We start from the raw sequence: 112,039 nt of genomic DNA, 5'->3' as shown, positions 1-112,039 counted from the left end.
TCTGCCTGCCTTTTAGTCAGCCACTCAGCAGGCACTTCCTGAACACCTGCCTGCTGGCGGCTGGCATGGCATAAAGAAAAAAATGTGCAGAGATCTGCCCAGGACAGAATGGAAGGCAAAAGGAGAAGGCTTCCACACATTATGGAGGAGGTTTATAGAAAGGGGGCACCAGAGCTGAATCTCGGGGTACAAACTGGTTTAGTGGAGAAGGGGCAAGAGGGGATATTCCAAGTAGAGAGACCAGCAAAGACAAAAGTGTGGAGGCAGGAAAGAGCACAAAGTGATGTGGGAGCTGGTAGAGCTCAGTGCCTGAAGAGGTGTCACATGGAGAGTGTCCTAGGAGGCGAGAGTGGAGGGTAAGACCACAGAGCATGAGGCCTGAACTATCTAACACCAATTCCAACACCAACAATTTTACGACATATGGCCATGTTTTCCAAGCCAAGGTAGAAGCCAGTGATCCCCCAGGATAGTCTGCTCATGGGGCCATCAGATCAGGACAGACTATTTGAAGTTGAGACCATCTGGACAGACATGTGTCCTCAAAATGCCAAAATGACTGTTGAGCATGTGTACCAAAATGTGTGGTACTGATGATGGGGAAGATTAAACACAAGATGAAGCTGTTGAAACAGCAGGCACTGCTGCCTACGCACAAAAAGCCTGGCTGGGCCCTGGGGGTGGAGATGGGGACTCACTGTAGAGACAGCTAGGATCGGGGAGCTGAGACAGCACCCCTCCCCTCTCTGACACTTCTCTGACACTCTGACCTCCACCAGGTGCAGTGGTTCATGCCCGTATTCCCAGCACTTTGGGAGGCTGAGGCAGCAGGATCACTCGAGTCCATGAGGTCAAGGCTGTGGTGAGTTATGATTGCACCACTGCACTCCAGCCTGGACAACAGAGTGAGATCAGTCTCAAAAAAAAAAAAAAAAAAAAAAAGAAGGTGGCCAGGCACAGTGGCTCACGCCTGTAATCCCAGTACTCTGGGAGGCTGAGGTAGGTGGATCACTTGAGGTGAGGAGTTCAAGACCAGCCTGGCCAACATAGTGAGACCCCGTCTCTACTAAAAATACAAAAACTAGCTGGGCATGGTGTCACATGCCTGTAGTCCCAGCTACTTGGGAGGCTGAGGCAGGAGAATGGCTTGAATCCGGGAAGTGGAGGTTGCAGTGAGCTGAGATCACGCCATTGCTCTCCAGCCTGGGTGACAGAGCAAGACTCCGTCTTAAAAAAAAAAAAGAAAGAAAAAGAAGAAGGCTGGGTGCAGTGGCTCACACATGTAACCCCAGCACTTTGGGAGGCCAAAGTTGGGGGAGCACTTGAAGCCAGAAGTTCAAGACCAGCCTGGGCAACATAGCAAGACTTCATCTCTACCAAAAAAAAAAAGAAAGCTGGGCATAGTGATGCACACCTGTGGTCCCAGCTACTGAGGAGGCTAAGGCAGGAGGATTACTTGAGCCTGAGAGGTAGAGGCTGCAGTGAGCCATGGTCATGCCAGTTCACTCCAGCCTGGGCAACAAAGCAAGACCCTGTCTCAAAAAAACATAAAGCAAAACAAAAAAACCTCTGACCTGGGACTGTCTTTGCCTGAACAGTGAAGCAGTATGGTGGTTTCATCCATTAAGCAGGAGAAGTGTAATGGATGGAGAAGGGAGAATACCCTGTGTTTTAATCCCCTAGGACAGTACTGAACTTGAAAAATCAAGTGGGCAGAGTAGCTTAACTGTCATGAAATAGTCCAAAGACTGCCCAGTGAAAGTGAATTGGACTTCATCTATGACTCCAGGACTCAAGAGGACCTGTGAATAAAAATGTCAGGTGTCAAAGAGACATTACAATTGAATTTAAGAGAGACCTTTTTAACACAGCTGTGGGTTGCCTTTCAAATGATGGGCTGTTGTTGGAATTCAAACAGTCTCTCCTAGAGAGGGGAACTCCATGGGATAGTGATTGGATGAAATGAGCTCTCACACTCTCCCCAAACTCAGAGGTCCTGCAAACCACATGAGGCTTTTCAGATGAGGGCCATGAAGGAGTTAAAATTGACGGGGCAAGTTAGTGCCAATCCCATGCCCTTTCTTGACTGGATGGAAGTATTCCTGGAAGGGAGAGGAGTCCCTAAGATTTACCCTCTTCTTGAGAGTCCCCTCTGATTCCCGATGCCTCTACAGGGGCATGTCTACTTCTCCTGTGACATTGGCTTACTTGAGACTCTTTTTTTTTTTTTTGAGACAGGGTCTCACTCTGCCACCCAGGCTGGGGTACAGTGGTACAGCTCACTGCAGCCTCCTGGACTCAGGCAATCCTCCCACCTCAGCTTTCTGAGTAGCTGGGACTACAGATGCATGCCACCACACCCAGCTAACTTTTGTATCTTTTTGTAGAGATGGGGTTTCGCCAGGCTGCCCAGGCTTCACTTGTGACTCTTACCTGGAAGTGGCAGAGATAAGGCCCATCCATCAGACCTCCCTCCCAAGCCGTCTAGGATGCTACTTCAGTAAGGAGTGGGCATGAATATTCCAGCTGGCATTTAGGGAGCAATGCTTTGATACCAAGCAACAGACACTAGAACCAGGCAGGCTCCCAGAGTCCCAAAATAGCAGTTCAGAGTATCCACAGGTGAAAGTTTATTTTGCTGAGTCACTTTTCCTCCCTGGCTTCTGCAAACCCTTGGCTGTTCTTCTGAGTTTCATGTTAATCACAACATTCAATCCCTAGCAATAGAATGTTCCTTTTTTGCAAAAGGGGTGAGGTGAGGGCACAGGAGGGATGTCCTATTCAACTATCTCTAGCCTCTCGGGTTACAAGGTTTCAGGTGTGCAGGATGATCACAGAGCTGACAAGGGGCCTGAGTAACCCACAAGGCTGGGGAGCTGCGTGGTTTTTTGGCCCAGGCAGCTGACTGTCAAGATATGTGACTGAAGCGGCTTCTCTGACCATCAGCTGCTTGCAACCAGCCACCATCTAGGGGCTGCACCTGGCCAGTCCCTAGAGTGGAACTGACCCCAGACCACCGTTGGGCTTAGGGAGGCCCGTGAAAACTTTTAAACAAACAGGGCTTACCAGCTCAGAATCCGGGAAGTAACAGTTGGTAAACAAATCCCTCTGACCTCCTTGCCTCTGGCCAGTCAGCAAGTCTGTGAGTGCCCTCCTCTAACACCTTTTGTGGCTCCTCATTTTGTCCACTTCATACCCATGTCTGCTTTGAGCCTCTCAGCCACCCTGCATGGTGGGCCCAGCAGGAACTCTTATCCTTATTAACAAATGAGGAAACTAAGGACCAGAATGCAGGTCAATAATTCTCCATTACCCGAAGGACAACAAAATTCCATTTCTAGCGGCTTCCTCTTTCGTGGTGGATTCATGGATAAATTCTCTAGACTTGAATGGCCACATGTTGCTTAATAAGTTCACTGAGAATGGAGGGAAGTGGCCGGGAGCGGTGGCTCACGCCTGTAATCCCGGCACTTTGGGAGGCTGAGGTGGGCGGATCACCTGAGGTCAGGAGTTCGAGAATGGAGGGAAGAATAAGGGGGACCACCCACTAAATACAAACCTCTAGACCCGAGACAACCCACTTGAGCATTATCCCAAAGACAGAGGCCTCCATCCCTACCAGGGAGGCCTAGGCCCCCTTCCAAGCCTGAGGAGGGATGCCTCCTCTTCTCTTCCAGTGCCTCTAGGCCCTGCTCCATGCTTCACCCTGTCACTATCCCAGCCCGACCTGGCATCTCACCCCATGACCACGCCCATGACTAATCCTGTGCTTCTAATGGCACCCTCACCTGGTGACAGATGAGTCAGCCGCCACAATGGTGTTCTGACTGTGCAAAGGTGACAAGCTGAGTGGATAAAGCTTCTTCCTTCTCTCCTCTGCCCAAGTCTTGTCTGGAGGCTCACCCAGCCCCATCTGCCAGCTAGCCCCACCTCACCCAGCTGGCCTCAAGTTAAAGGGCCCTGGTGAGACAGGAGAATAGGGAATTAGGGTCACCAAGGGTCAAGGCATAAGCAAAAGAACAGCAGGTGCAGCCACTTCTAGGCAAGATTAGGCAGCATACAGGCCACATCCTCACTCCTGCGATAACAAGACAGAAATTTCCACTTCAGCCTCTGATTGACCACGGGCCAAGTATCCACTTCAGCCTCTGATTAATTGCTGGCCAATCTGTCATAGGGTGTAACCAACTGGAGGCCTCTAAAGGGCGCCTAGGAGTGTTACCAAATTCTTTTTTTGTTTTTGAGACAGAATCTTGTCCTGTCACCCAGGCTAGATTGCAGTGGCTCGATCTCCACTCACTGCAAACTCTGCCTCCTGGGTTCAAGCCATCCTCCCATCTCAGCCTCCAGAGTAGCTGGGACCACAGGCACACCACCATGCTCAACTAATTTTTTCTTTCTTTCTTTTTTTTTTTTTTTTTTAGTAGAGACTGGGTTTCTCCATGTTGGTCAGACTGGTCTCGAACTCCTGGCCTCAAGTGATCCACCCGCCTGGGCCTCCCAAAGTGCTGGGATTACAGGCATGAGCTCTAATCCACCAACCACCAAATTCTTTTAGCTTAATAAAAACCCTAAAGAACATTGCAATGGGGCTCTGGAGCTGCTTGCTCGAGCCTGCTCCCACTCTGTGGAGTGTACTTCCACTTCAGTAAATCGCCTTCATTGCTTCTTTCGTTGCTTTGTTCTTTTGTTTCTTTGTGTGTTTTGTTCAATTCTTCGTTCAGTGCGTAAGAACCTGGACAACTCACAGTCAAGACCTTCCATCCGGTAACACTGGAAAGCTTTCCCTTGCCCTCTGACCATGGCCCCTCCCTACAGGAGATGGACTTCAGAGGTCACAGATATCCCCCAACATCTTCTCCCATTGTACAGATGCAGAATTATCTCCCAAGTAGCTGGGTCCATCAAGTCAGTGGCAGAGAGAAGACTTCTCGCTCCTGGGTCAGCCGTAATTTCCTAGAGCAGTGTGCAAAAAGCCTTTTAGGGAAGGGAGTTTATTATAATTTCAAAAGAGCTTTGAGTTTGAGTTTGAGTTGGGGGACTTAGGGGAGTCACGGATGGTGCTCTAGGAAAAGCAGAGGCCCAACATGAACTCTTTTTAAAAAAAAACTGTTTTAAAATGGTTTCTTTTGATGGCTGGGCACGGTGGCTCACACCTGTAATCCCAGCACTTTGGGAGGCTGAGGCGGGCGGTTCACTTGAGGCCAGGAGTTTGAGACCAGCCTGGCCAATGTGGCGAAACCCTATCTCTACTAAAAATACAAAAATTAGCTGTTGTGAGTGCCATAATGCCAGCTACTTGGGGGGCTGAGGCACAAGAATTGCTTGAACCCAGGAGGTGGAGTTTACAGTGAGCCAAGATCGTGCCATTGCACTCTAGCCTGGGTGACAGAGTGAAACTATCTTAAAAAAAAAAAATCTCCAAAAGTAAAATAAAATGGTTTCTTTTGCTTTACATTATGTTTGTTGCAACAAGGCAGTTGGGTGGTATTATATGTAGCAGGTTTTTTCTTTTTTTTTCCTACAGTATTATTTTTTTCTTAAACTACAGCAAAACAAACAAAAACCCCAAAAAACACAAAATTCACTTTCCCAGGCCAGGTACGTGTAATCCAGCACTTTGGGATTCCTCGAGCTCAGAGGTTTGAGAGCAGCTTGAGCAACATGGCAAGATCCTGGCTCTACTAAACCAAAAAAAAAAAAAAAAAGCTAGGCATGGTAGTGTGTGCCTGTGGTCCTAGCTATTCGGGAGGCTGAGGTGGGAGGAACGCTTGAGCCTGGGGGCGTGCAGACATTGCAGTAAACCAAGATCGTGCCGCTGTACTCCAGCCTGGGTGACAGAGTGAGAGCCTGTCTCAAAAATAAAAAAATAAATTCACCCTCCCAACAATTTCCAAGTGTAAAGTACAATATTGTCAACCATATGCCATTGATGGGCAGCACAGCCCTGGAACCATCCTCCCGTCCTGACTCTGTGCCTCCTAATCAATTCCTTCCTCCTCCCCCCAGCCCCTGGCAACTACCTTTCTACTTTCTGCTGTATGATTTTGACTACTCTAAGTACCTCCTATAAGTGGAATCATACAGCCTTTGTCTTTTTTTGACTGGCTTATTTTGCTTAGCATAATTTCCTGCAGGTTCATCCATGCTATAGCACTGGACAGGATTTCCTTCTTTTTTAAGGCTGAATAATAGTCCATTGTATGTATATACATTTTCTTTATCCATTCATCTGTCAATGGATATTTAGGTTGCTCCTACCTCTTGGCTATTGTGAACAGTGCCCCCACCAATCTGAACTCTTTAGATGTTGAGCTGAGACAGCAAATAAATGGGCTTGTGAGCTCTGGGGAGCAGAGGTCCTTCAAGGACACTATGGAGCTTCTGTTCAGCATTGGATTGGAATGTCAGGTATAAGGGAGGCTGTGGCTGAGTTAAGACAGGCCCAGCTGTGTCCTGGGTCACTGGCTGCTGCCCATTTTCCATTGCTCTCACACTGTAGGTATGATCATGTTGGGGTCGTTGGGATAGTTTAGGATTTGCCGCATGGAAAACCATGCCCCTGCCTCAGCCACCTGCCTGGAACACAGTGGAAAGAGGGACCTGAGGCTTCCCACTAGGAATGCCAGGGAAAATACAGGATGCAATATTTGGAAAATGTACTGAGGAACTACTCTCTGAAATTTGAATGTAACTACATGCCCTATATTTTTATTTGCCAAATCTGACAGCCTCCCTCCTACCCACTGAAAATCTCTCCAGCCAGCAACTGGGGACCTTGTATCCCTACCCATGTTTCCTCAGAATGGGCTGGTGCAGATGCTTCTGAGCTCAGGCCTGGCTCGGAGTACTAGGGGCCAAGCAACACTGCTACTGTGAGCTTGCCCTTAAGCTACCTGCTTGACGGAACCCCCATCCTTTCTTCCCTCCCTTTGACTCTTGGCAGGGAGTCCATCTGAACCCAAAAGACTGCCCTGAAGTCCATATTTTATTATCTCTTTAAAAAAATTTTCTTCAGGCAGGTATGGTGGTTCATGCCTGTAATCCCAGAGCTTTGAGAGACCGAGGGCTGAGGTGGGACGATTACTTGAGTCCAGGAGTTGAAGGCTACAGTGAGCTGTGATCGCACCACTGTGCTCTAGCCTAGGCAGCAGAGTGAGACCCTATCTCAAAGACTGAGACCCTGTCTCTTTTTTTTTTTCAGTAGAGATGAGGTCTCACTATGTTGCTCAGGCTGGGCCTGAACTCATGGGCTCAAGCAATCTTCCCGATTCAGCTTCCTAAAGCACTGGTATTACAGACATGAGCCACCACTCCTGGCCAATCTCCTTTTTTTTTGAGATGGAGTCTTGCTTTGTCGCCCAGGCTGGAGTGTAATGGCACCATCTCGGCTCACTGCAACTTCTGCTTCCTGGGTTCAAGGGATTCTCCTGCCTCAGTCTCCTGAGTAGCTGGGATTACAGGTGCCCGCCACCATGCCCGGCTGATTTTTGTATTTTTAGTGGAGACAGGGTTTCACCATGTTGGCCAGGCTGGTCTTGAAATCTTGACCTTGTGATCCGCTTGCCTTGGCCTCCCAAAGTGCTGGGATTACAGGCGTGAGCCACCGCACCTGGCCCTCCTCTTTTTTATTCATTATTTTAATTTTAATTTTCTTTTTTCTTTTTTTTTTGAGACAGGGTAGTTGCGAGGCCACTTGGAGGTACCTGCGTTTCCAGCATGGGCCAGAGGCACCTCTGTGGGGCCAGAGGCGCCTATGTGAGTCCTGAAGTTTTCATCGCCAAGAAAAGGTGCCTTTGCTGCCTCCTCTGGCCGCTCTGAACACAGTCGAAGGCTGCAAGGAGGACTGAGGCCAGCTCTAGAAGGACCAAGTGCTCTCTCTCTCCGCTCTACTGTGAACTTCCTTCCTTTCTTTGGCAGGGTCTGGGTCTCCTTGGCCACCCATCCAACCCGGGACTGGGCACCCAGCGGACCTCAGCCAATGGTTTATTCTCCCAAGAGGCGCCTCGTCCCTTAACAACCACCCTGTCACTGAAGCCTGATAGAGAAGACTCTTCTCTGCCCTGGCTGGCAAGGCGGCATGCAGCAGGAGGTGCTGGGGTGCAGGAGCCTCAGCAGGGACAGAGGAGGGGGAGGCTGGAGCTCTGCAACCTGGAAATGCGGGGTTGGCCCTGGCCCTGTGGGCCTTGTGACCCGCGGTGGGAGTTGCCAGGGCTAGGGCCTAGCGGGCAGCAGGGGGCGCCCCAGACCCTACCTTGCAGGAGTGTGGAGCAACTAAGGGAATTCAGAGAGGGCAATGGAGACCTTCCTCACCCCACAGATTAATACTCTCTCACTAGCAGCACAGTCTCAGTGTGTCACTGCACACTAATTTGTGATTATCTACTTGAAGTCTGTCTCCCACTTTGGCCTGGTCTCTGGAAGGGGCGTGTTGTCCCCACAGCATCCTCAGGGCCCTGCAGCAGATTCTCAGTAAGTGCTGAATCAATATCTCAATATCTGCATGAATGAAAGGTGGTCACCTAGGCTGGGCGCGGTGGTTCACGCCTGTAATCCCAGCACTTTGGGAGGCAGAGGCAGACAGATCACGAGGTCAGGAGATCGAGACCAGCTTGGCCAGCCTGGTGAAACCCCGTTTCTACTAAAAATACAAAAAATGAGCCGGACGTGGTAGTGAGCGCCTGTAGTCCCAGCTACTTGGGAGGCTGAGGCAGGAGAACTGCTTGATCCCGGGAGGCAGAGGTTGTAGTGAGGAGGGATCGCGCCACTGCACTCCAGGCTGGCCAACAGAGTGAGACTCCGTCTCCAAAAAACAAAAACAAAAAGAAAGGTAGTCCCCAAGACCACCCCCAGCCTCCCATCAGATCCCTGTGCCATCAGCTGTGAGTCCTGGTGGCAAGAGGACTGGCCCACCATGAGGGAGCTGTGACCAGGTCAGTGCCATCCTCCTCCAGTCCTGTGCTCAGGGGCTCTCAGCGGGCAGGGACAGCCAACTCCAGGGGAGAAGCCTAGGAGTGCTAATCAAATGTGAGACTCCTCTCCTCAAGCAGCCATGTAGGCTGGTGCAGAGAGGGTCCCAGAGGGACCAGGGCTGGGAATGCAGGGCCAGGCCTGTCCTCAGCCTCCTGCCTTCCCTTGGGGAAGGGGGTCAGGGGTTCCTCATGGCTATCTGTCTCTCACTCCATAGGAACCTGGATGACTCCTGGGCAACTCAAGGGAAGGCTGAGGGTCTCTAGGGCTCTGCTGCCCAATAGGGTAGCTACTAGGCACATGTGGCTTTGAGCACTTGAAATGTGGCTAGTCTGAATTGAGATGTGCTGTAAGTGTAAAGTACACCCTGGATTGTGAAAAGAATGCAAAATCTCTAATTAATAGTTATTTTACATTGATTACATGTTTAAAGACATTTGGATGTAATGGGTTAAATAAAATATATTATTAAAATTCACTTTATCTGTTTTTGTTTGTTTGTTTGTTTTTTGAAACAGAGTCTCACTCTGTCGCCCAGGCTATAGTGTAGTGGTGCTATCATGGTTCACTGCAGCCTCGACCTCCTAAGCTCAAGCACTCCTCCCACCTCAGCCACCCGAGTACCTAGGACCAAAAGTGTGCGCCACCATGCCCAGCCAATTAAATTTTTTTTTTTCATAGAGATGGGATCTTGCCATGTTGTGCAGGCTGGTCTCGAACTCCTGGGTTCAAGCAATCCTCCTGCCTTGGCCTCCCAAAGTGCTAGGATTACAGGCATTAGCCACCATACCTGGCCGTTTTTCACTTTTTAAAAATGGGGCTACTAGAATTACAAACGTGACTTGCACTATATTTCTAAAGAACAGACCAACATGTACCCTGAATCCCCCTGCCCTACATTTATCAGCTGGGTTAGGTTCACAGGTATGATTTTATTTATTTATTTTGTTTGTTTTTATTTTTGTTTTCTTTTAAAGACAGAGTCTTGCGCTGTCTCCCGGGCTGGAGTGCAGTGGCATGATCTTGGCTCACTGCAACCTCTGCCTCCCGGGTTCAAGCGATTCTCCTGCCTCAACCTCCCTTTAGTCCCTGTAGCTGGGATTACAGGTGTGCATCCCCACACCTGGCTAATTTTTTGTGTTTTTAGTAGAGATGAGGTTTCACCAGGTTGGCCAGGATGGTCTCAAACTCCTGAACTCAAATGATCCACCGGCCTTGGCCTCCCAAAGTGCTGGGATTACAGGTATAAGCCACCTCGCCCAGCCGACACAGGTGTGGTTTTAGAGTGAGGGGCAAGCCTGAGTCATTCTTCTGGATCACTGTGGTCCTGCTTTGGGCCGGCTGCAGGAGGAGGGAGAAGCTGTGGTGCCAAGTCCACGGCAGCTGGGCCATGGGGCTGACAGTCTCTTACCATGGCCAGGTGGGCTGGCCACCCAGATACCCCTCAGCCCCAGGGCTGATTTTCTGCCAGCATCCCATGCTGATTCCACAGTTGAGGACGCTGAGCCCTTCCCATTCACAGCTGAGCTGCTGGAGCTGGGGCTGAGAGAACATCCACAGCCTGTTTGTCCAGGTTCCCGGGTGCCCTAACAGGGAGACCTCCCTCCACGGGCATTTGGGGCACACACACACTCCACCCCAAATTTACTTCCAATACCTTGTGCATTGTGGACTCAGAACATTGGATCTGGAGGCACCCTTGGGAACCTACCGTCTACTGCTCTGGAGAGGAAATGGGTCAATTCTCTGTGGCAAACAACTAAGTCAGTGGCCCCAGAAGCTAAGATTCTTTGAGTCTTAATGTAACCTCTGTCCCTCACAGCCTTGCTCGGAGCCCTCAGAGGAGGTTCAAGACCCTCCCCTGATATAGCTTCATCCATCCTTGCACAGGCCAAGCCCTCTATGAGGAAAGCCCATCATCCCTTTCTCCAATGCAGCTTCCCTTGGGCTAGCAGCTATTTTTTCATTAGGTCTCCATTGCCTGCAGGTTCTAGGGGGACAGGGGCCTGGTGACATGCACAGTATACAACCCAGCACACTGGCAGTGAGGTGTCCGGTCAAGACTACTTGTTGAATGAATCGATTAATCAATGAATTAATGGTGTCACTTCCTCAGAGAAACCCTTCCTGAACCCCCTCACCCCTAGACCAGCCCAGGCCTCCAGAAAACTCCCAATTCTCTCACTGCCTGTGTGAGCCAGCCCAAGCAAGGACAGCAGCTACATTCCCCACACTCTTTTCAGAGCCTGGCAGGTGCTCAGAAAATCATGAATGAAAAACAAACTGAAGCAAAAATCTTCACCGACCTAGGGACACTCCCTGGAGCCTCCTCCCAAACTTTTCTACCGTCCCAGGCAGGTGGTTGTAGCGGGTGGGGAGTGCAGCAGTCCTGCCTTGGATGCAGAGCTTTACCTTTTAGCACATCTTCGACTTTGGGTGCGTCCCTCATCCTGTCAATTCCAGGGGAACATATTGAAGATCAAACCAAATACTGCCCTGAGGCTAGGTGCGGCGGCTTACGCCTCCAGGACTTCAGGAGGCCGAGGAAGACGGATCACTTGGGCCCAGGAGTTTGAGACCAGCCTGGGCAACATGGGAAAACCCTGTCTCTACAAAAATTACCAAAATCAGCCGGGGATGGTGGCATGCACCTGTAGTCCCAGCTACTCGGGAGGCTGAGGTGGGAAGATAGCTTGAGCCCGGGATGTCGAGGCTGCAGTGAATCAAGATTGCAGCCTGGATGACAGAGTGAAACCCTGTCTCAAAAAATAATAATAATAATAACAATGAAAAATATAAATACTGCTCTGAAATTATAGCCCTTAGTGTGCACTGAAGGTCTTTATTATGATTCCTTAGGAGGTGGCAGCAGATCCCTTGGAAAACTCAGGGACCCCGTGGTTTTGCTGAGCCCATTGTCGTGTGTGTGTGAGGGACTCCCAGGGTTCCCTACCCCATCCAATGTAATGGAGCCTCACACCAGCCAGCACAGAAAACATTGCTTTATTAACTGCGTTTGCCAACACACGAGGAGTGCAAAGGGCTCCCTATGACACAAGCCCTGGTGGGGCCGGGGTCTGGAAGCCCCCATGAGTGAGCAGGACAGGATGGGGCTGGGAACTATGCAGCAGCAGCAACACAGAATCATGCAGGGCACAGCGGGCATTGGCCACACCCAGGTGACCATACATTCTATTGCTCGTTAAGGGTTGCGCACATGGACAATGTACAAAAAGGAGAAATAGGTCTTTGCGTTAATGAAAAATACATTTTTTCTCTACAAAGGAATCTTTTCTAATACAAGAAAATAAATATTGCAACATAAGCCAAAAATAATTTAAAATTGCTCTTTTCAATATATTTTCAATATTTCTCTTGTATATTAACAAATGGCACATCACTTTCTTTGAAACAAAGACAGAAGGTGTCTCCTCCTGTGACATTCATATCATCCCCCCACCGTCCCCTCAAACTGACGTGGAACACAAAGTGTTTGTGCCTCTGAGGGAGAAAGTGGCAGGAGGTGCCTTAAAGAACAACCAAAGGTCTCAGACTCCAGCCCTGGCTCATTGGCCAGATGGGAGCATGCCCTCCCCAAGGGCCTTGCTACAGAAATCCAGATCATTTTTCAGTGGTTTGCGTATGGACAGAGGTTGGCCACATCTGGCAGTTAGCAAGGAAATGCCAAGTTCAGCCACTGCCAATGTTGGTTAGAATTGGGCAGTTGAATCTCTAGGAATTGTCCCAGCTAGTCCCACGGTGTGCCCATACACAGTACACACAGGCATGTCTGCATGCGGACACACGAGACGTGGCCTGGCACACCCCCCACAAACAATTCAACATCTATGTCTGGAAACCTGGGGTGGCTTCTCCAAGGAAGCTGAGGCCCTTACACTGCAAACGCTCACACACTGTCACTAAGTCAGGCTCATTTAATAAAATAAACCCTTCTACCTTTCTTCTTCTCATTTGTTTCAAAATACATTTATGATACATAAAAATACTTTTCTTGCACATTATCCTTTGTCACGTGATGAGGGGGAAGGAGGTGGTGGGCGGTCAGGTCAGTGAGAAGGGGGATGACAGCCAGAATGAGTTACAGAGCAGCTTCTCCCTCCCTGCGGAGGAGCAGTGTGTGTAGGTAGATGTGGTCGAGAGAAAGATCCACCTCCACCTCTGGCCTGGAAAAGGAACCTGCCTCAGTCTCAGGGACAGCAAAGCCCTCTACACTGGGGACAGTAGACCGGAAAAAGAGAGAAGCGGCTGTGACTAACAGGGGAAAGGCTGGGAACTGGGGGAGGATGGGTGGCTGGCATCCCTCTCCTTGCAGCCTGGTGGACATCCTGGAGGTGGAGACAGCCGCCTGGAGAAGACTGCTCCAGGGCTTGGCCTGGGAGTGAAAGGGCCCCCCAAGTGAAAGGCCACCCCCCTCCCTTCGCAGCAGCCAGCCAGCCTAACAGACATCTGGGTTCTGCAGGACACAGGCTCAGCGACAGTCCAGTCCAAAGCAATAGCCAATGAAGAAGGGCCAGAATCCAGAGGCCAACAATGTGAGCAGAGGCTCTTGGAAGAACACCAGCCAGCCCGAGGCAAGGGGCCAGACTCGTTGCACCCTCTCCCTAATTCTCCACCCAGCCCCTGCCCCAGGATGGTGTGAAGGGGCAAGGGACCAAGTGCTGAGACTGCTGGAACCTGGGCTTCCCGGGACCCCTGGCAGTTTGGTTGTTCTTTAAGCTCACCTCTTTGCTTCCTGCAGGGTCAGACCGGGCAATCTGGCACAGACAGGGTTGCAGCCCGAGGTGACCCAAAGCATGGGGAAGGAAGAAGTTCTGTTCAAAGGCAGTAAACAGAGACTGGGGTTGGGACGCTGATGCTGACACTGACTGGTCACTACTACCAAGGCAGGCAGGCAGACTAAACTCTACGGGGTAGCTCATGCCATCCCAACGCCCAGAATCCTTGAAGCCCACCCCACTCCCTCCGAGTCCACCCGGACTAGACACATTTGTCCGATCCTCTGAACTGAGTCATTATCTTTGTTTCCTGTTTTGCTAAAATTCACATGAAATTGAGTGTCGATGACAATGCCACTGTCGTACCTTGATAGTTTTGGAGTTAGGGGTGGATGAAGGTCAAGCTGTTCCCCATCCTGCTTATTTGCTTTATGTATTTGGGGAGGGAACTACATGGTAAAGACGTTTTCCATGCTGGTTTCACTGTCAGTATCTTTCCCCTCTGTGAGTCTCAGAGTTTAGGAAAGCTCACAGTGGGCTCAGCCCAGGATCTGAAATCTAACACCCAGGTACACTTCAGCAGCAGCAAAGCATCCTCTTCCAAGCGCTTGAGCTCTTCTCCTTGGGTGTGTGCAATGAACATGTTTCTATACTTTGTTGCTAAAGAACTCCATTTAAAAAAAAAGTCCAAGTGACAAGTTGTCAGGTCCAGGCTGTGCTGTATTATGGTCAAAATATTCTTTGGCATCCACAGAATGATTCGACTGATTCACTGGACTTTTTGCAAGGTTCTTGTTGGAGAAGTTCTGGCTTTACCAGTGGCAGAAGTGACCCAGGAGTAAGTAATTCATCAAAGAAAAAAAAAACTGTTTTCACGGAATTCCTTTTTTGTTGTTCCCTGAGCTATCACCCTGGGGCCACTCTACTGAAACTCTTCAGAGAAACTACCTGGGACCTAAGGGTGGGGTGGGGAAGGCAGGACGGGGGGGATGTCTGGGCGAGGGGTTAAGGCTCAGGAACAGGGGAACATCCAGCAAGACTTACAACAGCCCCAGCGGCCAACACCGGCCCGCCCTGGGCCCCGGGATCCCACTGCTTGTTGGAAGGAGGAGTTTCCAAAAGGAAACCACAGAAGAAGCTCATCTCTTAGCAGGACTAGGAAACTTGAAAAGGCAAACGGTCTGGTCTGGTCAGCTCTGTCTGAGAGTGACCAGACTTCGGCCGAGACTGGCCCCGAAGGAAGGAAGGAAGTTGGAGCCCCAGAGTGATTCTCTACAGTGGGCTGGTCTGAGCCCCATGACCCTGTCTGGGCACTGGCCCTCCCCTACAGCCCTCCACCTGCACTGGCAGCTGGCTGTTTGGGAGTCCCCTGAGTAAATGGCACAGCTCAGGAGGGATTCTGGGAACCCCTTCCCAGAGCCGCTGGGCTGGGCACTGGCAGGGGCAGAGCAGCAAGGGAGGGGAGGGTGGCAGGGTGGGCAGGCAGGCCTCAGATGACACGGGCTGATCAGGAACAGCTTTCGGTTCCCCTGGAACCAGCGGGCCCTCTGCGCCCCCTCAGTGCTTTCTCATAAACTCGTTGTGCTTGTGACAGTGAGTAGACTCTGGCTGGGTATCGTTTATTATACTTCCTTGGGGATCGGTGGAGTGTAGCAGGACCCCCCAAATGGACCCCAGTGGGATCTGGGGGCAAGGCGGGGTAGGCCCTGGACTGGCCCATCTGCCATGAAATAATGCCCAAACGACAGTCTGTGTCACCCAGCGGCAGTGGGCTGGAGTCCTGAGCTCTTCTCCACCTTGCTTGCATCTAGCCAGGAGCCCAGCAATACCACGTGGGCAGGGCAGGGATGGTGCGCGGGACCTGGCAGGGTCCTGGTGGCCGGAGCCGTGGAAGGAATCCTAATGTCCTAGGCCAGCACAGAGGAAAGACAACAGTGTAGAATTCAAAACTCTCTCTATATTAAAAATAAAACCACGACGGAGTGGCAGCCTCGAGGGTCTGGGACGCTCAGCAGAGACTGGAAATGGCAGTTGTGACTGGGCTGAGGCCTTGTGGGGGGACCAGGGCAGGGCCCGGGACAAGGAAGGGGGTGAGTTAGGAGGCCAGTACGCCCATGCGGACCACCTCCTCTGCCCCTGCCTCCCGGGGACCCCGCTGCACCCCACCGTCCTCGGCCTCTACATCTGAGTCGCTCATCTCCCCATCAGAGAAGTAGCCATCAGTCTCAGTGTCAAAATGCAGGCTGACCTTGGGCCTCTCAGCCACAGCTGAAGGTGGTCCCATCCCAGCATCAGGCCTGGCACCCGGCAATCTCCGGGTTACCTTGCTCTCGCGGGGTGGCCGGAGCCGGCCCAAAGGCTTAGGGCTCGCTGCAGGGCCAGGCACTTGGACATCTGAGTCAGCAGCTACTGAGGCTGCCTCGTCCGGGGTCTCAGGGGCCAGTGGTGGGGGGCTTTCAGGGGCGGCTAGGATGGGACAGTCCCCGGCTGCAGGGCTGGACGGCAAGTGAGAAGACGTCCGACGTGGTGGCTTCCTGGTAGGTGGCCCTTGACCCCCCTTGCCGCTGCCTGCATCCTGGCCCCAGGTCTTCTTGGGGGCTTTGTCTGGAGTCGTCCGTGAACCAGGCCCGTCCTGCGGTGGTGGTGGTGGTGGTTTCTTCTTGGCAGGCAGGCGGGTGCGGCCTCGGGCCTTCCTAGCAGGGTCGCCAGGTCGCAGCGAGGGGTCCCGCATGAAGCTGAGCAGTGTCTCCTCGTCCTGCAGCAGCTCCTCTGACAGCAGCCCTGGAGCAGGGTCCTCGCGGTGCCCATTGTTCAGCGGCCACTCGCTCATGGCCATGTTCTCTGCTGTGATCTGCACCGACTGTGCCAGCCAGCTGTTGAAGAAGGTGCCATCGATGGGGAATGAGGTGGACAGGCCTGCTGAGGGGAGAGAGGAGGCAAGTGAGACGCCAGTAGACGTGTGTCCCACCCTTTCAGGAAGCCCGCTGACGCTCCCAGCACACCACCATGCGTCGTCTTCTCTCTGTCCCCCTGTGCCAGACCCAGGTGAGCTATCTTGTTTTGTCCATCCCTCCTGCCAACACCACCAAAGAGTAGGGACTACTTATACCCTTCTCTCCAGAAGGACGTGCTGCCCTCAGGATGGGCTTCATACTTTGTGGGACGGAGTGTAAAATGAAAATATAGGCTCCTTGTTCAAATATTATTAAGAATTTCAAGGTGGAGTGTTATAGCTCTTTTAGTTTGTCTAGCAGGTTTTTTGGATTTTACCAGAAAGCCTGCCACGGGAAAGAAAATTCAAGGTGGCAGCAGCAGAGCATTAAACCAAGAATAAGGACCCCACGGAACTGCACAGGTTGCTACCCATGAAGTTGGCCCTGCTCACTACCCCCATTCTGGTGGGGTTGGGGAAGGAGGAATCTGGAGGAAAATGCCCTCAGGCCGCCAGAGGGCGCTCGGTCTTTATAAGCGTTGCCTCCCAGCGCTTGCAGCAAAGAGCATGGATAAAAGGACCAGGCACGAATAGGGGTAACAAGCAGTATCCAGTCCCTCCTGGATGTCAGGGAAGGGGGAGGCAAGTGAGACGCCAGCAGATGTGAGGGTGGCAGAGCCTTCCTTCCTTACCGAGGTCTTGGGAGGGGGCAGCTGGCGAGACGTGAGACTGGGTTTCCTGTTAGACACCCAAGTTATCCCCTTCTTTTTGCGGGAGGGGTGTGAAATGAAGGAACATGGTCTTGCTCTGTCACCCAGGCTGGAGTGCAGTGGCATGATCACAGTGCACTGCAGCCTCAACCTCCTGGGCTCAAGCGATCCTCCCAACTCAGCCTCCTGAGCAGCTAGGAATACAGGCAGGCATCACCACGCCTGGGTTGTCCCCTTCTTGAGACGGAGGGACAGAAAGGATGACCTGGGGCTTCCGTCCCAGAGGCAAGGTCTGGAAGGGGACTCCATGATGCTCCCTGAGATCTCTGGAGGAAGCATGTGAGGTCCATTGAGTCACACTGCTCCCATTAGGCTGCTCTGCCTAACAGGAGGCCTGGGACAGTGGAGGTGGTGGGCAGGGCCAGGGTCTGCAGCCACTTCTCTGGGTAGCTCCAGGAAAGTCTGCTGCTGTTGCAGGAAGGGCCTACTTAGAGGATTCTGGGAGAGTAGGACAAGGATGGGGCTTTCTGGCAGATCCTCCCCTCCCAGCATGGGGCTGTCCCGGGGGCCTCTGGGAAAATCCAGCACCCAGGACCCCCCAGCCAGGGGAATGACTGGACAGTTCCTGAGTGGGCGTGGCCCAGCCTCCATCCAGGTCTACAGAAGGGGCGTTTCCCAGGATGTCACACGGGGCTCTGAGATCTGTCTCCTTTGTGGGTGGAAGGTGTGTGCACCTGGGCAAGCAAGGGCCTGGTTACCGCTCTTGAGCCTCAGTCTCCTACTCTGTGCAGCTGGCCTTCCGCAGGGCAGACAGAGCTGCAAGCGTGGTGATGGTCAAGCCTGCCGTGTCTGCAGGCCAGCATGGCCCTCACTCACCCAGCTGCCCCAGGACTGAGTCAGGCCCCGCCTTCACTTTCTCTTTCTTCTCAGTGCTGCCCTTGGAGCCCTCGCAGCCCTTCCTCTTCGAGTCACTCTTCTTGCCCTTTGCTCTCCTCCCAGACTGCTCTGTGTCAGGGAAAGTGAGAGGAGGAGGGAGATGGTTACCCTGAGCGGCCTCAGTCAGCACCAAGATCCCTGCGTGGCAGCCCAGGAGTCCTCCATCAGCCAGTGCTCACCCTCCGCAGCAAAAAGGTTGGAGCCAGGGGATGGCTGGCATGGTGGGGTGAGCCAACTGTCCACTGTGGCCTGTGGGGGACTTGGGGTGGCCACAGGGCCACGAGGAGAGGCCCTCGCAGGACCTGGACTCCAGTCTGACCTGCACAACCTGCAGCCTTGGGAGAGAGTGTGGGTGGTGGGAAGAATGGCTGAGGGGAGTCTGGACAGGTCAGGGCCTTGAATGCCAGGCTGAGGAGCTAGACATGTAAGGGGAAGGAACACTATCTGAGGGGTCAAGAGACTTGGGTTCCATTCCTAACCCCAGGGTCAGCAACCCTGAACCAGTCTCCTGCCGTGGTCTCTTGGCTGACTTTCAAAATCAGGCAGCAAACTAGATGGGAGATTCAGGGTGCACCCCTGGCCCTTGCATCCTTTCAGTTCAGGCCAGGCCTCAGTCTCATCTGTTTTGGTTTGTTTTGAGACAGTCTCGCTCTGTTGCCCATGATGGAGCGCAGTAGTACAATCATAGTTTACTGCAGCCTTGACCTCCCAGGCTCAAGTGATCCTCCAGCCTCAGCCTCCTGAGTAGCTGGGACCACAGGTGCACACCACCACACCCGGCTTATTTTCAAATTTTGTAGAGACAGGGTCTTGCTATGTTGCCCAGACTGGTCTTGAACTCTTGGGCTCCAGTAGTCCTTCCACCTTGGCCTCCCAAAGTGCTGGGATTACAGGTGTGAGCCACTGTGCCTGGCCACATCTGTTTATTTATTTATTTTTTAGAGACAGAGCCTGGATCTGTTACCTAGGCTGGAGTACAGTGGTGTAATCATAGCTCACTTGCAGCCTCAAACTACTGGGCTCAAGCAATCCTACTTCTGCTCCCCAAGCAGCTAGGAATACAGGCATGTGTCACCATGCTCAGCTAATTTTTGTATTTTTTTTTTGTAGAGACAGGCTGGTCTGGAACTCCTGGCTTCAAGCGATCTTCCCACTGTGGTCTCCCAAAGTGCTGGGATTTTAGGCATGAGCCACTGTGCCTGGGCAATCTCATCTGTAACATGGCATGTAACCAATGCGTAGATACTCTGGAGGCAGGCTCCTGAGGTTCCCCACTGCTCTCAGGACAGCGTAAGCTCCTCCCCCAGGCTACAAGAAGATCTTGCACATGTGACCCAGGTTACCCGTCATCCCCACTTTAGGAGTCTTCCTTCTGCCCGGTGCAGCCATTCCAGCCTCCTTCCAGTTTCTCTGCCAAGACATGCTCTGGCCACTAAGTCTCCAAATATGCTGTTTTCTTGTCCTATCCTTCACCTGATTTAGTTCACAGGCCAAATATCATCTCCACTAGGAGGCTTTGTCCAGCTGCCAGGCCAGACAGCCTCGCCGATATGCACACAGCCAATGTCCCACCCCAGGCTTCAAGCCTCTCAACAGTGTGAGCAGCAGCTTTGGACAGGGCAAACCAGTCATCTCCAAATACCCTGCCCTGCCCTGAACAAAGAGCTGCCTGTTGTTGACACTCAAGACAAGGAGTTGCAAATGTCCCCAGAACCAATGTGGGGATGTGGACCCTCCAGGCTCTTGCCCATGCTTCTAGAATCCTGTGCCTGAGGGCACTGCTCGTAGCTTGCCACCCTCTGCTTCCTCAACTGTAGGTGCCTTGCATGGGCTTCTCCTTCTGCAGCCGATATGTGGCCACAGCCAAGTGCCTGAGATGTTGTTGGAGCATCACTGCTTCTGGGAAGACATCCCTGATACTTCTATTCCTAAACTGGCAGCAACTGTAGCCTCTGCGATACCACATTCCTTTCTCTCTCCAGATGATGCATTCCACAAGGGCAGGAACCCTATCCAGTCCATGCTCAGTTAATGCTGGCTGAATGAATAAACAGAAGACAGGGGGCCTGGAAAGCTCCAGCAGCCAGGAAGCTGCCACAGTCTTTGGGTACACGGTGAGCTCTGCATGGCCATGACTAGCACTTGAACTTGGCAAGGCTAGATGTTGGGGCCAGAGTGGGTGGTGATGCCAAAGCACAATCAGGTCAGCTCAGCTCTCGGAAAGAAGCAGGGGCAGCAGAGGTCCTCAGTCATTTGCTCCAATGGTGGCTCAGCAGCTTTCCTCTCCAGGCCCAGCTCAGCCCTGGGGCTGAAGTGGCATTGGCAGACCCTGGCTCAAAATCTCTCTCCATCCAGCTATTTCTGCTGCACGTAAACGCAACACTAGGGTACCGTTTTGGGGGCTAAGTGTTGCCCTTCTTAATATGTATACGCTCCAAGAAGGGCCCTGTGTCTGGCAATATCCACAATTAACAGATAAGATCAATGTCAGAGCTTCCTTCAGCCTTTGATTTCCAGATCCATTAAACGCATGTGACGCCAAGAGAATAAGAAGAATAAAACAGTGAAAAACACTGCGGATGCAGGGCATGAATCCTGTTAGGGTCAGAGAGAAACAACAGCCAGGTCCTGTCACATCTCTGGGGCAGCTGCCTTCTTCGGAACTGACTCCCAGGCACACCAGGGTTCAGGGAAGCTCACCAGCTTCTGGCTCTTCCTGCCTCAGCACCAGCAGAGAGCCACTAGGACTTCTTCTCTGTACCTGTTCACATGCAATCAGCTCCTGCACTGCTGTGGCCTAGTCAACCAGAAAGCTCCCTGAGGGCAGGCCTGATGCCCACATTCCAACCTCTGGCTCTTTGCCTAGTGACGCACAACCCAGGACCCTGACAGGCCCCCGTCTGGGCCTACTAATTGGATGGTGCAGGGTAGGAGTGGGGGCCAGTGGCCCTTGGCTCCACGCACATACCCCCACCAGGATCCAAAGACACACCCTCCTTGGGACCCAGCCCCGCAAGGGAGGGCACACGGAGGTGGCGGCGGCAGGTGGGGAAGGCGCCTACCTCGACACAGATCCTGTTCAATAAGTTTCATCTGCAGGTGGAATATCTGCTCCTGGAGTTTGCAGATGGCGTGTTTCGTTCTCTCGCGCCTTGTCACCATGTAGCACAGATTTCTAACCTGAGAAAACAAGAGAGATTTTCCACCTTACTCACAGGCAACCACCCCAGACCTCCCAGCTCTGGGGACCTTGCTATGGGTGGAGGCAGTGCCGGGGGCACAGGCTACCACCACAGCCTATCCTGCCCAGAACATCTGCGAACCAATTCCCAGACCCTGAGCGCATCCTCAGCCCTGTGCTGCATGTCTTGGATCCAAAACCTAAGGCCAAACACAGCCTTGGCCCTGTGGTCCCCGGCTGAGCCAGAGCAGCCAGGGGAAAGCATCTGGTTAGATCAAGCCGGCATGCTCACCTTCCTCCTCTGAGTCTTACCTTCCTGGTAAGGTCAGCCAGGCTGCCTCCCAAGGCCCTGCCAACATGGTTGCTCTGCTTTATAACCACAGTGCCCGCAGACTCATCAGGGTCTCACCAGGTCACCAACTTCATCCCTCTGCCTCCTGTCCAAGGCCTTTCTTTCCCAGCAAAGAAATTCTTCAGACACAAACGGCATGGCAAAAACTAACACTTGTCCTGAGCCACAAATGGCCCCGGTACTTGCAGCCAGAGAGAACGCCATCGGAAGAGCTTTGAGCAGAAAGTCCTAACCCACCTGTGCCCGGCCTGCAGCCAACCCATGTCTATCCACTACACTGGGAACTGAGCCAGGCTCATGCCATGCTGGCCAAGGCTTCCACATCCACACAGCCACCTTCACTCTGCCACAGTGACAGAACTCCTCAGCAGAGAGGGCAGAGGCCTCTCTGACTGCCTCAAGGCCAGCTGGGAAGAGCCCCTTGGGGCCTTAGACACCAGCTTGCTAAGCTCATGGGACATGGACCCTTCCTATAGGTGGTCCCACAGGAAGCACCTGCAGGATGGGCCATGCTACTGCCTGCCCACCTGGCACCTTACCCCAGTGGGCCATCCCTCCCTGGCTGCTCTCAGGGCAGGCCACACTTCTGGAGCCAAGACCAAGCCCCCTCCCTTGAGACACTTCCTTGGTCTTCAGCACAGGATGGAGACTCCATTATCAGGGACAGTTGGCCAAAGCTGTTCAGCTTGAATCCTGGGTCCCACCAGGGTCTTTCTAGCTGGGACCAGGCTGTTTCCCGTTGGGTTCCATCTTCAAGGCTGAGTTCAGTCTTCATGTCCTTAAGCTGGGGTGACATCTGGTTCCAGACCCCCTGCCTGTTGGCATAACCATTTCTCCCAGTCCGAGGGCAGCCAAGATCAGACCTCTCTTCTGGGTATGGGTATCCTCCTTTCTTTCCTGAGCCCGGCTGTGAAGGATGTACCACAAAGGTGGCTCCAGCCTCAGGCCTCCACACGATGCGCTCTGCATGGACTCTCCGTGGCCTTCCACGCTGGTGTGTGCGCCCTCAGCTCAAAGACTGTGAGCACCAGGCCACCCACCTCTGAGCCTCAGCTCCACCTATCCCTATGGCGAGTACCACTCCGGGGGGCCACCCTGGGCTGCAACCACCTGGTCCCACCGTACTGGGATGAACCACCTTCCTGTCAAAACCTGGACCTCCTGAAAACCACCCTCCAACCAGCCTCCTTCCCCCACACCCTTAAGCACTGGCTACAGCTCTGTGGACTTGCACTGTGTGGGGCCTTGGACTCAAGTGAGCAATGCTGCTGGGGCCCCTTTCTTCTCAGGGGAGGTAGGTGCTGACCAACTACTGACAGGACCAGGTGGCTCCGACCCACACTTGGGGGTGCTGAGCAAGGCGTCTTGGACACACAAGCAGCCAGTGGGAGTGGGAGTTGATCACACGGTGGGGGCAGAGCCTGGGAACGAGGAATCCAAGCCAGGCCAGGCTAGGGGAGGCAGAGCAGAGCCTCATGGCAGGAGTCTGAAGGGAGCAGTGAGGAGTGTCGGGGCTGGCAAGGGAGGAGGGCAGGCGCTGAAGCTTGACTGAGCCAGGCCAAGGGAAGCCAGGACTGGATTTTCTTTTTTTTCTTTTGAGACGGGGTCTCGCTCTGTCGCCTAGGCTGGAGCGCAGTGGCATAATCTCGGCTCACTGCAACCTCAGCCTCCTGGGTTGAAGCGATTCTCCTGCCTCAGCCTCCCAAGTAGCTGGGATTACGGGTGCCTAACACCACACCTGACTAATTTTTGTATTTCTAGTAGAGACGGGGTTTCACCATGTTGGCCAGGCTAGTCTTGAACTCCTGATCTCCTGATCCGCCCACCTTGGCCTCCCAAAGTTCTGGGATTACAGGCGTGAGCCACCGCGCCCGGCCCAGGGCTGGATTTTCAGAGTAGTGAGACACTTCCCTTCTCCCCTTAAAACCTCCAGTGGCTTCTGTACGGGATTGAATAGTGTTCCCCCAAATTCAGTTTTACTAGGACCCTCGCAATGTGACCTTATTTGGAAATAGGGTCTCTGTAGATATAAATAGTTAAGATGAGGTCATACTACATTAGGGTGGGCCCTTGATCTACTATGAGTGGAGTCCTGACACAGGGGCCTACAGGGAGAAAGCCATGTGACCTGGCAGAGGCAGAGGCTAGACAGATGTCCGCAGGCCAAGGAACAGCAAAGATTTCTGGCAACCACCAGAAGCTGGGAGGCACGGAAGAGACTCTCCCGCAGAGCCTCTGGCAGGAACTAATCCTGCTGACACCTCAACCTTGGGCTTCCAGCCTCCAAAACCGTGAGGATGAATCTCACCATCCAGCTGGTGGCACGCGGGCAGGCCTAGGAAACTTAACAGGGATGCTGAGCATGAGATGCTGGCAGCCTTTAAAAGGGACTTGGTGTGGAGCTCAAGAGGGAGGGGCAGCCAGCACCCCCACGTGGGGCAAAACTGTGAGCAGCCGTGAAAGACAGTGGAGCCTGAGGCCTCCAGCCCTGGGAGTGAGCAGTCAGGGGAGAGCAGTGGATGACCATTGAGGCCAAGGAGCAGCCAGAGAGGGAGAGGGGTAAACCAGGACCTCAGGGGGGACCTGGTCAGAGCATCACAGGAAAAGGACTCCAAGACTAAGGGCAGGTCTGACTGTGGCAGCCGCTGCTCAGAGGATCGGGGGATGGAGAGGTGGGCAGGGGCGGCCGCAGGCGGCCCAGGTGGCAGGCTCTGGGATGTGGCGGAAACCCGGCCAGAGTGGGCAGAAAGGATGCAAATACCATGAGGGATGACAGGAAAGGAGAGATGGGGGTGGGAGTGGAAGAACCCACGACTAGAGGGAAATAGGGAGGGAGGATTCGCTTTTGAAGATGAGAGAGGGTTGAACAGATTCAAATATTGGTGGAAAAGGACCCGCAGAGGGGATGAAGAAAAGACAGACTCGTGAGCTGCAGGTGTGGGCTGGAAAAGAGCACCTGTGGGGGAAGGAAGACAGGAGGGAAGGGAAGAGAATGGACCGAGAGGCTCGGCTGGCAGGAAGTTAGAGGCCCTGGTATGAGGACAGAGGGGACGCTGTCCTGAGGGAGGCAGGGCTCAGCATGTGGGCAGCAGGTATGAGGTGGGGTGTGCGGCAGGGACTGCCCTGCTCAGCGCTGTGGGATTTCTCCTGGTGGAGGGAGTGGCTCTTACTGGGTGAGGCTCTGCCAGGGGTCTGGCCTCAGTGAGGGACAAGGGCTGGGGCATAGCAGGCCAGTGCCATACAGAGAGTGAGTGAAGAAAGCAGGACAAAGAAGGGTGGAGGGCCTGGGAGACAAGTAAGCAGGGAGAGCAGTATACTGAGGGCAGGGAGCAGGATGTGGCAATTTCTGGGCTACTGACCTGGGAGCAGCTGGAGGTGGTGACTGGGCTTCGGTGAGGCAAGGGCACTAATGGGTTGGGGGAGCCCTAGAGATGGAAGGCACAGGGGCAGAAGAGCCAGAGGTCTGCAGGGTGGAGCTGCCCAGGACAAGGTTGGCTTTGGTGGGAGGCCAAAGGGACCACCATCCAGGCACTGAGGCCAGGACCCACTTCCTGCGGAGCCTTTCCCTCCTTGGGAAGTTGTCCCATATCATCCTCTGGGCAGGTGTGTGTCTTAGAGCCGCCTCCACCCTCTTGGCCTCCTCCTCAGGCCAGGTCAGGCTCCCAAATAAACTCCTGGTGACCAGAGCCACAGCCACAAGCAGCAAGTCCCTGCACAGCCTGCTTGTCAGCACGGTTGCTAGGGGACACCAGCCGGCACTTGTCGGGCTGATCAACAGTGCTGCAATTTTTTTTGTCAGCCGTAAATAACTCTGGGAGGCTGCAGTGGCCATGCCTTCCGAGTGTCCGCCGGGGCCGAGGCCCAAGGCTGAAATTTTAGGAAAGCACATCTGGTTGACCGTAAAATGGGATTTCATGCCAGCAGCAGCCCCGGCTCCTGTTTCTCTCAGCAAAACCCCTGCCTGGCTGAGGAGGAACGAATCAATCTGGGAGGATGCTGGGTTCCCAGGCCCTAGCACTGGGCCTGCCCTTTTGGTCCTCTGTGGATCCCACCCTCAGAGCACACGGGCTGGGCTCCCTTCTTCTAAGAGCCAAATGCTGATGGGCCAGGACAGTAACAACAATCACGGCCAACAATGGAGGGCACTGTGCTAAGCTCTGTCCCCCACATGCACTGTGACCCCAAGGTCAGTCTGACCCTTATTCCCATTTTACAGACATAGAAACTGAAACTCAGAGAAGTAGAAACTGAAACAAAGAAGGTACAGAGCTGGGAGTGCAGGAACTGGATGCAAAGTCAGGCTACCAAGTCCTCCACCTCAAGCCCTGCCCCATCTTCCGATGATTCCCGCCCAGGCTGGCTTAGTGCCCAGTTACAGGCTGGATACTCCCGGCTGCTGGCACTGGGCCACGGTCCGAGACTGGGCCCGCTGGCCAGGCCACCAACCACCACGGGCCTTTGCAGAAAGCCTGCCTCGTGGCAGGGTTCTTGTCGCTGTTCATTCACCCAAGTTGCAAATGTGTGACCTGGAAAGGCCTTGAGGCTGGGCGCTGATGGGGGTCAGCTTGGCTCATGGTTGTCCCTCCTCGGCCCTGCCAGGGCTGTGCATGCCCCTGCCCTCATCGAAGCTGATGCCCGCCAGCCCAGTTTGGTGGCTGCTCAGGAAGCAGCATTTGACAGGGCCCCCTGAGCCGTAAGAGGCTGCACATACTTCAAAATTGGCCCTGCTTCCTCTTCCCGGAGGAGGAGTGGGATGGTTCACACCTGACTCTGGAGTGCTCTGGCTCCCACCGCAGGGGTCTGTGCAGCAGCTCTCATTCCCCGGAACCCCAGAGCCTGCCAACCTCAGCCCCAGGCCCCACCTGAACCAGCCAACACCGGGGTGGGAAGATTAGGGGACTGATAAAGGGATGTTTTGCCCAGGAAATTTACAGAATAGAGAATAAGCCAACAACTCCTTTTCTGCCCCTGACTGAGGTCCAAATTCAAGCTCAAAACCCTTGGAATGGAGTTCCTCTAAGACTTCCTGTTATTCGTCTCTCTGAGCCCCAGTTTCCTCATCTGCTCAGCAGGGCTGGGAGGATCTTCCTCAAGTCTCTTTTTCCAGGATGATGACTACATAAATGAGTCAGCCCTTGACCTCCCTGGACAACCCAGCCAGGGACAGACACGTGGGCTGACCAGCACAGAACAGGGAGGTCAGTTCTGAGGGGTTGTTTGGGAAACAGCAGGAGTAAAAGCAGGTGTTTCCGCTGGAGATCCAGCGGGTGGAGACATGGTGGCCTGAAGAAGACTCTGGAAGCAGCTTCCATCCCAGAAGGTCTTACACCTGATGCCCCTGCCACATGTGACAGGAGGCTGGGCTGGCCAGGAGGTGGTGGCGGCAATGTAGGTAGCCTTGCCCTCTGTCCTGGCTGGAGCCAGGGACATCTGGTTCCTCCCACCCCCACCTCTTCCTTCTGGCCTGGTGGCAAGCTGGCTGCCAGGCAGTGAGGGCTCTCCGGGGCCAATAGGTCATTTCCCTCTTGAACAGGCTCCAGGGCAGATGAGTGGGAAGGAGGGGAGTGGGGAAGCTGGGTCCAGTGTCCCTTCCCTGACAGTACAACACCCTCAGAGATGTTCTACCCATTTTACAGCCTTGCCCACTGCGATGCAGATAAGAAAAGCAGCTGCCTTGGGTCACACAAAGCTCCCTGCATGCTCCTGCCCAGGGCTGTTTCCTGACAGGACCCAGGGAGAGGGTGAGCATGTATGTCTGAACCCAGGGGAGACACTGTGACATGGTCCCATACGCTCTGGAACCCTAGAAATGTCCCAGAGAGGAGAGGCCAGAACAGCCTGTGGGGTTCAGAGGACTGGACAAGGATCCAGAAATCCTGCTTCATTTCACTCAGCCCCCTGGACCAAGCCACCGTCATCTGTTTCCCAGCACACAGCTGGGGGCGGTTTTCAGCCAGCCCACCCATTCCAGACTCTGGGACTTCTCCTCCAGGGAGCGTTGGGTGCAAGTCCCGGCCAGTGTGTCAGTCCCTCCTTAGCACTTCTGCAGCTTCCAGACACACTGTGATCCACCAGCCCAGTCTCATGCGATCCACCAGCCCCTTTCACCTCTTCCTTCCACTCCACCGTTCCTTGAGTCCACCCTGTCTCCTTCGTGCCTCTGTTCTGTTCGCCCAGCCCCCCAATGGAGCCGTGTTTACCCATCTACCCTGCCCTGGCCTGGCACGTGCCTGTTTGGCTGCTCCTGGCTCTTGATGCCCCTGGCTTTCAGCATGGGTAACGGGGACAGCTTGGGAAGCCCCAGTTCCTCCTCTGCCTCAGATTCTCAATGCAAGCTCATGTGTTAGGACCAGGCGGGGCCCACAGAGGCAAGCAAGTGCCAGAAGCCTGGGTCCTCACCCTAGCTCTGGCGCTCTCAGCTTCATGACCTTGGCAGGGCCCCCACCATTCACCAGGCCTGTGATAGGGCTAGGACAAGAGGGACTCGGAGACTCAAGAACTGGACTCTTCTCTGTTCTGTAAAGTGTCAGTCACCCCCATACTCTTTGGGATCTGAAAGCCCTCAGCCCCTTGGCAGGCTCCTGCAGCAGAGCCGGTCCATCAGAGCTCACAGTTTGAGTCCTGGTGAGTCCTGGCTGCTCCAGGGCAGTGAGTGTGGCATGAAAAGGACTCCTGGACCCACCAGGCAGGGGGTGGGCAGGCGGCATGGGGACTCACCCTCTCTAGGTCTTGCCGCAGATGGGTGAAGAGCTTCAGGCGGCGGTAGAGGACGTCCTGCTCCTGCTGGGCCAGGTTGTCCACCTCGTCGGTCTTGGGGGTCAGCAGCGGCTGGTTGGCATTGGCTTTCCTCTTCAGCTTCCAGTACTGGTAGATGAAGTCGACCAGTGCCTCAGCCAGGTCCAGCCGCTCAGCCACCTCAGCCGGCTCCACCAGCTCGTAGAAGTCCTCCTCTAGCTGCTGCAGCCGCTGCTTGCGCAGGGTCACCTTTTCCAGGTCCTCGCCAGCCTGGCTGGGTTCCGCAGGCTCAGATGTGGGCTCATTACGTGGGCCCCCATCACTGTGCTCCTGGCAGAATGACTTGAACTTGACCTCATCGTTGTCTGCTAATATAGTCCGCATTTCCAGGCCGTGGTCAAAGGCGCATGTGACATGGAACGCTGTGACGCAGGAAGGCATGGAACACTGCGGGGAAAGGAGGGGCAGCATCAGACACGGAGGGCGCCTGGTGGGAGGCGAGAAGACAGAGGGGCTTCCCCCAGGGCTCTACTGAGCATGCAGGATGCTGGAGAGAACCTATACAGAATGGCATGGGCTCCCAACCTCCTGTGCGGGATGGGAGTTATGGCAGGGGAGGAGGAGGAGCTCTGGGGTGCCTGGAAAGGTAACCCATTCAACACCACATGCTTTGGGGAAGTCAATCAGAAGACGGTTGAGAAACACCTCTGGGGACAAGCTGCATTTTTTTTTTTTTTTTGAGACAGAGTCTCACTCTGTTGCCCAGGCTGGAGTGCAGTGGTTCCATCTCACTGCAACCTCCGCTTCCCAGGTTCAAGCGATTCTCCTGCCTCAGCCTCCCAAGTAGCTAGGACTACAGGCATGCACCACCTAGTTTTTGTATTTTTAGAGATGAGGTTTTGCCATGTTGGCCAGGCTGGTCTCGAACTCCTGACCTCAGGTGATCCACCTGCCTCAGCCTCCCAAAGTGCTGGGATTACAGGCGTGAGCCACCGTGCCCGGCCTCAAGCTGCATTTTTGTGTGGGCAAAATGACTTTGGCATCACAGAGCATCAAGAGAAAGGCTGATGATGGGTCACTGGCTCATCTAAGATGGGGACTGTGGTCCCCTTTTTGTCCTCTGGGAAGAGGGGCTGGACTTAAGACCCCTTCCCTCTCCTTTCGTCCAGACAGCTTGAGGCCTGACCCTCTCTCTTAGCCTTGGATGATGATAACTGTGTCAGCAATCATGCACCCAACTATTATGACTGCTGATGCTGCACTCACAAATCCTTTTGAAGGTCCATGGATGGGTGGAGGCACAACTAACGTTTACAATGACAACTCTGTTCCTAAAAGATGAGGGGGACAAAGGATGACTCCCACCTGCACTCCCAAACTATAGACCCAAGGCAACAACATCCCCTGGGAGCTTGTTAAAAATGCAAGTTCTCAGCTTCACTCCAGACCTACTGAGTCAGAGCCTCTCAGGAGTAGGCCCAGCAGTCTATGTTTACCAAGCTCTCCAGGTAATTCTGATGCATGCTAGACTTTGGGAATAGGCTTTGCTAAAGACAGACTGGTACAGCCCTTCCAGTGTCAGGACAGTCTATTAGCTTAGCTAGAGGAGAAGTTTGATTCCTAACCCCTAACGTGTCAAGTTCAATGTCAGAAATGAAGCTAATGTATTCATCAAGCCCCAAGACACTTGCTTTCAGGGAAAGCCAGAGTTCTCAGCACTCCAATGGGGTGATGAGCCTTGGTTCCCCGGGTCTGTTCCCACTCCCTAGAAGACCAGGGGATGGAGAAATGCTCCCCATCAGGTGCGATTCTGACTCTGGCCCCAGTCCCACACCCCTCTGGGGCCCATCGGTCTGCAGCCCCATGGAGGGGAGAAGGTGGTGGCAGCTGCTGTCTGAGGCCCCAAGCATGCCTCTCTCTCAGCCAGCTCCTGGCAGCAAGAGGTGAAGTAGGCCACATACCTGGATGCAGGTGCCTGTGCATTCCTTGCAGAGGCTGCAGGACAGAGCCCAGCGGCTGGCTGGGATATGCGAGATCTTGGTGATGGGCTCCATCTTTTCCGGGCAGCCGATGCTGACCTGGGCAGGACACAGGGGGCTGCATCATTCCTCTCATCCCCAGCCTGCCTCCAGGTATCTCCAAAATGGGGGGTTGTCTGCTGAAACTAGGTGGTGGGCAGACAGGGCAGTGGCTGAGCCCCTGAATCCCAAGTCCCTCCTGACACCAAATAAGCATGGCTCAAAGGCCAGAATTCCTCCTCACTCTCCCAAGCTGACCACTGGATGAGTATGTTAGTGTGTGCTCATCTGAGACTAATCTTAAATTGTCTGTGAATGTGTGAGTGTGCCGTCAGTGTGTGTAGTTGACTGTGTGTATGTGCTTAAGACTGTGTGGGCCTTGACAGAGAGATGCTTTGGTGTGTGCATAGGTACATCCAAGATCCCCCTTCTTTCTACACTCAGGCCTTTGTTAATAACATCTTCAGAGTTCTTGTTACAATTTGTATTTGTATTACTTATTTTTCTAGGCACCAAGAAAAAGCCTCATTGTGGGATCTCCTCTTGAAGGTCTTTAGGGCTCTCCTGGGGATACGCCTTTGCTGAGCCCTTCCTATGGGGACAGGCCTACAACTATGCCCAAGTCTACTGGGCAGAGACCACCCCGCAGCCCAGAGGCAGGGCACATTTGTCTCCCCATTGCTAATGCCTGAGGATGGAAAAAGCAATTCTCTCCAAAGGTCCTGAGCCAAAGGGTCTTCATGATGGAGTCCCTGTTGGTTCTGTCTCTGCCATGCCCAGCCCAGGGTACACTCAGAGGTGGTCCCAGTCTTCAACATGCTGATCTTCAAGCAAGTGCCTACTGCTGACACAAACAACTGTTATCACAGAAGCCTGCACTGTGGGCCCAGGAAGGAGAGTGCCACTTATGGACAGGGCCACCTGGCTTGCTTCTGGGCACAGGCAACACTGGAGTGGGGCCTCAATCTGAGTCAGTCCACACAGCAGGGCTGGGGCTGAAACTCTGGTGCATTTCAACATTTCACATTTCAAATAAAATGGCTGGCCTTCCGGGCACCCAGGACCTCTGCTAACTCACTGACTCTAGACCCAGCCTGTTGCCCGTGGCATTCCCACCTGGACTCAGAAACACACCCACCTCACCATCCTAGCCACAGCCATAGCAGCAGGCCCACTAGCCAACTTCCCATTAGGTTTACCACCTGATTCTCTCTCTCTCTCTCTCTCTTTTTTTTTTTTTTTTTGAGACAGAGTCTCATTCTGTTACCCAGGCAGGAGTGCAGTGGCACGATCTCGGCTCACTGCAATCTCTGTCTCTCGGGTTCAAGTGATTCTTGTGCCTCAGCCACCCAAATAACTGGGATTACAGGCATGTGCCAAGCCCAGCTAATTTTTTTTTTTGTATTTTTAGTAGAGATGGGGTTTCACCATGTTGGCCAGGCTGGTCTTGAACTCCTCACCTCAAGTGATTCACCCACCTCAGCCTCCCACCCGATTCTCTTTTAAGATTGGCTTATCTTTGTTTTGAACATGTGGCTTGACTTTGGTTGGAACCACTGCCTAGGTTTAGATGCACCCCACAACCTGCTTTCCCCTCTAGTCAGCTGCCTGACTTCTGTCCAGACCTCATCCCTATCTCTTGAATCTCCTAGCGGTCCATAACCCCATTTTCTCATAGAAGTTACCACCTAAGCTCTGTCCAAGTCCACAAGCAAAGCTCCCTAAAGCTGTGGCCTGGATTCTTCGCTGGCCCATCACCTGAGATCCCAGTGTGTGTTTTTTTGTTGTTTTATTTTGTTTTTGAGACGGAGTCTTGCTCTGTCACCCAGGCTGGAGTGCAGTGGTGCGATCTCAGTTCACCGCAACCTCCACCTCCCAGGTTCAAGTGGTTCTCCTCCTGCCTCTGCCTCCTCAGTAGCTGGGACTACAGGTGCCTGCCACCACGCACTCCTAATTTTTGTAGAGAGGGGGTTTTGCTATGTTGGCCAGGCTGGTCTTGAATGCCTGAACTCAGGTGATCCACCCGCCTCGGCCTCCCAAAATGCTGGGATTACAGGCGTGAGCCACCGTGCCCGGCTGATCTCACTGTTTTAATGCAAGTCCATCACCTTCTTTTCCCAGTGCTCTGCTACCTGAGTCCCATGCAGACCCACTTCCCCAAGGGCTGTTCCTTGGGCTGCCTCACCTCCACGCTCACCCACCTCAGGAATCCATAGGGCACAGCTGACGTGCACCCACTTGGTCCCACTTCTGGTGGGCTTCAAGGCTCCTCCTCGCTTGGGGCAGAGCAGGCACTTTGGCTGGACACCCAGGGCACACGTCCGGCACAGCCAGCTGCCCGTGGGCACCTTGAGGATCCCATAGCATGCCTAGGAGAGAGCAGGGTGGTCATGAGTCAGTGGAGTTGGCCAATCTGTGTCTGGTCAGCAGTCAGCTGCATTTGGTCCAGTGCCAGCCCCATGCTACACTGCTACACAGCCTCCAGTCTCTGGCACGTACACCTTCTGAGGAGTTACAATGCAAGGAAGGAAGGAAGGGCTCCTGGAAAGCCCTCCTTGGCCTGCTTGTATGCCTGAAATGCCACCATTTCAGTCCTCTGTGAACGGGTTCAGGTCTGCCCTCTGCTGGGAGGAGAGTCAGTTTAGCCAGAGGTTCCTAACCAGCAACAGGCTTTAGGAGAGTCCAAGAATCCCCTTAAGTTGAATACAAAATTGGGTGTGTACTTCCTGGAAACAAGTCCCAGAGCCCTCATATTTCTTACACGGGGACCCATGAAGAAGGTTGCACCCCTCTATGGCTTGGGTGAGACACATGAACCTAAGAGCTGCTGGGTATAAGGGATATGTTTGTTTATACGAGACTTGCACTGCCCACCTACCTGCCAGCCTGGCAAAGTCCCTACCTCTGAGCTCCCCAGGGTCTATTCCAGTGATGATGCGTCAGGGCAGCCTCAAAATCTGGGCCAGAGTGGGTCCACTAGGTCCCAGTCAGGTCTGCAGTCAAGGCCCAGAGATACTCAAGACCTAGAGCCTTGGGCCCCAAACCAAGGGGAGCCTGGCCAGGCTGCACTTGGCACATAAAGCCAGTAATGGTGACAAATACATATAGCCCTTACTAGACTGTTCTAAGCAAAGACCCACAGTAAACAATTTAATCCATGCAACAATCCACTCTTATTTATGCATAACCGAGAAAACACAGGCCCAGAGAGGTTACAAAACTTGCCTAAAGTTACATAGCTTGTGAAGGGCAGAGCCACGATTTGAAATCTGGCAGCTTTGCTCTTGGTCACAGCAGTGGGCTGCCTTTTAGTAAATTCAGGACATGAGGAGCAGAGCAGGAACAGGGCGCAAGGCAGAGAGGGTCTGAGGGAGGCTGATGGGAGAGTGCAGAAAGCCAATGGGCTTTGACTTGAATCTGGCCTGCAGGTCTAAGCCAAGGGGCCCTGGGTGCACATGGCACTACGAAGCACCCACACCATTCCCTTCCTCCTCCTCCTTAAGGGCCTCTGCCCACAGTGCCCCTGGAAAGCCAAGTGGGGGTCTGCCAGGCAGTGTGTGTATACATGACACAGGTGAGGGTGACTGGGGGGTCTGCCCACCTGATGCACACAGACGTTGCACTTGTCACAGAAGACCATCTCGTTGCCATCCTCGCCCTCAGGAGAGCGACACACGTCGCAGACAACATCCTCGTCGTACTCGATGCCCAGCCCCTCCTGCGTCTCAATGGCCCTGGCCATATTCTGGTGGCACAGGGTCTCCAGCTCCTCCAGCACACGCTCTAATGTCAGCTCGTCCAGCTCTGGCCTCTCTGTGAGGAGGACAGCAGGGCATGGTGGTGTTAGGAGCCCAGCCTCCTTCGAGTTTTGCAGAGGACTTGGCTCCTGGAGTTGCAGGAATTCAGGGAAGATGTCTGGGAGAGTTTCTGCCCACCCACTGCGGGACCTGGGAGAAGCAGCTCCATCCTCTGAAAACTGAATGGTCTGGACCATCCCATCTCAAAGGCCCCTGACCTGTCCTGGTGTTCTGACTTTAGACAGCCTGCCTGTGACCACAGGGACACATGTGTACAACTAACATGGAAGTGTCTCTGGGATGCGGCCAGCTCCACGGAGAAGGCACTGCTTGTGCTGTGTGTATGAGGGGACCTCTGAGTGTGGCTGAATAGGGTCGAGTTAGCCCTTCCTGGAACCTATTAGTGGGCTCCAGCCAGGTGGCCCACACCTTCTGACCCCAGCCCCATTTGCCATTCTGACCCCAGCCCTATTTGCCATCCTAGACTCCCCTGCGTGCTCACTTACTCTTCATGTAACATTCATGCTTACCACTGTAGTCCCAAGAGCCCTGTAACTGATGTGGTATTATTGCCCCCACCTGATAGCTGCAGAAACTTCAGGTGGCACAGAGACACTAACCAGTGAGGTCCCCATTCAGTAATGCAGTATGGACACTCCCTCAAGATCCATGCCATACCATAGCCCTGCCTGGGCCACTGTCCCTCTCAGGATGGGGAGAAAACCCTCCCTGCCCAGCCCTGATCTCATTCTTAAAGCAGTGGTCACCTACCCATCTCCTTAAGCTCCGAGTTGATGAGCTCCAGCCAGTAGGCATCAATCTCATCCAAGTCATAGCGGCTGCCCCCTGGCCAATCAGGCTGGGAGCCCTCACCAAGCGTGGTGCCGCTCGGGGATGCCTGGGCAGGGGGGCCTTCCAGTGGTGGGAGGATCCTAGAAAATCAAGACAGGATGTCATGAAGGGAGGGGCCCTCAGCCTGCCGCCCTAGGGGCTCCAGGGAGCTGACCAGTCCAGCTCAGGAGCTGATGGACAAGTGTGATTTGACGTCACACAGGGCCCACCTCCTTCCACCCCCTCCTTCACTTCCTCCTCCACCATCTGCCCACCCTGCAGAGACTCAGATGACTGTGGGTGAACAGGCAATACACAGAAGACCCAAAGGGTAGTAGGGCACAGTGGGGGATGGGAATCAGGGCTGATCCACAGCCTTGCTCACCCCATAAACATCCACTTGCCAGAGCGCATCCCACTTCCTGCCATCAGGGTAGCTGGGCCTTAGCTAAAGCCCCGCAGTTTGGATCTAACCCTGCTAGGGCCTGTAGGAGATATCCCATGTGCCGTCATGGGCAATGCCCTGTGCCAGCAACAAGTGAGGTAGTGCCAGCTGGATTCTAGGTCCTTCGGCATACTCCTCAAGGCTGCGGACAAGGCAGGGGTTGTCTACGTACTCTCAGAAGCCCAAGCCCCCTTTTTACCAACAGCCTGAAAACTCCATTGACTTGAGTAGAACTGAGGCCACGTCTCCTACCTGGTTACATGGCTGCAGCCCAGGGTGACCCTTTCCAGACAAAAGGTCCACATGCCACCCTGCCCTTCTCCCAGATACAATGTCATGTGAGCAGTGATTGTCCTGCTACACAGTGTTACCTGGCCCCACAACCAAGACAGAGGCCAAATCCCTTGGATACAAAGATGTGCCTGCTGCAGTCCCAGGATCCCTCCCCAGCTCAGCCTTCCTTTGTGGCCACAGCTCTGCCACTGAGGCATCTTGGAGAGGCCTGGCCACAGGGTGTGGACTCAAAGCCCAGCTTCACCACTTATTGTGTGACTCTGGGGAAGCCACTCAACTTCTCTGGGCCCCAGTGTTCCCATCCCCCAAAATGGGTTAATAATAATAGTACCAGGCTGGGTGTGGTGGCTCATGCCTGTAATCCCAGCATTTTGGGAGGCCAAGGTAGGTGGATCACCTGAGATCAGGAGTTCGAGACCAGCCTGACCAACATGGGGAAACCCCATCTCTACTAAAAATACAAATTTACCCAGGCGTGGTGGTGTATGCCTGTAATCCCAGCTACTTAGGAGGCTGAGGCAGGAGAATTGCTTGAACCCGGGAGGCTGAGGCTGTGGTGAGCAGAGATTGTGCCACTGCACTCCAGCCTTGGCAACAAGAGCGAAGCTCCGTCTCAATAATAATAATAGTAATAATAATAATAATAACAACACCACCACCACCACCACCACCTACCTTATGTGGTTGGTGAGAGGATTAAATGGATTAATGTTTGCAAAACTCTTAGGAAAGTGCCTGACACACAGTAATCAGTGTGTGTGTGTGTGTGTATGTGTGTGTTTGTGTGCTGTGTGTGGTGTGTTTTATGTGATGTGTGTGGTGTGTGTGTATGTGCTGTGTGATGTGTGTGTGTGCATGTGGTGTGTGTGGAGTGTGTTTTGTGTGATGTGTGAGGTGTGTGTGTGGTGTGTGTGATGTGTGTGTGTGTGTGTGTGTATGTGTGTGTTGAGACCTTGGGATGTTACCCCTCTCCTGAAATGGAATATAGGGGGCATTTTGCCTCAGGAGGGCACGGTTTCCCCTTGGCTCAGCTGTGTGCTGCCCCTCAGTTCCTGATGCCAGTTCAAAAAGCCAGCTCTTCCCACCCCCCACTGGTTGCCATGGTTATTACTTCACAGCCTGGCCTCCATCTGGCCAGCTCTGCCAGGGCGGGGAGGCCCCTTACTTGAGAGGCATCCTGGGGTCGGGGGCAAGGCTGCCAGAAGCTGTGACTCAGCGCTGACAGGGAGGGAGGGGCAGGGCTTTAGATGGCACAGAGACACGGCAGAGCTGTGGCGAGGGCTCCTGGGCTTCCCCACCACCACACCCAATGTCAGCAAAAAGGGCAGGAAGGATGAAGGAGACGGGCAGGCAGGGGCCCAACCCGGGAGAGAGAATGGCCTCCAAGCCAGGGGGAAGGCCTATATAAGGTCGAGGGGGCACGGAGAAGGGGAAGGGGCTTGGCACCACCTTTTCCCACACAAGAGGCCCAATGAAGGAAGGTTCTAGGTCATGATCAGGGTATGACCACACCCCACACTAACAGGTGATTCCAGTGGAAGCAATACTAATACCCTCGGTCCAACACAATTCTGCCTTTCCCCATGAAACTGTTACTTAACAAACACATTCTTTTAAAAATGCAGCCTGTAATTTGGTTGTGAACCAGCTTTGATTGTGCCCTAAGTACATGCTGAGTGGGGGTGTCCGGAAGCCCACCACTTCCTGGCATAACTACCCACATCTGCTTGCCTGGTCAGCGGCCACCTGGCCAAGCCTCTGGGGCTCAAGATCACTGTGCTTCTTCTGAAGAGCCAAGGTGAAGGGACTCACAATCAGAAGGTATCTGCTGTGCTTCCTGGGTCTCTCGTCTTCATCTGTGTGCCCCCTTCTGGCTCTGGCTCTGAAGGAAGCTCTCCTACCAGGCATGGACTGACCTGACCCTAGGCCAAGGCATCACCCTCAGCTGTAGCCAGGAGGACAGAGGTCAGCGGGGAGGAGGGCATCAGCTGGCTGGGATCTATGGGAGGGGAGGGGGTCTTCACCCCAGAAGACCAGACACACACCAGAGGTGGGTTCTACCCTGGCTGAGACTTCTGGCCCCAGTGAGGGGCAGGACAGGCCCTCACTCAATTCAGTCTGGAGAGGAGTGAGACAAGTGCTCATTGTTCAGACAGATTTCAGACCATGAGGTGGGCAAACCCACCCGAAGGCCAGGGAGGGAGGGACAGAGGGGGCCTGGGGTGGCAGCTGGGGGAGGGCAGCCAGAACCAGCATGCTGGGATGAAAGGGGCACAGGGCTCTGTCTCTGGGCCTCACAGGGGCAGCCCAGGCCTTGTTCCCGGGGCCTTTGATTTCCTGGCCCAGCCCACTAGGCCCCGGTGGCCATGCAGGGAATTCCCCAGAATTTCCCGACTTCCTCATCTATAAAATGGGGACAGTTACATGTAGTTTGTAAAGCTAATATGATTGTTAAATGAGAAGATAAACACAGGCTCAGCATAGCAAGTCCTCAAGAACAGGGTTTCTCTAACAATTCTGACCCTGGCGGCTACCAGGCAGCCTTCCAGATGAGGGCTGTGCAGTGGGAGGTGCCAGGAGGATGCAGTGGCTGGGCCGGAGGGAGACAGCAGCAGAAGAGGCATGGAGATGTCTCTAACGGAGCACTTCCCCACCCCCAGTCCATCCTCTCCAAAGATCACGGACAGGCCAGGAGTGCCCGGCTCACGTCAGCTTAGCACAGCCATGCCTATGCTGGGAATGCACCTCGTAAAGCCAAAGCAGCCGGAACACGTGCTCTCCTCTTGATGTCAACAGATAAAGCACCCTACAGGCAGACTGAAGCCAAGCTACTGGTGTGGAAACATCTGCAATTAATTACCCAGGCCAGGAGATGTTTCCGGAACCAACTGACGCTGACATCAAGTAAAGAGGACAGACCGCTGGGCCAAGCCTAATCAAGACTGACCTCGCTCTGCCCACTTGGTGGCCTGCCCTTGCCCCCGTCACCCTGGGCACTGGTATGTGTGGCAGTGACCTGGCATGCATATTCTCACTTCTGGAGAGGCCTGGGGCACCCCTGATTCTCTGAAGACCCCAGACAAGTGTTAATAAACACTCAGCCGTCAGGAGTCACTGGAACAGGATTGCCTGCCCCCTCCCCTTCCAATCCCCACAGATCACCCTATTGGGGCTTCAAGTCTGCTGTGCCTATCATCCAATCATAGGTGCAGCTGCCAGGAAACGAGGGTGCCAACATCAAGGGAGGTAACAGCTGTGATCTTTGCCCCAGGCCTGGTCTACATGGGATCGAGCAAGAGCCACGAGGTTGCCAAGGCCAGGAGTAGACAGCCAAAACCCCAAGCTGCCCAGACCAGGCAGACTGGTGGGTGGGGGAGGCCAGGACACAAGACCCCTCTGCCCTGAGACATGACTTGGAGGGTTTCCCAGGTTGCATAAAGAAGCACTCGGCTGAACTCCGTAGCTGGAGGCAAGACCCAGGGCCATGTGGCTACCTCCTGACAAGAGCGGCCAGGGGTCTCTCTGCCTCATGAGACCAGAAGAGTATAAAGCCCAGAGGACTCATCTCTGAACATCCCTGGCAGGGGAACCTACCCAGAGGCCGGTAACAGCAATGGCTTCCTGAACATCTGCTGTATGCCAGGCACTTGACTCCCCCTCTAAGAACTCCCGTAAAAGGTTCAAGATGTCAAAAGCATGGCTTAAGGCCAGGCGCGGTGGCTCACGCCTGTAATCCCAGCACTTTGGGAGGCCGAGGTGGGCGGATCATGAGGTCAGGAGATCGAGACCAGCCTGGTTAACACGGTGAAACCCCGTCTCTACTAAAAATACAAAAATTAGCCAGGCGTGGTGGCACGCACCTGTCATCCCAGCTACTCAGGAGGCTGAGGCAGGAGAATCGCATGAACCCAGGAGTCTGAGGTTGCAGTGAGCCAAGATCGCACCACTGCACTCCAGCCTGGCGAAAGAGCGAGACTCCATCTCAAAAAAAAAAGAAAAGAATAAAAGAAAAAAAAGCATGCCATATCTCACTCTTAAAGACTAGTGAAAAGTCTGGAGATTTCCCTGATCAGAACTGCTTTGGGACTGGGCATGGTGGCTCATGCCTGTAATCCCAGCATTTTGGGAGGCTGAGACAGGAGGGTTGCTTGAGCCCAGGAGTTAGAGACTAGCCTGAGCAACATAGCAAGACCTTGTCTATACTAACAATCAAAAAAATTAGCCACGTGTGGGTGGCATGTGCCTATGGTGGGAGGATCACTTGAGGCTGGGAGGTTGAGGCTGCAGTGAGCTGAGATTGCACCACTGCACTCCAGCCTGGGTAACAGAGTGAGACCTTGTCAAAAAAAAAAAAAAAAAAAAAACAAGGCCGGGCCCAGAGGCTTACAGCTGGCTACCTGCAATCCCAGCACTTTCGGAGGCCAGCCAAGGCAGTGGACAGATCGCTTGAGCCCAGGAGTTCAAGACCAGCCTGGGCAACATGGCAAATCCCCATCTCTACACAAAACATGAAAATTAGCTAGGTGTGGTGGCATGAGCCTGTAGTCCTAGCTACTTGGGAGGCTGAGGTGGGAGGACTGCTTGGAGGTGGGAGGACTGCTTGAACCTGGGAGGTCAAGGCTGCAGTGGGCCAAGATTGCACCACTGCACTCCAGCCTGGGGGACAGAGTAAGACCCTGTTTCTAAAAAGTAAAAAAAGAAAGAAAAAAGGACTGCTTTGGGGCCCAGTTTGGATCAACATTACAGAGTGCTTGCTGTGTGCCAGGCCTGGTGCCAAGTGCCTTCCATGCGTCATTTCATTCCATTATCTCAACATTACAACTGCATGAGTAGGTTAGTTATTGTTAGCATTCCAATTTCATAGATAAGGAAACTGAGGCCCAGAGAGATTACATTTCTGGTCTAAGGCCACACTGAACATGAGTGTCAACAGGAACGCAAGCATTCTGGCTCTACAGCCAAGCCCGAGCCCAACTCCCTAACCTCTCAGTTAAACCGCCAGTATTTCTGGAACATTTCAATGGTTTGTTGGAAAAGGGAATGGAATACAGAATAGAGATGGACTAGAAAGGAATTCCAGGACTGGCAGGTCACCTACCTGGAAAGCAGCCTCCCCTTCCTCCCCTGTCCCAATGGCCCCCTAGGCGGGGCTGCCTGGCTCACCTCACTACGGGCTCTGGGATGGCCTCTGCCCCGGCAGGCACCTGCACACCTTTCTCCCATTCCTGTCGCCATGGGTCTGCCAGGATGTAGTAGTCATCCGGGCTGAGCTGGTATGAGTCCGGGATCTTCATGGCTGTGATCAAGTCTGTCCGGAAAACCTGTGAGGAGCAAGAGGGGAGAAAGTGACTTCAGACTGCCTCAGGGCAGTCTGCCCCACAGGCCAGAGGAAGAGGCAGATACATGCAACTCAAGTGGACATTCTGCCTGCGCACTTAGAAATAAGACAAAATAAAAGCAATCAGCACAATAAATAACATAGCTCTGAACTCTACCCATGTTTTGCACATAGTAGACATTCCATAAATGTGATTAACTGAATTCACATTGCTCTGACCAGTTAAAGGACAGAGTTTGAGGGATAGATGGGAGTGGACCTATGAGAGAAAGAGAAAGACTGGCAGAGAAAGGCAAAAATCAAAATAAAAAGAGGAAAACCTCAGAGCACAGAAAGGCTAATGTGAAAGCAATACTGATGGCCGGGCGTGGTGGCTCATGCCTGTAATCCCAACATTTTGGGAGGCTGAGATGGGAGGATTGCTTGAGGCCAGGAGTTCAAGAGAGCCTGGGCAACACAGGAAGATCCAGCCTCTACAAAAAATTAAAAAATTTAAAAAAAAAAGGGTCAGGCAAGGTGGCTCACACCTGTAATCTCAGCACTGTGGGAGGCTGAGGGGGGAGGACTGCTTGAACCCAGGATTTTGAGACAAGTCTGGGCAACTTGGTGAAACCTCATTTTTACAAAAAATAAAAAAAGTAGCTGGGTGTGGTGGCACATGCCTGGGGTCCCAGCTACTCTGGAGGTTGAGGTGGAAGGATTGCTTGAGCCCAGGAAGTTAAGCCTGCAGTGAGCCATGATTGCACCACTGCACTCCAGCCTGAGTGACAGTGAGTCCCTGTCTCAAAAGATCAAAACAAAATAAATAAATAAAATAAAATAAAAAATACTGCCATTATGTGACTGTTCAAGACATTTCCACTGAGGTTCACAATCATGTTATCTATCTGCACCCACAGACACAAGTGGAGGTGTAAAACAGCACAGGGTGCCAACCCCAGGAAAGGCCTTATGCAAACCTTATGCAAACAGCTGGGGGACGGCCGGGGCTTAGGGCAGCCTAGATAGTGGCTTCACATGAGCTGGGACTTCCAAGGTCCCTCAAGAACAAGGACACTCTCCTAAGCCGACAGGGGCTTTGTGTGTGTTGTGGGGGGGTAAGAAGGCAGGAAGGATAGGGTTGTCTTCCTTCTTAATCAAGCACATCCAAACCCTTCAGAGCAAAGCCATGAGTGGTCACACCCTGAGCACTTGCTCACTTGGGGCAAACTGCTCTTCCCAGAGTTTTGTCTGCTGCTCCCACCTCCACCCCCAATTCCACCTCAGAACAAGCTCTAAACTCTGCCCCGGCTGGCACCGGCAATGCCTCCTGCCCCAGTCACCTGATCCCGCTGCTGTGATCCCCCCACAAAGCGCTATTGTGGAATGTGGTGGCACCTCTAGACACCATGTGACTTGCTCAGGTACCAACTTTCCCAGTGATCATCGTCATTTGAATCACAAGTTAAAGAAGAACTCACATCACTGAGACAAGAGAAACCACTTCAAGGAGTACTCCAGGCCTCAGACCAAACTCCAACCCCACATTCCTCCCTGGAAAAGTCATCATCCACCGCTGTGCCCAGTGCTAAGTCAGTTCACTTAGCCTTCTGAAGGCTCATGACAGACAGATTCAGCGGTAACCTCTGTCTGCTATGTGCACCTCATTTGAATCTAGGTCCAAAACCATAAGGAGAACACTGGAATGGATAGACTGAGGGGCCTGGAAGCAGCATCTTGCAGAATCTAATTAACATCTGCATCTAGATGGAGACAGCCCTGGCTTGAAAAAGGTCAAGTTCCTTGAGGACTCTACTTACCAATATAATTTAACTGTTAGGACTAACACCCTAACATTTAATTAGGGTGCTAGTGTGAAAAAATTAAAACCAGATTACAATTAAATGCTAATTAAACAGAAGCTGGAATGTGGCTAAGATTTCACAGCCCAGATAATTTGCATATCTTATTAGCAAGTAGTAAGACAGCTAATGCAAAAGGGCACATTCAGGCACTGCGTGCTTTTAGGGGGCCCTTCAGTAGGGGCCTGTGCCAGCGAAGGCCTCTGGAGACTCTGCTTAGCTCAGCAGGGCTGGGGCTGGGTTATTTCCCTGTGGGCCCCAGCACAGGACCTGGCAAGGAAGAACTGACCCCAAAGTGATTCATAACTGCCTCAAAGTTCTCCCCATCCAAGCAAGCCAAGTGCTGCATCATCCCAAGCCCTGCTGCTCTGAAGCCATGGAGAACCACCCACTTGGGACAGTGCATCATTCTGCCCCAGAAATCAACCCTACAATAGCCCAGTGTCACTATGTGCCCTCTAAAGAGGCATAGGTGGGTTGGAAACCTTTTGCTGTTCTCTCATCCTGGGCTGTAACTTTTTTTTTTGAGACAAAGTCTTGCTCTGTTGCCCAGGCTGGAGTGCAGGTGCACAATCTTGGTTCACTGCAGCCTCTGCCTCCTGGGTTCAAACGATTCTTCTGCCTCAGCCTCCCAAGTAGCTGGGATTACAGGTGCCCGCCACCTTGCCTGGCTAATTTTTGTATTTTTAATATGGGGTTTCACCATGTTAGCCAGGCTGGTCTCGAACTCCTGACCTCAAGTGATCCACCCACCTTGGCCTCCCAAAGTGCTGGGATTACAGGTGTTAAGCCACCCGCACCTGGCCTAGTTTTTATATTTTTAATAAAGACGGGGTTTCACCATGTTGGCCAGGTTGGTCTTGAACTCTTGACCTCAAGTGATCTGCCTGCCTCAGCCTTTTAAAGTGTTGGGATTACAGGCGTGAGCCACCGCGCCCGGCCCTGGGCTGTAACTTAACTGTCGCCTCCTCGGGGATTCCTTCCTGATCACCAACTGAGGGAGTGCCGACTGCCTGACTGAGCCACTTTCCATCCCACCCCTGCCTCATTTTCTTTCCAGCACTTACACTCCTGAAAAGTACCTGGTCGACTCACGTTGCTGGTTTCTTGTCATCTCCCCTGCCACGCCTTGTCCTGCTGTCGGCTATATTCTCAGTGCCTGGCCCTGAATACGAGGGCCTCTCTAGGGAATTTTCTGATGAATCTGAGGCCCCTAGCTGGCTCCTGGCAGTGCTTTCTGAACCCCCATAAACAGGGTGAGATACCTCATGGATATACCCAGTGGCCAAAATCCCCAACCACATGGACCTGAACAAGCGCCTCTGAGCAACAGGCAGCCTTTGTTCTGCTGGGCTTTAAGCTCAAGGACCAGCATTCAGCCCAGGCTGGAGTGGGTGAGACCAGAGTGTCCCACCACACCAGCTGGTAAGACATGGTCCAGACCCAGAACCAGGCCTGGCGCTGAGAACTCAGAGCAGGAAGAGCTCCCAGGGTCAACTTCAGAGTCCCTTCCCACTACAGTTAGGGAGATTGAGGGAAGACAAAAGAGTCTCGTTCCAAGAGAGTTCCATGTTTCATGCTGGGTCATGCAGGGAGCAGGTGGCAGACTGGACACTATGGGCTCTAGCAGGCAGGAATCATGGACACACAGGGAGGGCAGCACTGTCTTAATGGTGTCAGCCCATGCTTGGAGAGACTGTGTGCAGAGTGACAGTGTAAACGCTGTTCCTGAATTAATCTATTATTAGCCCCTCCACCCACTCTGTGAGGTAAGTACTACCATCATCCCTATTTTACAGTTGGAAACCGGGGACTCAGGTTAATTAAATCACCCACCCAAGGTCTACGTGCTGGAAGTGGCAAATGAACCCAGGCCAACACAACTCCTGAGCCATCCAGCCCTCCCTGCCCCTTTTGGCCATGTGCTGACTGCCTAATGCCCTTGAGTTAACTTGATGCCAAATCAGGTGACTTCTCCAAGGGTTGAAATATGCAAATCTGACTGTGGTCTTTGCAAGTTCCGAGGCCTCCAGTCGCTCTCCACTGTCCTCCCACTGTGCCCACACTGAATTGCAGACCCAATGAGGCCCTGTGACCACACGGATGCACTTGCAGTCTCCTAAGCACATTTAACCCTTTGCACACAGGAGAACGCTGCCTGGGACACTACTCCCTTGCCAGAGTAAAGCTGGCACACTTCATTCTTAAGGTCTCAGTCCAGCCCACATCTGCTCTAGGAAGCCTTCCCCAATCCTAGGCTGGGTTTTGGGCTTTGTCTGAAGTTCTACGGCCCCTGTATTAGAATCTCCTGGTTTTTTGCCATGTCTTCCCCACTAGAAGGGGAGCTCAATGAGGTCTGGCTGAGCCGCAGGGCTGGAGCCCAGCCGTGCAAGCAGGGTCTGGCACATGCTAGGTGCTGAGAAATCTTGAATGACTCAAGATCCTTCCAAGGGCCAGCCACCTCCTTCTTTGGTTGCTGTCCAAGACTACAGCTGGGTACTCGATGCCTTCCAAAGGAGCCTCTGTGCATTTATATAAAAACTGCCCACAAATATGGCAGCCAATTGTAACCTAAACATCATTTTGTGTTGAATTTCCAGGAGGTAGGCTGGGAAAAGGCTTAAATGTTCTCCTAAAACTCCTTTGAATGATTTATGAAAACTAAATAAAGAATAAAATGGACACTGATGAACGAGAAGCCTTGCTGTGGCAAGAAAGTTGGAAGCTGGAAAATAAGCAATTTTCTTAGAATGTGAATGTTTACTATTTTTCTCTCTTTTGGCAGAAATTGACAAATTGTCTTTAAAGGTCTGCTGCCTAGCAACCAAGTTCTGCTAAGCTGCTTAGGAGATGTTAATTGTAGCTTCTTCAAACAGTATGAAGAAATGTTTAAAGGCCTCAAACTCTAATTGAATCACCAATCTGAGTGCTAGGGGTGCCAATGTAGCCCTGGAGGGGGCTAAAGAGTCTGCTCTGCCCAGATGTAGGGACGCTGCTCCAGAAACACATCACATGGCCTTGCCTTCACGTCTTTTTCTGAGACTGCAGATCACAACCATTCAAAAGTCTAGCTTTCTGTATCTATTTCCCTAGGAAGAACTCTGCAAGAAAGCAGAGCGTGAGTGACCTCCAAAAGCAAATAAAGGTAATGACAAAAGGCAACTTTCACTGTGCACTAACCACATGGCCAGTAGACACCAGGCTACAAGGTTTAATATACAATCTCAAGATTTGTAGCTAAGATTTGAACATTTCATCCTGGGACTTTGGTTCTCTGCTTCCTTTTCTCAAGGGGTGAATTACTGTATCACAGAGTATTTCAAACTAAGAGGCACCAAGAGGAAATTTAGCTACTTAAGAGAAAAGCTCCAGCAGTTATCACACTACAAAATATTACTTGTGTAATTATATATATATATATATATATTTTTTTTTTTTTTTTGAGACGGTGTCTCGTTCTGTCACACAGGCTGGAGTGCAGTGGTGTGAGCCAAGGCTCACTGCAACCTCCGCCTCCCAGGTTCAAGCGATTCTCCTGCCTCAGCCTCCTGAATAGCTGGGATTACAGGCACCTGCCACCGTGCCCAGCTAATTTTTATATTTTTAGTAGAGACAGGGTTTCACCATCTTGGCCAGGCTGGTATCGAACTCCTGACCTCAAGTGATCCACCCACCTCAGCCTCCCAAAGTGCTGGGATTACAGGTGTGAGCCACCACGCCTGGCCTATTTGTGTAATTATATTTTTAATGTCCATCTCTTCTAATAGTCAAGCTGCAAGAAGACAGGGACTGCATACGTCCTGTTTATCACTGTGCCTGCTTTTGGCACAGTGTTTGACACACAGCAGGTACTCAAGAAATGCTTGCGGAACAAAAATTAGCCAGTTATGGTGGCTTGCCTGTAGTCCCAACTACCTGGGGGGCTCAAGTGGGAGGACTGCCTGAGCCCAGGAGGTAGAGGTTGCAGTGAGCTGAGATCACGCCACTGCACTCCAGCCTGGGTGACAGAGGGAGACCCTGTTTCAAAAAAAAAAAAAAAAAAAAACACGAAATGCTTGTGTAAAGAGTCAGTGAATGAATGAATGAATGAATCCCAGGATTTGTATGAAGTATGACTAAACTATAAAATTTCCTGCCCTGTCTTAGCAGGGAGAGAAGAGGCAGGAGGCTGGCAGGATTCTTCCAGGTGAAACTGAGAAACTGGTCTTGGTCACTGTCCCAAAGCCAATTAAAATGGCTTTGGCCAGGACAATCTCTCCTGGACATCTGTCTACACCAAAGTCCCAACGTAGAGCTAGAAGTGGTCCCTTCTTCCTCACCCCTCAAGGAATGTTTGAAGGTCTGTACTTAAAAGAGCCAACTTCATCACAATTGTTTTCTGAGCACCTCATCTCATTAGAAACAACAGCTAACAGAGAAATGTAATTGCCCTGTTAAGGCATGTCAGGTATTATGTTAAAGTTTTACATATATTGTTGCTCCTAATTCACATTACCCCCGTTTTACAGATGTGGAGACTGAGATTCAGAAAGGTGAAACCACTTGTGTGAGGTCCCCACTGTCGTTTAACCACGGCAATACTGCTTGCAAGACACAGAGGGCTCTTCTTTTAAAAAATCTTTTCTGGGCCGGAACCTGATAAAGAGTGTCCCAGCCAAGAGCAAACTTATGCAGTTAAAATTCAGTATAAAACACGAAAGAAGGGCTATGAGAATAGCTACCCCCTGCCCAGTCGTGTTTCAAGCTACCACTAGGCTAAGTTCGTAAGACACTTAAAAAAAAAAAAAAAAAACCCACTCAACGTCTCTTTCTTTTATTTTCATGAGGATAACAGCACTTCCTGCTCTTAAAGAGAATTTATTACACACATTTCTTTTGCAAGAGAAGTCCCAGAGGCCAGGAGGCCCTTCCAGCTGGCGGAGCAGCAGTGTTTCCAACTATAGAAGTGGATCCTGCCCCCCACCCCAGAGGAAGGCAGTGTGAGTCTCAGAAAGCAGGCGCTTAGCCTAGCGGAAGGGCTCGCCCCAACCCGCCTGCCTCACAGGGTAGCAAAGGAACTGCTGGTGGGCTGGAAACTTGGCTCAAAACCACAAGGGCAAGCACAAACTCTTTTTTTGGATTCTCCTGTTTTATCTATCAAATTATGGGCATTTTGCATTTTACTGTACCATACGCCTTCATTGTTTTATTATAAAGTGGCATTTCAAACACCTGGATAACACCTCTGCTCCTCAGAAGGCATTTTATTTATGCTGTGGTTTGGAGCCCCAACACAATCTGGCCACCCGTGTCTTTACCCTTCACCCAGGGTAGAAGGAGGATTCCATTTTTAAAAGCATGGGTTGAGCTGAGAAGCTGCATCTCCACTCGCTGTGTTTTCTTGGGGAGTGGGGGGTGGCACTCCATATAGAGGGACTTTCAAGGACACTGGGTCTGGGGGACACCCTCTTGCTGGTAGCAGAGGCTTCTCTCAGGCCCCTTCCCCAGGGACTAGGTGCTACGCATTGGTGAAGGGCCTCAGTGGTACATGCAACTAGGGATGTACTAATTTGTCACCAGAGCCTATAGAGGAGCTGACAGCTGAATCCCCACTCCCACCATCCAGGCTTCCAGCTCAGGGTGGCCTGCTTTACCCGACACTCCCCACCTCCTGCCCCACTCACCTCTGGGGTTCCCTTCACCCCCCAGGGCTCCATGAGTCTCGGGAAGGAGTCACATCTACAGATCATCAACTCCCTGGGAGGACCCAGGGCAGAATGCACCTCCCATAACAGACACCTTCCTGTGTAGCACCTGCATCCTGCTGACAAAGGACAAGCTCCCCAGGGACAGGGCCTGTGCTTTCTGTCCCCAGCACTGAGCTAGGCCCACTAGGTACTCTTGAGCACTTGCTGATTTTGATCAGCATCAGCAGCTCCCGGTCCAGAGACCCAGGCCTCTGCCCACTGGCTGACTTCTGGGGACTCTGACTTCCTGAAAATGCAGCTTTCTACCTCAAGACAGCCTGCTTGGGGAAACCCCCACCACTTGGCCTGCCCTTCCGCCTGTGTCTCTGCCCAGGCCAGAGGAGGACACTACCTCAAACAGTAGGCCCCCAAAACATGCGGCTGGCCTCCAGGTCTCTCCCAGAACTGTCCTTCACACCTCTGGCAAGTCCGGGGTGGGGCAAAAATTTGTTAATCCCCCAGCCCCTGTGGGAAGGAGATGGAGTGGTGGACTGCCCCCACCCACACTCCCTGACGTTGCTTAGATCTTTGAACCAGGCTGGAGAGCCTCCCTCCCTCTCTTTCAACCTAGCCACAGCTTCCACTCCCCACCCCCTCAAAAATACTCAAAGAAGCTTCCAGGGAACAACCAAGCCAGGAACTCCTGTTTTAGGCAAAGGGAAGGGAAAAGTCTATGGCAGTTGTCTTTTTGTGTTTTTTTGCTTTTTTTTGTTTTTGAGACAGAGTCTCGCTTTGTAGCTCAGGCTGGAGCGCAGTGGTGCAATCTCGGCTCACTGCAACCTCCGCCTCCTGGGCTCAAGTGATCCTCCTGCCTCAACCTCCTGAGTAGCTGGGATTACAGGTGTGCATCACCATGACCAGCTAATTTTTTAAAATTTTTTTAGTAGAGACAGGGTTTCACCATGTTGGCCAGGCTGGTCTTGAACTCCTGACCTAGGGTGATCTGCCTGCCTTGGCCTCCCAAAGTGCTGGGATTACAGGCATGAGCCACTGCGCCAGGCCTATGGCAGTTGTTCTTAACCCTGGATCCCAATAGCAGGGCTTGTTAAAAAAGTACAGGTACTAGGCGGCACAGTGGCTCACGCCTGTAATCCCAGCACTTTGGGAGGCCGAGGTGGGCGGATCATGAGGGCAGGTCAAGACTAGCCTGACCAACATGGTGAAACCCTGTCTCTACTAAAAATACAAAAATTAGCCAGGCATGGTGGCGTGCACCTGTAATCCTAGCTACTTGGGAGGCTGAGGTAGGGGAATTGCCTGAACCCAGGAGGTGGAGGTTGCAGTGAGCCAAGATCACACCACTCCACTCCAACCTGGGCAGCAGAGTGAGACTCCGTCTCAAAAAAAAAGAGTACAGGTACTGGCCAGGTGCGGTGGCTCATGCCTGTAATCCTAGCACTTCCTGAGGCAGGCAGATCACTTGAGGTCAGGAGTTTGAGACCAGCCTGGCCAACATGGCTAAACCCCGTCTCTACTAAAAATACAAAAATTAGCCCAGCATGGTGGCAAGTGCCGGTAGTCCCAGCTACTCGGGAGGCTGAGGCAAGAGAATCTCTTCAACCCAGGAGGTGGAGGTTGCAGTGAGCTGAGATCACACCACTGCACTCCAGCCTGGGGGAACCAAGTGAGACTCCATCTCAAAAAAAAAAAAAGGCCAGGCATGGTGGCTCACGCCCGTAATCCCAGCACTCTGCGGGGCTGAGGCAGGCGGATCACCTGAGGTCGGGAGTTCGAGACCACCCTAACCAACGTGGAGAAACCCTGTCTCTACTAAAAATACAAAAATTAGCTGGACGTGGTGGCACATGCCTGTAATCCCAGCTACTCTAGAGGGTGAGGCAGGAGAATCACTTGAACCCAGGAGGCGGAGGTCGCAGTGCGCTGAGATCGTACCATTGCACTACAGCCTGGGCAACAAAAGCAAAACTCCATCTCAAAAAAAAAAGGTATAGGTACCCAGGGTGCTACTCCAGACCATGTAAGTCAGAATACCTGGGGTGGGGTGGTATTAAAACAATAATCTCTGCTCTGTGAATTCCATTAGATTCTCAGAGATGTGTTCCACAAAGGGTTAAGCACTAACAATGGCTACACCATTTAGTGAGCCAGGCAAGGCCAGAAACTCATTGTGTAAATTATTATACTAGTTCCCTAGGCCAGGCTCACGACTTCAGGGCCAAAAGATAGACAGCTCTGTCGGGATGCCATAGGCAGCAGAAGGCAGCAGGCTGAGTTCTCAGGGGCAGCTCCACCTTTTCCTGCTACTGCCTTAAGGAGCTCCCGGGGCAGACTTCAGGCTTTGCGCACTTCCACCAAAAATCCTAGCCCAGCCTCCCAAGAATCCCAGGGCCCATGCCTTCAGCTCTCAGCTCTGAGGCCCGCACTCACTCCCCTTTCACTCTGGCTGAGGGAGGGGCCAGCCACTGGGCAAGGGCCAGATGGGAAGCTGGGCCTCCAGGCCTTAGCCCTGTCCAGGGTCCTGACTCCTGGTCAAGCGCTTTCTTCAGCCCTGAGGCACCTCACTTGCTGTAGAGTGCCCCTTGACTTGCGCCCTTAGGGTGCACTGGGAAAGGGCAGCCCCTGAGAGGTCATCAAAGGGCACCCCTGCCTATCCCACCCAAACCCAACCCCAGCCCTTTCATAGCTGTTGGATTCACTGTGTCCCCCACCCCATCACTGCCCACATTTAGAGATGAGGAGACAAGTCAACCACGGGTTCCATGGCTCTGCAGCCACCAAGGAGGGGGTTTCCACAGCACACATATCACTCCGTAAGTGTTCCCACTGGGGACTCCTGCCGCACTAAGCAAATCACGTGACCAGCCTGACAGCCACCCCATAGGCTTCATACTCCAGGGGACTGAGTAGATGGGGTTCCCAGAACCCCTTTCACCAGGGTATCCAAAGCCCAGGCTCAGCAGACCATAAAGGCCCCGCCCAAGCCATTCACAGAAAGAGAAGAGAGCAGTCCCTAAGATTTAGTGCAAACATTCTCTGCCGCCAAATCCTCGCTTTCATCTCCGCCCTCTCATGAGCCAAATAACTTGGAAGCGTTCATTGATGGTTTCCTCTCTGCCCCAAGATAAGTTGGAATTTATGCCGGCCACGGCTCAACCTTGTCACTTAGAGGACTAGGAAAACCTCTCAGGCTGTTCTCCAGCCTACTGTGGGAGGAAAAGCTTGTGCTGGGCAACAGTTCAAGGTTTCTGGGCGGGGAGGACTTCATTGGCCCTTTTAGAGCCCAGGACTTGAGGTGGGGAGGTGTCTCCCAGGCAGACCTCAGAGCCTGCGGAGGCTCCTGGGCTTGGACCCAGGGCCATGTGGAGCTAGTCCCCAGCAAGTCTGGGCATCGATACTTGTACCATGGGTTTGACTATTTTTAGGTATGGAAAGGTACAAAGGCTCTGGGCTGGAAAACCCAAGAGGCAGGGGAATTTTCTGCCCCATGCAAATTGCTCTTTCTTCTCAGCCTCCGCTGACACCTGTTTCCTCCCAGGCAGGCCTGATCCTGGGTGCAGATGGCAGCCTTGCGCCTGGGAGGTGGCCCTTCCTCCCGCTGGAGATTGGAGGAAGCAGAGCAAGGGCAGGAGACTGGCTTAAGTTCCCCCTGGAGTCACGGAGATAAGCCAGCCCTAGGAGCTCCCCAAAACTTCCCCATCCCACTTCAACTTGAACAGCTACGGTAAACAGGAGATACGTGGGATTCTCGAAAGGCAGGTTCCTCATGTCTGAAATGGGCACGACAATTCTCGCCTTCCAGGACCAGGAAGGCACATAAAGGTAGCTACTGTTTTACTACTTCAACCACAGCAACTGGGGAGTCCCTGTAGTTCTCAAGACTGGGGTGAGGCTAGGCGCAGTAGCTCATGCCTGTAATCCTGACACTTTGGGAGGCCAAGGTGGGGGGATTGCCTGAACTCAGGAGTTTGAGACAAGCCTGAGCAACACAGTGAGACCTTGTCTCTACTGAAAAAAAAAGACAAAAAAAAAAAATTAGCCAGGCATAGTGGTGTGCACCTGTAGTTCTAGCTACTTGGGAAGCTGAGATGGGAGGATCACTTGAGCCTGAAAGTTTGAGGCTGCGGTGGGCCATGACTGCACCACTGCACTCCATCCTGAGTGACAGAGGGAGACCTTGTCTCAAAAGGAAAAAGGAAAAAAAAAAGACCGAGGGTGGGGAAGGTCCCAAACAACCAAGAGCCACCAGGGCTCCCCAAGGCCCCACCTGCCTTTTGCTTCCTTGGCTGCCCTTAAGCACATCCCATCCCCCTACTAAGCAGGGCTACCCCAGGAGGGCAGTAAGAGCTTCAACACTGTCCCACCCCCACCTCCACCTCACCTCCAGCACTGCATTCCCCTCTCTTAATGGCATTCCCAGAGAAAACACTGTCTATACCCTACCCACCATGGGGCCATGGAAGTCAGGCTTGGGGGATGGGGCATCAGGTCTCAAAGAATCCTGCCCCCACCTCCCCAGGGGAGAGTCCTAGGGGAGGGCAGCTCCTGGAGGAGGCAAGGCGGAGTCCTTTTTCAGATGCAAGGCTCTGTGGAAGCCCCCCTCCAAGGGCTGGCTAAAGACAGTGGAGCCAGGACTGCATCTGTGGTGAGGGAGCATAGAGGAGGGGCCAGCACGGAGCAAAGACATCCTCTCCAACCCATGCCGAGGGCCCTGCCACCAAACTCTGGGCCTTTCTGCCCTTGGCATTGTGAGCCCCAAGGATTTAAGGTCTTGGCTAAATGACCTTGGGATCCTCCCTTTCCTTATTTTCAATAGGACTGAGAAATTCTGGGCTAGTTTTAATGATTAAAAAGGAGCGTCCAGCCCCAGTACCTGGCTACTTCTTGGCTGTAGTACAGTGTCCTACTTAAGAGCCAGGATTGGCCGGGCACGGTGGCTCACACCTGTAATCCCAACACTTCGGGAGGCCGAGGCAGGTGGATCACCTGAGGTCAGGAGTTCAAGACCAGCCTGGCCAACATGATGAAACCCCATCTCTACTAAAAATACAAAAATTAGGCCAGGCGCAGTGGCTCATGCCTGTAATCCCAGCACTTTGGGAGGCCAAGGTGGGCGGATCACAAGGCCAGGAGATCGAGACCATCCTGGCTAACATGGTGAAACCCCGTCTCTACTAAAAAAATACAAAAAATTAGCCAGGTGTGGTGGCGGGCGCCTGTAGTCCCAGCTACTCGGGAGGCTGAGGCAGGAGAATGGCGTGAACCTAAGAGGCGGAGCTTGCAGTGAGCCGAGATCATGCCACTGCACTCCAGCCTGGGCAACAAAGTGAGACTCCATCTCAAAATAAATAAATAAATAAAATAAAAATAAAAATACAAAAATTAGCCGGGTGTGGTGTGCGCACCTGTAATCCCAGCTACTCAGGAAGCTGAGGCAGGAGAGGCATTTGAACCCAGGAGGAAGAGGTTGCAGTGAGCCGAGATCACGCCACTGCACTCCAGCCTGGGGAACAGAGCGAGCCTCAGTCTCCAAAAAAAAAGAAAAAAAAAAGAGCCAGGATTAAGACCCTCCATCTCTCCATCTCTCCAAGCTTCTGCAGCCCCATCTGTGCCAAAGGCTTCTTCTGTGGTCAGTGCAATGAATACCTCATGGCATTAGCACTGAAGACCTAAAAGAAGGAGCAATAAGGCCCTAGGGTGGGAGTTTTCAGGGACCCCAGGAAGGAGGGTCCAGGTGTCCAGGAGTCTACCCACCCCCTAGTGCGCTTCTCAGTTCCACAGGCCATAAACCTCTACCTGCTGTAAGAAACATCCCAGGTCAAAGTAAGGAAGGCTTCAAATGCAGATGCCTGTGAAATGGGAATAAGGAACCTCTGACTAATTGGATGGCTCTGAGGACCCCACCCCTTATCCCTGCACCAGCAAATCCTTATCCCTCTTGGCTCGGTCTCCAAAATGTCACAAACCCTGCTGCTTCTCATTCCACTGCTACCACTCAGCTCTAAGCCACCACTATTTCCCTGCTGGATGACTGCAACTCTCCCTTCTCTCACAGCGGCCAGGGGGAACTTTCACTAAAGCATCAGGCTGTGTCATTACCCTGTCTGAGATCCTTGAAAGGCTTCTCCCCTTGCTCAGTTCAATAGGAACATCTTCACAACAACCTGGAAGGCTGAGGGAAACTGGCCCCTACTCCCCTTCATTCCACTCGGCCACACTGGCCTCCCTCTGCACTGCCCGTGCCCTCTGCCAGGAATGCTCTGCCCCAGTCTCCGCAGGGCAGCTCACTCTCACTCCCCACAGATCTCTGGGAAGCTCATCACTACCCACCTCGGAGGGCTTCTTTTCGTTCTGTCGGGGCCAGCCCGACTTGGTGCTGCTGGGCAGTTTGGAGCATCTTGATGCGGATGTAGATGTCGCATGACCTGCAGAGAGACAACAGTCCATTAGGGGTCCTGGAGGGCCAGGAGCACCCCCCATTCATGCCCAAGAATAGGAAGCTTCTAAGCAAAGCCCTGGCTAGAATGTTCAGGAGGGAGAAACCTCTGTTGAGACCTAGTATCCCTGCTCTAGGCCTCAGTCTCCCCACTGATGAATGGTGACATGAAGCCCCCTCTACTCGCCAACCAGAAGGCTGGAGAAATCAAAGGCTGTTACTGGGGCTCTGTATTAGTTTAATGTGTGACCCCAGACAAGTCCTTGGGCCTCCTTGGGACTCTGCTCAAAGAGAGCTGGAATAAGCCTTTCATGCCCACGCCCCACCCCACCCCAGGTTAAGTACTGTCCCAATACTCTGGGATGATGCCAGTGGGTATTCAGAGGCAGAGCAGGGCAATGGGAAGAGAGATGCTCTGAAGCAGATCCAGACCACCAGCAGAGCCCTGACCCAGCCACTTACTAGCTTGTCACCCCAGGCAAATGACTCAATCTCACTGAGCCTTAGTTTGTTCTTCTGTAAAATGGGGGCAAAAGAATAACTATCTTCAAAGGGCTGTGGTGAGGAATAAGTGATATCATGCCTGTAAAGTCTTAGCACAGTCCCAGGCACACAGTGATTCCTCAATAAACATTAGCTATAATTATTAGGGTCTAAGGCCCTTGCTGGATGACAGTGCTGTGGCCTCCACCCCTATGAATCAAAGGAGCAGCAAGATATAGGGCAACACTATGGTTTTGGCTGAACACGAGTAGCAGCCATGGGTGGGCACAGTGGAGGGGGCTGGTGGGGAGCCTTGCAGGTACCTGGCCTCTCAAAGGGTTCCTCTGCTAGCAATAAAGTTAGAAATGGAGGATATGGTTTTTGGTTCTACTGAGCCAGGCCACAGGCAGCACGTTGTAGCCACAAAAGGCCAGATGCTGTGATCTCCTGCTGTAGGAAAGAAGGGCTGGCCAGGTGGGACGCCAGAGCCAAACTGAGCAAACAGAGCCCAAAGGACAACAAATGAGACCTGGAGGTAGAGATGGGGCTGAGACCTCCTTGGCCATCCTAGTGGATCTACCCTTAGGCTTTTGGGGGGCTGTGGAACTCTGGGAGCTAGAAGGGGCCTTGGCAAGCCCCCTAATATTACTTGCTCATAAGTGTGAAGAAACAGGTCTAGAGTTGCACAGCTCCAAGCCCGGCCTCCTTGGCAGGGCAGCCTCTTCCTTAGCCTGGGCCTCCAGCAGGGCAATCATTGCTAGGTGAGATCTTCCTGGCAGCACAACCCTCCTACCCACAGCAGATGGAACTCCTTACTCCAACAGGCACAGGCAGGCCTGGCTTTCTGGGCACCTGAGAAGAGCTGCCTTATGACCTAGTACCAGAGCCCTCACTTTGCATAAACCTCCCTTCTCTTCTCCAAATTTCAGGGGAGGCTCCATAAACTTCTTCTGCTGCTTGATAATGCATTCCACGCACCCCTCCCCGCAACCACCACACCCAATTGACACGCCAATCCATACACAAGTCTACCTCTGGGATTCTATTGCCAAGATTCTATGAAGGTTGGGTATCTTCATTGATTTGTTCAGCAAACATTTACTGAGCATCTACTATGTGCCAGATCGTAGCTGGGGGATATAGCGGTAAGCAAGACAAGAGACCTCTTATCAAGGAGCTTACCACTGATTGGGAAATGGTACTTATCAGGTAATTATGGTAAAAGGTGACTGGTTTTGTATCTGTTGTATACAGACTTTCTATATGGGCCTTGACTTAATATATGCAGAAGCCCAGAGTGGAGCCGATCTGTTCCAACCAGAGCAAAACAAATGGAGCTGGGACCTAGAGGGTAAGGGGGAGTACAGCTTGGAGAACAAGGCCCTTGAGGTCATGGAAGGTGCAGGGACTTTCTTAGAAGTGGAGGGGCAGGAGTGGAGAAACCTGACTTGATTTATGCTTTCATCAACATGCCTCTTAGTGGAATTAAGACCATAGGGCAGCCTCCTCCCATCTGGGCCTGTGGGCCTGATCACTATTCAAATGCTTTCCCTGTAGGAGCCCAAATTGGAAGGCCTTACTGTCAGTGGTGTCAGAGTTGTCACTGCTGATGGAGTATTTTCGCCTCTTCTCTTCCATCTGCAACAAAAGGCAAGTCCATTATACTCACGGATGGCTTGGGAAATCCTCAACCTCTTAGAAAATCACCCCATAACCTACCTTCCCACACTTACTCCACTGCAGAAAGATAAGAATAAAGCCCTACCCTAGCCTTCTTCTCTGCCAGCACCACCCTCTCCCACCCACCCACAGAGGCCCTGGGATTCTAAAAGGCTGCATCTCCCACCTCCTGAGCCCAGGGCCCTTGGTTGAGCAAGAGTCTAACCAAAGCTGTTGTAGACGGAGAGGACATGGGGGCGTCAGCAAGCCCAAACTGAATAGTGACCATGACCTGCCCAGTCCCAGCTGCCACCCAAGGACACTCAGGCCCACCACTGCAAAGGCCTCCTGAGCCACAAGTCCTCTAGGGAGGTAGGTGGGTAGAGGACAGCAAACAAGACTGATTCTTCCAGGAGGACCGTGCTGTCGAAGTTAGGGACAGGCCAGCACAGACAACACTGAGGGCCTAGTCCTGCGAGTGGTGGTCAGCAGTGTACAAAAGCGGGGGAGAGGCGGGGGACACTCCAGGCTGGGTCCCTGAGACACATCAGGCCCAGGGTGACAGGTCCTGGGCTGGGCTACCCTGCCCTCCTACTCCCCACCATCCTTCCCAGATAAACGTACAAATAAACTCTACCTCAACTGCAACATCTAACTTCACGGTATTAAGGACAACTCTCACATATGGGCCTCATACTGAGCTCACGCGGAGTCTTCCTTTACCCACATCATCGCCTGTTCCTAACCAGGTGAGCCGTGAGCTCCATTTTCAAGTGAGGCCAGCACCTTGTCCTGCTAGTAAGTGGCTGAGATGGGACTGAATCCATGAGGTCTGATCCCCAGGCGCATACTGAGCTGCTTTGTATCCTCCATCAGCTCCTGGCTGCTGAAAGTGTTTTCCCACCACTGTTTCCTATAATCCTCACGAGTCCCAGGTGGCAGAGCCTGCTCTCATCCCCTCGGAGGGAAGCACAGCGGGTGATGCGTTAACCTGCTCTGGGTCTTACAGCTTGCCTGTGGCTGAGCCCTAATGTGGGAACACATTGGGGGCTCAGGGTTCAGAGCACGCTCCCCTATGTTCCCTGACCAACCCCCCACAGCAAAGGATAGGGAGGGAGTCTGTGTCAGTAGAGAGAAAGCACCACTGCCCAGCCCATCTGCACCTAACTCCAGCTGCCCCCAACCCCAGTCCATTCCTGCTGAGCCCTGGGATGCCACCATGTTACTGCAGCCCTGCAGAGACTAGGGAGCATCTGCTCTCTAAGGTGGGTGTGAACACCCAGATCTCTCAGCTGACCAGGATGGCCCTCCTGCCTTGGACTTGATCTTAGCCGGGAGCTTCTCTCTACCCCAGTGCCCACCACCAGCAGGATCAGGATGGCAGGAAGGCTCACTGAGGCTGCCTGCCGCCCAGCTTCAAAGGTGCCGGTAAAGTGCCCTCCAGAGGCTGAGGTTCCAAGGGACACTGGTGGTGCAAGAAGCACAGAGGCAGGAACAAGGATGGCTAAGACTGCTAAGCACTCACAGTAGCGGGAGGGGGGTCCACAGGGACCTCAGTGAGTCCTTAGAGCAGCCCTTTGTTATAGGCATATATCATGGCTGCTTCCCTTTTGCAAAGGAGGAAACTGAAGCTCAGAGGTTAAGTGACCTGCCCAAGATGTCAGTGACTGTATTTGATTCAGGAGACCGTGCTCTTGACCTTCTGACTTCTCTGCCTCTGTGCAGCAGAGTACAAACAGCTCAGCAACCCACAGCTGCCACCCTCGCTGCTTTCCAGAATCTGCGTGTCAACGGCGTGACACCTGTAATCCCAGCACTTTGGGAGGCTGGGGCTAGAGGATCTCTTGAGCCCAAGAGATTGAGACCAGCCTGGGCAACGTAGTGGGACCCATCTCTACAAAAAATTTAAAAATTAGCCAGTTGTAGTGGCACATGCCTGAGGTCCTAGCTATGCAGGAGGCTGAGGTGAGAGGATTACTTGAGTCAGGGAGGTCAAGGCTGCAGTGAGCCATGATCGTGCCACTGCACTCCAGCCTTGGCGACAGAGTAAGACCCTATCTCAAAAAAAAAAAAAAAAAAAAGAGTGTGACAAAGGCTGACTGACAGAATCCTGACTCCTGATTCTAGCCTACGTCTTCCTTAGCTCAGCCTAGCCCAGTGCAACCCAGCTTTGTCCTGACATCGGTGGGTGGAGTGGGGGGGAGGTGCTAAAAGTGCACCCACCCATTTTCTTTTGCAATCCTGTATGCGAATTCCATTTCTCTTCATTTCCTGCAAAGAAGGCACTTCCGAGCCAGCATCTCCCACAGCATTAAAAGCAGAAGTTGTTGATGGGTTCAAATCCTAGCTCCTCTCCTCATAGACCAGGGACCTTGGGAAAGACATACCTCCCAGAGGAGATAAACTGGAACTGGCTTTTTACATAAATGTCCTTAATTTAAAATGTTGGCAACTGAGTCAGAATTTTTACAACACTTTGAAAGGGCCAAACTAAACACATCTGTGGGCCAGAATCAGCTGGTGAGAATAAGTAATAACAGTGTAAAGCCCTCAGCACAGTGGCTAGAGATCCATATGGGTGCCAGTTAGTAATATCATGGCAGCCTTGGACCAGGTCGGAGAGTCCTGGAGGAGGGGCTCCTAAAAAAGAGGCAGTGACCCTATACAGTAAGGAAGGTGCCCTCAAAAGGACTCCTTTACTGCCCAGGGACCAACAGGTGACTGTCAGCATGCAGACCTACACCCCGCACCAAGCCAATTCCCCATCAAACCCTGTCCTCCACGAAACATCCCAGAGTGCCTAGGGATTATTCTGGGTCAGGGCTGTCCCATGGGAGGCTATTATTAAGGGAGCAGATTTTGTGGTGGCTTGTTATAACAACTAGACTTGAGAAGGAAGCCACTGTTTTGTGAGTGCAGCTTCTTTCCTTTAAACCAAGTCTTCCAAAGGCCTCCTTGCTCCAGCGAGCTCCCACTGTCACAGTGGCTAATGAGGCCTGGGACCGCACTATGTCAGCTTTTTGCCCCATGGATCACCCTCCTTGCAAACTCAGCAAGAGGGACAGGGAGGACTCCTTTCCCAAAGCTGAAATCCAGGACTGCAAACACACTTGGGGGGTGGAGGTGCTTAGATGTGATCTTGGCCTCTGGTTTTTCCTCTCCACTGGCTTCCCCCATCTCCCCCAAAGCAAGGTCTGCTGTGGGAGAAGATTTCAGTGTCACAAGGCACTTGCTTTCGAGGACAGAAAGTGCTCCCGAAATCCTACCTGTAAAGGAGACTCTAGGAAAGAAAGGATCTCCTCTTCCTGCCATTTGCTCTAGTCTATTGGCACCTCTCATGCAACCCCCAGCATGGAGACACAGGTAGGAAGCTCTCCTTCAAAGTGTGGGTGTCGTAGAGTCCCCTCAATGAAGCAAAAGCCCACAGCCTCTCTGTATCCTCGGCCCCACCAAGTCCACTAGGCTCTGCCTCCAGAACACACCCACTTTCTTCCCAGTATCACCACACTGGTCCAAGCCAATCTCATCTCTTGCCTGAACCACTTGTTCATCTCCCAGCTTCCACTATCAACTCACCCATGTCCAGGCTCCACACAGCTGCCAGAGTGATGTTTAAAAAGCATAAATCAGTCGGGGTGCGCTGACTCACACCTGTAATCCCAGCACTTAGGGAGGCCAAAGCAGGTGGATCACTTGAGCCTAGGAGTTCAAGATCAGTCTGGGCAACATGGCAAATCCCCGACTCTACAAAAAATACAAAAGTTAGCTGGGCATGGTGGCGTGTGCCTGTGATCCCAGCTACTGAAGGGGCTGAAGTGGGAGGCCAGGAGGTTGAGGTTGCAGTGAGCTGTGATTATGCTACTGCACTCCAGCCTGGGTGACAGAGTGACACCCTGTCTCAAAAAAAAAAAAAGCCAGGCACGGTGGCTCATCCTTGCATTCCCAGCACTTTGGGAGACCAAAGCGGGTGGATCACTTGAGAGGTCAGGAGTTGGAGACCAGCCTGGCTAATGTGGTGAAACCCTGTCTCTACTAAAAATACAAAAATTAGCCAGGCGTAGTGGCGGGAGCCTGTAATCTCAGCTACTCTGGAGGCTGAGGCAAGAGAATTGCTTGAACCCGGGAGACAGAGGTTGCAGTGAGCCGAGATTGTGCCATTTCCCTCCAGCCTGGACAACGGAGTGGGACTCTGTCTCAAAAAAAAAAAAAAAAAAGGTATAAATCAGAAGCTGAGCATGGTGATATGCACCTGCAGTTCCAGCTACTTGGGAGGTGGAGGCAGGAGGATCACTTGGGCCCAGGAGTTCAAGGCAAGCCCGGGCAACACAGCAAGACCCCATCTCTAAAAAAAATTAGAACAAAATAAAAAGTTTAAAAGGCATAGATCAGATCACATTATGCCCCTACTGAAAATCTTTCAAAGGCTTCATAGATCAAAGGACAAATCCTAAGCTCCTGACCACAAGACCCTACACAATCTGGCCCCCGCCACCTGGACAAGTTCATACTGACCACTATCAACTTCCTCACCACCTTCTAGCCATGCTGGGCTCCTTTCATTCCTTTGAACAAGCCAAAGATTCCATACTTCGAGCCCTGTGCACACGCTGTACTCCACTCTGACTGGAATATTCTTCTATGTGGTCTATGCATGTCTGACTTTTCAACCTTCAGGTTTAAGCTTCAGTGTGGCCCATGTCAGTCTATGCTCATCACACTACCTGAAGAAATTCACCACCCAGTGTCCACGGAATACCCATCCCAGCTGTGCTTGTTGAGCTACTTGTTGCATGTCGTTCTCCTTGGGAATGTATATTCCATGAAGAGTAAGAAGCATTCCACCTAGACTCTGGCCAGGACCCCAGTGACATACTAGGGAGTGCTGAGTGTGCTCTCACTCCCTCCCCCAAGAAGTGTCGGGACCACACAGTCCAGCTGGCCTGCCTGTGGCTTGCAGGAACAAACACCCTAGCCCAAGATTTTGCCCTTGTTTTCACAGCCTGCCTTCCCCGTCTTAACCTCACACATTTTCCAGGAGGCTTTATTTGGCTGGGCTCCTGGCTAATGATCAATGTCAACTCAGTAATAGGGCAGCAATTTGGTGGCAGATGTTTTCTTGGCAGCGCTAGTGATTGGTCTTAGTGGGGGCTTCAGGTCTGGACTTAAAACACCAATGCCCAATGCCAGCCCCCTTTAAAGACCTCTCCGCAAATAAACTCAAATAAACACCCTGGGCCTCCATTAACGCCCTTCCAGCTGACCCTGGGAACAGTGGGCCTTTCAGGCCTGCCACTGCAGCCACTCCCTGGGCAGTTAAAACACCCCAACCTGGCCTCCAGCCTCTCCTCTCCAGGGGCCACTAGGCCTGGCCTGCCCGCCACCACACAGCAGGATTTCGTCCTCCTCCTTAAAAAAAGGGGAAAAAAGGGCTTTCAAGCAGGCAATTTACCATTCCAGACACAATCTTTCAAAGAGAAACAAAAACTCTCCCTGTCTGAGGCAGACCGCTAAGGCGTGTGTGTAATAAGATGCTAATACAATTTAATGATATTTCGGCTGGAAAACCTGTCCTCAGAGCCTCCTTGTGTTGGGAAGGCCAGACATTCAGAAAACAAGAGCTGCACACTCTTAAACCGCTTTAAACAGGGGTCACAGTCCCACTCTTTCCTATCTCTCATTAACTTTAATGCCTTCTCAGGGACAGTAATTGCAGTTACAAAAATGATTTTGTATACAGAGTAGAGGGCTGCTGCCCGGGATCCTCCAGTCGGCTTCCTGGACCTGCTTCTCCAAGTCTAGAGGAGCCTGAACCCTCCTTCAACACCCGCCACTGCCTGTCTGCAACTTCAAGTGTCCCAGAGGGGACCCAGCTCCCCTTGAAGACGCTGCCACACCCACCCTCCAGACCAGTTCTGGGGACATACCAAGGGGATGGTGGGAGATGAAAAGGCTCTGTCTACTTTGTTCTTCAGAACCTTCTCACCCTACTCTTTACCCTGGAGAGGGCAGAGCTCCGTCTACTCGCTCCCATATCAGCTGCCCATTGCCACCTGCAGGATCCTTCTGATCCCTTCTGCAGAGAAGCGAGCTGGCTCTCTGGCCTAGCCTCAAGGTGAGAGATCAAAGGTCAAAGCTGCATCGGGGACCCTCCCCAGGTATAATAAGGATGACTAATACTAATCACGTGCTTATTGCATGCCTGCTTTGGGCTTAGTCTTTTTTAGGTAATCACTTATTCTATACATCCACCATGAGATAGGTACTGTTATTAATCCCATTTGCAGAAAGTGCTCCTTGTAACAGAAGGAACTGAGGCATAGAGCCATTATGACAGTTGCTAACTGCAGAGCCAGGATTCAAACCTAGGCTGTCTGACTCCAGAAGGTGTACCCCATCTCCAGTGGGCTAAAGTGTACAGGCCTACAAGTTCCAGGGTATGGGTATTCCAGATTCCTATGGGCTGTCTGAAAGGAGCTTTGAGCAGACCTACAATTGTAAGCTTTTGAGCCACATGGTAAGGGTCCTATCTGGAGGACAGGGCAAGCCAGGGGTATCCTGCTCCCCAACTCTGACCTGTTCTCCCTATCAGAGAACCTAAAGGGAGAACTGTGAGGTCCCAAAGAGCCTGCTGCATGTGCCACGAAGAATTTGGACTAGAAGCCTCTTACCTGCGTCATGAGCATAAGACAACTGCCTTCCTGTTAAGAGGAACACTAGGTTAGAGCCAGAATACCCTGCCTCCCAACCTCAAGGATGTGGGGGTCAGTGTCCAGGGCCTATACAGTGTCAATACTCTGTGTTGCATCTAGGGCCTGGGGACTGGCAGTCCCACCTCACCAGTCAATGAAAGCTAAGTGGAGATTTCTGACAACCTCTTGGACCACTGTGACTGGCTCTTTAGCCAGGCAATTTAGGGAAAGGAAAAGCATTTTGGACGGGAAAACATTCTGGAAACATTTGCTGCATCCTGAGCCCAAACAACTCTATCCTTAAACACTTCATCTCCAAAAGTGCTGGGGGGACCCTTGGCCAAACAGTTTCAAAACCAACATTCACTGTAAGTCCTGCTGCCTGGGGCGAGGACTTCCCTCTGTGAGGCATTTGCTGCAGAACCAAATGCTTTTCCACTCAAAACAACAGCCAACAGCACTTGGGACAACCTAGAGGGCTCCAGATCAAACAAACATCCCTTTTTTCCTCTACCATGCAAACTTGCTCAATAAATTATTCGCCCACTTCGGATCAAAGCCTGTTTTTGCAGCCTGTGACCCAAAAAGCAAATAGCATCTCTTAAACATGAAAGCCCTCCTCCCTGCCTGGGTCAGCTGTATTACTCATTCCTTCCCCCTTATAGTTATTCTGTTGTTATTTTCCTCCTCTGCTTGTTAGATGGCTCTGCGAGTCCCAACCCGTCTAAGGAAGATGGGACAAGACGGATGGTGCGTTCATCTGGGGCCCTAAGGTGAGAAAGAAAGTCAGGGTAGGGGAGAAGCCCTGGGAACCCAGGAAACAAAGCCAGGCCCGGTTGGCAGCTCCATGCCGAGCCCTTTTGCCAAATGTCCTACTGGGAATTTTACCAGTGAAGGGAGGGAGTTAATGCCACTCCGAGAGGAGGGGCCAGGCGGCCCTACCACCTCCCAGGCCCAGGACTCAGTTTGCAAACATAAATGCTAAGGGGGCGTCCTGACAGCCTGTCTGGGATCAGAGCTCAGGGGTCCTCCTTCCAACAAAGGCAAGGCAGCAGGTCCCACTCAGCCCCTTCCTAGCCGCTTTGGTACCGCTCTGAATGGAAACATGACACCTCTCGATGACTCCCCTACAAACTCTGACCCGGGATAAAACTTTGTGCCTCGGGATCCTGCAGAAGATGAGCCAGAGGTGCTAGACGCAGCGGCGAGGTTTGGAAATCTGCAGAGACCAGAATGGCCGGCCGCAGTGTGCCTTCGGCATAGGGCAAAGACACCCAGTGACCCTTCACCTCTCCCAGCCTCCAGCAAGAGGCCAACAGCCAAGCTGGTAAAAAAGTGCCCAGGCCAGCGGCAGTGGCTGAAGGGATTGCAAGGGGAGTTGCGCGCGCCTCCAGCCCGCCCCTGGAGGCAGTCCGCGGGACCGCAGGCTGGAGTCGCGCCGGCGTGATTCCAACCGCGGGAGCCGGGAGGAGGAGCCGGAGGAGGCTGCGGGGGGCTCCGGCCCAGGCGAAGGAAGGGCAAGAGGCTGTTCGACCGGGGGCGGCGCCGGGAGGTGGGTGGGCTTAACACCCAGGTCGGGGGAGGGGTTTAAGAGACACCGGGAAGGGCAGCCGAGCCCCAGGGGCGGGTGGGGTGGTAGCTGTGTGTAGTAGGGGACAGGGCTGGGCCTCTGGAAGCTAGAGTGAAGCCTTCCTGGCTGTCTCAAAGGCAATCCCATCCTCTGGCAGAACACCTGCGAATCGCCAAGTTGACCCCTCTCGTCCCTTGGCCGAGAGGAGAGGGTGTCTCAGGACCCAGGGATGGGCGGGAAGAAACCATGGGGAGCCACAAGTCTGCACCCAGGCGGGGAGGAGGCGGGCGGGCGCCGCTCCGCAGGCGCAGGCGAGTGGGTGGGAAGAAGGGAGGGAGAGGGAGGAAGGAGGTGAGGCCGGGAAGATGCCACTGCCGGGGGCGGGGCGGGGCCGGGGATCCGGCAAAGGGACTGCAGCAGCGCTAGGTGGGGGCGGGGGCTGCAATGTCACTCATTTGAGACTCAGGTGTGTGCGTCCCAAACAGGGTCCGCCACAAGCCGGCATCTTCCTGGTACCATCCATGGTGCAGGCCCCGAGGCAGAGGGCAGGGGACTGCGGATCCGTCCCTGAAGCGGGACGCGAACCGGCAGAGTTGGGAGAAGGTAAACAAGGGCCACGCCCCCTGCCGTCGCCCCGCGGGCGCGCACCCGCCGCTCCGGCCGCCGCCGGTACATTTCCACTCTCCCAGCGCCTCTCCCCCGCTGGACTCCCGCGCGGCCCCGGAGGTGGAGGCTGCCCCCGACCCCAGTCCTCACCCCTGGCGCCGAGGCTCCGCACCCTCCACACTCACCTGGAAAAGGTGTCCCCCGCCCCTCCAAAAAAACTGTCTAATTTGTGCAGAGCCTTCAACCCCAGAAGCCGAGCATGCTGCCCCCGCGTGCAGCGCCCGCGTGCACCGGGCCGGGAGAGGGGGCGACAGGGCGGAGGCGGTGGCCCCCGGAAGGTGTCTGGGACCGGACCGGCTGCACGTGAGCCCAGCGCGAGGTCATGTGCACCGGCTCAGCCCGGTTCGGCGCCCGGACGTGCTGCGTATCAACAAAATGAAACTCGGGGAGACAGGAGGGCAGATAGCTCCAGGTTCTCAGAGCCCCCGCCCGGGCCGCTCGACCTCCCCACCGTACCCATCTCCCGCTGCAGCCCCTACGCCCGGCCGGAGCCCGCGGGGCAAGTTGCAGCCCTGGCGCGCCCCCGCCCGCCCGCGCCCCCTGGCCGGCCCGGGGGCGCTTTGCCGCAGTCATTAATAAAGAAGGTCGCCAAGCTCACCCTTCCAAAAGTTGTTGTTGCATGCGCCCCTCTCAGCCTCCCCGCACTGTACTCTTTAAAACACGACTGACCAACATGCGCAATCTCTCTCCCCTGTGCTGTGCATCGCCCCCCCCTCCGCGCTGGCTTCCTAGAACAGGCAGCCAGCAGGAGAGAGAGGGAGCGAGCGAGCAAGAGAGAGCGAGGGAGCGAAGAGCGCTGGCAGATCTGTTGCAAAAACACCAAATAACGTCGTGGAGATGCGCAGGGCCCATCCGCCGGGGGCTGGATCTTACCTTGCTCCGCGGTGCCCCCCTGACGGGCGCTGCCCTCGGCTACGCGCCGCTGCAGGGACCGGCGCGGGAAGGATGCTCCCGAAGCCGGGAGCTCCTGGGGCCGGCGCGGGAGGGCGGGGGGCGCGCATCCATCCGGGGTCGCGGCGAGGGAGGCGGCCGGGCCCGCGGCGTCCCAGGCCCCACGCCCCCCGCCGGGGACAGTCGGCCCGCAGGACCTGAGCCGGTGCCGCTAGGAGTGGGCGCAAAGTAACTCCTTGGACGCTACTCACCCCCCCAAAAAATAGCCTCCAACTGCGATGGCCGCGGTCGGCACCATTCACCAACCCCCTGTGTATGTTTCTGTTTCTTTTTAAACCAAGACTTCCTTGTGATCTCTTTAGAAAAAAAAAATGTGTTGGGGTGGGGGTGGGGTGGGGGCGGGCAGGAGGAGCGAGGGAGGGGGAGTAGCCACTTTTTTCTTTTTCACTCGGATCTCCGCTCCCGACACCCCCGTCGCCGCCCCCCCAACCCCCCGCCCAGTTGTTTGGCTCCGGCAGGGAGTCCAGGTAGCGTTGCGGGCCCCGTGGGGGGAGGGTGCCCTCCCTCGCCGCCCCACCACCACGCCTGCTGGCACCCTGGGCCCGGACTCCCCATGGACTCTGGGGCGCCCCTAGCCCGCCCTGTCCCCAGGGCCGGGCCCGAGCGGCGGCTGCGCCCGTGCAAGTCCCATCAGGTCTGCTCACACTTCACACACTCACACACATACCCCGCCCCTCCACTCTTTCACTCACACTTTCTGCTCACACCCCGCCCCCTACGCGCCCCAGACCCGGGCGGCGCCCCCCGCAACCTTAAAAAAAAAAAAAAAGCAAGCTTATACTTAAAAAAATCTTTTGGCGCCATATTAATGACGTACTTAAAATTTGCCATTTCTCCCTGCGTCAAAAAGACGTTTCTTTGCAAATAACAGCCTGGAGGCGACACTCGCGGAGGGAACGAGGTTTGCACTGAGCACCCCGCCCCCCGGGGCTCCAGCGCTGGAAGACCCTCGCCCTAGGCCCTGCTTCTGAATCGCTGGTTTTAAAATGCGAATCGAATAAATCGCGTGGCGTTTTGCAGCACCAGAAGTGAGCAGAAAGTGCTGGCAGGAGGGGAGTGGAGGGGAGAACGCGAGTCTTGGGGAGGGGGCGCGGCCCTCCTCCCCGCACCCACTCCAAATGGAAAACTAGCATGCCGGGCGGGGGAACTTGAAATTGTAGGCGACCTCAAGAAAAGAGGGGCGGTCCGTAGAGAGGGTCCCCATTGGGCTCGTCGCCCCCTCCCCCCTCCCGGGTGCCTCCTGGCGCCTAGCGCTGCCCCGCATTTCCGGGGGGTGGAGAAGGCAGTGATGAGTGGGTGGGTGGGTGGTTGCACATCCTGGCCCCAGCAGGATTTTGCCCCGGGGCGACCCCTTTCTCCTTGCTCTTCCTTCCCATTACCCCGAAAGGGTTAAAAACCGAGGGGTAACTTCCAAAGGCTGGCACATGGCGAGGAAGCGGGGCGCCCCTCTCCCCACCCTTCGCCTCCTCGCCCCTCCTCCTCCGGCTCCACTTCCCGACTTGACCTTGTGGTGCACAAACAGTGCGCTCGGATCCTCGCAGTTTCTGGAAGAAGAGCCTGCGCTCGCCAGGCGGGCGGGCTGTCGGGCTGCTAGCCGGCGGTGGCGGGGCCTTGGGTCTGTTCCCGGAGCCGCGGGCCACACCCACCCAACCCGCTGCGCCCGCCGAGCTCACCTTCTCTCGAGGAAGGAGAAGGACTGGCCTCCTGGTTGGCGAGGAATCGGGGGTCAGGCTCCAACCTCCTCGGAATGCCTCTAGCTGGGGAGGGGGTGGTCTGGCCTCGGGAGGAGGTTGTGGGGAGCCTGGCCCAACATCCCCAAAACATCGTGGCCAACTTTTTCTTCCCCCTCATGCTCGGCTGCCCCTCAAAGATTATCCAATAATTTTTCAGCTCACCTTTGGCTTTGAAGGCACGTGGGTGAGTTGTGAATGGACACCGGAGTCACCTTCCCTCTCCAAGACTGAAGATTGTTTATTCTTCCTTTCCCCTCCACCCCCTTCCATGGGAAGATAAATATTCAATTTACATAAGATGACATTTATGTGACAATTAAGAAGATTCCCCGATGGAATGTTGTGAACACATTTGCTTATAGGAGAAATAAATCTAATAATAAACAAACTCATAATAACAGCACAAATCCTCCGACAGGGCGGATTGTCTACCCAACAAAGAGGGAGATGATGGATGCTGAAATAAGCAGTTTTTGCAACAAGAAAGAAATATGAGCTCAAAGGGAGTCCCTGCAACATTTCTTCTTCGTTGGCCTTCATTCACAAAGTCTGAGGAGAATTGTCTGGCGAGAGGATGGTCTGGGTATTATCTCCCAGTTAGACCTGGCTGTGGCTCTCAGTGGTCAATTGGTGGTATTTTTCCCTAGCCAAGCTCAGAGTCTGGAAACAGGTGCTGCAGACTTGGAGTGTGTAACAAAATAGTTAAATACGTAGGTTCTAATCCTGGCTTTGCATTTCAGAAGCTGTGTGATGTGGGCAAGTGAATTCATCTCCCTGGATCTCTTTTTCCTTTTGGGTAGAATGGGGTGGTTGGAGGGTTCTTGAGGCCATGTGTGCACATACACATATATGTATGTATGTACATATACAGGTGGTATGTGTAAAGCAGCAACTGGCACAGGGTGCATAGTGCTCATTAGCACTTTGCCTGGTATCTAAGTGGGTTGTTTTTTTTTTTTGGAAGGGTGAAATTGTTCTCTGAAGCTTGATGGTCAAGGTCCAGATGTCCATTCTGGGGTGGGAGTGAGGGTACCAGTTTACAGTGGCACAGTCTAAAGAGATGACCTCCGGAGATGGATGAGGGAGGGGTGACCATTTAAAGTGCACCTGCAGTGTACTGGTCACTTTGTGAGCCATTCCATCTCATTCTCCCCCAAACCCCTTCCTCCCTTTTCAGAAAGGTTTAGTAACTTACCACAGCCACACAGCTAGTAAGTGCTGGCAGAATTGGCTCCTAGGTCTAGCTGACCTTGAGACCTATGTAGTTTCTATTTTACCACACTGCCAGAAATAAAAAGTATTACTATTATTGGTTTGATTGGGTATGGGGGGATCTGATTGCTGTCTTGGCAAGAAAGAATTTTATGAGCAGCACTTTGCTTCTGAGGTGGTTCCCTGACTTGGGGTGAGACCCAGGCCTTCTAATGAGCCCTTGAAAATACCTCTTGCTTAGGACTGGAAGCCCTATCAAAATCCTTGGATTCCCACAGCTCTCTGCTGCTGTTTAAGGTTAACCTTGGAAGCTTCAACAGAATGATAACGAGAAAGCTAATTGTAACTCCTTAATCTTTATTAAAAGTCTCACAAATCATTCATTAACTTTTTTTTTTTCCTTTTTCCACAATCTCTGCTTTGGATGTAATCATTCATTAATTTTTACAGGAAAGAAATGAGAAGAAAGAGAGTTCTTGGAGACGTAATCCTTCATTTTTTTTCAACAAGCCTCCCATATGCCAGAGACCATTCTTGGTGTTGGGGACACAGCACACACACACACACACACACACACAGATAAGTAAATAAATAAAATAAACAAATGAGGAGCAGGGCAGGGAGAGCATCAGGAAAAGTAGCTAATGCATGCTGGGCTTAATACCTACGTGATGGGATGATCTGTGCAACAAACCACCATGGCACACGTTTACCTGTGTAACAAACCTGCACATCCTGCACATGTATCCCAGAACTTAAAAAAAAAGGTAAAAATGTTAGCTGCTAGAGTGAGCAGGTTATTAAAATTGGACATGATTTTATTCTAACTCCAAAATATAAAAATAACTATATATTATGTTTGAAAGTGATTAAGTGCTGTGGAGAAACTCGTAAGTAGGAAAGGGCAATACACAATGTGGGAGTGCAATTTTAAATAAAATAGGGAAGTTCTCACCGAGAAGACAGTCTTTGAGAAGAGGAGGTAAAGGAGTGAACTGTATGTGGGAGTATGTGTGTATGTACATGGGGGAAGAAAAGCCAGCCGTTCTTAACCTGGAGACCACAGACTCTCCTCTCCATGGGTCTGTGGATAGAATTCAGAGGCTCTTGACCTTAGATGAGAAAAAAATTACAACTTTATTTTCACTAATTAAAATGTAGCATGTTCTTCAATTATGAATACAGATAACAAATCAGTGATATTAGCAGCACCTGTGAAATTATTGCTGGTAGAAATCACAGATATTTTCATATCACTTTAGAGTTGTTGCAAATATCTTAAAATATCATTACACTTTATGAGTAATTTATTGAAAAAGTAACATTTTACTCATCACTACTTCAAAATCATGCTGCTAGCTCTTATAATTTAATGAATTAATAGAGAAGCACATATATATGTTTAAATATTTTGAGAGTTGTATTTCAATACTATTTGTTTTCTTTATAATTTGTGGAACTTATTTGTGGATTTAAAGATACTATACTCAGAAGGAGTCCACAGGTGTCACAGACTGCCAAAACAGTCCATGGCACATGCACAAAAAAGGTTAAGAACCAAGGTCTCTAGAGACCAGCAAGTGCAATGCCTCCGAGGCAGGAATGTGCTTAATATGTAAATGAAAGAGATTATATAGGGCCTTTTAGGTCATTATTAGGATTTGGCTTTTGCTAGAGTGATATGGAGAGTTTTGAGCAGAGGACTGAGATGATCTGACCCTGGGTTTAACAGGTCTCTTGGCTGTTACATGGAGAACAGATTTAAGAGGCAAAGCTGAAGCAGGAAGGCCAGTTAGGAGACCACCTGAATAAACCAGGTGAGAGATGATTGGACCAGAGCGGTAGCAATGGAAGTGGTGGAAAGCGGTCACCCACATTTTGAAGGTAGCTCTGACAGAATTTGCTGATGGAGTGAGAGAAAAAGAAAGAAGTCAAGGACAACGATAAGTGTTTTACCTTGAACCAATGGAAAGATGAAGTTGTCCTTAACTGAGATGGAGGAAACTGAAAGGAGTGGGTTTTAGGGGATTAGGAGCTCAGTGTTGGACATATGAAGCTTGAGATGCCTATTGGACATCCAAGTGCAGCCATTGACAGGCAGCTAGACATGATTGCCTCAGCTCAGGGGCAAGGTCTGGGCTGAAGATGTCATTTGAGAGTGGTCAGTGAGCAGATGGATGGTATTTAAATTTGAGATCATCAACTAAGTGAACATAGAAAGAGAAGGGGCTCAAGGATGGTACCCTTCAGCACTGCAAGGTGAAGAGGTCTGGAAGATGAAGAGGAATCAGCAAAAGTGTTGTTAATGTTGTTTAAAGAAGAAAAAAAGCATTCAAAGAGACAGGAGGAATATCCTGGAAGCCAAAGGAAGTGAGAGAGAGTTTCAGGAGGGAAGAAAGCCCTATGTCCAAAGCTGTGGAGGGGTCAGACAAGCTGGAGGCTGAGAATTGATCATTGGAATCATCAACATGGAGGTTACTGGTGACCTTGACAAGAGCCATGTCAATGGAGTAATGCTAGCAAAAGCTTGATTGAAATAGTTCAAGATAGAGAGGGAAGGTTTCTAGTTGTCACAACTTGTTCTCAGATGCTACCTGAAAATGAGATGTCCTCTGTATATATTTATCTGTGAATGTGTATAGAGATGGATAACTACGTATCTGTAGAAATTGAATTCAAGCAGCTTTTGCTGAGGATCTTCTGTGTACTAGGCATGGTAATGGATGCTACAAATACTGAGAGAAATAAAACACATTAATTGCCTTCCAAGGGTCACAGTCTAGCAAACTTTGTTGGCACACGAAATACACACAAATCAATATACATGACTAAATACACACAGTTACTCTGGACATCAGTTTTTCTAGTGTAATAGACAATATGATTAAAACTATGGATTCCAGAATCAGGCAATCCTTTGTTTGAGTCCTGTCTCCACCATTCTCCAGCTCTGTTACTTTGCACAAGTCAATCAACTTCTCTGTGCCTCAGTCTCCTCCTCTGTAAACTAGGGATGCAATCATTCCCAAACTTTAGTGTGGATGGGGTGCATGGGATGCATGTTAAAAATGCAGATTTTTTTTTTTTTTTTTTTTTGAGACAGACTCTTGCTCTGTCGCCCAGGCTGGAACGCAGTGGCACGATCTGGGCTCACTGCAACCTCTGCCTCCCAGGTTCAAGCGATTCTCCTGCCTCAGCCTCCCAAGTAGCTGGTATTACAGGTACACATCACCATGTCCAGCTAATTTTTGTATTTTTAGTAGAGACAGGATTTCTCCATGTTGGCCAGGCTGGTCTCGAACTCCCAACCTCAAGTGATCCACCCGCCTCGGCCTCCCAAAGTGCTGGGATTACAGGCGTGAGCCACTGCGCCTGGCCCCAGCCTTTTTTTTTGAGATGGTGTCTCACTCTGTCGCCTACGCTGGAGTGCAGTGGCACCATCTCGGCTCACTGCAACCTCTGCCTCCGGGGTTCAAGTGATTCTCCCGCCTCAGCCTCCTAAATAGCTGGGATTATAGGTGCCACCACCATACCCAAGTACTTTTTGTATTTTTAGTAGAGATGGGGTTTCACCATGTTGGCCAGGTCTCGAACTCCTGACCTCAAATTATCCGCCCGTCTTGGCTTCCCAAAGTGCTGGGATTACAGGTGTGAGCCACCGTGCCCGGCCAAAAATTGCAGATATCTGAGCCTTATCCCCAAAGGTTCTCAGTAGGCAGGTCTGGGGCAGAGCCTGCAACTTTTTTTTTTTCAATTAAAAAAAAAAATCTGCAGCATTTTATTTTTTTGAGATTACAGGAGCCTGCCACCATGCCTGGCTAATTTTTGTATTTTTAGTAGAGATGGGGTTTCACCGTGTTGGCCAGGCTGGTCTTGAACTCTCGACCTAAGGTGATCCACCCACCTCAGCCTCCCAAAGTGCTGGGATTACAGGCATGAGCCACCGCACCCAGCCAAAACCTGCAGCTTTTAACAAGTACTTGGTCATTCATGATGTACATGGCATTGAACCACACTTTGTGAAACACTGAGAGCATGTCCATATGGTTCCATGCACTGGCCTGGTGCTCAGTCATTGCTCATTAGACAATAGCTATTTTTCCAGGGGTCCTGATTCGGAACAAAAATTCTTTTTTTACTTTTTGTAGAGACAGGGTCTTGCTATGTTGCCCAGGCTGGTCTCGATCTCTTGGGCTCAAGCAACTCTCCCGCCTTGGCCTCCCAGAATGTTGGAATTACAGGAGTGAGCCACTCTACCTGGCTCACTCCTGTAATAAAATATATATATATATATATATATATATTTTTTTTTTTTTAAGACACAGTTTCACTCTGTTGCCTAGGCTGGAGTGCAGTGGTGCCCTCTCAGCTCACTGCAACCTCCACCTCCTGGGTTCAAGTGATTCCCTTGCCTCAGCCTCCCAACTAGCTGGAATTACAGCTGTACATCACCACACCCAGCTAATTTTTTTTTTCTTTTTGAGATGGAGCTTCACCCTTGTTGCCCAGGCTGGAATGCAATGGCATGATCTTGGCTCGCCGCAACCTCCACCTCTTGGGTTCAAGTGATTCTCCTGCCTCAGCCGCCCGAGTAGCTGGGATTACAGGCGCTCACAACCACGCCAGGCTAATTTTTTGTATTTTTAGTAGAGACGGGGTTTCACCATGTTGGCCAGGCTGGTCGTGAACGCCTGATCTCAAGTGATCCGCCCGCCTCGGCCTCCCAAAGTGCTGGGATTACAGGCGTGAGCCACTGTGCCCTGCCTAACTTTTGTATTTTTTTTTAGAGATAGGGTTTCACCATGTTGGTCAGGCTGGTCTTGAACTCCTGACCTCTAGTGATCCACATGCTTTGGCCTCCCAAAGTGCTGGGATTACAGGCGTGTGCCACCCCGCCCAGACTAAAAATCCTTTCAAATAACTTGCAGTATATGTCCAGATGCAGAAGTCCAGCATACCCTAAAAACCCTAAATTGAGAGAATAGTATAAGATTCGTTCAACATTCATTCCCAGAATATTTATTGCCTGCTATGTTCCGACCTGGGTCAGTTCACCCCTCCTTAGGCAGCTTGGTGGTCCCCCGCTCCCGGGAGGTCACCATATTGATGCCAAACTTAGTGCGGACACCCAATCCACATAATAAACTACCACAAGAACTCCTGGGCTCAAGCAGTCCTCCCGCCTTAGCCTCCAGAGACTACAGGCACATGCCACCACACCCGGCACTTGCTATGTTCAAGGCGGTATACAAGGGTTGGAAAGAGACAGAAAATACCTGACTCAACAATTTGTCTCAGTCATCAAGGTAGACAGAAGCTGCAGATGTAGTTAGCCACACTCCGCAGCAGCCCACCTCTGTGCCAGGTGAGAAGTCCTCATTTGGGTTCTAGACCTGTATTCACATACTCACTGCTTAGGGCAATGCTTGTCCAACTACACTATGCACACAAATTACCTGGGATCTTGTTCAGATGCAAATTCTGATTCATTAAGTCTGGGAGAGCTAAAAGTTTGCATTCTTTTAAATTTATTTCTTATTTATTTTATTTTATTTCAAGCGATTCTCCTGTCTCAGCCTCCCGAGTAGCTGGGATTACATACGCATGCCACCATGCCCGGCTAATTTTTTGTATTTGAGTAGAGACGGGGTTTCACTGTGTTGCCCAGGCTGGTCTCGAACTCCTGAGCTCAGGCAGTCCACCTGCCTCGGCCTCCCAAAGTGCTAGGATTACAGGCGTGAGCCACCGCGCCCGGCCTTTTTTATTTTTATTTATTTATTTATTTATTTTTTGAGACAGGGTCTCACTCTGCTGCCCAGGCTGGAGTGCAGTGGTGCAATCACAGCTCACTGCAACCTCGACCCACCTCCTAGGCTCAAGAGATCCTCATGCCTCAGCCTCCCGTGTAGCTAGGACAGCAGGCATATGCCACCATGCCTGGCTAATTTTTAGAAGTTTTTGTAGAGACAGAGATCTTGCTGTGTTGCCCAGGCTGGTCTTGAACTCCTGGCCTCAAGTGATCCTCCCATTTGGGCCTCCCAAAGTGCTGAGTTTATAGGCGTGAGCCACTGCACCCAGCCAAGAGTCTGCATTTTAATTATTATTGTTATTATTATTATTATTTTTTGAGATTGAGACTCTCTCTGTCATCCAGGCTGGAGTGCAGTGGCACGATCTCAGCTCACTGCAACCTCCACCTCCCAGATTCAAGCGATTCCCCTGCCTCAGCCTCCCAAGTAGCTGGGATTACAGGCACCCGCTACCATGCCTGGCTATTTTTTTATTTTTATTTTTTAGTAGAGACGGGGTTTTGCCATGTTGGCCACGCTTATCTTGAACTCCTGACCTCAGGTGATCTGCTCCCCTTGGACTCCCAAAGTGCTGGGATTACAGGCGTGAGCCACTGTGCCCTGCCAAGTCTGCATATTTAACAAGCTTCAAGATGATGCTCATGCTGCTGGTCCACAGATCACACTTGAAATAGCACAGGTTTAGAGATTAGAAAAATTGGGTCACAATACCTGCCCTGTAACCTTAGGGTTCCTGGAGAATTCCTGGGAATCCTAAAGGGAAAGAATGGAGTGGGAAGACTTGCTAATTGCACAGATCCAAGTAAGGTTTGCTCACACTTCCTTCTGTTTCTGCTGTTTCTGTCATCCCATCTTTACCCTGCCACATATATCCAGTGGGATGAGGTGGCCTCCTCTAAAGGAGGATGAGCATTCATTCAGTAAATATTTCCTATGTGCCTACTATGTGCCAAACTCTGTAGAAAACATATTATTTGGCATTCAGGAGAGGACAAAACCAGCAGCTTCTGCCTTCTGGGCTCCAGGCAGAAATTGCAGCTTGGGTTTGGAACAGAGGGAAAATCTACCCAGGTCTGTGTTCATGGCTGAAGACGCTGCCCTGGAAAGATCCAGACTTGGCTCTGCCTGGGGTGCACTACAAATACATGCCTGGGAGAGGCACCCCTCTGGAGCCTTAGCCAGCCAGTTCAGAGACGGTACTGCCCAGTCCCAGGAGATGTCTGGATAATGTGCCAGCCAGGCCACCTGTCCCTCTTAGACTCTCAGATCCAGCCTGGTGGCTACAGATGGCAAAAGGAAATGAAGATCCCTGGGGCCTCCAAATGCTTCCCTGGAAACTGGCAGCAGCCAATAACTCCAGCCAAGTCAAGGGCCAGCCCAACCAGAGTCAAAGTGCAAAACGCCCCATTCTGAGCTGAGAGGCCTGGCCCAATCCAAGGACCACCAAGAACTGAAGGTGTTGGCTCTAAGTCAAGTTGAGCAGTATAAGCAAAACCCTTTCTTTCACCTTTCCCAGGGTTTCTGATCAATCAAAGCAAATCTCCCCACATCTGATAGTCTTACAAAGACCCTTTCCTTGTATTTACTGATTTATTTTTATTTGTTATTTATTTATTTTTTAGACACGGGGTCTCACTCTGTCACCTAAGCTGGAATGCAGTGGTGTAATCGATCATAGCTCACTGTGGTCTCAAGCTCATCTTGGGCTCAAGTAATCCTCCTACCTCTGCCTCCTGAGTAGCTGGGACAGCAGGCATGAGCCACCATGTCCAGTTAATTTTTTATTTTTTATAGAGACAGGGTCTCATTATGTTGTTCAGTCTGGTCTTGACCTCCTGGTCTCAAGTGATACTCCTATCTCAGCCTCCCAAGGTGCTGAGATTACAGGTGTAAGCCACCATACCTGGCGCCATGTATTTACTGATTCACAGTCACCCTGGAGGTAACTTGGCTTATATTAGAAATAGCATTACATTGGGGCAGGGTATGGTGGCTCATGCCTGTAATTCCAATAGGTTGGGAGGCTGAGGCAGGAGGATTGCATGAGCTCAGGAATTTGAGGCTGCAGTGAGCTAGAATTGCTCTACTGCACTACAGCCTGGGTTACAGAGCAATACCATGTCTCTAATAATAATAATTAAAAAAAGTATGGGGCTGGGCGCGGTGGCTCACGCCTGTAATCTCAGCACTTTGGGAGGCTGAGGCGGGCAGATCACGAGGTCAGGAGAGCGAGACCATCCTGGCTAACATGGTGAAACCCTGTCTCTACTAAAAATACAAAAAAATTAGCCAGGTGTGGTGGTGGGCACCTGTAGTCCCAGCTACTTGGGAGGCTGAGGCAGGAGAATGGCATGAACCCGGGAGGCAGAGTTTGCAGTGAGTCGAGGATTGCACTGGGTGACAGAGCAAGACTCCGTCTCAAAAAAAAAAAAAAAAAAAATGTAGCATACATTTACAAGCACACCATCAAGGCTCTACGCTAAGGCAGTGAGTCTCAGATCCAGATCTCCCTTCATTGGATTTAGGCCCATTTAGGAAGACAGGTCCTTAAGCATATGCAGGATGGTCAAGGTACAACAAGCCATCTGAGGACCCTGGAGATTGAAATGGGCAAGAGAGTTTCTTGAGAAAGGCCTGGAGGTGGACCTGCATAGTGATGGTGATTCATATGAGATGGGGTTGGGGGTGGGGGAGAAGTGGAGGTGGGAAGATACAGGGGGAGTCAAAGTCAGACAGATGGATGGTGTCTGCCTGGTTCATAGCATGCAGTGGGGTATGGAGCACGATGCTAACCCCTGGGGGCTCCTTCTGAGGAGGGAACTGCCCTTTGTTTGAGAAACTACATTTGTGAGCTGCTTGAAGTGAAGGTGAGACCCTGCAGTTGCCTCACATTGGAAGGAGATGAGAGCGTGCAGCTCTAAATCCAGGAACCTTCCCCCACCCCCTGCTGTGAGACCCTCTGATGTGGGCACAAGGATGGCAGTTTAAGAATAGCCATTACAGCATTGTTTGTAACAGTGAAAATGTGGAAACAGACTGAATGTCCATTCACTGAAGGACTAACTAAATAATGCGCAGTGCAAATAGAACAAAGCAGCCAGCTGGGTGTGGTGGCTCATGCCTGTAATCCCAGCACTTAGGAGGCTGAGGTGGATGGATAGCCTGTGCCCAGAAGTTTGAGACCAGCCTGGGCAACGTAATGAAACCCTGGCTCTATAAAAAAATACAAAAAATTAGGCCGGGGGTGGTGGCTCATGCCTGTAATCCCAGCACTTTGGGAGGCCGAGGTGGGCGGATCACCTGAGGTCAGGAATTCTAGACCAGCCTGACCAACATGGTGAAACTCCATCTCTACTAAAAATACAAAATTAGCCGGGCGTGGTGGCACGTGCCTGTAATCCCAGCTACTTGGGAGGCTGAGGCAGGAGAATTGCTTGAACCCGGGAGGCAGAGGTTGCAGTGAGCCAAGATTGCGCCATTGCACTCTAGCCTGGGCAAGAAGAGCGAAACCCCGTCTCAAAAAAAAAAAAAAAAAATTATCTGGGTGTGGTGGTGTGCACCTGCAGTCTTAGTTACTTGGGAGGCTGAAGTGGGAGGATTACTTGAGCCCAAGACTGCAGTAAGCCGTGATTGCACCACTACACTCTGGCCTGAGCAACAGAGTGAGACCCTGTCTCAAAAAAAAAAAAAAAAAAGAAAGAAAGAAAGAAAGAAAAAGAAAGAAAAGAAAAACAAAGAAGATAGCCAAAGAAGTGGCATCGTGCAGTTTTGTATGCCTGGTGTAAAAAGAACCTTAAGAGAAGTGTTGGCTGGGCGCGGTGGCTCACACCCGTAATCCCAGCACTTTGGGAGGCGTAGGCAGGCGGATCACAAGGTCAGGAGATCGAGACCATCCTGGCTAACATGGTGAAACACCATCTCTACTAAAAATACGAAAAATTAGCTGGGCGTTGTGGTGGGTGCCTGTAGTCCCAGCTACTGGGGAGGCTGAGGCAGGAGAATGGTGTGAACCCGGGAGGCGGAGCTTGCAGTGAGCCGAGATGGGGCCACTGCATTCCAGCCTGGGCGACAGACCAAGACTTCGTCTCAAAAAAAAAAAAAAAAAAGAGAAGTGTTAAGTGACAGACAACCTTCAGGGTAATATGTGCAGTATGATCCCACTCACAGTAAAAAAAAAAAAAAAAAGAAAACAAACAAAAAAACCCCTACAAAATGAAAGTTTGCATTTTTATCTGAACACACACAGAGACACAAACATATGCATTTTTGTACGGGGCAAAAAAAGGTCTGGAAATGTATGTACCGAGTTCATGAATTTGCTTGTACTGGAGTATGTAGGGAGCAAGACTGGGAAGGGGGAAGGGTAGGGGCAGGGGCTGTGGAGATGGAGGGGAGGAGTCGACCTTGCGGTTATTGGGGGAACCCAAGAAGCCCTGTGCATTTGGGCAGTGCTGGTTGCCCCGCAGGTGCTTGGAATCCACCCAGGCACAGAAACATTATTGGTGTGGCGAGGACACGCTTCTCCTGGCAGGAAGGGGCAAGAAACCTGCCCTCTAGGCTAGCCTCAGGGCTGCCCTCTGTGTGGCCTGGGGCCTGTTTGGCTCTCTCTGGGCCCCAGGATTAGGGTCTCTCTGGGCTGTTTCAGCTGCACCAGTCTCAGATCCTAAATGCATTCCAGAGCCTTCTCAGGGACGCTGAGCTCCAGCAGGGGCACGGAAAAGCCTCACTAGGCCTTTGGCCTGCTGAGATCTGGGTGGGCGGCCTAGGGCTGGAAGCCATGTGGGAAGAGTTTCTGAGCGGCATGGCCTCCAGGAGGTGCTCCCTCCTCCAGCAGGTGGAGTGCCCTTTCTTCCCAACAAATTCAATCTGAGAATACCTAGCCCAGCCTGGCTCCTGAGACAGCAGAGTGGGGACAATTCATTACCTGGTGGAGTCTAAACAGTTCACGAGAACTTACTGAGTTGGGGCTCTGGGCTGGCCTCAAGGGAAGCAGAGATTGCCTGAGGCCAGGGCTTGGGCTCTAGGCCTGCAGGGAAGCTGGTGCTAGCTGTGCTCAGGGACAGATCTGTGCTGCAGACACAGTAGCTCTGGGCCAAGCACTGGGCTGGCTTCAGGCTACAGAGATGTGTTACATCAGGATGGGGGAGGGGCAGACACTGGATTCTAACAGGGTCAAGTATGTGGACAGATCAAGGCTCAGAGTGGGGTGAAAAGCAGCAAGGCCAGCTGGCCCTGAGATGCCCCACCCCAGTCAAGGCTTCATTAATGGTGTCCTGGCCTTGATCTGCCTCCCACTCTTGGGAATGTCTCCAGCGTACAAGGTGGCTGCCTTGGGAGCCTCCTTCAGGCACTAGTGAGCAAGCTGCTCTTCCCTCAGGGCCTTGGGCACAGTGACTTGTGAGGCTGGGATGGCCCTGGGTACTGCGATTGCTGGATATTCTAGGACCTGTGGCTCTGGCACACAGCGAGCTGCCTCCAAATATGCTGGATCTCCATCCCGCGCACTGGGGAAGAGACTTGGACACAAATTGGCACTGGATGCCCATGTGAGGGAGACGCTTGGAAACAAGGAATTCTTGTTGAGTTGATCCCCAGCTAGGCCAGCTCTAGGCAGATTATCTACCTAACGCAGCTCCTCTAGGAGAGTGCTGCAGAAAGAAGAAACCTACGTTATCTGGCATCTGGGTTGGGCAGGAGAGGCAGATTCCTTGGGGGGCAAAGGGGCTGCCCTAGAGAGCGTCTACCACTGGACATCTAGCTCCCTTGCCTCCCTGATCCTCAACTGCCCTCGGAGCTCAAGGAAAGGCAAGCAGCTCCTAGGTGTCCAGTCCTCTGGCTGATCAGACTAGGAGGGCACACCTAAGAAGAAGCAGACACCATCTTTGCCCCAGAAGACCTCACAGCCCAGGTGGGGAGGTGAGATTCCTAGGCTGGAAACAAGATGAGGTAGGACATGACTCAGTGCTGAAGTGTTTGCTTTGGCCCTTTGTGTGAGTGAGGGGCGGAGGAAGCCAGGAAGGAGCTGCTAGTGTGGGGGCAGAAGGAAGAGAGAAGGTGCATTTGTGTGTACCCACATGCGTGTGTGTGTGTGTGTGTATGTGTGGTGTGTCATATGTCTGCATATGTCACATCTGAGGTCATATCTCTGGATTCCCCCACCTTCTGTGCTATTTGCCCAGACAACCTAAAAATAATTTCCATTTAACTTTAGGATTCGTTATTTGATGCACTAGATGCTTGCCTAGCAGATATACTTTTCCACCCACACTTTATGTAAGATCAACATCAAGTTAAAATGAGTCTGCATTATTTATGCATATACAAGGAGGCTAGTAGGCAAAAGGCAGACTAGAGCAGCCTGGATTTCACTGGAAAGTTTATATAAAAATGGTCCCTGGCCAGGGCCAGCGGCTCATGCCTATAATCCTAACACTTTGGGAGGCTAAGGGAGGAGGATTGCTTGAGTCTAGGTGTTTGAGACCAACGTGGGCAACACAGTGAGACCTTGTCTCTTAAAAAATACAAAAATTAGGTGGGCATGGTGGCACTTGCTTATAGTCCTAGATACTCTGGAGGCTGAGGTGGGAGGATCGCTTGAGCCTGGGAGATTGAGGCTGCAGTGAGCTGTGATCACACCACTGCACTCCAGCCTGTGTGACAGAGCAAGACCCCCATCTCAAAAAAAAAAAATGTTCCAAGGTGGATGACAAAATTGGACAGTGTGCATGGATTGGTGATCATAGCATTGATGGGGATGATGATAAGATGAAAAAGGACCCTCTGTGGCTACTGGGAGTGTCAGCCCTTTATTTCACCCACACATCACATAGCAATGGGCACATGGCCAGCACTCAGTGGGTATTTACTGAACTCATATCTATCGATCTTTTCAATAGACATTGAGAAAAAATGTCCACATCTGTACAACATCTGCAAAGATGGAGCTAGATGATTGATAATTCACCATGGACACAGGACAACTAAATGATAGATTGAGTTTAACGTTTAGTTTATTAGACAGATGGCTGAGGGGTGATGCTGTTATCAGATTAAAAGATCAAAGCCACTGAGGAATGACAGATTGATAAATAACTTATTGAAGCTTGATAAAGGGGTAGGAAGAGAGATAAATTGTGGTCAATAGATCCATGGTCAGGTCCAAATAAATAGGTAGATAGGTAAACAGAAATGTAACAATAGAGCAAGAGAGACAGACAAGAGGGTGAGAGAGATACTGCGGTAGACACAATAATGCCCATCCCTAAAGATGTCTGCGCTGCGCTCCCCAGAGCCTGTGAATACGTTCCCCGACATGGCAGAAGACACTTTGCGGATATGATTAAATTAAGGGCCTTGAGAGGGAGGGATTATCCTGGATTGTCCAGTGGGCCCCATCTAATTGCACATCCTATCACTGACCTCTCTTTCACTGTGCTGCAGCCTCCCCTGTGCTCTTTTCAGTTCTTGATCATGCCAAGCTCGTTCCTGCCTCAGGGCCTTTGTACTCGCTGTTGTCTCTGTCCGCTCCTTTTCGTCACTCAAATCTCACTCAGTTCACCTCCTTGCTTCTAAATTTTTGTCCTGAAGCCTTGAGTACACTCTGTTCCTGGGGACTGGGTTGGGGTAATGGGATGTCCAAGCTCCTTGCCTATGCTGGCTGGCACTGTCCCCAGCCCCAAGTCCTGCCCAAGGTTGTGGGATAGAGCAGTGTGCATGAGTCATCAAGCCACAGACACAGTCCCCTTGTTGGAGGGACCTGAGCAATTACATTGTGGCTAACTCCAAGGGCTAATGGCTCAATTGAAAGGGAAGGTTAAGAATTTCCCCAAGTTCCTCAGACTCATATGGCACCAAGAGGGAACTGGAGAGTGGCGGAGCTGGGAATGGTCTGTGTGGAAGATGCTGTGACCTCTCTGAGCTCTGCCATGTCCCTAGCCTGAGCTGAGCCAGGCTGTGCAGGAGTAGATGGCACATCCCAGTCTCATAGGGGCCCATCACCCTTCGAGCATTCCTTTATTCACCCCACATCTAAGGAGCACCTATTCTGTACCAGGCATCATGCTGCCCTAGCACAGGTCAGGCCTGCCCTGAAGGAGCCTGCAGTCTAGCCAGGGAGGTAGGCTGGCCAGCAAACCTTACAGGTCTGCTGAATAAGTGTCCAGAATTGGGGACACACAGAGGGGGAGCCCGAGCAGGTGATGGGGCTCGAAGGCAGTGAGAGACCAGCTGGAGGGATGAGAGAGGGGCATGCTGGGTAGCAGGAGCAGCCTGGCTGGGTCAGGTTCCTGGGCTGCTGTAACAAAGTGCCACAGGCAGGGTGGTTTACAGCAGCAGACACTTATTCCCACTGTTCGGAGAATAGACATCTCAAATTGAGGTGTTGCTAAAGCCGTGCTCCCTCCAAGGCCTTTAGTGGGGGATCCTGCCTTGCCTCTTCCAGCTTCTGGCAGTCCCCGGCATTCCTTGGCTTTTGGACGTATAACTCTGGTCTCTGCCTTTGTTTTCACCTGCCTGTCTTCTCTATAGTGTCTTGCTCTGTGGTCCAGGCTCAAGTGTGCTGGCAGAACCATGGCTTACTGCAGCTTCCACCTTCTGGGCTCAAGTTGATCCTCCTGCCTCAGTCTCCCAAAGAGCTGGGACTACAGGCACAGGCCACCATGCCCAGCTAATTTTTAAAAATTTTTTTGTGGAGGCGGGGTCTCGCTCTGTTGCCCAGGCTGGTAATGAACTCTTGGGCTCAAGCAATCCTCGTGCCTCAGCCTCCCAAAGTGCTGGGATTATAGGTGTGAGCCACTGCACTTGGCCCTCTTTTTAAAAAAGTAAAAATAAAAATAAAAATGTTTTATTGCTGCATAATAGTTGTACCTATTTTGGGGGTACAGGTGATATTTGGACACATGTATACAATGTATAAAACCAAATCAAGATAGTTGGGATATCCATCACCTCAACAACTTTCCCTCTTCTAAAGACACCAGCCATACCAGAGTGGGGCCCACTCTAATGACCTTATTTTAACACTATTAAATTTGCAAAGACCCTGTTTCCAAATACAGTCACCTTTACAGGTACAGGAGGTTAGGATTTCAATTTCAATGTGTGTATATATATATATATATATATATATATTTTTTTTTTTTTTTTTTTTTTTTTTTTTTGAGACAGAGTTTTGCTCTTGTTGCCCAGGCTGGAGCACAATGGCACGATCTCGGCTCATCGCAACCTCTGCCTCCTAGGTTCAATCGATTCTCCTGCCTCAGCCTCCCGATGAGCTGGGATTACCGGCATGCGCCACCATGCCCAGCTAATTTTGTATTTTTAGTAGAGACGGAGTTTCTCCATGTTGGTCAGGCTGGTTTCGAACTCCCAACCTCAGGTGATCCACCTGCCTTGGCCTCCCAAAGTGCTGGGATTACAGGCGTGAGCCACCATGCCCAGTCCAATGTACATCTTTGTGTGCATGGCATGGAGACACAATTCAACCATAAGCATGGGCAAAGGCTTGGAAGGGTATGGAGCTCAGGGCAGAGCTCTCCACCGTTTGCCACCTCATTACCCACAGCCTTTCTACACATTTCCCCTGGTGACTCACCAGTCCTTACACCCGCCTGGCATGCTCGCACCTCCAGACTCTTGCTCACACAGCCCCCGTGTCTGTCTCAACTGCTTTCTTTCTCAATTACCAGGCCCACCTCTTCAGGGAGCTCTCTCTGACTTGGAAGTGCCAGTCCCTTCCTCTGTTTTTTTTTTTTTTTCTTGAGACAGGGTCTCTTTCTGTCACTCAGGCTGGAGTGCATTGGCGTGATCATGGCTCATTCCAGCCTCAACCTCCTGGGCGCAAGCAATCCTCCCACCTCAGCCTCCCAAAGTGTTAAGATTACAGGTGCAAGCCACCACACCAGGCCTCTTTCTCTGATTTCTGAGACTTTCACAGTCTGAGGGTTCATTTAGTCTACAACACAGTGCCCAGGTGGGCATCTTTTCACCTGCCCCCTTCAGCTTCCTCCCTGCTCCGTGCTAAGCCCAGGATCAGGGAACAAGAGACCTCGAGTCCAGCCAGATGCCATGGCTCACGACTGTAATCCCAGCACTTTGGGAGGCTGAAGTGGGTGGATTGCTTGAGCTCAGTTCAAGCCCAAGAGACCTTGAGTCCAGCCTCTCAGCCATTTCCAAATTTCCTCTGCACCCTCCCTGCCCAAGTTTCTCACCTGTGCTTAGATGTCCCCATGACCAGGGCATCTGGGCCACACTGTGTCTCCCAGGAGCCCCACGGAGTCCACTTGGCTTCCCAGTGACCATGGCTGCAGTGGAGCATGACCCACACCTGAGACCATCTGAGGGACTTGCAAATGGCTCCCTAGCCCAAGGGTCTCCTTTACCCACCTGCCACATGCCAGAAATTCCACCATTAGCAAGTCTGACAGCATCCACCCCTGATAAGGACAGATGCCCCAAGGAGAGACTCTGCCGTGAGTCGCTGGGCCAGGACTTGCTGCCAAGAGCCTGACAGCCTGTCGCTTGGTGACATCTCACTCAAGTCCTTCAGGAAACTTGCACCCCAAAGGCAGGAGGGCGCTGAAGGAGATGGTGCTCCTCTGCAGAGCTTTGTCCAGAGGCAGCAGGCTGAGAGGTGGGGGAATCTAAGGCAGCCCAATGGCCCCACCCTGCCCAGGGGAGAGGCTCTCAGGCCCCACAAGCTCAGCCTCTCTCCCCACACCTCTTTTATTCCTGCACCTCCCTGGCTGGAGAACCACCCCCTCCACACACTCCCAGCGGTTGGGCAGTTAGTGACCTTTGGACTGGGAAAGCACTGGAGCCTCCTGGGCCCCACACCCTGGCTGGCATTCACCGGGAGCAGGGAGAGTCCCAGAACTGTCACTCTCAGGCAGGCCCAGTCCCCAGTGTCCTCAACCAGCCAGTCCTGTTCTCCCCTTTCTTCCATGGGGAGGAGCTGGGCGCAGGGAATAGGGCTGGGCCAGTCCTGGCCGGAGGCACTGTGCTGCCACTTGCCGTCAGCCCCACAGGTGCCCCCGGAGTCTATGCGGAGGCCCTGGGCAGAAGCGCTGGGGGTGCTCCTACTTTCCTGCCAGAGGGACTGGAGGATAGGATGAGGAAGTGTGCTCAGTGCAAGACCCCGAGAGTCCCAACAAGACTCATTTAGGAGGGTGAGCTAGCCCTGTCTAACAAGGAACTATTTCAGGTTTGCAGTAATCGAGTCTAGCTCAGAGCTGCCCCATATAGTCAGATAATGGAAGCCAAATGTCTGCAACCATGATTTGGCTCCTGGGCCTAGCTGTCCAGTGCAGACCCAGTGAGGGGCCTCAGCCCTGCACCCAGCTTCCAGGCCCCCACCTCTACCTCAAGATATCAGTGCAGGCCTGGTCCTAGTAGGTGCTCTGGCTAATGAAGCCTTCTGGAGCCCATAGCCCTACCAATTCCAGTTAGAACCCACATAGCAGACAGAACAAGATGCTTTTTTTTTTTTTTTTTTTTTTTCTCCGAAATGGAGTTTCCCTCTGTTTCCTAGGCTGGAGTGCAATGGTGCGATCTCAGCTCACTGCAACCTCCACCTGCTGGGTTCAGGTGATTCTCCTGCCTCAGCCTCCCAAGTAGCTGGGATTACAGGCGCCTGCCACCACACTTGGCTAATTTTTTTTTTTTTTTTTTTTTAGTAGAGATGAGGTTTCACCGTGTTGGCCAGGGTGGTTTCGAACTCCTGACCTCAAGTGATCCACCTGCCTCAGCCTCCCAAAGTGCTGGGATTACAGGTGTGAGCCACCGTGCCCAGCACAAGATGCTTTTCTTTTCTTTTTCTTTTTTTCTTTTTTTAAGACTGTGTCTCACACTGTCACCCAGGCTGGAATGCAGTGGCATGATCTCGGCTCACTGCAACCTCTGCCTCCCAAGTTCAAGCGATTCTCCTGCCTCAGCCCCCCAAGTAGCTGGGATTACAGGCACGTGCCACCACACCCGGCTAGTTTTTTGTATTTTTAGTAGAAAAGGGGTTTCACTCTGTTGGCCAGGCTCGTCTCACTCCTGACCTCGTGATCCGCCCGCCTCGGCTTCCCAAAGTGCTGCTGGGATTTCAGGAGTGAGCCACCGTGCCCAGCCTGCAAGATGCTTTTTAAATTAAGGGCTTCATGAAGAATTTCGTGGTTCCCCAGAAAGTGTAAGGAATGTTTAGGGTTTGGCTAAGCCTGGCTTTGAACCTGATGCTAATAGGGGAGAAGGCATCTTTAGACCTGACCTGAATCCAAGTCAGGGGTCCAGTCAGTTGCCTGGCACAGCTGGGTTGGCCTCTTTTCTCAGAGACATCTATCGGCTGTGTTACTGAGGACAGCAAGTTGGGGGTGCCCCCACCCCATGAGCACAGCCCATCAGTGGCCCTATTGGCCCTTCGTAGGTGTGGTCCTCTGCTAAGGATGGTCAAACTCTGCCAAGCTCCCATTGTCCCCTCCCTCAAAGGGGAAGAGGGACATTATGCATGGTGCAGCATGGGGCTTGTGGTCCTCTGTCTGAACCTTGAACATGGCACCCATGCTGGGTTGGGGAGGTACATACAGAGACACCAAGGGGCATCCTTGGAGAAGGGCTGTCTTTGCTCAGAAAGTAAATGCTCATTTCTGCTCTGTAGCAAAATCCTGCTATGTATCCAATTTCCTCCTCAAGCCCTCGACAGATTCTCCAAATGGTCTTGAGGGGTTCAGGGTTCAGACTGTGTGTAGTCTGGGGTTTGCTGGGCTTAGGGACTGTGTCCTCATGATCCTTGGTCTGGGAACATGGTCTCCAAGCCTAGCAAACCCCGGACTTCTTAGTATTCTCTGGATGTCCCTATGCAGCACCAGGAAGAAAGAACACTTTCTCCCCCGACCCTACTCTAGACTTCTCTGCCAGTCTCATCCCTCCCTTGCTACCTGTGGGCTTCCTGAGCCCTCAACCCTCAAAGCCACAGTCTAACACAGTTAGAGTTAATGCCAACTGCACCAATGATAGCTGGGTGACCTTGGGCAAGGTACTTATCCTCTCTGGGCTTCATTTCCCTTTCCCATAAAATGAAAATGATGATAATCCTTAACTGAAAGAGTCATTGTGAGGATCAAATGAGATCATTCAAAGGCTGGCACATCGTGAGTGCTTAATAGACCACAGGTGGTATGGTTATCATTGTTATCTGTGGATAACCGTCTTTAACCTGGACCTCCTTTTCTGCCCCTCTCCTCCATCTCCCTGAATCCAGACTTGTCACCTTTCTAAAGCCCCTGTGGCCAGAACTGGGGTGGCTGGTCAGGTCCTTCTCCCAGGCAGGCAGGAGGCAGGGAAGTGTGTCTGAGTAGCCTGCATCCCTGGGAGAGAAGATACAATGAGTCTTCGGAAGCCGGGGTGCTCCCACTTTGGTCATCATTCATACTCCTAATTTAAGAGGATTTCAAGAATCAGCATTTCTGTGGTAGAAGCCAAAGCCAAAATACAGAGAGGGCGAGAGAGTCATTGAAGGCCACAAAGCAAGTCCAGGCCAGAGCGGGGTGAGAGTCTTGGTCAACCTGACATCCAGCGCTCCTCCCCATCTGACTTAACAGCTCTCATTTCTCTAGAAGCCTCATTCTGAAGCTTTCCTGTTCAGAGAAAGCAGCAAACAAAGCGCAGAGCCAGCCCCCTGGGCCTGGAGCCCTGAGCTCCCCGGGCAGACCCACAGGCTGACGGAGACGTTACCGGAGTTGATGATTCAACTTCCTGCCTTTTGAGAGCTCCCAGACCACAGAAGTTTTCTTGCAAGGAGGAGGGGGCGTCTCCCTGCAGAGGGCCAGCCCCAATGGGACAAGGCCCTACCACAAACCACAAGGACAAGGCAGTGCCTGGAGGGGGGCCCTGGGGGCCACACCTGAACCCTGGCCAGCTGGCTGCTGAAGCCTGGCCCTCTCTGGGTTAATGATTACTACCTAGGGTGACCAACTGTTCTGTCCTGGTTTGCCTGGGACTGTACTGGTTTTAGCACCAAAAAATCTAAAGCCTAGGAAACCCCCATTCCTGAGCAAACCAGTTTGCCATTCATACCACCCGTATGGTAGGACAGGACTTACAACCTCAGTGATTATGGGGAATCTGAGCCCCAGGATGGCACATTCTACAACAGAGAATTGGCCAACTGTGGCCTGAAGGCCAACTCTGGCCCACTACCCATTTTTGTATAGCCCATGAGCTAAGAATAGTTCTTACTTTTTTTTTTTTTTTTTTTTGAGATGAAGTCTCACTCTATTGCCCAGGTTGGAATGCAGTGGCAAAATCTTGGCTCACTGCAGCCTCCACCTCCCGGGTTCAAGCGATTCTCCTGCCTCAGCTTCCCGAGTAGCTGGGATTACAGACATGGACCAAGATGCCCAGCTAATTTTTGTATTTTTAGTAGAGACAGGATGTCACCATGTTGGCCAGGCTGGTCTTGAACTCCTGACCTCAAGTGATCCGCCTGCCTCAGCCTCCCAAAATGTTGAGATTACAGGCATGAGCCACCGTGCTCAGCCAGATGTGTAAAAATTATGTGAAATTCAAATTTCAGCGTCCATAAATAAAGGAATACAGCCATGCCTGTTCATTTACATGTTTCCTCTGGCAGCTTTCACATTACAAGGCAGAGCTGAGGAGCTGCAGCAGAGAATCTATGGGCCTATGGACTTCAAAGCCAAAAAGATCTACCATCTGACCCTTTACAGAAACAGTTTGCTGACCCCTATTCTAGAGGCACGCAAAGGGTGGGTGGGTGTGAGTAGGCAGTGATGCTTTTGTGAAGAAACTCAGGACTGGGGAAGGAGAGGGAGATTAGAGGAGTGGGCGTGATAGCACAGCACTAATCCAAGATTCAGCAGATTAGCTGTGAGGCAGGGACTAGGCACCTATGCCTTCTAAGACTCAGTTTGCCATCTGTACGTGGGGAGAAGGCAGGGCAATAAGAAGGTATGTGCTTCTCTCCGACTTCATGGACTGGTTTTTCAAGCTGCCACTGTCCTCTCCAAGAACTCAGCCACCACCAGGGACTTCTGTGTGGCCTAGGGCAGGTCCTGCCTTCTCTGGGCCTAACCTTGAGGCCTCTCCATCCCACAGAGTAGGTTCTTATCTGGCTTTAAGGCAGACCCAGGACCGGAGACTTCATTCCATCTAGACTTTCAACAAGGATGTGGAAGTACCTACTGTGTACAAGGCACTCTTAGGGCCCCCTGGCATTGAATGGTCCAGTGAATACCTCTTTGCCTTTCATCCAGACATTTGGGTGAGGAACTCTCCTCCCTGAGACATGGTGCAGGTGGGGCCATTAACTCCAGCCTTCCCACCCCTACTCAGGTGAACATCACAGGAAACTTCTCAAGTGCCAAGCCATGCCCTGAGGGTTGCTGAGCTTGGCCAGCAGGAAGCTGACAATCTGGGAGAGCTCAAACAATGTAGAAAGACTCTGGTGAAACTGGGATCCAATGCTCAGCCTAAAGTGGGCCCAATTCAGCTCCTCCACCCACCCCTGCCTACAGCCTACAATAAGATGCTCTCTCCTTTTTATTCTAGAGGGCTAAGGAAGGGGTTTATCTGAGCAGATCAAGGTTCTCAGAAGGCTTGTGGGGAGCCAACCTCAGCTCAACATAGACAGTGGTCTCTCTGGTCTGCTCAGGCAGGGCTAGGGCCATCCCTTTGCAGAGCTTCTGTGTGCCCAGTGACACTCTCAGCCCCTCCTGGGGACACTCATCCTACTAAGCCACTTCCCTCTTTTCCTCTGTCCCCACAGCTCTGGTTGCTGACATCAGGTTTTAGGACTTTGGAAAACCTAGTAACTAAGGATCAGCAGAAGATACCACAGAAAGAGATGCTCAGTTTCCAGGCTGTCCCTGGAATTCTCTCATGCAGTAGCGTCAGCGGGGTTAGCTATTTACTTATTTAATTATTTATTTATTAGACCGAGTCTCACTCTGTCGCCCAGGCTGGAGTGCAATGGTGCGATCTCGGCTCACTGCAGTCTCCGCTTCCCAGGTTCAAGCAATTCTCCTGCCTCAGGCTCCTGAGTAGCTGGGATTACAGGCCCCCGCCACCATGCCTGACTAATTTTTTTCTATTTTTAGTAGAGACGGAGTTACACCATGTTGGCCAGGCTGGTCTCGAACTCCTGACCTCAGGTGATCCGCCCACCTTGGCCTCTCAAAGTGCTGTGATTACAGACGTAAGCCACCAAGCCCGGCCGCTATTTATTTTTTTAAGTAAACTTTTGTGTTGAAGTATAATATATAGTCACATGCTGCATAATGATGTTGCAGTCAACAACAGACCAGATTATAATGGAATTGAAAAATTTATATTGTCTAGTGACATCATAGCTGTGATAATGTCATAGTGCAACACATTACTCACATAGTTGTAGTGATGCTGGTCTAAACAAACCTACTACACTGCAGTCATGTAAAAGTATAGCACATACAATCATGTACAGTACATAATACTTAATAATAAGCGACTACGTTACTGGTTTATGTATTTGCTATGCCATACTTTTTATCATTATTTTAGAGTATACTCCTACTTATTAAAAAAGTTAATTGGCCAGGCACGGAGGCTCACGCCTGTAATCCCAGCACTTCGGGAGGCCGAGGCGGGCGGATCACAAGGTCAGGAGCTCGAGACCAGCTGGACCAACATGGTGAAACCCTGTCTCTACTAAAAATACAAAAATTAGCTGGGCGTGGTGGCACGTGCCTACAATCCCAGCTACTCAGGAGGCTGAGGCAGGAGAATCGCTTGAACCCAGGAGGCGGAGGTTGCAGTGGGCCGAGATCACACCACTGCACTCCAGCCTGGGTGACAGGGTGAGACTCCGTCTCAAAAAAAAAAAAAGAAAAGGGAAAGGAAAATATTTTTGTACAGCTGTACAATGTGTGTTTTAAGATAAGTGTTTTTACAACAGCCAAAAAATTAAAATGCTTACTTCAGCAGCACATATACTAAAATTGGATCAATACAGAGAAAATTAGCATGGACGCTGTGCAAGGATGATATGGAAATTCATGAAGCATTCCATATTTTTCTAAATGCCCATCAATGATAGACTGGATAAAGAAAATGTGGTACATATACACCATGGAATACTATGCAGCCATAAAAAGGAACAAGATCATGTCCTTTGCAGAGGCATGGATGGAATTGGAAGCCATTATCCTCAGCAAACTAACACAGGAACAGAAAACCAAACACTGCATGTTCTCACTTACAAGTGGGAGCTGAATGCTGAGAACACATGGACATATGGAGCAGGGAATAACACACACTGTGGCCTGTCAGGGGGCAGTGGAGGGAGGGAGAGCATTAGGAAGAATAGCTAGTGGATGCTGGGCTTAATACCTAGGTGATGGGAAGATCTGTGCAGCAAACCACCATGGCACACATTTACCTATGTAGCAAACCTGCACGCCCTGCACCTATACCCCCAAACTTACAATTAAGTTGAAGAAGAAAAAAAAAAGTTGAAACAGAATTTAAAAGGTTACAGTAAGCTAAAATTAATTTATTATTGAAGAAAGAAAAATATGTTTTTTGAGACAGGGTCTTGCTCTGCTGCCTAGGCTGGCACAGTCGTTGCTCACTGCAACCTCAAACTCCTGGGCTCAAGCAATCTTCCCACCTCAGACTCCCACCTCAGCATCCCAAGTAGCTGAGCATACTGAGCTATTATTTTTTATTTTTTGTAGTGACAAGGTCTCACTATGTTTCCCAGGCTAGTCTTGAACTCCTGGCCTCAAGTGATCCTCCCATCTGGATCTCCCAAAGTGCTGGGATTTACAGATGTGAGTCACTGCACCCAGCCTGAAAGAAAAATGTATTTTATTTTTATTTTTTATTGAGTATGTGGATTTTGTTTGTTTGTTTTTGATACAGGGTCTCACTTTGTTGCCCAGGCTGGGGTGCAGTGGTGTGATCACAGCTCGCTGCAGCCTCAACCTCCCAGGCTCAATCCTCCCACCTCAGCCTCCTGAGTAGCTGGGACTACGGGCATGCACCACCAGGCCTGACTAATTTTGGTATTTTTTGTAGAGACAGGGTTTTGCTATGTTGCCCACACTGGTCTCAAACTCCCGGGGTCAAGCAGTCCTCCTGCCTCAGCCTCCTAAAGTGCTAGGATTACATCGTAAGCCACCACACTTAGCCTAAGAAAAAATTTTTAGATAAATTTAGTGTAGCCTAAGGGTACAGTGTTTATAAAGTCTATGGTAGTGTACAGCAATGTCCTAGGCCTTCACACTCACTCACTGTTCACTCACCCACTCACCCGGAGCAACCTGCAGTCCTGCAAGCTGCATTCATGGTGAGTGCCCTATATCTTTTACATTTTTTTTTTTTTTTTGGAGACAGAAGCTCACTCTGTCACCCAGGCTGGAGTGCAATGGCATGATCTTGGCTCACTGCAACCTCCGCCTCCTGGGTTCAAGCAATTCTCCTGCCTCAGCCTCCCAAGTAGCTGGGATTACAGGCACCCGCCATCATGCCCAGCTAATTTTTGTATTTTTGTAGAGACAGAGTTTCACTGTGTTGGCCAGGTTGGTCTTGAACTCCTGACCTTAGGTTATCCGCCTGACTTGGCCTCCCCCTCCCAAAGTGCTGGGATTACAGGCACCCGCCATCATGCCCAGCTAATTTTTGTATTTTTGTAGAGACAGAGTTTCACTGTGTTGGCCAGGTTGGTCTTGAACTCCTGACCTTAGGTTATCCGCCTGCCTTGGCCTCCCCCTCCCAAAGTGCTGGGATTACAGGTGTGAGCCACCAGGCCCGGCCTACACTGTATTTTTACAGTACCTTTTCTGTGTTTAGATACACAAATACTTACCATTGTGTTACAATTGCCTACAGTATTTGGTATAGTAACATGCTACACAAGTTTGTAGTCTAGGAGCAATAGGCCATACCTTACAGCCTAGGTGCATAGTAGGCTGTACCATTAAGGGTTGTGTGAGTTTACTCTATGATGTTGCCACAATGATAAAATCACCTAACAATACATTTCTCAGAATGTATCCCCATCATTGAGCAATGCAAGGACTGTACCTACAGAAAAGTGCACCAATCATTAGCTAATCACAGCTCCTGTGATCACACCTGAGTAACCATCACCTGTGTAACCAGAAACAGAACATCAGAGCCCCCTCTGCCCTCTCCAAGTCACTGCCGCCCCCGAGATAACCAGTATCGCGGCCTCTCACGGCATAGATTAATTTTGCCTATTTGTGAACTTTATGTCAATGGAATCAGATAGTATATACTATTTTTATGTCTGGCTTCTCTTGCTCAATGAGATTTATCTATGTTGTTGAGCATAAAATACTTTTCTCAGTCTCAGAGCTATATTTTGTGACTATATCACAATTTATTCATTCTACTGTTGATAGAAATTTGGGTTGTTTCCAGCTTCGACTATTACAAATTGTGCATGTCTTTTGGGACACATATGTATGCCTTTCTGCTGAGAATATGTATTTAAGAATGGAATTGTTAGGCCATACGGTATGCCTATGTTTAACTTTAGAGGCTACTGCTGAACAGTTTTCAGGTTATTTTACTGGGGGTTAATTTTTTTTAACAGCACAGGCTGAAACTTCAGGTGATGTTTTTAGAACTACTTATATTGGTGGTGAAAGGCAACATCTCAACCTATTTCTCAGGCTGCAAATACTTGCCATGTCGACTCTAAAAGAGGTCCAGAAATGCTGCCCATGGAGCCTCTTCTGAACCCTATTCTTTTTTTTTTTTTTTCTTGAGACAGAGTCTCACTCTGTTGCCCAGGCTGGAGTGCAATGGTACAATCTCAGCTCACTACGACCTCTGACTCCCAGGTTCAAAGTGATTCTCCCGCCCCAGCCTCCCGAGTAGCTGGGATTACAGGCGTGCACCACCACACCCGGCTAATTTTTGTATTTTTAGTAGAGATGGGGTTTCACCATGTTGGCCAGGCTGGTATGGAACTCCTGACCTCAGGCGATCGGATTACAGGCGTGAGCCACCACGCCTGTCCTTTCTGAGCCCTATTCTTAATCTGCTTATCAACTCTGCTGAGCTCTGGCTTATTGAGAGTGTGTGGTGCCTGCACAGCATATGCGATACCAGGTCCTTTGCCTGAGAGGCAACACTGTCCTCAGTGGGGCCTGCAATTTCACAACCCAAATCAGAACATGGAGTCTGACAGCTAAGCAGGATATTTGAAGCTGGGACTCTCCTAGGAAGCCAATTTTTTTCATTTTTTGTTTTTGTTTTTGTTTTTGTTTTGTTTTTGTTTTTGTTTGTTGAGACAGGGTCTCACTCTATAGCCCAGGCTGGAGTGCAGTGGTGAAATCTCGGCTCACTGCAGCCTCTGCTTCCTGGGCTCAACTGATCTTCTTGCCTCAGCCTCCCAAATAGTTAGGACTGGTCAAGCTGCTCTTGAACTCTGGGACTCAAGCCCACCTCAGCCTCCTAAGGTACTGGAATTACAGGCATGAGCCACCTCACCTGGCCAGAAAGCCTATTTTTCTTTTTTTTTTTTGAGATGAAGTCTCGCTTTGTCACCCAGGCTGGAGTGCAACGGCATGATCTTGGCTCACTGCAACCTCCACCTCCTGGGTTCAAGCAATTCTGCTGTCTCAGCCTCCCGAGTAGCTGGGATTACAGGGGTGTGCCACCACACCTGGCTAATTTTTTTGTAGAGACGGGGTTTCACCATATTTCCCAGGCTGGTCTTGAACTCCTGGATTCAAGCGATCTGCCCACCTAGGCCTCCCAAAGTGCTGGGATTCCAGGCATAAGCCACCTCGCCTGGTCGGGAAGCCTATTTTTCTAATAATGGATGAGAACAGTGAGGCTCCAATATGATGCTAACATTATCACATGGTGCTGTAAATATAACCAGTGCTTGGGTAAGCATAGGCACAGAGAAAACAACAACAACATAACCCAGCCCCCCTGCGCCTGAACAGACCTCTCTACTTGTGCCAAATTCCTTCCACCTGTGTAACTGACTTAGCTCAGAACTGCTGGGGGATTGGCAGGCTGTTTCCAGAGAGTGGCAGGGAAAATCCCCATCTGGTCCCTTTCTGAGATGCTTCTAATTCATGGGACCTCATGTCAGTCTCCCTGGCCTAGGTCTTCAACCCCTAGAAGGGATGGAGCTGACTGCATCTCTAGTAGAAACTCGCCTCTGTATTTTCCTTGGGAAAGAAAGTGGCTCCCTTAAGGTTTGGGTAATTATTTCCATCAGTTTGAAGGGCTGGACATTAAGGGCAAGACTCACGTGGCCGGGCGTGGTGGCTCACGCCTGTAATCCCAGGACTTTGGGAGGCGGAGGTGGGTGGATCATGAGGTCAGGAGATCAAGACCATCCTGGCTAACATGGTGAAAACCCATCTCTACTAAAAATACAAAAAATTAGCCAGGCGTGGTGGCAGGTGCCTGTTGTCCCAGCTACTCGGGAGGCTGAGGCAGGAGAATGGTGTGAACCCGGAAGGCGGAGCTTGCAGTGAGCCGAGATCGTACCACTGCACTCCAGCCTGGGCGACAGAGCGAGACTCCGTCTCAAGAAAAAAAAAAAAAAATCATGGTTAGTTTGCTATTCACCGGTGCGAGCAATGAAGTTCAGCCAGTACCCATGGCCCCCGTGGGTTCTGGATCATTGTTGTGAGGGACTGGTCTCCCTGGAGACTGTCTTTGAGGAGTCCTGGGCCAAGAATGGGTGGGGGCTCTCAGCTTGAGTATTACCATGATGCCAGGAAATAGTTATTTATTTCTTTTTTTCTGGGCCTACGCTTACCCAGGAAATATTTCATAATAGACCCAGGTTAGTTTCTTCAGTTCCACGTAGCCAAACAAATTTACTTGGCTAGATATCCCTATCAACCATTGCCTCAGCCATATGATCAGGTTGTTCCCAGGCTGAACCTCCCCAGACTGGCTTCCATTCTCAGGACTGGCTTATTCTTGAGCTTTGGTGAGGTTGGGGAATGAATGGTACCAGAGTTCCTTCATCCAGACACCTGGTCTCTAGATCGCTACTGAATAGCCCTGGCCATTGGTCAGTTGACCCTCCGTCTTCTCATTTGTATAGTGGGAGGATAGTGGGGGACTTGCCTTACCCTGGGGCTCTGAAGAACTACTGGACCAGAGAGAAGACCCTCTGGTGATTTCATTATGGACACTCCCAAGGACTTGGCTGTAGGCTGGTGCTTTGACAGGGTGTGTGGGTGAGAGCCAATTACAACATTTTTAGCTGCAAGTGATATGAAACTCATCCAAATTGGTTTAAGCAAGAGACCTATTTATTTGTTGGTTGGTTTTGTTTACATAATGGAAATATTCTGGGGCTTCAGGCACAGTTTGATCCAGGGGCTCAAAAATGTCACTGGACCAGGTCATTTTTCACTTCTGCTTTCTTTAGAGTTGGCCTCGTTCTCAGAATCTGGTGGCAAGACAGCTGCCGGCAGCTGCTGACGCTCTCACATCTTCAAGTCCAAGAGAAAGAAGAGCATCTTTTTCTGTCCACTTGAATATCTGATATTCGCTCTGATTGGACCTCATGGCTTGGCTTGGGTCCCATGCCCATCCCTAAACCAACCACTGTGCAACTCTGCATGGTGCATAATGCACTATACAGCTCTGATTGGCCAGGCTTGATTCACCTGCGACTCTTACGCCAGGGAATTAATTCCACCTGAAGCACATGAGCTGAAAATGACAAGAGTAGTTCCCCAGGTAAAATTGGGGTGCTATTACCAGAAGAGGGGGAGCAGGTACTAAGCAGAGAAATGACAACAGCTATCAACAGGGAACAGTCATGTATGGGCAGGATTCTTCTGGTCTGGGTCTATATAGGACATCGGTGTACTGATGCACAGGATACAGAGAGCATATGACATACCACCCAACTCCAAGAAAATGTTGGGCTGTCCCAGAAGCCTCCAGATACTGCCCACCCGTCTGAGACCTGGTGTTTCATAGTTAATCACCATGTAATCTGGACACTCAGAATCCACAAGAGTCATCACCCTCTGCCTGGAACAGGGGTCTTCTGACCCATGCCTTCTTACTCCCTGAATGTACTGTGTTTTCTTTGAGGGTAAGGACCACAACTTTGCCCTCTTCATATCTGCAGAAATACTTATGAATGAATAAGAATAATCTTTGGCAGGTGTGTAGAGCTTGATATTCTCTCTCTTTCTCTTTCTTCTTTCTTGTCTTTTTTGAGACAAAGTCTTGCTCTGTTGCCCAGGCTGGAGTGCAGTGGCATGATCATAGCTTAATGTAACCTCCAATTCCTGGCCTCAAGTGATCCTCCTGCCTCAGCCTCCCAAAGTGCTGGGATTCCAGGTGTGAGCCATGGCGTCCAGCCCCCAAGCTTAATATATTCTAAAACCTCTTTAACATCTATATCTTATTTGATTCTTTGTTCTTTCTTTTGGCTACCCAGGATCTGAGCCCTCTTCCTGTGTTGGGAAATTACCTTCACTCTGAGACAGAGCCCATTTCCCTCTGTAGAGGCTGCAAGTACCGTGTGCACTCTTTTGCCAGCCTCCCAGTGGCTGGGTAAGGGCACAGGACCTAGGCTCTCACAATCAACCACACAAGCTCCAGACTAACCCAGGAGCTAATGACCCCAGGAAGCAGAGAACACAGAGAACTCTCCTTAATGGTTACTGTGGGTGTAGCAGGCTGGCGTCCTCAGGGTGGTAGAGGTGGTGGCACCTGAGGGCACGGATACGGTCCCTGCAGCCTAGCCTGCAGAGTCTAGAGCATGGTGTCGGTGATGACCGTGATGGCAGCAAGGCCCTGACTAAACCAGTTCTTCAGTGTGATCTGGGGCCTTGCTCATTGCTGTGGGTCTGCTTTTTCTGATGTGTCCAGAGATTCTCTGAGCTGCTCAATATCTTTATTATTTTGCTCCTTAAGTCAACTAGTCAATCTGCTTAAGTTAAGAGCCATTTTCTGTTACTTGCAGTTAGAAATCCTTGAGGTAGGACAACTTTTTTCAGATGAATAAGCTGAGGCTTAGAGACTGGCCCGAGCTCACGCAATGTAATGATTTCTGAGTTAAGACCAGAACCCTGGACTAGGTGGGACAGACCTACAACAGGCAAGTGGGAACCCAGGCAAGGAAGAACTTTCTCACAAGGGGAGCTGCCTCACCAGGTAGGAAGCCCCCTGTTACTGCAGGTGTGCCAGCAGGATCTGGGGAGATTTAAGGGAGAGGCCGCACAGGATAACTCCAGTTCTCTTCTTCCTCATGGATTACACATGTCACCATTTGCCCAACCCAGATGACTCTTGGTGAACACAGGACTGTAAAGATGACAACACAACCCCTGGTGCTGCAACTTCAAGTTCCCACAATCTCTTTGCCAGCGCTGCTATCCTGGCCCATGACATAACTGCTGCGAGTCCTGTGTCCCAGAGCAAAGTCATAGTGTTTATGGGCCTCCGTCACTTTAATGAAAAAGCCCCTACACCAAACAAATACAAGCACAGACATTTGCAACTAATTATGGTATTGCTGATCAGTCAAATTTCATTGCAAATTGCATGTTGAAATTGATAGTGGGCGAGTCATGAATAAACTGGTTGTCTGGAAAATGACACGGGCACACAGAAGTAGATTAATAATTCAATTTAGACTCAGCCAGACACTGAAGAAGAGGAAAAAGCAGATTAACATTGCCCCAAGGTTGCTTGTTTACCCGGGTACCTCCTGCCAATATGCCTGGCTTCTAAGGGAAGCCCATCTTGCTTTAGGATCCTCCCACTCTGGGAGACCGCAGGACACTGAGTATTCCAGGCTTTAATTCTTGGTTTGTAAAATTGCAGTTCTGAGTGGTGTGGGGAGGGGAAGACTGCCCTACATTCCCATCCACTGCTGAGAAGCCCACTCAGAAGACTTTTTGGAGCACAGACGCCTCTGGCTGCGGCATATAGCACTCCCGGCCTCCCATTTGTAGTTCCTGGGCCTGGGGGAATGTAGCCCACTTTAAAAGCCCAGGTGGGTCGCTTAGGTCAGCTATGGCTTCAGAAGAGTGAGCCCGGAAAAGGTGGGTGAGGAGCCAGAGTGGCCTTACAAAGCTCTCTTACTGTTCTCCCCGGTGCGGTCTTGGAAGGCTATGAAGTCCGGAAGAGAGAGAATCCCAGCTTGGTGTGGAGGCTCCAAGATTGATAGGCAATGTTCTCACAATTGGGGCCCTCAGCGATGTCCTCCTGGAATGCGTTACTGTGCCACTTCATCTGTGGAGGAAGGCAGAAAGAAGACACAGGGCAGGCAGACTACACAGGTGCCAAGGGGCAGGCACTCGTCCACTTGTGAGGTGCGGAGATGCAGCCCCAGTGACTACAACAGGCTGGCTCAGCCAGCTCAGAGTGGAGAATGAACCACCTGGCCCACAGTGTCCACCGACCCACTGCCCTCACGCTATAGGCCTGTACAGAGGAAAGGTCTTAATTTGTACCCTGTAGACTGGGGGTCAGAATTCAAACATCTGCCTGAAAGTGGGCCAGTTATGGACAGCAGGGAGTTGGCCAGCTGAAACTGATTGGTAAGGGGCGGCCATGACTCAGCTTCAAGAGACTGGCTAGAAACAACAGGAGTTGGAATTTAGAAAAAGGTTTAGGCCAGGGATATCCAGGTGGAAGTGGTCAGCAACTTAATGGCCTTTAAAGCCAGGACCCTGCAGGAGATGATGAAGGGAGTGAGTGTAGATGAGAGACAAGAGGAGGCCCAAGGATTGAGTGTAACGAGAGACAAGAATTGAGCCTTGGGGGTGAGGGGGTGTCAGCGAGGAGACAGAGAAGAGGCAACTAGAGACATAGGAGGGAAACTGGAGACAGAGATGTGAGCCTGACACCAGGGAGGAGAAGCCTGTTCCACGCTACGGAGGTGCAAGGAAGGTGAGGTCCGATAATTGCCGGCTGCATCTAACGTGGAGAGTCCTTGAAAAGGCAGTTCTGCTGTAGTGGTGGCGCCCTGATGGGAGTCGGGGGAGAACAAGGAAGGGAGGAGAGGAGTTGAAGGCAGCAAAGAGTGAATTCTTTCTAGGAGTTATGCCGTAAAGAGGAGAGAAGAAATAGGGTCAAGAGGAGGGCTTTCTTTGAGAAGAATTGCAGCTTTTTTGTGTGCTGACGAAAATGATCCTGGAGAGAGGGAAATTTGACGCTGTGGGTGAGAAGGGGGCTAGGTGTTGGCATGAAGTCTTTGAGTAGGTGGGAGGTGATGGCATCTGGTACACGAAAAGGGGCTGCCCTGAAATAGGAGCACGGACGGCTCGCCCATGTCAGTGGGATGGCAGGCAGAGTGGAGGGCACAGATGCGGGTGGGTGGGGGAGTAGTGGTGGGGCCTGTGGAACTTCTCTTCTGAGAGCTTCTATTTTCTTAGCAAAATCGGAAGAGGTTGTCAGCTGAGAATGAGGTGGAAGAGGAGGTGTGAAGCAGTTGTCTAGGAGAGGGGGTGTGAATAGGCTTGGAGATATAGTAGGATTGCTGGGCAGCTGTTAGGGCTCACTCAGGGAGGGTTGTGGTCATTAATTTAAAGTGAGACTGGTCAGCCCAGTTATGAGATTTTCTTCAGTTCTGGTCAGCCTGGAGGTGCACAGGTGGAGGGGGCAGAGGATTGAATTTAACTGAGGTTGTGATTTTGCCAGGTGACTGTTGTGGCCAGGGGGAGAGTAGAGTATTGGATCATGAACTCCAAGCTGGGTAAGGAGGGAAGGGGGGCACTATGGGGATGAGGAATGGTGAGTATTTGCTTGGAGCGGTAGGTTCCAGGAGGAATTGCTGGACTTGGGGTCCTGCGGGAGTGAGCTGGAGAGCAAGGCAGTGTTTATTGGAGTGTGAGATGCATGAAATTGAGATGACGAAGGGATTGCATTGACAGATAATGACGGGTTCAAAATCTGGCTATGGGAGCAAGAGGCTGAGGTACTAGGGAAGCCAAGATCGTGGAGAGGAGGTCAAGGGCCTGAGAGGCGGGTTCATCTACATGAATGCTCACATCAAAAACTGCAGCAGGAGTCGGGTGGGAGACAAGGACTGGGAGCCAGGAGCAAACATCCTCAAGGAATGAGGGAAGTGACCCAGGGCTTTGTAAATTACTACAAAAAGGAGGAATAACAGTGATCTTGTCTGACAGCATGACATTAAAATATGGGTGTTTCTAAAGAGGGTGGCAAACTGTCTAGAAGTGGCACTGAGGAGCAAAATGGGCACTCCTTACCCCTAGACCCAGGGCCACAAGGGCCACAGAGGGAAAACAGTCACCTCTTAAGAGGCTGCAGAGGGGGCAGAATCCACACAGGAGAGGCAGTTTCCATTAAAGCAAGAAAGTGAAGGGGACATTCAGAAATGGGGCTGAGAATATGGGGCCATACTGGTGAGTTTCAGAGAGTCCCGTGAAAGGATTTCTAGAGATGGGGTAGGGAGATGAAGTCAGAAAAGCAAAATATGGCATCCCGTAGGGCTTCGAGTCCTGGGGTGCAGGCTACCTGAGTGTTCTGGGCCTCCTGTGGGAACTGATGTGAGCAGAGATAAAGGGTCTGAGGGACCCAAGGCTGGGCTTGTTGGTAGGTGGAGGGGTTTTTCACTCCTGCTGATGATGGTGCTGTGAAGGTCTGAGGAGGGGCAGTCTTTTTAGAGCAGGTGGGGCTCTGGCTCCCTCCTTATTCCCAGGTAGGAATGTTAATCAAAACTCTCAGGCCAGGCTCAGCGGCTCATGCCTGTAATTCCAGCACTCTGGGAGGCCGAGGCAGGCAGATCACCTGAGGTCAGGAGTTCAAGACCAGCCTGGCCAACATGGTGAAACCCCATCTCTTCTAAAAATACAAAATTTAGCCAGGCATGGTAGCACATGCCTGTAATCCCAGTTACTTGGGAGGCTGAGACACGAGAATCACTAGAACCCGGGAGGTGAAGGCTGCAGTGAGCCAAGATTATGCCGCTACACTCCAGCCTGGGCAACAAAGCAAGACTTTGACCCTCGCTCCCACCAAAAAAAAAAAAAAAAAAAAGCTCTCTTCACAGAACTAATACTAAGCCACTGACACATCAATGAAAAATAATTGCCCAGAAATAGACTCATATATGGCATAATAAAGCTGTGGTAAACTTGGGCCTCAAAACAGTAGGGATAAGAAACATGATTTTTTTTTTTTTTTAAATTTTTGCAGGGACAATTGGTTAACTAATGGGGACAAAATAAGTCCAGATCTTTACTTCAGATCTCATACTAAATGAATTCATGTGAATTAAAAGCTGTAAAAATGTAGTGTTGGTGTCAAGATAGAACACTCATATATATGGTCAATAGATTTTCAACAAATGCTACCAATGCAATTCAATGAGGAGCGAACAATCTTTCCCCAACAAATAGTGCTGGAACAATTGTATAGCCATATGCAACATGATGAACCTTGACTCTTAGGCTAGTACAAAACGCTAACTTGATATGGATCATAGGCCTATATGTATGAGCTAAAACTATCAAACTTCTAGAAGAAAACATAGCAGAAAATCTTAGTGATCTTGGGTTTGGCAGAGACTTCTTAAATAGTCTACAAAGAGCACAAACTATAAAAATCGATAAATTGGGCGTCATCAAGATTAAGAGCTATTATGAAAGGCAAGCCACAGACTGGAAAAAAAAATTGTAAAACATATATCTTAAAACTCAATAAAAAGATAACCCAACTGAAAAATGGGCAAAAGAATTGAATATGCACCTCATCAATGAAATATATTTAGATGGCAAATAAATACATGAAAAGATGCTCAACACAGTTTGTCATTAGGCAACTACAAATTAAAACTACATGCCCCCTAGAAGGGCTAGAATTTAAAATAACTGACCAGGCTAGGCGTGGTGGCTCACACCTGTAATCCCAGCACTTTGGTAGGCCGAGGCAGCTGGATCACCTGAGGTCGGGAGTTTGAGAACAGCCTGGCCAATATGGTGAAACCCTGTCTCTACTAAAAATACAAAAATTAGCGGGGCATGGTGGCACGCGCCTGTAATCCCAGCTACTTGGGAGACTGAGGCAGGAAAATCGCTTGAACCCAGGAGGTGGAGATTGCAGTGAGCTGAGATCTTGCCACTGCACTCCAGGCTGGGTGACAGGGCGAGACTCCATCTCAAAACAGAAAAACAAACAAGAAAACAAAATAACTGACCAAATCAAGTATTGGCAAAGATGGAGTCCAGGAAGGGTACAATAGGAACTCTCTCATATACTGCTGATGAGAATGCAAAATGGAACAACCACTTCGGAAAACACTTAGATCATTTCTTAAAAAGATATATACCTATCATATGACCCAGCCATTCCATTCCTAGGTATTTACCAAAGAGAAATGACAGCATATGTCCACACAAAGATTTGTACACACTGTTCATAGTAGCTTTATTTATAACAGCCCCAAACTGGGAATAATCCAAATGTCTATCAACAAAATAGTGGAAAAACAAATTGCCATATATCCAGATAATGGAATACTGCTCAACAATAAAAAGGAATGAACTGCTGTTACATACAACAACATAGATGAGCCTCAAAATAATTAGTATATACTATATAGTTCCATTAATATATGATTCTAGAAAAAAGACCAACCTATAGTGACTGATCAGGTGGCACAAGGAGACACTAGGGGATTATGAGTATATTATATGAACACAGCAGAGTTTAACCTTTCTTCACTTGATAGGCATTTATGTTGTTTCCAGTTTGGGCCCTGTGGTAGACAGAGAGATGTGTCACCCAGATCCCTCTTCAAGGAAGGATTTGCTGTCCAGTTGTAGGGGGTGTGATCAGCAGAAACCTTCAGATGACAGCTGCTTTGGGGTCCACCTGAGCTACAGAGAGCTGCCTTGCCCAACATCGTATCCTTTCCAGAGCACCTTGCATCTAGTATCCAACGAAAGCAAGTGAATGGAGGCCAGGCCATTTTCATCCAACACAGGACAACTCAGATGCACACTATTTGCACCAGAGTTCCCTGCCACCTTGGCTTGGGCTTCATTAGGCCTGCATCACAGTTTTAACTTCTGACCAATCCTGCTTTTTCTCCCTTCCCTTCATAGATGTTTGTATTAGTCTATTTGTGTTGCTGTAAAGGAATCCCTGAGACTGGGTAATTTATTAAGAAAAGAGGGCTGGGTGCGGTGGCTCAAGCCTGTAATCCCAGCACTTTGGGAGGCCTAGGTGGTTGGATCACCTGAGGTTAGGAGTTCGAGACCAGCCTTGCCAACACTGTGAAACTCTGTCTCTACTAAATATACAAAAATTAGCCCAATGTGGTGGTGGGTGCCCGTAATCCCAGCTACTCGGGAGGTTGAGGGAGGAGAATTGCCTGAACCCAGGAGAAGGAGGTTGCAGTGAGCCGAGATCACGCCATTGTACTTTAGCCTGGGCAACAAGAGCAAAACTCCATCTCAAAAAAAAAAAAAAAAAAAGAAAAGAAAAAAGAAAGAAAAGAGGTGGAAGGAGAAGAACAGAAAAAAAAAGAAAAAAAGTAGGCTTATTGGCTCACCATTCTGCAGGCTGTACGTGAAGCATGATGCTGCCAGCATCTACTTTCCAGAAGGACCTCAGGAAGCTTCCACTCATGGCAGAAGGCAAAGGGGGAGCATGTGTGTCACACGGCAAGAGATGGAGCAAGAGAGGAGGAAGTAACAGGCTCCTTTAAACAACCAGCTCTCCTGTGAACTCATTACCACTCATTACTGCAGCGAGGGCACCAAACCATTCATGAGGGATCAGCCCTGTGACCCGATGCCTCCCACTAGGCCCACCTCCAGCATCGGGGGGTCACATTTCAACATGATATTTGAAGGAGACAAATATCCAAACCATATCAATGTTCATCCTAATAAATATCTTGTACCCCAAACTCTATCCCAGCATGTTTCCTAAGAACCTGACCTATGACAAGACTACTACAAACAATGCTTCTATGAACATTCTTGTCCATGTTCCCTGATGCACGTAAGCTCACTTTTCTGTAGGATATTTATCTAAGAGCAGAATTGCTGGGGCATAGAGTATGTTATTTTCAGCTTAATTGGATAATGCTGAACTGTATTCTAAAGTAGTTATACAAGTTTGTGTAAATTTACATGAATGAGTGTTTTTGCTAAAACTTGGAATTGTCAAAATTTTAAATTTTGGTCAGTTTGGTAAGTGTGTAGTAGTACTTTATTATGCTTTTATTTTACCTTTCCCACATTACTAAAGAAGTTGATCACATTTTTATGTTACTGACTTTTGGATTTCTTTTTTGCAAAGTTCCTATCTTTTGCCCATTTTTCTGCTGGATTGCCTGTCTTTTATCATTAATTGATATGAATTCTGTATATATTCTAGCAACAAGAGTTTTGTCAGTTTTATCTGTTGCAATTATCTTCTATTACTCTGTGGCTGGCCTTTCACTCAATGTTGTCTTTTGATGAACAGGTATTCCTAATTTTGTCCATCTTTCCTTTGCGATATTACTTTTTGTACCTTACTTAAGAAAACTTTTAAAATCCAAGACTATGAAGATATTCTTCTACATTATTACTTTAAAGCTTTGTAATTTTATCTTTTATATTTAGGGCCATATGACACTGGAGTTGATTTTGAGGTATGGTGTGAGGTAGGGGTCCAATTTTATTATTTTCACATACAGGTACTCAGATATCCCAGCAAAGTTTATTGAGAGTCTTTTTGCCACTGCTATATAGTGCCATCTCTGTCATACATCAAGCGTCTAAATATGTGTGGGTCTATTTCTGTGATCTCATCTCTTTTCCATTGGGCTTATTGCGCATCCCCAAATCAATGCCATCCCCTTTTAATTACAACAGCTTTATAGTAATTTAGTAGAGTAATTTCTTTAACTTCATTCTTCCTCTGTAGTGACCTAGTTCTTCTCGGTCTTTCACATGTCCATGTAAATGTAAAAATTATCTTACCAAGTTCTAGAAAAAAATCCATCTCGGTTTGTCACTCAGGCTGGAGTGAAATGGCATGATCATAACTCATTACAGCCTTGAACTCTTGGGTTCAGGTGATCCTCCTACTTTATCCTCCTGAGTAGCTGGAACTTCAGGTGTGTGCCACCATGCCCAGCTAATTTTTATATGTTTTTTGTAGAGATGTGAGATGTGGTTTTGTCATGTTGCCCAGCTGGTCTCGAACTCCTGGGCTCAAGCGATCCTCCAGCCTCAGCCTCCCAAAGTGCTGGGATTACAGACTCATGTGAGCCACTGCGCCTAGCTACATTGGTTTTTTATTAGAAATTACATTAAGTCTGCGTATCACTGTGAGAAGAACTGACAATGTTTGTAATATTGAGTTTTCAAATCCATGAACATCATATATTACTCTATTTACTGAGATCTTCTTTGGTTTGTCAATAATACTATATATTTTTCTGCATTAGAGACTTATTCAACTTTTACTAAATTCCAAATAATTTGGTATTTTAAAATTATATTATGAAGGCTGTCCTTTTAAAATAGAATTTTCCCTTTTTTGCTGTTAAACACATTGATTTTTATATATTGAGTTTTTCTGAAGTCCAGGAAACTTGAATTATAGATTAATTCTAATTATAGATTTTAAAATTCCTTCTGTATATGATCATAATTTTTGCTGTTTTTTACAATCCTTACTCCTTTTATTTCTTTTTTTTTTTTGGAGACAGAGTCTCATTCTGTCACCCAGGTTGGAGTGCAGTGGTGCAATCCCGGCTCACTGCAACCTCTCCCTCCCAGGTTCAAGTGATTCTCCTGCTTCAGCCTCCCAAGTAGGTGGGATTACAGGCACCTGCCACCATACGCGGCTAATTTTTGTATTTTTAGTAGAGGTGGGGTTTCACCATGTTGGCCAGACTGGTCTCAAACTCCTGATCTCAAGTGATCCGCCTGCCTTGACCTCCCAAAGTGCTGGGATTACAGGCAGGAGCCAACGCGCCCGGCCCCTCTTTTTTTTTTTTTTTTTTTACTGTGATGGCCAGAACCGCTAGTATAATGTTAAATAAAAGTGGTAGTAATGATGCCAGGCGCGGTGGCTCACTCCTGTAATCCCAGCACTTTGGGAGGCCAAGGCGGGTGGATCATGAGGTCAGGAGATCAACATCATCCTGGCTAACACGGTGAAACCCCGTCTCCACTAAAAATACAAAAAATTAGCCGGGCGTGGTGGCATGCGTCTGTGGTCCCAGCTACTTGGGAGGCTGAGGCAGCAGAAAGGCGTGAACCCAGGAGGCGGAGCTTGCAGTGAGCGGAGATCACGCCATTGCACTCCAACCTAGGAGCTCGCAGTGAGTGGAGATCACGCCATTGCACTCCAACCCAGGAGGCGGAACTTGCCGTGAGCGGAGATCACGCCATTGCACTCCAGCCTAGGAGCTCGCAGTGAGTGGAGGTCACGCCATTGCACTCCAACCCAGGAGGCGGGGCTTGTCGTGAGCAGAGATCAAACCATTGCACTCCAGCCCGGGCGACAGGGCGAGACGGGAGTCTCAAAAAAAAAAAAAAAAAACAAAAAAAAAAACAAAAAAAAAACCAGTGGTAGTAATGAATATCTCTGTTTTGTTCCAGTTTTCAAAGGGAAAACTTTCATTGTTTCACCACGAGGTATAATCCTTGTTTTAGTTATTTTTTTAAAGACAGTCTTTATATGATCGAGAAAGCTTGTTTACATTTCCAGTTTGATAAAAGTGACCTTTAAAAAATTATGCAGGCCGAGCGCGGTGGCTCACGTCTGTAATCCCAGCACTTTGCGAGGCCGAGGCGGGCGGATCACAAGGTCAGGAGATCGAGACCATCCTGCCTAACACGGTGAAACCCCATCTCTACTAAAAATACAAAAAATTAGTCGGGCGTGGTGGCATCCGTCTGTGGTCCCAGCTACTTGGGAGGCTGAGGCAGCAGAAAGGCGTGAACCCAGGAGGCGGAGCTTGCAGTGAGCAGAGATCACGCCATTGCACTCCAACCCAGGAGGCAGAGCTTGCAGTGAGCGGAGATCACGCCATTGCACTCCAGCCTGGGAGCTCGCAGTGAGTGGAGATCACGCCATTGCACTCCAACCCAGGAGGCGGAACTTGCAGTGAGCGGAGATCACGCCATTGCACTCCAACCCAGGAGGCGGAACTTGCCGTGAGCGGAGATCATGTCATTGCACTCCAGCCTGGGAGCTCGCAGTGAGTGGAGATCACGCCATTGCACTCCAACCCAGGAGGCGGGGCTTGCCGTGAGCGGAGATCAAGCCATTGCACTCCAGCCCGGGCGACAGGGCGAGACGGGAGTCTCAAAAACAAAAAAAACAAAAAAAACAGTGGTAGTAATGAATATCTCTGTTTTGTTCCAGTTTTCAAAGGGAAAACTTTCGTTGTTTCACCACGTGGTATAATCCTTGTTTTAGTTATTTTTTTAAAGACAGCCTTTATATGATCAAGAAAGCTTGTTTACATTTCCAGTTTGATAAAAGTAACCTTTAAAAAATTATTCAGGCCGAGCGCAGTGGCTCACGTCTGTAATCCCAGCACTTTGGGAGGCCGTGGCGGGCGGACCACGAGGTCAGGAGATCGAGACCATCCTGACTAACACGGTGAAACCCCATCTCTACTAAAAATACAAAAAATTAGCCAGGCGTGGTGGCGGGCGCCTGTAGTCCCAGCTACTCGGGAGGCTGAGGCAGGAGAATGGCATGAACCCGGGAAGCGGAGCTTGCAGTGAGCCGAGATCGTGCCACTGCACTCCAGCCTGGGCGGCAGAGCAAGACTCTGTCTCAAAAAAGAAAATACAAAATTATTCAAGGCTGGGCATGGTGGCTCACGCCTGTAATCCCAGCACTTTGGGAGGCCGAGACGGGAGGATCACTTGAGGTCAGGAGCTCGAGACCAGCCTGGCCAACATGGTGAAACCCCGTCTCTACTAAAAATACAAAAATTAGCCAGGCATGGTGGCAGGCACCTGTAGTCCCAGCTACTCGGGAGGCTGAGGCAGGGAATCGCTTGAACTTGGGAGGCAAAAGTTGCAGTGAGCCTAGATTGCGCCATTGCACTCCAGCCTGGGCAAAGAGCAAGATTCTGTCTCAAAAAAAAAAAAAAAAAAAAAAAAATTTCATTCATTTAATTCAATGTTGTGTTTTATAAAATACTTTTCCTGCATCCATTGAGATAACTGTAGTCCTTTAATCTGTTAATATGATAAATTGCATTAACTTGTTTTTTTGTTTTGTTTTGTTTTGTTTTTTTGAGACAGTTTCACTCTTGTTGCCCAGGCTGGAGTGCAATGGCATGACCTCAGCTCACCACAGCCTCCACCTCCATGGTTCAAGTGATTCTCCTTCCTCAGCCTCCCGAGTAGCTGGGATTACAGGCCTGCACCACCACGTCCGGCTAACTTTTTGTATTTTTAGTAGAGACAGGGTTTCTCCATGTTGGTCAGGGTGGTCTCGAACTCCAGCCTCAGGTGTTCTGCCTGCCTCTGCCTCCCAAAGTGCCGGGATTACAGGCATGAACCACTATGCCCGGCCAATTTTTTTTTTTTCAATATAACGTGATGGTCATATGTACTATCCTTTTTATATGTTGCTAAATTTTAACAATACTTTGTTTAGGGTTTTTTTTATCTGTGTTTATAAAGGAGATCAGTCTTTAATTTTTCCATTTTGACCTTGTCAGATTTGGGGACCAGGGTCACCTTAGCTGTATAAAATAAGTTGAGGAAGGTAACACCAGTTCTTTGGGAATAGAAACTTCTGAACTTCTAGAAGAGTTTGTGTAGGAATAGAATTTATTTTCCCTTGAATATTCAATATAATTTACAGGTTAGGCTATCTGGGTTTGGAGTTTTCTTTGTGGAAGATTTTAAATTATGGTTTCAATCTTTTCTTTGAGACAGAGTCTTGCTCTTGTCGCCCAGGCTGGAGTGCAATGGTGCAGTCTTGGCCACTGCAACCTCCACCTCCTGAGTTCAAGCGATTCTCTTGCCTCAGCCTGCCAGGTAGCTGGGATTACAGGCACCTGCCACC

At 51.1% G+C, this 112,039-nt stretch overlaps 1 protein-coding gene and 2 non-coding genes across 16 annotated transcripts; 2 read left to right on the top strand and 1 right to left on the bottom strand.

The window, feature by feature from the left end:
* Positions 1-11,956: 11,956 nt before the first annotated feature.
* Positions 11,957-68,873, bottom strand: JADE2 (jade family PHD finger 2). Of its 14 annotated transcripts, none has more exons than XM_054488996.2 (12): positions 68,759-68,873; positions 57,300-57,357; positions 55,131-55,225; positions 41,101-41,258; positions 35,139-35,299; positions 34,172-34,383; positions 32,772-32,939; positions 30,514-30,630; positions 28,535-28,999; positions 21,347-21,464; positions 18,225-18,353; positions 11,957-16,625 (listed from the first exon to the last, which is right to left on the bottom strand). In XM_054488996.2, exons 2-12 carry the CDS (start codon positions 57,355-57,357, stop codon positions 15,802-15,804), a joined length of 2,505 nt encoding a protein of 834 aa, XP_054344971.1. In that variant the 5' UTR covers positions 68,759-68,873; the 3' UTR covers positions 11,957-15,801. The 14 variants fall into 14 exon arrangements, with proteins under 14 accessions (XP_054344971.1, XP_054344974.1, XP_054344968.1 ...); XM_054488999.2 differs by having other exon boundaries at positions 11,957-16,622; XM_054488993.2 differs by lacking the exon at positions 68,759-68,873 and adding an exon at positions 67,446-67,863.
* Positions 16,929-16,988, top strand: LOC129037684 (U7 small nuclear RNA). The gene has a single exon (XR_008502914.1). It is a non-coding gene; the product is annotated as a U7 small nuclear RNA (small nuclear RNA).
* A 24,079-nt stretch (positions 68,874-92,952) lies between the features above and the next one.
* Positions 92,953-93,059, top strand: LOC129037627 (U6 spliceosomal RNA). The gene has a single exon (XR_008502869.1). It is a non-coding gene; the product is annotated as a U6 spliceosomal RNA (small nuclear RNA).
* The last annotated feature ends 18,980 nt before the right edge of the window (positions 93,060-112,039 follow it).

The sequence above is a fragment of the Pongo pygmaeus genome, chromosome 4 (assembly GCF_028885625.2).
Source record: "Pongo pygmaeus isolate AG05252 chromosome 4, NHGRI_mPonPyg2-v2.0_pri, whole genome shotgun sequence".
NCBI classification, from domain to species: domain Eukaryota; kingdom Metazoa; phylum Chordata; class Mammalia; order Primates; family Hominidae; genus Pongo; species Pongo pygmaeus.
This window is presented reverse-complemented; position numbering and strand designations above follow the sequence as displayed.

Excerpts from the sequence above, each read along its gene's own strand:
- JADE2 (XM_054488996.2), bottom strand. The coding sequence starts at position 57,357 with ATGGAAGAGAAGAGGCGAAAATACTCCATCAGCAGTGACAACTCTGAC. Across the intron at positions 32,940-34,171 it reads GCAACGTCTGTGTGCATCAG|GCATGCTATGGGATCCTCAA; the intron begins GTGGGCAGACCC and ends GCTCTCTCCTAG. Across the intron at positions 29,000-30,513 it reads GCACAGGCACCTGCATCCAG|TGTTCCATGCCTTCCTGCGT; the intron begins GTATGTGGCCTA and ends CTTTCCCCGCAG.